We start from the raw sequence: 121896 nt of genomic DNA on the forward strand, positions 1-121896 counted from the left end.
TCCATCCCCGAGGCAGGATTTGAACCTGCGACCGTAGCAGCAGCGCGGTTCCGGTCTGAAGCGCCTAGAACCGCTCGACCACATCGGCCGGTTCAGTCTGGAACCGCGCGACCGCTTGGATCGCAGGTTCGAATCCTCCCTCGGTCACGGATGTATGTGATGACCTTAGGTTTGTTAGATTTAAGTAGTTCTAAGTTCTAGGGGACTGATGACCTCAGACGTTAAGTCCCACAATGCTCAGAGCCATTTGAACCACAGCGGCCAGCCAGGGAAAGAACAAAGTGCTGCAAAGAGAAACCAGGAACAATGTGGAACAATATATACACTCCTGGAAATGGAAAAAAGAACACATTGACACTGGTGTGTCAGACCCACCATACTTGCTCCGGACACTGCGAGAGGGCTGTACAAGCAATGATCACACGCACGGCACAGCGGACACACCAGGAACCGCGGTGTTGGCCGTCGAATGGCGCTAGCTGCGCAGCATTTGTGCACCGCCGCCGTCAGTGTCAGCCAGTTTGCCGTGGCATACGGAGCTCCATCGCAGTCTTTAACACTGGTAGCATGCCGCGACAGCGTGGACGTGAACCGTATGTGCAGTTGACGGACTTTGAGCGAGGGCGTATAGTGGGCATGCGGGAGGCCGGGTGGACGTACCGCCGAATTGCTCAACACGTGGGGCGTGAGGTCTCCACAGTACATCGATGTTGTCGCCAGTGGTCGGCGGAAGGTGCACGTGCCCGTCGACCTGGGACCGGACCGCAACGACGCACGGATGCACGCCAAGACCGTAGGATCCTACGCAGTGCCGTAGGGGACCGCACCGCCACTTCCCAACAAATTAGGGACACTGTTGCTCCTGGGGTATCGGCGAGGACCATTCTCAACCGTCTCCATGAAGCTGGGCTACGGTCCCGCACACCGTTAGGCCGTCTTCCGCTCACGCCCCAACATCGTGCAGCCCGCCTCCAGTGGTGTCGCGACAGGCGTGAATGGAGGGACGAATGGAGACGTGTCGTCTTCAGCGATGAGAGTCGCTTCTGCCTTGGTGCCAATGATGGTCGTATGCGTGTTTGGCGCCGTGCAGGTGAGCGCCACAATCAGGACTGCGTACGACCGAGGCACACAGGGCCAACACCCGGCATCATGGTGTGGGGAGCGATCTCCTACACTGGCCGTACACCACTGTTGATCGTCGAGGGGACACTGAATAGTGCACGGTACATCCAAACCGTCATCGAACCCATCGTTCTACCATTCCTAGACCGGCAAGGGAACTTGCTGTTCCAACAGGACAATGCACGTCCGCATGTATCCCGTGCCACCCAACGTGCTCTAGAAGGTGTAAGTCAACTACCCTGGCCAGCAAGATCTCCGGATCTGTCCCCCATTGAGCATGTTTGGGACTGGATGAAGCGTCGTCTCACGCGGTCTGCACGTCCAGCACGAACGCTGGTCCAACTGAGGCTCCAGGTGGAAATGGCATGGCAAGCCGTTCCACAGGACTACATCCAGCATCTCTACGATCGTCTCCATGGGAGAATAGCAGCCTGCATTGCTGCGAAAGGTGGATATACACTGTACTAGTGCCGACATTGTGCATGCTCTGTTGCCTGTGTCTATGTGCCTGTGGTTCTGTCAGTGTGATCATGTGATGTATCTGACCCCAGGAATGTGTCAATAAAGTTTCCCCTTCCTGGGACAATGAATTCACGGTGTTCTTATTTCAATTTCCAGGAGTGTAGAATTAAGGAGAACGGCTAACAGACTGTGCAAGACAAAGAAAAGACAATGGACTAAGAAGAAATTTCAAGAACTAGAAGAGTTAAACGTTAGAGGAACAGAGTGGAATAAGAAATTTCTATCGTACTGTAGGCAAAATAAAGAGCACATTCCAGCCAAAAATAGTGGTATGCTCCAGTAAAGATGGGAAGCCCGCCCGGCCAGCCGCGCGATCTAACGCGCTGCTTCCCGAGCGGGAAGGCGTGCCTTGCCGGTCCCCGGTACGAATCCGCCCGGCGGATTAATGTCGAGGTCCGGTGTGCCGGCCAGCCTTTGGATGGTTTTTTAGGCGGTTTCCCATCTGCCTCGGCGAATGCGGGCTTGTTTCCCTTATTCTGCCTCAGTTACACTATGTCGGCGATTGCTCCGCAAACACTGTCTCCTCGTATGCGTACTCCATAAACCATAATTACTCTACCACGCAAACAATGGGTTTACACTTGTCTGGTATGGGACGTTCCCGAGGGGGTGGGGTTGTGAACCACTGAGGGCTACGGCGGGATGAAGCCTCTCCGTCGTTTCTAGGTCCGCGGTTGAATACACAATAAGACGGGAAAATGATAAGGGAGGAAGAACAGATGGTGGGAAGATGGGCAAAGTATTTCAAAGATCCATAAATACCAGCTTAGAAGGTGAAGAGACAGCTTCGCAGGAGGAAAGAGCGGAACTGGAAGTAGACGACAATGCCAATGAAGCAAGAAAGCCAACACTACAAGAGGTCTCGCAGGCTGTGCACAAGACGAGAAGCAATCGAGCCCCGGGGGAAAGCAGCATAGTCCCTGAATTAATAAAAACTTGCGGAGAGGCTGTATTACAGGAACTGCACACGTTAATATCAGAGACATGGGAAACGGAAACTATACCAGATAACTGTAAAACTGGAATAATAATCCCCATTTATAAGAATGAGGATAGAACAGCATGTGAAAACTGGAGAGGTATAACATTCCTAAGCGCAGCTTATAAGATCTCGACAACTGTATTAAACGAATCGATACAGAAGTGTGCTGAAGAAATAGTAGAGGAATATCAGTGTGGCTTCCGTCCAGACAGAGGAGCAACTGATCAAATATTTGTGATACGATAAATGATGGAAAAGTTTTATGAATATGATATAGATCTGCATTTCCAATTCATCGACTTCAAACAAGCCTTTGACAGCGTAAACCGGCAAGAACTATACAGAGTACTGGAAGAATTTGGCATGTGTGCTAAACCAACAAGACTTTTTAGAATGACAATCACAGAGACAAGAGCAAAAGTAAAGGTCCTTAGCAGAACAAGTGAATGCTTTGACTTGAATAAAGGCATGAGGCAAGATGGTAGTCTCTCCGCTATCCTATCCAACATAGCCCTACATGGTGTAGTAAATAAAATCAGCAAACGAGGCACCATATTTATGAAAATTAGCCAGATATGTGCATATGCTGATGACATTGCTATAGCAGGAAGAAACATCAATACACTCCAAGAAACATACCTGGCATGGAAGCAGAACCATTAAAAATTAGTCACATAGTAAATGAAAATAAAACAAAATAAATGGTAATATCACAATCTGAGACCAGGAGAACCCCTAAAAAGGTAACATGACAAAGATGCACTGAGAACCTTTGAGTGGAAAATGTTACTCAAAATCTAAGGTGCAATAAGGGAGGAAGAAGGCTGGAGAATACACTACAGCGCCAAATTACAAGTATTAATACAAGATAGGCACGTAGTAAAATTTGTGAAATTACAGCGAATACGATGGCTGGGACACGTGGAGAGAAGGGCAGAGGACAGAAGTCCAAAGAAAATGGTGAAAGGTGTGATCCATTCAGCTAGGCGAAAAGGGAGACCAAGATGAAGATGGATCGGCGACGTAATAGCGGATCTCACCAGTATAGGAGTCCGAGGGTGGAAAAGAGCAGCAAACAACCGACAAATGTGGAGAAAAATTCTTGAAGAAGCCAAGGCTCACCAAGGGCTGTAGCGCTACCAAAGAAGAAGAAGCCACTCACATGTCTGGGAATCTATTTGTATTGTTTGGATCTTCGTTAACAGTCTGCTGTCGGGCACTGTGACAAACGCTTTTCAGAAATGTGGGAATATGGAATCTGCCTATTGCCTTTCACCCATGGTTCGCAGGATATAATGCGACAAAAGGGCAAGCTGAGTTTCTCTCGAGCGATGCTTTTTAAATCCGTTCTGATTTTTGGACTGAAGCTTTTCTGTCTTAAGGAAAATTATTATATTCGATCTTAGAATATTTTCAAGAATTTTGAGCATGCTAATGTTAAGGGTCCGTACTTTTCCCCTACTTATATACTGCGATTTTTTCCAGTCGCTGGGCGAGCGATTAGGTATAAAAGCAAGCTGTGACAGGGAGTTGCTTCTCAACGCTAATGCTGCCTGTTTCTAAGTACTGCATATGGGAAATCGTGTGACGGTCAAACGATAGTGTGGCTTTATAGTCCTGCGTGAATGATTTTCTAAACGCGAAATTTAAAACTTCAATTTTCGTTTTGCTGTCTTCTACTGCCACACGCAAACTTGTCGGCGAGTGCCTAGATAGAAACCGCTTCGTAATTTTACGTAGACCAGAATTTTCTCGGGTTCTCGGCAGGATCCTTCGTTAAGGACATTAGAAACCGTCTGTAAAGACGTACGAATTTCCTCTAACTTTTCATGTCGACATTTCCACGTTCTTTTTTGACCCGAGAGTCCTACATTTACCGCTTTCCGGGCATTTTCCGAATTGTGTCATTAAACCTCGGTGAGTCTTTTCCGTCCTTAATCCACTTACTCGGCACGTACTTTTCCAGACTACGGTTCACACACAATTCTGTCCACTGCTTTTTTTCTCGGAGAAAGGTGTCAGTACTCATAAAGATATTATTATAGCAACTTGTACAATTTTAACATACCCTCTGATGTACTCTCAGCGTTTCTAGACAGCTTCTTGCTTGTGCTGTCAACTACAATATGATGGCCTTGGAGCTGCCACACGTCTACACATTTGCTAGGTTTGAAGTGAGTGAGATGAGGCCCTACCATCTTGATGACCAGCAGTGCAGAAGTTGTTTGTACCAGCTTAGATGACCTAGACGAAGTAACTATAATATTCATTAAGGGAAATCCCTTCCACATTCACTGGAAGATATTACTAGTGCGCACAAAGTGTGCTTCAGATGAAGTGGTGAATCTGGGAATTTCCTTGAAGATATTCACGGAAACCACGAATTGCTTCTCTTTCATTTAAGCTAAACTACTTAGCCTGTCTGCTCTTTCCATCATATATATTCTCCTAGTCTTTTCGATTGATTTATTAACCTCAGTAATCATCGTCGCTATGGTGGCACCACTATAATTAACCCCTGTCTCCAAACTGACACCGTCGATAAGTTCTGACTTCTGATACTAGTTTGTAGACTTCCAGGGCAGTGTCATTTTGGATAAAATAATTTTAGGTATTGGGTCACGTCATTGCAAACAACTAAACAGTTTACAATGGCGCGGTCCAATACCCAAAATTATTTCATACAAAAAGTTTAGGCTTGTTTGTAGGTACGAAGTCTAATACATCTCCACTGCATGTGGGCTCGAACTAGCTGCCCAAGACAGTTTTCGGAAAACATGTTCAGAACTACTTCACAAGACTGTTCGTAGCACCTGCAAAAAATCTATATATGTCCCATTCTATACTCGTTAAGTTAACTAATATTGCGTGATCAGAGTATTTCCCTGCTTTTGATCATAGACTTTCTTGGAATAATTATACAACCGTTATGGCGGAATTAGGTAACCGCTAATAACGTCTGACGACGACTTGGGTACACTTACGCCGGTTACTCGTGTCCAAATAATTTCAGAGTCAGACACACTTTCAACTTCAGTACAGACAATATGAACACTCCCGCTCCTGCGGCGTCTAGCCTTCTTTCCGATAATGCGTTCCATACCTCATTAGATGTTTCGGAGCTTTTTGTTTCGGGATTCATCCAGCTCTCAGTTTCGAGAAAACTTGACAGTAAATCCAGGAACTACGTAGCTGCCTTCCGTGCACCCGAATAAAGTAATAAATACGCAGAATTGAGACGAGGAGACATTTTGGATCCAAAGTAACGCAAAATTATTCGGGGACAAGTCCATACGGTGACTGATAATGCATGGCTTTAACGTAAAGACATCATATTTACAGCTCTCTTTAGTTAAAGAGAAGGTAATTGACAAGACTGAGCCCAATGCACAGCTTGATGTAGTGCTGATTACTTATTGTGGTTTATTTAGAAATACCGCTCGCAAGTGCAATTTTTATCTGCAGTGGGCGTGGATTAATGAGTATAGTAACTTGTTCGAATAATAGTTTAGTAATAGGCCTATATATCTTACTTAAGGGATTATTTTCAACTGTGTGAATTCAATATAAATTTGTACAGTTTAAAATATTATTCTATGACGTGTCTCAGATAATTGTTGAACAACACACAGTTAGATTTTGGTATCAACAAAAAAAAAAAGTCAAAATCGAAAGAAACTTCCTGTTTTGAGGAGATTTCGGGACAAACTGAAGTAGGAAGAGTACTTACTAAGAAACTGGCCTCACATTCAAGAGGATGGAAGTTCATGCTCTGTTCGATCATCTGATTTCATTTCTCTCACATTATTTTGGGTCTGATGACCTCACTGTTTAATCCCTTAACCCGCAACCAATCAACCAAATCATTCTAACCAAATGCCGGAATGGTTCCAATACAGCCATAGCGGATCGGAACATACGGTGCTAGTATTACTGGACAAACGTGAGCATCTCTTTTGTCCGTGTCAGCTTTCTTCTGCGTTATGTTCATTATATTACAATGTTTTAAAGTTGCCGCCTTCCATCAACTTGTTTGAACTTGCAAGTGCCTGACATTTTACCCGTACTATTTACTTACTAAGCAAAGATCATGCATCATAACAAGTAGCAGTGCTGCCAAAATTTCTGAAAATAAACATTATAATTTTTTAAGTGAATGTTATATTGTGTTGACAATTCTGTCAAAACTGCTCACGTAACTCTTTATTTTGTATGTTTTGTCAGTGCAACGACGCTTGTGGAAGCATGCAAGCGGTGGAAACGGTTAATTATGGCTGGACAATGTTGGTAACAGTATGCCATCATGATTGAATTTTAGTGCAATATGGCTGCCAGTGGAGAAAGCGTCTTGTTTACAATATTGCATAAATGTGTTTTTCAGTTCGAAATCTTAACGATAATGAGCAGTGTATTATATTTTTATGTGTTGTAGACGTTTGGTAATATGCGTGTTCCGGAATGTTGTAATATTTCTTCGTCGTATGTCTGAGAAGTGTGGTTAAAAATTGTATTCTGACATGAGAAAACGGTTCCGCCTGTAAACTTGGTGCACAACAAATAGTAAATTAACAAGCATTATGTGTAATTGCGATGTTAAGGGGAGATGTCAGGCGGTCCTGTGTTCCCACGGAAAAATCAGAAGTTACAGGTTTTGCTGATTCAAACGAAAGTGCAGTGCACAATAAAAAGCGAATTACTCGATCAAATGGTGTCCTGGATGCTGGACTGTGCGAGAGGGCGGTGAAAGGTCAACACGAAGACAAGTCATACGGAAAACATGTTCGAGTGACTCGAAGTGCAACAAAATTATGGCAGAAGACGTGCGGATACGTGGTGTCAAATGTTCAAGAGAGTCTGGAAGTGGGTGCCGATACGTCAGAACAGCATCTGATGAAGCCACCTATCAAACCTCCACCTTGCCACGTCCAGCGAAATATTTTCTCGGGTGTACTTACACGAACGCAGCGAAAAGCGCTAGGAAGAGATAATATACAAAGTGAAGTGCGCACTGCTCCTAAAGAACTGAGAATATCCACTGGTGGGAGGTGTGTCACGCTGGAGAACCTGGCCAACACTAGCGATTACGGAACTGCGTCAGAAGGATCGAGGAACTGTTCAGCAGCCAACGATTTTTCACCAGTTAGTTCTGTAGAGAGTTGTCAGTGTGAATCCATAACTGGAGTAACTGAACTAGATAGTGGGTCAAGCAGTGTTGGTAGTGTGACTGGCCAGGAGCAGGATTTTGAGGAGCTTGATAATAAACCAACGGATCTGTCATGTGCTGCTTGGGATTCTGATGGGAATGACTGCGAAACTCAAAACAAAATCGAGTGGGATTCTGAAGCAGAACAGCGTTACTACAGCCATTTGCGGGAGAGTGTAGAAGTAACATTATTGAAGAGTGGTCAGGTCACAGCGATCATTCCTAAAATAAACAGTAGTGGCTATAAAGGAGAATTCAGAATTAATGTGAAGTCTGGAGAAAGCACCAATTTTTACAGGTAATTGCCTTACTACTTACTGTAACAGTGTGATGATTTTGAAAAGGTTGGAAGGTAGGAATTACTAGAAATCTGCTTCATGTATAAAAATTCGAAGAAGCGTGGCCCACATAAGGAGGAGAAGAATGAAATTTAGAATATCATACTGTAAAGCTGTCTGATAGGCTTACTTTATTAGGGCCTACTGTGTGAAATTCTCCATTTGTGTACAAGAAAAAGTTGTCCTTCTTGTTTATAAAAGGGAGAAAATATTAATTCACATTGGTTAAGTAAAAAGGCATCACAGCTTATAAGCTATTCTCTTGCCTCTAATATTTGTTACTGTGCCTGTGCAGTAAGTGGTCAAATTTTAGATATCTCTGATCATAGGATAACTACACTGTCATGTGACTGGGTGGCATCAAATACATGGTCAGATCAATCCTTGTGATTTGAATGTTTCATTTTGACAAGGTCATTCTTTGTAGAGGTTTGATGTGAATACAGGAGTTGGTGTAAGCTCTTTGTACTACTATATGTATTTAAACACACCAAAAATATTCTCTGTTATCAGCATTCATTGAAAACCATTTCTGTTGTCAGAAAGAGATTTTACTCTGCAGCAGAGTGTGCGCTGATATGAAACTTCCTGGCAGATTAAAACTGTGTACTGGACTGAGACTCGAACTCAGGACCTTTTCATGGGTAGCTCAGATGGTAGAGCAGTTGCCCGCCAAAGGCAAAGGTCCTGAGTTTGAGTCTTGGTCTGGCACACAGTTTTAATCTGCCAGGAAGCTTCATTTCGGTTGCTACTCTTATTACTATTATGTACTTGTCAATTCATGCCTCTACAATCCACCAGTTATTGAGAGGTTCCCATATAAATGTACCAGTTTTCTCTAATTTGTCTATGAAATTATATTGAAGTAAGCAGTGAAAGTCTTCTTGTAGTTGTACACAGACCAAAGCCGACACAGTATGAAAAGCTTCTGCTGAGGCCATCTTTCTGGCATAGCTCTTTATTTCCTCTTCTAATAATTTTGTCTTAGAATGTTGGTAAAATATCTTCTGATGTAAGTCATAGGGTCAGTATTGCCTCGCGTGTTCCTACGTTTATCTGGCATCCAAATTGATCTTCCCCGAGGTCAGCTTTTACGTTTTTCCATTCTTATGTAAAGAATTCGTGTTGGTATGTTGTGGCCATGACTTGTTAAACTGATAGTTCAGTAATTTTCTCATCAGTCAGCAGCTGCTTTCTTTGGAACTGGACTTGTGACATTCTTCCTGAAGTTCGATGGTATTTTGCTTGTCTTATACATCTTGCACACCAGATGAAAGAGTTTTATCATGGCTGGCTCTCCCAAGGCTACTAGTAGTTCTAACGGAATTTTGGAAACTGCACAACTTGTCAGATGTTCGAGGAGTGCTGTGGTGAGTGTATTCAACACTTGGTGAACCCGAGGCGACACAAAGTCCAGATATTGTGGGGTTGGGTGGCCACCCCTCATTTACAGATATCTGACATTGTAAGCTGGACAGACTTGTAAAATATGACAGGCACCGAACTGTGGGCGGAACTAACATCAGGCATTAATGGTCTGCAGATTGCAAATGTGTCTGAACACACAAGCACTTCTAACAATAGGCTTTCGCAGCCAACGACCCAAGCATGTGCCAATGTTAACACCATGACATCAGCAACTACAACTGAAGTGGGCACATGACCATCGGCACTAGACATTGGCGTAGTAGCAGAGCGGTTGCATGATCTTATGAATCTTGATATCTTCTTGATTGTGCTGACGAAAGGACACGAATCCGCTACCTCCCGACGAACAGCTCCTTGACACCTGTACTGTGGGCCAGAGAGAGCTGGCAGCTGCTCCATTATGTTCCAGGGAACTTTCATGTGGGCATCCATGGCTTCAGTGGAGCTCGTGCCAGACGCTCTGACACCCAAGGAGTATCGTACACTGGTTGCAGATGACGTATACTCTTTCATGATGATCATGTTTCCGATGGCAGTGGCACTATCCAACAGGATAATGCCCCATAACACAAGGCCAGGATCATGATGGAGTGGTTTGAGGAACACAATGGCAAGTTCTAATTGATGTGCTGGCTCCCCAGCTCACCAGATCTGAACTGCATCGAGCACATCTGGGATGTGATTGAACGTAATGTCAGAGCTCACACCCCCCCCCCCCCCTGCTGTACTAGGAATTAACAGGAAGTAGGTGACCTGTGTGTCCTGATGTGGTGCCAACTCCCTCCAGAGACCTATCAAGGCCTCATTGCTTCCATGCCAGGATGTGACTGCTGGTATCCCTGCTAAAGGTGGACATATCGACTATTAAGTAGGTGGTCGTAATGTTCTGGCTGATTGGTGTGTATTCCTTCCACCTTTCAGCTTTCTTTCTTTGGTTAGGACTGGTTTCCCATAGGAGCTTTTGATTTTTAAACGTTTGTATTCCTTCTCACCTGTGTGATTTGCTACATTTTCATATTTTCTCTTTCATTAATGGACTTTAATATTTTTTGTTATCCAAGAATTTCTACTAGGCCTTGTTTTTGTACCTAATTGATCCTCTTCTGCCTTCACTATTTTATCTCTTAAAGCTACCCATTTGTCTTCTACTGTACTCCTTTTCAATGTTGTAGTCAATGTTGTCTAATGCTCCCTCTGAAACTCTCACAAACTTTTGGTTCTTTCAACTTATCCAGGTCCCATATCCTTAATTCCCAACCTTTTTCCCACTTTCTTCAGTTTTAATCTACAGTTTTTAACCAATAAATTCGGGCCAGAGTCCACATGTGTCCCTGGAAATGTTTCCTAACTCTCTAACTATTATATAATCAGTCGGAAACCTTCCCGTGTCTCCAGGTCCCTTCCATGTAATCTTCTTTTTCAATTCTTAACCAAATGTTAGTGATGATTAAATTAAGCTCTGAGCACAATTCTAACAGGTGGCTTCCTCTTTCATTCCCTTATGCCAGTCCATATTCACCTACTATTTTTCCTTCTCTTCCTTTTCCTGTTATCTAATTCCAGTTCCCCAACACTATTAAATTTTCGTCTTCCTTAACTATCTGAATAAGTCCTTTTATATCATCATACAATTCTTCAATCTTTTCATCATCTGCGGAGCTAATTAGCATATAAACTTGTACTACTGTGTAGTGTATGGGCTTCGTGTCTATCTTTGCTACAATAATACATTCACTATGCTGTTCATAGTAGCCTACCTGCATTCCTGTTTTCTTATTCATTATTAAAGCAACTCCTCCATTATATTTGATTTTTGTACTTATAACCCTGTGTACACCTGACCAGAAGTCCTGTTCCTCCTGCCACCAAATGTCACTAATTCCCATTGTATCCAACTTCAACCAATCCATTTCCCTTTTTAAATTTTCTCACTTTCTTTCCCGATTAAGTGATCTAACATTCCAGACTCCAGTCCACAGAATGCCAATTTTGTTTCTCTTGATGACGACATCCTCCTGAGTAATCCCAGCAGAATATTTTACCCAAGAGGAAGCCATCATCATTTGGCCATGCAGTAGAGCTGCATGCCATTGAGAAAAATTATGGCTATAGTTTCCCCTTGCATTCAGGTGTTCACAGTATCAGTGCAGGAAGGCTGTTCCGGTTGTGGATGCAAGGTCAGATTAGTGAATCATCCAGACTATTGCCCTGCAACTAGTGAAAATACTGCTGCCCCTCTTCAGGAACTACACATTTGTCTGGCCTTTCAACATATAGATGACAAAACAAAAATGTAATATTAAACATCTTTACACTTACATGTGTACAGTGTCATGCAGTATTTATCTCTGTTCATCAGATGAATATAGAGAAATGTTCAATATGCATTGTCAGCTTTGACCAGCCACATAGAAGACTTGAGATGAATGCCATAAACAGTATGATGATTGTAACATGATGCTATAGATTTTTTCACGTGGGCTAAGCTACAGATCAGTCAGTCAGTCACAACAACAATTTTTTTTTGTCATTGGCCTTGCCAACTCACAACCAGACTGACAATTCCCAACCTAACATAGATCTCTGGCAAATCTACATGTCAATCATCACAGCCCGGTTTTTTTATTATTACGTTTTTTGGATTCGCCAAAACAAAAACTGTGGATATTGAATACATGTATTGGAAGGTGACATGACAGCTGGTATAATGTCAGTTTATTTCTGGGGATCTGTTACAGTATCATCTGCACTGAGATTCCTAGACCTAATTAGGCTGAACTGAGTAAAATTTAGAAAATACACTTGTGGCTATCACACAGTGTCTTTACAGAGTTACAGTAAACTCAAAGGATCATTTATGTGTATTGATTGTACTTTATTTTACATAATTACTTTTGAGGTGGAGGATGGCTTGGGTAACATATGAGTCTACATCACAGATAACCAAATACAATTATTGTGGGTGCGTAGCCTGGAAGTTATCACTTAGATTTGCTCATACAGGATGATGTTGCCCTTAATACTAGTTAGTATAAGCTTTCATAACTGAAGCTTGGAGGTAGATCATCAGATTTCTATTAAAAATGTAGATACCAGGATAGTGGTGTAGCTATGACTGGCAGGTGTTATCATTTTTTTTTTTGTGTGTGTCAGTGACCATTGATTTTCCTTTATTGTTCAAGCTATACTTTTTTTCCCTCGTTTTGTTGTGTGTTTAAATGGTCTTGAAGGCAATTTATCTCTATCTTTCAGTTCTGTTATTTAATTTTAATGAATTATGTTATTTAATTTTAATGAATCTCATTTGTGAGTTCAAGACATTAGTTTTCTGACTATCTTTTATTTATCATAGCCTGCTAAGGGAGCCCATATGCATGGTGATTGAATTTACTGAAATTGGCTGTTAACACTGAGCTATTGACAGTAATGATATTATATCACTTGCCCCCAACATATTGTAGTATTCAAGATGTTCTTAATTAATACAGAAGTAAAAGTATTGAAAAAGAAAATGATGATGATGATATAAAAATCTGCATCAGTGTGGCGTGTGCTAAGTTCTTTCACCGTGTGTTACTGTTAGCAGTTTGTTTGCATCCATTATAGCCCTTTGGTTGGTAGTATACTGTAGCCAATGATTCTCATTGAATCTAACGATTTCTTTTAGCTCAATATGCGAATTGATTTGTTTTCTATATGGATACTGTCAAGAAAACTGGATAGTGTGACAGATACACCTGCAGCTTAGCACAAGGCCTAGGTTAGGTTGGAATGTGACAATTTGCTTATCAGTTGGAAAAGCCAATGAATCTCAACATGAAAATATGATTGCCATCATAGCCCAAGATATATGTTCACCATTGCAATAACCTACTTGTACGCCTCATTTTTGATTTTTTTCTGAAAATTCCGAGGATGTGGTTAAATTCCAACGTAATAGAGAGAAACACCAACTCACATCATTTATGAACCACAGGAAATTATAAATGACTGCTCTTATTGGCCACTGACAATGACTCACAGTTCGTTTTGTTCACTTCTTACCATTCATTACACCAACAGTTACTAACAACAGTATGCAATGAAAAAGCTGCAGTACACCATTTACTCAAAAATCCAACACAGGGTTCTTTTTGCAGTGCTATCAGGTCAGCTGGATTGTAGGATCACAGAGGAATGAACATGGGACTTAGGTATGGTACCAATAATAATTGAATTTATCTCGCATAGTTCAATGAATTCATTGTCTCAAATGGTCCAGATATGTCGCCTGTTGCAACCATGGAAGGTAAAACTCTTACGTCTTGCCATGGCAGCCCATAGATCTCATTAGACCAGGGTGTCACTATCGGCGGCCAGCGGTGCTGCATCGTCGTTATCTGCAAAATGCGAGTCGACTCGTTATCTGCAAAATGCGACTCGACTTGAATGGGCAGTGCTACTACATTCGGGATCTTATTCTCTAACTTCATTACTCTTGGTTTGTTTTTGTTGCAATCACTTTTTCAAGATGGTATATATTAAGTTCAGCTGGTCTTTCAAGTCCTTTGCTGTCTCTGAGGGAATTACTTTGTCACTGGAAAACTTTAAAGTTTTTATAATTTACCTGTGTTTTTTTTCCAACCTTCATCTTGGTTTTCTTTAAAACCTTCTGTGTGTTGTTGTTCTCACTCTGAACACTGGTTGGTTTGATGTGGCTCTCGATGCTACTGTACCTTGTTCAAGCCTCTTCATCTGAAAACTACTAATGAAGCCTCCCCAGTTCTCGCCAACACTAAATTTATGATTTCTTGGTGTCTCAGTGTCTGTGGGTAAAGTGCTAGACTACAAGTCTAAAGGTCTTGGATTTGATTCCTGGTCAATCCTAGGATTTTTATGTCATTTTTCAAATCTTTCATCTCTGGCAATGTTTGTTCGTGTGAAAAATGCGAAGTTGCACCATGATTTGGAATTCACATTAAACTGTGGGTGCATCCGCAACTGGCTGGATAATTCAGAAGTTGGAGAAGGCCAACGTTGTACCAACTTCAACAGGACCATGCCTAGTAAAGCACTGTGGTGTTCAAAACAATCTTTGGATTGCTGTGGTGTTCAAAACAATCTTTGGATTGCTGACTGTTTTACTTATCCTTCATATCACCAATCAATCTCTCCTATTAGTCAAGTTGTGTCACAAATTTCTTTTCTCTATAGTTCTACTCGGTACATCTACATCTTCATTACACAATCTACCCATGTACTCCTCGGCATTCTTCTGCACCATCACATTTCAAAAGCTTCTGTTCTGTTCTTCCAGTTTGCTTATCATCCATGTTTTAGTTCTGTTCAAGGCTACACAGCAGACAGATACCTTCAGAAAAGGCTATCTAACACTTAAATTTATGTTTGATGTGCACAAATTTATCTTATTTAGGGATGCTTCTCTTGTCATTGCCAGTCTACATTTTATGTTCTCTTTACTTTGGCTGTCCACCAGTTATTTTACTAACCAGACTGTGCTATTTAGTTGTACTACTTTTAGTGTGTCATTTCTTGATCTAGGCTAATGTCTTCAGCATCACTTGATTTGTTTTGATTACATTCTATTGCGTACTTGTTTTTTTACTTTTGTTGATGTTCATCTTATATCTTCCTTTCAGGACACTGTCCATTCTGTCCAGCTGCTCTTTCAAGTCCTTTTCTATCTCTGACAGAATTACAGTGTCATTGGCAAGCCTTAAAATTTTCATTTCTGCTCTCTGAACTTTGATCACCTTTCCAAATTCCCCTGTGCTTTCTTTTACTGCTTGCTCAACATGCGGATTGAATATCATTGGGGATTACTTCCTTCAAAATTAAAACTTCTCTTCATGTCCTTAAACTCTTACATCTGCAGGCTGGATTCTGTAAAATTTTGCTTTATGTATTTTACACCTGTTACATCCAAAATTTCAAAGAATGTATTACATTTAACGTTGTTGTAGGCTTTTTCTATCGCTACACAAGGAATAAATGAGCATTTGAATGTCTGTCTTCTTAGATAATCCCATAAGCTGTTTAAATTAAATTTTAAATGTGCACAAAGTGGGAGCTGAGAAAATTTATCTATCATACGGCATGCCCTAGGGCATGTGGAAAAAGTCACTAGACAATTCTTGAGTGTCAAACCAGCCAGAAAGTTGCTAGTTTGTAACTGTGTGCTAAAATGCGACATGGAAGTTTTCCGCATAAAAGTTAAATGAAGTGTTGGGTTAAAATAGTATGACACAGTCTGCAAACTGTTTCTGGAGTGTTTGATTAAACAATTTCTAATTTTGGGGCAGTAGTTGAGGGGTTGAACACTCTTTATTAAATCTCTTACATAACCGTATACTAGGCTATCATAAACAGTGTGTTAGGACAGATAAGCATCTTTGTATCTCAACATTCACGTAGAAAATTCTACTATAAGAGTAACCAATATCTTGTGTCTTGAATTACTAAAATTATTCATTTTGAGAAATGAACAAAGGTATTGAACAGCACCCAAAATACTAAACAAATGTAATTGTGATAAAATTGTAAATAACGTTTATAATCTGATAAGAGGTTAGTGATGATTAAAGCTAATTCATCATCAGTCATATTGGTATTAACATTCTGAATTTGTAATGGAGACCCTTTCCTGCATATTATACACATTCTTTTTCGTATTCATATCCTCCTCCTCCCCCCCCCCCCCCCCCCATCTCCTGCATTTCATAGTGTAAGTAAATGTCTCATCAAAAATCCTTAGGAGGTAACAGGAGATCATTCAAATGATCATTAGCACGTGCTAGAGCAGCAGTTGCTGCATTATATAAACTGTCCATAATTCCAAAACAGTAAAGTGTTTAATTGTACCTGGGAATTCAAGGTTCTCAGTTTCCTTTAAAAAAATTTTCATGGTCATTAGAGTAGAGTTGTAGATTTGATTGTAATGAATAATGAACTGCTTAACTGTTTTATCAGTAATAATTTGTGTATTGGTAATTGTTGCATGTTGTTATAACTCTATAGACACAAGCAGTGCAGCTCTCTGTGCTAGTCTGTCTTGTGCTGACATCTGATGCAAACTTGAAATATAACTTATTTCACGATACATTTTTAAGGGTATTTGAAAATTGTTTTCTCAAGAAAATAGTTAAACATAATTCCAAGAAAACATATAAAAAACCATGGCTAACTAAAGGAATATGAATATCTTGCAACCGTAAAAGAGAACTGTATCTAACAGCAAGAGGGAGTACTGACCCCGAAATTGTTCAATATTATAAGAACTATTGTGCGGTACTAAGAAAAGTTATTAAAAAGTCCAGAAGCATGTGTATCATGTCTGAGATCAGTAACTCTGATAATAAAATTAAAGCAATTTGGAATATTATTGAAAGGGAAACAGGGCAACCAAGAGCACAGGAAGACTTTAGTGCCATAAACTGAATGACAAGTGTACTAACAAACAATCAGAAATTGAAAATGTTTTCAATAAAGATTTTTTAAATGTTGTGGAGAAAATAGGATCTAGATCTTCACTAGAAGAGGCAAGGCTACTAATAGAAGAGGCCATACCTGTGCAGTTTGAAACAACTGTAATTCCACCAACCTCTCCCTCTGAAATCAGTAAAATAATAAACTCACTGAAAAGTAAAAGCTCTTACGGAATTGATGGCCTTTCCAGCAAGGTACTTAAAGCTTGTTCCCCACAGATAAGTAGGATTCTCAGCCACGTATGTAATAGCTCTTTGGAGCAGGGTGTTTTCCCCGATAGACTGAAATATGCCATTGTAAAACTATTGCATAAAAAGGGGGATACGTCGGATGTGAACAACTACTGCCCAATCTCTCTTATGACAGCTCTATCAAAAATTTTTGAGAAAGTAATGTATTCAAGAGTAGCCTCCCATATTTGTAAAAATAAAGTACTAACAAAATGTCAGTTCGGTTTTCAGAAAGGCTTTTCAACAGAAAATGCTATTTACACTTTCACTGATCAAATATTAAATGCTCTGAATAACCGGACATCACCCATTGGTATTTTTTGTGATCTCTCAAAGGCCTTTGATTGTGTAAATCATGGAATTCTTAAATCATTATGGTTTGAGGGGGGCAGTGCACAAATGGTTTAATTCATACTTAACTGGACGAATGCAGAAAGTTGAAATAAGTGGTTCATGTAATGTTAAAACAACAGCTGATTCCTCAAACTGGGGGGCTATCAAGTACGGGGTCCCACAGGGTTCGGTCTTAGGTCCTTTACTGTTCTTGATAAAAACCAAGAACTAAGTGATGTAATTGTAAATGATGTTTTTCACAAAATTATTCAGTGGTTCTCAGCAAACGGACTCTCTTTAAATTTTGATAAAACACAGTATATACAGTTCCGTACAGTAAATGGCACAACTCCAGTAATAAATATAGACTTTGAACAGAAGTCTGTAGCTAAGTTAGAATTTTCAAAATTTTTAGGTGTGTTCATTGATGAGAGGTTAAACTGGAAGCTACACATTGATGGTCTGCTGAAACGTCTGAGTTCAGCTACGTATGCTATTAGGGTTATTGCAAATTTTGGTGATATGAATCTCAGTAAATTAGCTTACTATGCCTACTTTCATTCACTGCTGTCGTATGGCATCATATTCTGGGGTAATTCATCGTTGAGTAGAAAAGTATTCATTGCTCAAAAACATGTAATCGGAATAATTTCTGGAGCCCACCCACGGTCATCCTGCAGACATCTATTTAAGGATCTAGGGATCCTCACAGTAACCTCACAGTATATATATTCACTTATGAAATTTGTTGTTAATAATCCAGCCCAGTTCAAAAGTAATAGCAGTGTGCATAGCTATAACACCAGGAGAAAGGATGATCTTCAGTATGCAGGGTTAAATCTGACTTTGGCACAGAAAGGGGTAAATTATGCTGCCACAAAAGTCTTTGGTCACCTACCAAACAGCATCAAAAGCCTGACAGATAGCCAACTAACATTTAAAAATAAGTTAAAAGAATTTCTAGATGACAACTCCTTCTACTCATTGGCTGAATTTTTAGATATAAATTAAGGGGGGGGGGGGGGAACACATTAGTAGTGTCATGCAATATTTTGTGTAATGTAATATCTTGTACAGACATCTTTTATTAACCGACATGTTCCACATCATTACGAAGTGTTGTATTCATGATCTATGGAACAAGTATTAATCTAATCTAATCTGTTCATATCTGCATAGCATCCATTTTTAACCTCCTTGTTATATTTAAGACAGTCTCATCATACAATTTGCCTCACTGTCCCCTACTTCCATCCCCCACCTACACATCATTGTATGCACCATATCACGGTACACTCTGGTAAATCTTCAGTTATAATTAGTTTTGGCCAAGATCAACTATTCCTTCAATTTTGTCAGGTTTGGTTAAATCTTAACAATTTCTACTAGTACAAGATTTTGCTTGAGTTTGTCTGCAGTAAGTCACTTCACTTAATATACATTAAACGATGATATGGATAGAGAATTTTCATGGTATGTGTTCTCTCAAATGCTGTCTGTAACATTTCAGTATACTGTTGCATCCCTCAGCTGAAAGTGATGGCTTGACTGCAACTATGTGGAATACTGTAAGTTTATTGTGCTATGAGTCCTGTTTTTCAGGAGGTATTCAGTGCAGAATTTGTGGAATTGCTAAGAGGTTGTTCCATTCATAGAAAATATATAAACACAGTATTACTGGGAACTCTCTTTTTTGTTCTCAATCAGTAAGTAATCCAATTTGATGATTTAAATCAAGTGCTTTGTCAGTTGATTTTTGCACACTGTTACCCGTTGGACAGTGATACTCAACGTGCACTTCCTGCTTGTTGAAGGTATTCCAATCGCATCATGCAGGTCTACATTTGAAGCTGTTACAGCAACAGTTCTTTGTGATAACTCCATGTCTGCGACACTATGAACTTTGCTGCAGCTGGTTCCTCAGTCAGTGGAAATTTTTCGAAGAAGGTCGTTATTCCAAACTGGTCATTGTAAAATGTTTTATATATTCTTAACTCTGACTCCCAGTTTCAGCATTTGTGGCATTTTCAAACACCTGGAATATATAAAATGCTTCCTACCTAAATGCCAAATTATCTGCATAGTAGGTGCTATAATGTCACATTCTACATTTTAGGTTACTTTGGGGTATACATCATTGCATAAGAGGAAAGATAATGATATCATGACACTTGATCTTGTTTGAAAACTGTTTAAATGCCAAAACTGCCATTCAAAGTTAAGAGCAAATAATTTTTTTTTAATAACAAACAGTTTTGAATAACAATCTCTTGTTAGCAATAATTTCTGGTACATATAATTTTCAAACTTGTCACTTCTTCCATCATAGGGACAGTTGCAGCTACATGACTGCGTAACAGATATAATAATCCATCATCTGATTTTTGCTCTGTTAACAACAAACTACAGCTTTTGAATTTTGACATCATTAGATTAGTATATAGAAGTTTCCTGGTTTGAGGTGTCGGGGGTGTACTTAGATTCACTCAAATGTATCTCAGCTGGAGACAGCGTAGCATGGTAGCCCAACATCCTCACTACAGATGAGTCCCTGTCATCCTTGGACCTGAGTGACCTATATTTCCTCTTTAACTGTGGCAAATGTATCCCCCTTACTCCTCCCCAAGGAAGGAATTAATACTTCTGAAAACTAGGATGGTATTATATACTGTTACTTTTATATGTAACTTTAGGTAGTACTGAACTTAAATATTAGTTATTGCAACGGCATTTGCTTCTATACGTCAGACTGAGATAATGTGTGCACTGTATAATATTCCACTGTTTTCAGCTAACCATTTTGGCTGCCAATGAAATACCATGTCCGATTTGGTTACTTAATATTCTTGACTCTATTTTTCAGGCATGGATTGTCACGAAGTATGCGTGTTCACCATGTTAGTCCTGTGGTGTCTGTGGAACCTCATGGTGTTCATTTTCATGAGAGTTATCCAGCACTTCTTTCCATTCCACTTAGCATTGAACCTCAGGATGAAAAATGGCTTGTTTGTCTATGCAGCAATACGCCAGATGGCGAACTTCCTTGCTGGAAAAGGCTACCCCAGAAGGATTATTCATACAGGTAGGATGAATGCCAGTGTTCTTATATGATATCGCATAATTTATCCTTAATTTTTTCTTTGTGTGAGTAATAAGTGTAACAATTGTAAACCAATTGCACCTGTGGTGCAGTTAAATAATTCATTCTCACGACTACCACAGGAATGAACAAGACTTTATTGTAGCTGTAGTGAGCAGAAGTAAGTCTATTTCCTCTATCAGAATGGTATTATTACTATTACTATTATTATTATCATTATTATTTTTTAATTGTTTCTTCCTTTGTGTGCATGCACATTCGATCCTGTGTGCCTGTTGTGTGATCCGTTAGCATCCACTTTCTTACCATCCATCAGAAGATAACTTTGTGTATTTCTTGCTCCACCACAGCAATGGGTATCTCGTGATAACAGCAGGCCATTTCAGTCTCTTCACTGTAATCATGGAAGAGCCATACCCAGAAGTTATGCGACACATTCGTAGTCGCCGTGGAGGACGTCTTTACCTGGAAGAAGTTCCTGGTGTTGAAGTAGTTTTTCCTCAGGGATGTTTAGAGCATGATCTTGATGCATACTTGCGCATATTGTTTGATAGTGAACCTCATATGCTTACTACAGGAGAACACCATGCATACGCTCTAGCTTCCCCCGTCATCATGTTGGGTCCTCATGGTCATCAGTTTGATCAGAATAGACAGCCGGTAAGTGGGGTGTCATTAACTAATAAAATGTACCATGTTGTTACTCATGTGCCTGTGTGATAACATTTGATTTATTGATGTATCTTGTACCTAACTGTAACTACATAAGACTCCATTAGAGGCAGAGGGATTTCTTTAACACATTGTGTGCTGCTTTCTCGAAGTAAGGAGTGATGTTGATTTCAAGTGTTTGTTTTGATTTGTAGAGAGTTGCACAATCAAGCAAGAGACAATAAAACACTTTCCAGTACCAAATACTGTAACTATCGTGTAAAAGAGAAACTGAAAATTTCAAACGAAACTCAGTTTAGGAACTGTGTGAGTGTTTCCTAAATCAGTGGGCTTTTTTCCTCGAAAATATTTGCGTTCTGTTTCATATGAACTCATAGTTGACCGGCTGTAAGAGCGTAATTTTCCATACTTTTCTCCATTGAAGCACTTTAAGACTGAGAAAGTGAAAAGTGCATCTTAGAGATTTGTTGTTTGTTGATGAAGGCATTTAAGTAAGAAAAAGTGTGATCCAAAAATGACATTCATGTGTCATTGCGAAGGTATTTAAAATCAAGCCCATAATAAAGAGCTTTGTAGCAATAAGGTAAATGGGTGAAGTCCTGCATAAATTGGTGGTAAATCAGCTGGAATAAAAGGTACATACCACAAAACTCATGTGAATTATGAAGTGTCTCACGTTTTAGAAATAGGCAATACTCATTTTCTCGCTGTGGTAAGAAAAGCTTAGAATTTAACATACTTAAAAAATAAAGGATATTAAAAACACTATTTCAGTTGTCCAAGGTTGAAGGAAAGATGTGTGACCCTTTCACAGACACAGAAAAGATATCTCTTGAAGGACTGATAGGAATTTGAACCACATTCCTCCTGAAGCAAGCCTGTTGTTTTAACCACAGGGCCATTCCACCCAGTTTCTTAATATAAAAGGGTTTTTTCGTTCAAATAATTTACGGGTTTGCTGTTGGGTGACGTCGCCGACCACCGCCTTTTTTCATAATTGCTGATTTAACTTTTGGACTCTTTATCTCCAATATCATTACTATAAAATTTCAGTTTCTAGTCTTGTACACTGCCTAATATTCAGGCTGATAAGTCATAGATGTGAAAGTTAAAGTTTCTATTTCACTCGCAGATAAACTTTAAAGAAAAATATTATACTATTACTAAGGATTGGCAACTGTAGACATAGAATGATTATTTCCAACTATTTAAGCTAACAATGCTGGCCATTGTTTTAAAACTGTGTCATAAATTCTTTAATTCTGTTTATCTGAAATAGAGAATGTGTTCATTTATTTTTACCAAATTAAACTCATGTTTTTGCATCTTTTCCTTATTTTCATTAGGTGTACATTCGACTTCCAGTACCAGATTATCATGAAATTGTGGAGCATTTTGGGCCACATGTACGACTGAGTGTTTGGCAGAGTTCAACTCGTGAGGGTGAACCAATGGTTTGGAATAGACTCGATGTTCCTTTGACAGGCCCTTATAATGTTTCAGTGCGTGGCATGAACATTCCTGTTGTTTCTTTTCCTGTTCATCATTTTTCTTTCTTCAAGATATTATGGGATGTTTTATCAACTACGTTATATGAGGCAAAAATGGGAATGTCATACTTTTACCCATATATATCTTTTTCAATGATGTGCCAAGCTTTCATGGAAGAAAGTGGAACCAACAATCGCTTTGGGCTCGAAGTAATATGTTACCGATCAGATCATCGCTTACCAGAAACAACAAATTACAGGTAAAAATCTTGTGCACTTAATTTCTTGTAGTCTGAATTACATTTACTTGTATTGATGTGTAATGATTTTATTGTCTTTTGAACATCATTTGTCATCTATGATTATATGCAACTACAATTCTCCTAACTAATGGCATATTAAACAGAGGAAGTGAAGTGGAAATAATGATATGATGGGTAGGTAACATCGTTAAAAGCTGTAGTACCTCAGACTCGGAAACAGTAGATCCTTTCTTCTAAGTGAAGAGAAATACTAGAGTATGTGGAAAATTGGAAACTTGTGTGTTGTTAGGGACGTAACTCTGAACAAGAACATGGATCCAATGGACTGGAATAAAACAAAATTGATTTTTAATAGTAGTACTGTAATAGTGGTGAGATTGGTGGACTGCCACGCGAAGGACTCAGGTATCAGGTGTCCTGCAAGGGATTTCTCCTTGGTGGGAGGACTGGATTGTGGTCCACTGAGCCTTGTGATACCAGTTGACGAGCTACTTGAATGAGAAGTAGTGGCCCCAAGGTTTGCAGACCTGACGATGGCTGAGAGAGTATTGACACCATGTCTCTCCATACTCTGTTCAGATGACACTATTGGCTGAGGATGACAGGACCATCGGTAGGTCACGATTGGCCAGTCTGAGGCCAGAACGGTAGAGCTAGAGGGATTATTAAGCTGGACACAGAATTTGATAAATTCTGGAAAATGTGGGCAGCAGTAAGAAGACTAAAAGCTCAAAAGACTGAGGTATCTGTCTGTTCAGTAAAGCAGCACTGGAGGGTTTGGGACTTGAATAGGAAAAGATTGAATTGGTGTGTTACTGATCAAAGATGAGTGCTTCAGGGTTCTGTGTAAGAGCAGCAAAGACAGCAAAGGACTGAGAAGAACAGTGGAATGGAATGGGTAGCGCCTTGAAAGGAGGTTATAAGACAAGCATCAACAAAAGTAAAACGAAGGTAATAGAATGTAGTCAAATTAAATCAGACGATGCAGAGGAAATTAGGTAAGGAAATTTTGCTATTTGAGCAGCAAAATAATTGACGATGGCTGAGGTTGGGAAGATATAAAATACAGACTGCCAGTAGTAAGTAAAGTTTTATGAAAAACAGTTTATTATTAAAATCTAATATAAATGTGTTGGGAAATCTTTTCTGAAGGTACTTGTATGGAGTGTGGTCAGTTACGGAAGTGAAATGTGGATTATAATCAGTCCAGACAAGATGAGAATAGGAGCTTTTGAAATATGATGCTACAGAGATGCTGAAAATAAGATGGGTAGATTGAGTAACTAATGAGGTGGTACTGAATTGAACTGCGAAAAAAAGACATGTATGGCCCAGCTTGACTAAAAGAAGGGATTTGATTGATACACACATCTTAAACCATAAAAAATAGTCAGATATGAATATAATAGAGGGAAACATTCCACGTGGGAAAAATATATCTAAAAACAAAGAAGATGTTACTTACCAAACGAAAGCGTTGGTATGTTGATAGACACACAAACACACACACACACATATATATACAAAATTCAAGCTTTTGCAACCCACGGTTGCTTCATCAGGAAAGAGGGAAGGAAAGGGAAAGACGAAAGGATGTGGGTTTTAAGGGAGAGGGTAAGGAGTCATTCCAATCCCGGGAGCGGAAAGACTTACCTCCGGGAGTAAAAAGGACAGGTATACACTCGCGCGCACGCCCCCCCCCTCCCCCCCCACACACACACATCCATCCGCACATATACAGACACAAGCAGACTCGCGCACACACACACATATCCACCCGCACATGTACAGACACTAGCAGACATGTCTGCTTGTGTCTGTATATGTGCGGATGGATATGTGTGAATATTATATTCTTATAAGAGTTTACTAATTCTTTGAGGTTCAAGGAGTAGGCATAATATCCAACATCTGTGCCACATTTCCAGGTGTATATTTTGATTGTTGTTGCCCCATTTGATCTATGTAGTGACCATAATGGGAATTGAATGGCTTAAAATAATTGGATTCTCTTACATCTTTATAACTATTTCATAGATTGCTCTGATGCACCTCATGGCTTCAGTCAATTGTCAATTCTCTCCTCAACCCTACAGTTAGTGGTCTCCTCAACCCTACAGTTAGTGGGAATCTTAAAATAGTGTACCGAGATGCGACATAATTAATGTTTGATGTAACTGTTGCATCTCTCTGCAGTTATTGTCATTAAATTATGTTCTTCTTCTGTGTTTCTTAATACCTCTTCATTTGTTCTTTTACTTGTCCAAGATACATGCAGCATTTGGCACCAGCACCACACCTCAAAGCTTCACGGCTCTTATCTTCTGTCATCAAGATTCAGATTTGTGATTAATATGTTGCTATACTCCCAAGAAAACTTTTTACAAACTATATAACTACTTTGATAAGAGAGCCGTAGGTGTCAGCAGATAACACTTCATACTGAATGCTTCTTTATCCTGAGCAATTATATTCCAGAGGCTTCTTGTGCGTATTTCATCAGAAAACCTAAGTCTTCCAAGTATCAGAACTTGTTTATGTGTCCTAGTTTCTTTCCACCTAACCAGATGTTACCATTCTGCTCCATTTTCCATATACATTTCATTATGTTCATTATTGTCGTAATTATGCTCATATCATTTTGCAACTAGGAAGTCATTCATTTTCTTTTACTACCAGTAATGCCACGCAGTCTGCAGTTTTGACTTTGTTGTAAGTTTTTCTGTGTAATCTAATACTATATGCATTTTGGGTTTGAAATTCTTCAGTTACTCCATAAATATATATTTTAAATAGTGATGGTGCTAAGTTGCAGTCTTAACTTGATTTATTTTCCCTACCCCACTTAAATTACTGAGTGAGGTAAAACTGATCTCATGTTCAGGGAGGGTGATAGTTTACACATCTGTCTATCCACCTAGATTTAGGTCTTCCATGGTTTCTGTAAACAGTCTAAACTGCTTCTGTAAACTGTCCTTAGGTAGGAACACTAACCAGTTTCCTGCCACATTCTTCCGTAACCAGAGTTTATATTCCATCTCTAATGAAATTCTCATTCACGGGATGATAAATATAACCTTCTTTCCTACTGTTTTTCTTCTCTAGTTAGTGATGTTTTGTTCTGTAGAGTTGCTAAACAATTTTCTTGCACTTATAGCCTACTCTCATAGTAGAATTGAAAAATATATTCCATTTGACATTGCTAAATGCCGTATTTATGAAAATAAAGCGATCAGAAGATCTTTGTCTAACTGAAGAGCTATTTTGATGATAATTTGTAGGCTTGGAATGGGTTTCGTTGTGTCTTTCGTTCCTTCTAAATTTGGGTTGATACTCTGATAGGTTCTCCACAGCTTTTTTTCTCCATTTGGTAATACGTTATTCTTAGTTTAGAAGTGAGAGATGTGAAGCTCAGTGTTGTGTAGTCTTTGCATTCTTTGTCTCTCTTTATTTCAGTAGGAATTTGTATTAATTAGTTTGTTCCAAATCCATTGGTAGTACTGTACTTATATTGCTGTGTTTTATTAATTTGCATTCAGATGTTCCTCCTTGTCCTTACTGCATGCAGTATGTCTGCTGAAAGAACAGTTTTTAATTTTGAATACAATATTAGTGATGTGCCACTTGACACAATCATGGCAATTAAATATCAATGTGTTGTGTTGTAAAGGGACATGAAGTGGAATGAATATGGAAGATTGATTGTAGGGCAGATGAATGGTTGACTCCAGTGTCAACCATTCACTTGTAAAGGAGACTTTGTGCAGAACCCTTGTGTGACTTATTGTTCTGTACTGCTTGAATGTTTGGGATCCTCACCATATCGGATTAAAGGAAGACATTGAAGCAATTTGGAAGTGTGCTGTAAGATTTGTTACTGCTAGGTTCAACCAACACACAAGCATTACAGAGGTACTTTGTTAACTCAAATGGGAGTCCCTGGATGCAAGATGATGTTCCCATGAAACAGTATTGAGAAAATTTAGAGAACCAGCATTTGCAGCTGAGTGAAAAAATGGTTCAAATGGCTCTGAGCACTATGGGACTTAACTTCTGAGGTCATCAGTCCCCTAGAACTTAGAACTACTTAAACCTAACTAACCTAAGGACATCACACACGTCCATGCCCGAGGCAGAATTCGAACTTGCGACCGTAGCGGTCACGCGGCTCCAGATTAACGCACCTAGAACCGCACGGCCACACCGGCCGGCAGCTGAGTGAAGATTCATATACTTTTTGCATAGTGATTGTAAAGAGAGAATAGTAATGAGGGCTCCTAGGGAGGCATGTAGACAGTAGTTTTCCCTCATTACATTTGGAGGTCGAACAGGAAAGGAAATGACTAGTACCCACCAACATGCACATTATGGCAGCTTGAAGTATCTAGCTGCAGATCTTCATAGATTCTACTATTTCTCATTCCATTAGTTTGGTAGTGCTTCATCCAGCAAACTGCTGTTATCTCATTTTCTATGTATCCGTATCCTACTCCAGCTATTGCTGGGTCTGGGTGCTGACGAGTCCTCTCCATTTGGCTCGGTGCTCCCACCACTTTTCTTCCTCCACTTGCTGCCAGGTCACACCTCTCCTTTCCACAGATATTCTCACTCCCATTTTCCACTGTGTTCTTTGGTGCCCTGTAGGTCTTTTTCCATCCATCTTTAGTTCTTCGATAATTTTGGGGAGTCTCTGCCCATGCATCCTCTTAACATGTCCATGCCACATTAATCTCTTTTTTTTCAATTTCTTCTCTCACACTTTATTGTTTAAGGTCCTTTCTAATCTTTACATTCCTTACTCTGTCCATTCTTGTTTTACCCTTAACTGCTCTGAGAAATTTCATTTTCCCTGCTTGCAGTCTGCTCCAGTCCCTTTCTGTCATTGTCCATGTTTCTCCACCTTAGGTGACAATAGGGAAGTAATAGTTCTTATACATAAGGAGTATTTTTTTGTTTTTAAAATACCTTATTCCAAATCAGGTGTTTTATTGTTGGTAGAAATTGTCTCCCTTCTGTAACCTCCTATTAATTTCATTGGTTATTCTTCCATCCTTAGATATTTTACTTCCTAAATAAGTAAAGCTTTCTACCACTTTGAAGGGTTCTCCATTCAAGGTAATATTTCTGTTGATCCCTTTCTCTCTTCCAAATACCATTATTTCACTCTTATCTTTATTTATTTTTAATCCATACCTTTTCATTATTTCCTTCCACGCATCAAGTTCTAACTGTACATCTACCTCTTTATCACCCCATATTACCGTATCATCTGCAAAAATCATCTTTTTGTCTTTTTCTTTTACTATATCTTTAACGGCACTATTCATTCCCTCCATCACAACATTAAAAAGTGCAGGGGATAGAATACTTCCTTGCTTAAGTCCTTGTCTTATTTCGAAGTATTCAGAGTTCCCCAATGGTGTTCTAATCCTACAGTTGTGTCCTCTGTACATTGTCTTTATTACATTAATGTATCCATCTTCTATATCTATCTTCTTCATTTCTCCCCAGAGTCTTTCCCTGTTAACTGAGTAATATGCCTTTTCTATGTCTATAAAAAAACCATTATCACCCTTTTGTTATACTCCCAACTTTTTTCCAATAGTTGATGGATTGAAAATATCAGGTTGATCGTGCTTCTTCCTTTCCTAAACCTATGCTGTTCTTCACTCGGCTCCTTTTCTATCTTTTCGCTTATTCGATTTAGTAAAATTCTTTCAAAAATCTTGGCTGTATTACTCCTAAGTGTTATTCTCGTTTTAATTAGTGCAAAGCTCCTCTGTGGAAGATTATACTTTTTTACTGATAAAATGTATTAACTGTATGAATAATGGAAGTAGTAAAGGTAAGGCATTAAGTGGTTGAGAGGCACAGAAATAAGACTGAAAGTGATGTTAACTTTTGAATGACATCCACCTTTGGAAGTAACTGTTACAGAAACACACACACACACACACACACACACACACACACACACACATGACCACTGCTCCGGCTGCTTGGACCAGCTGCTGGAGGTGGCAGTCGTGTGTGTGAGGTTTGTCTGCTTGTGTGAATGAATGTACATGTATTTCTCTGTCACTTTATTTTTCTGGCAAAGGCTGTGGCTGAAAGCAAATGTGTAAGTGTCTTTTAATTGTGCCTATCTGCAACTTAATGTGTCATGTTTATGGTAAGTAGCTGTTTATCTTTACCTTAAATTGTTGACATTCCAACCAGGTGGAGTTACCATTGTTTAATGATTACATAAAACTGCTTGTAGGAAAATCAAATGCCAGCACAATCTCTTCATTGGAAGATTTCTACAAAAATGTAATTCACTTGTTCAAAAAATCACTTACAAACCCTTCATTTGGTCATTTTTTGAGTATTGCTCATAGGGCTGGGAACATTACCAGGCCGGATTAATAGGAAGATACAAAGAAGAGTTATGTGTTCCGTCATGCATTTTATTAGTTGGGGGACTGCCATGTAGATGCTCATCAAAATTCAGTGGCAGACACTACAAGAGAATCATTATACACCACAGAGAGGCTAATCATTAAAATTCTGAGGCCTTACTTTCCAAGAAGTGCCTGGCAACATTTTATATCCTGAAACTTCCTGGCAAGTTAAAACATGCTTGCTGCACCAGAACTTGAACCAAGGACCTTTGACTTCTGTGGGTATGTGCCGTACCGACTGAGCTGTCCAAGCACAGCTCATGATCTACCCCAGAGCTTTAGTTCTAGCAGTTTCTCATCGCCTACTTTCCAAATTTCACACCAAGCGATGCCGAGGCTGCGCAGTGGTTACTGCATTGGACTCACGTTCTTGAGGACAATGGTTGAATTCTGCATCCAACTGTCCAGAGTTAGGTTTTCCATGATTTCCTTAAATCAGTCAGGCAATTGATGAGATTGCCAATTTCCTTCCCCATCCTTCAGACTATCCGAGCTTGTGCTCCATCTCTAATGTCTTAGCTGTTGACAGGACATTAAACTTTGATCTTCCTTCCTTCTTCCAAACTTCACAAAAGTTCTCCTGCATCCCTTGTGGGACTATCAGTTGTGCAAGAAAGGATATTGTGGAGACATGGCTTAGCTGCAGCCTGGAGGATTGCTTCCAGAATGCAGTGGCAGATTAAATCTCTGTGCAGGACTGGGACTCAAACCTGAGGCCTTTGCCTCTCACGGGCAAGCCCTCTACTGATCCAAGCACAACTCGTGACTCACTCTCACACTATGAGATCTGTTGAAAGGTAGTGGATGGGCTGCTGTGGAAATAAAGCTGTGAGTTTGAATCATGAGTCGTGCTTGGTTAGTTTAATTGGTAGAGCACTTGCTTGCAGAAGGCAAAAGTCTCAGGTTCAGTTTGAGTCCCAGTCTGACAAACAGTTTTAAACTGACAGGAAATTTCAAATCAATGCACACTTTGCTCCAGTGCGAAAATTCATTTTGTGTGTTATGTCCTCCCAAATGTATCCCTTAAAACGATAGGAAAAGCAGAAACATTCAAACTCATATGGAATTGTACCAATAGTTGTTCTTGAATTTAACCCGGTCTGATTCACTTCCCTGTCTTGTAAACTTGGCACTGTGCATTGAGCTATACAAGCAGGCCAGTAATAAACATGTCTCCTGTTAAATATATAATTAAGCTGTAAAAACTCAAAGACGTTTACAGATATATTTGATGAGGGATACGTTCAGTGAGATAAAATGAGTTTATGACTACATAGTTCTGTCAAGTTCTCCTTTCTTTCATTAGCAAAGGCATTTTTGAGTGCTACATAGGCTGTTGATAAGATTAGTTGCTGCTAATTACTTGAACCAGTTAATGTCAGTATTGTGTAGTCCCTATTGAATTTCCTCCTTTAAATGAATTTTGAACTAGAATTGTGTCACTGCAGAAGTTTTTGATCACTAGTTTACCTGTGAAATATTTTCAAGTAAATCACTTTCATCAGTTTTTAGTTACACCTTTTACCCATTAAAGTTCTGGAGTCTAAATTTGAGTTTTTCAGTTGTTTTTCAACTTCTGAAATTTTCCGTGCAAACATAAGCTACTAAGTACACTGTAATCACCATTTTGAGGTGCGGCTCATTGGCTCTACAGTTAAGTGTCAGACTGTGATTCCAGAGGTTTGAGGTTTGATCCCGGTCAATGATAGGATTCTTATCAATTGACCCTGACAGTGTATGTTAAATATCAGCTTGCACCATGGTTCGAACTCCATGTTAGGTGAAGGTCCCCCTATAAATGGCTGGGGTAGTCAATTCAAATGTCAGAGGATGGTTAGGGTGTACTACCACCTCCACTTGGAACATTCCCAATAAAGCAATGTTTCATACAAACCAGCATTTGGGTTGTTAATGTCTTTGCTTGCTTATAACATTTTACACCAATGTCTATAATTAATCAGTGATATCTTAAAAATTGTATTTTATGTTATTGGTGAAATTATTTTGTGATCCTTTCATTTCTTTAGGCACAGGGTCGGTTCCAGTTTGAAACCAAAGATGGTCAGACCAGGTCGCATTCTTGTAAGGCTTCGTTCACAAATGTTTGAAGCTGATGTAGAGGCAGGTGAGGATGCCGATATGGTGAAAGAGGAACCAGACTTCAGAGGCCGGGATTTTGAGAAACAGTATGCTTGCAGGTATATTAAATTAAACAGAAGATGTCAGTTTATATTTGAAAATTACAGTAAAAGTATATACTGATATTTTTATAGTATTATTATTATTAATAGTAGTATTAGTAGAAGAAGAAGAAGAAGAAGAAGAGGTGGTGGTGTGTAAGTTTTCTTCTTGTAGGGATGAGGTTTTTTGCTCTATTTAAACAGCAGATAACCACCTTGGTATGGGATCAGCATTTCAACTACTATTAAAATTAGCTGAGTTGAGTTGTGGGTTCAATCCCAGCCACTGGTTAAATTTTGATAAAGGTCATCAGCAATCACAACTGAAGACTTTTGGTGTAAAGAATCACCAACCCAAAGGCTTGAGGATCAGAAGACAATGGAAACCACTGCATTACAGACACATATTTTGTATCCATAGGACATGTGGCCTGTAAGTGAAAACTTGGTATGTTGATCCCTTCATTGGCATTCACAGGACTAGTCCCTCATCCTGACACCTGAGATGTGACTGCCAAAGGGAAGGTCCGAAACAGAGATTTGGGGTGGGGGGGGGGGGAGAAGGAGAGTGAGAGGGGGAGGGACAGAGGGGGGAGAGAGAGAGAGAGAGAGAGAGAATAGTATGATAAACCATAGGGTAACATTTTAGAAGTGAAAGTATGCAATGGTGTGTGCAATTTTGGAAGTCTGAGTGTGCTAGGAAAGCAAGGAAATCCGAAAAGGGGAGAGACTCAATATAAAAGTAATGGTGTCGGTTTACTGTAACAGAAAGAAGGTATAAATATCTGATTGGACAAAAATAGAGTACTATCAACAGCAACAAAAATTGTATACCAAGAGTAAGATTCATTCTAAAAAGGAACATGGAATGTAGGGCAGAGAGAGAGGACAAATAACAAATACCATAGGAGACGGATAAGACCTGGAGACACGGAAAGATTCCAGCTTGGTTACATCACTGTAACACACAAATTCCAAAATCATATATTGTATTATAAGGAGCAGCTGACTTGGATCACAATGTGTTATTGATGAGGAACTGACTGAAGTTTAAGAGAATTGTCCAGAAGAATCAATGCGGAAAGACTTAGGTTACTCAAATACTGAGGAATGCTGATGTGCATTACAGTAGTATTCACTACTTTAGTATTTATGGCCTTAGAGAAGAGAAGAGGAACGGATGTCTCAAAAAAAGGGCAGTCAGAAAAGTAGGACAGACAAATATACATACAAGGAAGGTAACTATGATTAAACATTGGGCAAAGGAGGAAGTTCAAAAATATTCGTGAGGACACAGTAATGCCTGTCAGCTTTAACCTGTGCATCACATGAAACCTCAAACTACACAAACATGATTTCCAATTGGTGAGCAAAAATATTATACACATTACCATGGAGTGAAAATATAAACATGAAATACAGAATTGTACAAATTATTAATAATAAATATTGAAGCTTATGGGACAACCTCCAGAAAGGGGGAAATGTTTGGGTGAGCAGAAACTAACATTTCATATGCAAAACCACAGTAATAGTAAAATATATTAATTGAAAGAACCACAGAAACACAATGCAACACTAGTCTAAAAAGAGGTGCAAAATAACTGTAATACCAATACACATAATGAAAGATTGCAAAAACTGATGAAGGGCGGTATCAGAAACAGCTGTTAAGCTGTATGGCTCAACTTCAAAGACCGGTACTAATGCAGAAAGCCAAAAACAAATAGCAATACAGAAAGCCAAAAGGCGTACCAGTACACATAGCGAAAACTAACGAAAGGCAATGTCAAAAACAGCCGTTGAGCTATAAAGGCTGGTTAGAAACAGCCTGAAAAGCTTGTAAAGGTGTAACAGTTTAGGATGTGCTGAAAAGTAATTGTTATGAATAAAATTTGATATGATGTGTCATTTCTGATCTAATTAGCAGGGCGTTGAGCATGCAAATTCAAGCATGTGCATGTGCTAATCCATGCTAATGCACAGACATCTGCGGGTCTGTGAATTAACACTAGTTGAAATGCTCATTACTATTTAAAATGTGCCTTAATCGGAAGTGATAAATTGAAGCTAGGAGTGCAAAAGCTACATTTGTTCAGTTTGAAGAATATGTTTGGCAACACTGTCTCTGGCAGGCTGCTTGAATTTGTACATGCAGAAACCTGAGTGTCGAACTTCAGTGATAATTAAATCAGAAATATTGGAATGTTAAATCAGAAATATTGGAATGTATGGAATTTTTACTTAATAATTATTTCTCTGCAAAACCTATCCTGTAACATCCTGACAAGCTTTCTAGACTGTTTCTGGCTACCCTGTATAGTTCAGCTTGAAAGACTGATATCAATACAAAAAGCTAAAAGGTGACACAAAAATCATGAAAAGTAACAGACGTCGATATCGAAAATACCGGTTGATCTATATAGCTCAACTTAGAAAAAGCTGACATCAATGCAGAAAGTAAAAAATCACTGTGATTGACAAAACGTGGTTACGAAATCATCACTTGACCTGTATAGCATAACTGAAAAGGTTATTACCAATGCAGAGAACCAAAATCTATGAAATAATTACACTTGATATAACTTTGGTGACAATGTCACATACTAGGTCAACAAAACAGAAAGATGAACGACAATATTAAAAAAAAATTACCAACACTTAAAACTTCCCATTACAAAACATACAAATCATACATTGTGTATCAGTAGCTGCGTTAATGAAAAATGAGAAAATGGAAGAAGAAGAAAATCCAACTTACTAGATGCAAATTTTGCTGCAAAATACACTCCTGGAAATTGAAATAAGAACACCGTGAATTCATTGTCCCAGGAAGGGGAAACTTTATTGACACATTCCTGGGGTCAGATACATCACATGATCACACTGACAGAACCACAGGCACATAGACACAGGCAACAGAGCATGCACAATGTCGGCACTAGTACAGTGTATATCCACCTTTCGCAGCAATGCAGGCTGCTATTCTCCCATGGAGACGATCGTAGAGATGCTGGATGTAGTCCTGTGGAACGGCTTGCCATGCCATTTCAACCTGGCGCCTCAGTTGGACCAGCGTTCGTGCTGGACGTGCAGACCGCGTGAGACGACGCTTCATCCAGTCCCAAACATGCTCAATGGGGGACAGATCCGGAGATCTTGCTGGCCAGGGTAGTTGACTTACACCTTCTAGAGCACGTTGGGTGGCACGGGATACATGCGGACGTGCATTGTCCTGTTGGAACAGCAAGTTCCCTTTCCGGTCTAGGAATGGTAGAACGATGGGTTCGATGACGGTTTGGATGTACCGTGCACTATTCAGTGTCCCCTCGACGATCACCAGTGGTGTACAGCCAGTGTAGGAGATCGCACCCCACACCATGATGCCGGGTGTTGGCCCTGTGTGCCACGGTCGTATGCAGTCCTGATTGTGGCGCTCACCTGCACGGCGCCAAACACGCATACGACCATCATTGGCACCAAGGCAGAAGCGACTCTCATCGCTGAAGACGACACGTCTCCATTCGTCCCTCCATTCACGCCTGTCGCGACACCACTGGAGGCGGGCTGCACGATGTTGGGGCGTGAGCGGAAGACGGCCTAACGGTGTGCGGGACCGTAGCCCAGCTTCATGGAGACGGTTGCGAATGGTCCTCGCCGATACCCCAGGAGCAACAGTGTCCCTAATTTGCTGGGAAGTGGCGGTGCGGTCCCCTACGGCACTGCGTAGGATCCTACGGTCTTGGTGTGCATCCGTGCGTCGCTACGGTCTGGTCCCAGGTCGACGGGCACGTGCACCTTCCGCCGACCACTGGCGATAACATCGATATACTGTGGAGACCTCACGCCACACGTGTTGAGCAATTCGGCGGTACGTCCACCCGGCCTCCCGCATGCCCACTATACGCCCTCGCTCAAAGTCCGTCAACTGCACATACGATTCACGTCCACGCTGTCGCGGCATGCTACCAGTGTTAAAGACTGCGATGGAGCTCCGTATGCCACGGCAAACTGGCTGACACTGACGGCGGCGGTGCACAAATGCTGCGCAGCTAGCGCCATTCAACGGCCAACACCGCGGTTCCTGGTGTGTCCGCTGTGCCGTGCGTGTGATCATTGCTTATACAGCCCTCTCGCAGTGTCCGGAGCAAGTATGGTGGGTCTGACACACCGGTGTCAATGTGTTCTTTTTTCCATTTCCAGGAGTGTAGGTTGAAACTCATTAACAGAAATAAAACCAAACAATGAAGAAAACTGTCAAACATGTGAAAATGAAACAATTTAACTACCAAAGTAAAAACCGAAATATTAAAAAAACCTAAATAACAGAAATCAATGCCCCCCCCCCCCCCCCCCCCCCAAAAAAAAAAGAAAAAAAAAGAAGGAAAATATACCTACTGTCACCCACTTCTATTTAACTTACAAACCAGGACCTACATATTTTCTGTATTTTCGTGGAAACTACAGTAACCCCGAGGAACACTCTTCTGCTGGCGGTAGTCATCAAAGTGAGCCTGCAGGACAGAATAGCACCTTTTGTCCCTCCCTACAACAGATTTCACAATCCTCCAATATCTCTCAAAAGTGTTTGCACATGTCCTAGTCTCAAAGTCTTTAATTTCGAAGATATAGTTCATGACAAGGTGGTTGTAAACCATTCCTGCCCAACCCTTTATGACAGAGAACACATCAAACATTATCATAAAGTCTCTAGAACATATTCTTGTATAAGAGGGGAAAAAACTTGCTTAGTATGATTTTCAACCACCCAAACTACTATGTCAGAAGATTCCCCGCTTGAAGTAACAGCACCCCAAACCCAAGGTTCCACATCATACCCTCACCCACCACTCGCCATACCATGACTTATTGATTTCCATTATCACTCCATGTCCCCCTGTAGGTCCACTACATTTCATAATTTCAGAAAATATCTCTCAGTCTCTAAGACTTATCGAGTGCCACACTTTACGTCAATGGGACCTCCGCTTGTAACCATTGGAAGACCACTGAGATGAAACATCAACAATTCATATTAACGTCACATATATGACATCTCCGGTACTCTCTAATGGCACCTAACTTTTTGTGAAAATTTAGTATACGATTCCTCATCTTCCATTTTCTTCCACAACATCGTACAGTTTATTTACGAAAGGCAGTCTGTCTCTGGTAATTGGTATTGACGAAGTTGGGTGGTATAAAATATGGTACCTTCCTTCCTTCCATTTATTTTTCTCTGTACAAAGAGCATTAAAAATAATTTTTGGTAAACATGATTTGAATTAGTTCGAAATAAATTTGCTGAGTGTTAATATCTTGCCAATGGCTGTATTAGGTATAGCGATACTACCTATTAAATACATATGAAAATTTGTGCTGGATCTGGTTTTGAATCTAGATTTCCTGTTTATCGCGAGCGATTACCTCAACTGCTTCGGCTACCTGTTAATATATCCCAGACCATCACAAATTTTCATATGTCAGTAGTAGGTAGTATATCTACACTCCTGAAAATTGAAATAAGAACACCGTGAATTCATTGTCCCAGGAAGGGGAAACTTTATTGACGCATTCCTGGGGTCAGATACATCACATGATCACACTGACAGAACCACAGGCACATAGACACAGGCAACAGAGCATGCACAATGTCGGCACTAGTACAGTGTATATCCACCTTTCGCAGCAATGCAGGCTGCTATTCTCCCATGGAGACGATCGTAGAGATGCTGGATGTAGTCCTGTGGAACGGCTTGCCATGCCATTTCCACCTGGCGCCTCAGTTGGACCAGCGTTCGTGCTGGACGTGCAGACCGCGTGAGACGACGCTTCATCCAGTCCCAAACATGCTCAATAGGGGACATATCCGGAGATCTTGCTGGCCAGGGTAGTTGACTTACACCTTCTAGAGCACGTTGGGTGGCACGGGATACATGCGGACGTGCATTGTCCTGTTGGAACAGCAAGTTCCCTTTCCGGTCTAGGAATGGTAGAACGATGGGTTCGATGACGGTTTGGATGTACCGTGCACTATTCAGTGTCCCCTCGACGATCACCAGTGGTGTACGGCCAGTGTAGGAGATCGCTCCCCACACCATGATGCCGGGTGTTGGCCCTGTGTGCCTCGGTCGTATGCAGTCCTGATTGTGGCACTCACCTGCATGGCGCCAAACACGCATATGACCATCATTGGCACCAAGGCAGAAGCGACTCTCATCGCTGAAGACGACACGTCTCCATTCGTCCCTCCATTCACGCCTGTCGCGACATCACTGGAGGCGGGCTGCACGATGTTGGGGCGTGAGCGGAAGACGGCCTAACGGTGTGCGGGACCGTAGCCCAGCTTCATGGAGACGGTTGTGAATGGTCCTCGCCGATACCCCAGGAGCAACAGTGTCCCTAATTTGCTGGGAAGTGGCGGTGCGGTCCCCTACGGCACTGCGTAGGATCCTACGGTCTTGGCGTGCATCCGTGCGTCGCTGCGGTCCGGTCCCAGGTCGACGGGCACGTGCACCTTCCGCCGGCCACTGGCGACAACATCGATGTACTGTGGAGACCTCACGCTCCACGTGTTGAGCAATTCGGCGGTACGTCCACCCGGCCTCCCGCATGCCCACTATACGCCCTCGCTCAAAGTCCGTCAACTGCACATACGGTTCACGTCCACGCTGTCGCGGCATGCTACCAGTGTTAAAGACTGCGATGGAGCTCCGTATGCCACGGCAAACTGGCTGACACTGACGGCGGCGGTGCACAAATGCTGCGCAGCTAGCGCCATTCGACGGCCACCACCGCGGTTCCTGGTGTGTCCGCTGTGCCGTGCATGTGATCATTGCTTGTACAGCCCTCTCGCAGTGTCCGGAGCAAGTATGGTGGGTCTGACACACCGGTGTCAATGTGTTCTTTTTTCCATTTCCAGGAGTGTATATCTAACACAACTGGTGCCAAGTTATTCATACTCAGTGAATTTTTTTGAGCTGATTTCATACGGCTGTCGATTCCTAGTTATGTCTGTTCTTTCAGACATGCAAGTAAGTATAATTTGAATTGCCTTATTTGTATTATGATGAAATCTTTTCATTAGTTCTCATACTGTGACATTCTTCTGATTGTGTATTGTTTATTATAACACACAAAATTTCACTAAAAATGGAGAGAGTTTTATTAAAATGTTTCAGGTTCAAGCCAGATGCTAATGTCGAACGAGGTCCTTTTGGAAAGGTCATTGTAGAAAGATTTGTCAGTGCAGCTGCCAAAGATCCATTGTTTGAGTTCAACCTAAATAAGGTATGCAATGATAACTTGTGCTTGCCAGTGGCAGTTATTCATTTAAATGTGTTTTGTAGGGAGGGGTGCATATGCACACAAACGAACAACATGAATGAGTGGAGAGCCTGTCAAGGAATATGTATTTTTATCCTAATACTAAACTTATTCCGTTTACATTACTTCAGTCAACATTTTCTGCATTATGGTCAAAGAACAAACATTTCCATTTAGACGTTGCAATATTTGGCAAACGCAGCAGTTACACACAAAGCTTACTGTAACCTGAGAAAGATCATTGCTGAGAATTGCCTTTGCCAGCACTTAATGTGAGGTAAGTTTTAGAGGTTGTGCTGTATGATTCTAGTACTGCTGTTTTAAAATGACTGGACCAGTGACTCACAGTTCTCACATTTGAAAAGGCCATAAAGTGTTGTTTTAAAACCGTCACATTATAAGGATATGTAGGGAGTTGTAAGGATATATATTGGAAATATGATGCACAGGTGATCTCTCATAAATACAAACAGAGGTGCTACTGAATTTATGTCTTCTGTAAACTGTGAAAGAAGGTACTAACAAGGGAACCTCCCCATCGCACCCCCCTCAGATTTACTTATAAGTTGGCACAGTGAATAGGCCTTGAAAAACCGAACACAGATCAATCGAGAAAACAGGAAGAAGTTGTGTGGAACTATGAAAAAATAAGCAAAATATACAAACTGAATAGTCCATGTTCATGATAGGCAACATCAAGGACAATGTCAGCTCAGCAGTGCCGTGGTCCCGTGGTTAGCGTGAGCAGCTGCGGAGCGAGAGGTCCTCGGTTCAAGTCTTCCCTCGAGTGAAAAGTTTAATTTTTTATTTTCAGTTTATGTCACAAACTCTTATGTTTTCATCACTTTTTTGGGAATGATTATCAAATCCAGAAGAAAACCTAAATAGGGCCAGGTAGAAGAATCATTTTACCCATTCGCCAAGTGTAAAAGTTAGGTGAGTCGACAACATATTCCTGTCAAGTGACGCACATGCCGTCACCATTGTCGTGTAGAATATATCAGACGTGTTTTCCTGTGGAGGAATCGGTTGACCTATGACCTTGCGATCAAATGTTTTCGGTTCCCATTGGAGAGGCACGTCCTTTCGTCTACTAATAGCACAGTTTTGCGGTGCAGTCGCAAAACACAGACACTAGACTTATTACAGTGAACAGAGACGTCAATGAACGAACTGACAGATCATAACTTTGCGAAAATAAATTTTTCACTTGAGGGAAGACTTGAACCAAGGACCTCTCGTTCTGTAGCTGCTCTCGCTAACCACGGCACTGCTGAACTCACACTATCCTTCATGTTGCCTATCTTGCACATGGACTACTCAGTTTGTATATTTTCCTTATTTTTCAATAGTTCCACACAACTTCTTCCTGTTTTCTCGATTGATCTGTGTTCAGTTTTTCAAGCCCTATCCACTGTGCCAACTTATAACCAAATCTGAGGGGGGTGCGATGGGTAGGTTCCCTTGTAAGAATTACTAAGATGCTAAGAATTACAATTCTGTGTTTTGTACCTCTGTAATTTGGCTACTATTGGCCACAAACTTTGGGACTTAAATAAAAATCTGTTAAGCACTGTCAGCTGCAGATGCTGTGCTGGCTGTGTGAACTTCGGCAAGTACTGTTATGTGAGTTGTTGAGCAGTAAGTGTTACAGATAAGAGAGGTTTTGAATTTGATAATTGCATTGAGAGGCTAGTAAAACCATTATGAAATAATCACAGTTTGAAGATGAATACTGAAATTATAAGATAAATAAAAGATTCAGAGTCTCTCCATGCAATTAGGATTCTGTGCAGGCTGTTGCTCTCTTACTATGTTTTAAAAACAAAATAACCTAAGCAAATGATAACTTAAAGAAATTTTCAACTGTGAGAAAATTTTGTGCTGAAAAGCAATAAAAAATTGTGAAGATATGGGATTGTTTTTAGAGTAGTCTTGGATCTTGGAACAGGGAACTCAGACATTTCACTGAGGAAAAGAATATTTAGAAAAGTAAGGTACAGACCTGTAGCATAAGTTTCCACAGAGGGATGGAATCCAAATCCACCTAACTACAATTTTTTCCACTTTATTCAGTTGTAAAAACTCGCAGGATTTTGACAATTAGAAAGAGAAACACTGTTTTACAAATTTATTTATGGACCGACAGCCTGCGACAGTTATGGCAAATAACACCCCACATGTTTGCTGCCTGAATATGCTGAAGTTTCCACCCTATGTTGTATTTCTTCTCCATGTGTAGTAATTGTCGTAGTACTTCTACGTATGCTGAACTGAGATGCTGTCTCATCTGGAAATTAGAGTGAGACCACTCGCAGAAAATCGCTCAATGATACTTTTAAGAAGGTTATTTACCATTACTTCTGATACTGTATATAAGTTTGGATAGATTACAATACTCATGTTACTGTGAAACTGCTATTTTACATTTTCATGCGGTCTAGACTTAAGAATCACAAAGTTGACGAAAATGCAGAATCAAGGAAAATATTAAAATCTCCAAAATACAAGCAAAAGCATATGTAATTGGCATCTATGATTAAAAATCATAATTGTCTCCAATACATTGTATAGAATCTGTACAAATGAAAAGGAATTAAATGTACAATACAATGTTTATACAGTTATTTGTGATAATGAATTTCATCAGTTTTTAAAAAATCACAGATGTGTAACAACGAGTAAAAACACGTCAAAAAATTGATATTGGTATCTGGGTACAATGTAATCAAGCTATTTTCTGACATGCTTTAACGACAAATTTTACGTCAAAACACTCATTTTTCAGAGATCTTTCCTTTGTGCTCACCCAGAAAAAAGTAAAAATTGATGAATTTGGTGACTGAAACAGAAACCTGTGAAGTACGATGAAAAGTGTCGGAATTCAACATGTGTGCGTTTTCCTTCTATAACTAATGGCAGAACAGCATACTCTAGTGATGCGAGTGCCGTGACCTCTAATGTATTGCTTGTAAACTTTTCCTTGTTCATTGTGCTGAGTGGTTGAAGGAGAGTGTTTTGCATTACTGCCAGTGCAATCTGTTTGCAGTTCGAACTCATCGCTAGCTCCAGTGTAAACACAGCAGGTTTCGTGAAAGCACTATATACACACAAGGTTTCCTTCACATGTGGTACTCATACCAATGAACATAAAATAAAGTTAAGGCTGTTGTGATTTTAGTGTTTCTTTGTCCCAGTAATCTGTTACATTTGTAACAATCTGCCTGCCATCACTACATATTATGCACGACTGTTCATTGAACACGTCCTGTTAATTGTGGCGCCACACATAGCAGATGGAGTAGCCTACATTGGCTGCAGTCGGTAGAGGAACAACACGTTCCAGATTCTGCCGACAGGCTCCAAGCAGAACTAATGTAAGCAGATAAACGTAAGTGGAAGCCATGGCCTCTCCGTTTGCCATACACTGATCACATCAGCCATAATTCGTAACAAGCCATCAAGCAAGCTTGCTGTTTACCCATGGCATTAGCTTGACGTGACCTTGCTATACAGCTATTGGCTGCAAGTGGAAAACAAACATCCGAGATGTTGTAATTCGGCAGTTTTCACTGTGTTTTACAATTTTCAGTTTATTTCACCATGTAAGCTATAATATTTTGCTATTTTTGAGGTGAACATAAAATGAAAGAATCTTCAAAGTGACTGTTTTGAGGTATAATTTGTGGCCTTAATGTGTTGGGAAATGACTCAGTTACCTCATACATCAGTAGCAAAAGTGATAGTCTCTTCTTTACGTACACTGTGGTATTACTAGTGGCAGCATCCACATTCCCCCCTCCCCCAATACATCTGTTATATGACGTAAAATTTTGACATTTCTTTCTTGTTCGTTTATGGCTGTGCAATTTGCTTATAAGTTATGTGTTGATGAAATTGCTATCAGGGAGGGGAAGAATGAAATTTTTGCACCGAGTTTGATTCATAGCTTCTGTGCCTGTTTATACTTTGTAATCCAGTACTTTAGTAATTTTGAATGTTTCGTAGACTAAGATCTGTAAACTTATACGGAGTGAGCTAAAAAAAGTATGTTAGTGTGGTGTTATGGCTGCACAGGCTGTTGGGTGACATAGCAAGTCTCGAGCCAATAAGAGCTCACTAGCTGGAAATGTCCATCGTTTCCTCGATTCTGACAAAGCATGTCCCTCGAGACTCAGTGTCTAAATTTAAAAGGTTGACAGTCGATATTGTTGCTGAGTACAGTACACCATAAATACATGCAAAGAAATGAGACTGAGTTATAAGTTACACAAGAGAAGGTGGCGGCTGGGCTTCTTCATCACGTATTGACTCGGTCTGGATGATGCTGTAATCCAGCAGTAGTTGTATCATAATTGCATGGTGAAGCAAAACGTTGCAATTTGTGTTGGCAGTGTCAGTTGTGGATTGCGCCACTGTTTCCTCTCTTGTGTCTCATCTCTACGCAACAGCCTAAAATATTCCCTTAACTCCGCTGCTACCCACAGTGTGAACTGTCTGCCTTTTGTACCCCTTATAACTCATTCAGTCACATCAGATGTCATAGTTAGGAAGAAAACAGCACGAAGTCAAGCGAGATGCCGAGTAAGAACATAAAATTGAGGTTAACCTTACTAGAAAGAGGAATAAAATCGGGGAATTTTTAGCATTTATCTTATGGGTTTTACACAAGGGTTATAAACTGATAGCATAGAATTGCGAAAAATATAAAATCAAAGTTTCACTGTCTCTGCAAAAGAACTAATTCTGCTTATTATATATTAGATTGAAGATAATTCATGTATATGAGAAACAATAGTGAACCTAAGACTGAAACCCCATAAGTGGTTTCTCCCCAATCGGAACGATCTTCACAGTTTGCACTGGTTGAATTGTTAAGCATAAATTTCTGCATTTTTTCGATTAGATATGATATGAATTGGTTGTCTGTACAATCAGTTGCATAAAATCTCAGGAGAATGTTGTGATGTGCACAGTTCAAATGCCTCAGGTAGGTCACAGAAAACTAACTGGTGCTATTTTGTAATTTAACACTTGTAAAATTTGGTGAGTGAGTGTGTAGACGCATTCTCAGTTGAACAACTCTTTCGAGATTCAAACTGTTATTTAGAAAAGGATATTGTTGCTCTGGTGGAATACTATTCAAGAATATGCCACCTCAGAAATTTTGGAAAATGATGCCAGTAATGAAACAGATTGGTAGTTACTGAAAGCTCCCCTATCACCTTTCTTATAGTCCCTCTGGAAAAATGTCCCAAGTTAGTGATACATCACGTATTTTTGGAAAGACAGTGCTTATTATATGGGACCAAGTTTCTAATACTCTGTTCAAAAAACTATCAAATCCAGACGAGCTTTTACTTTGAGAGAATGTGTAATTAATGTAAATTGTGATGGAGAACTGGGTGAGAATTCCATATGATTGAGTGTTATGAGGTTTGTTTTTGCAGCTTACTGCTGTGTTTTTTCCTCTTGAACTGTTTGCCCATATGTTTTCTACTATGTTTAAGAAATGTTCATTAAAAGCATTTGCTACCTGTGACTCACTTTTATAGCCCTTCTGTTTAAAACAATTGCAATTTTATCCTGTTACTGGCTGGTTGTCCTGCCACTTGTTTCACTACATTCCAGTCTTCAGCCTGTTATTGGAATCACTGTTTTCTGACATAATGTGCATGTTTCTTGATTTTTAATGTCTTTTCTTAGTAGTTTTGTGTAGTTTTTATAGTGTGCAACTAGTGCAGGACCTTTTCTTGTTCTTGCCAGCAGATACATTTCCCTATTACTTTCACAAGATGCTTTAATCCTTCTAGTGATTCATGTTTTTTTTGCATGGTTGTTTAATGCCCTATCGATTAGCTTATAAAGAAAGCTATTTCCAAATGATATGAATTTATCATGGAGTATATTAAATTTTATATCAGTCTTTGTGCCATTATAAATTTTATCCCAAGTCATCTCTTGTAAACTATTCTTAAAAATTTTGTCCTCCAGCTGTTAATTATTCTGATTTCCACTGAGGTGTACATATACTATAAGGCACTATATTATTTATAGTAACTAACTGTGCATCTGATCAGAGAGAGCTTTTGTTACTGGATATACAGTTATTTTCTTGCTTCGAGCTTCATCAGTGAATACATTATCAGTTAGAGTCTTACTATCTTTATTCGCCCATGTTGGACAGTTAATTAAAGAGATCCAATTGTAGGATCCACATAAGGCTTCCAGACCATTTGTCCTATCAGAATCCATTACAAAATCTGCATTGAAGTGGCCACAGATTGTTAACTGTTTGTTGCTATCTGACAGACAGCTTAGTAAGGAATCTGAATGTCTCTTAAACGCCGGCCGAAGTGACCATGCGGTTCTAGGCACTGCAGTCTGGAACCGCGTGACCGCTACGGTCGCAGGTTCGAATCCTGCCTCGGGCATGGATGTGTGTGATGTCCTTAGGTTAGTTAGGTTTAACTAGTTCTAAGTTCTAGGGGACTAATGACCTCAAAAGTTGAGTCCCATAGTGCTCAGAGCCATTTGAACCATTTTTTTGTCTCTTAAACAACTCAAAATTTTCCAAATTTTCTATATACAGTTACAATTAAATTTCAAAGATTTTTCAGTATCAACACAAAAATACACACTTGTTTGTGGTGATCACTACAAAACCTGCTTGTTTCAATGTTTTTGAAGTTGTGTTCTGTCGTGACAACTGATTTGGTTCTTGAGTTATTGGTATGGTGTCACGCGATGTATCCTTTCCATCCCTCGTATCGGGAATCATGTGGTCATAACAATTGTCGTATTTGTAAATGTTTCGAGATATTGAAATGAGGTTTTTTTGAAAATGATAGCAACCAAAGAAAAACTTGAAATTTGTTTATTCACTGAAATGTGGAAGTATATTGTCCATAGCTGTGAGAGGTCAGTTGAACGGGATGCACGAACATGTCTGTAGCACTGTAGGAAAAGCCAGGTCCCACTTTAAACACATTCTCAGCACCTGGAGAGCAGCGGAGCACGATGAATTAACTTGTCCACAGCAATTAATGCTCAACCGACAACAATAAAATTTTTCTTAAGAACTGTCCCAGTAAGAATTTATTAGTCAGTAATACTATCATTTAACTTCATTCCTATCATAATCTTTCTAAGTAGGGTAGCTAATTTCTCACAAAAATCCACTGATAATATCTTTATAGAAATGTCTAATGAGCCAAATTATATTACAAAACCAATAGTCAATGACCTCACAGACCATGACATGGAATTCCTTTTGTTAAATGTTAATACTGAACAGGATATAAAATCTTTTGAATCTGATTTCAAGAGGATAGCTAGTAAGTCAAAAATTGATTATTTTAGGACACTCCTTATAGACATGAATGGAGCGATGTATACAGTGCTTATGACATGGATGAAAAATAAAAAAAAAACTTTTGTTAATAAACTGCTTACATTATTTCAATAATGTTTGGCCCCAAAACTAACCCAGGTTATACCAAAGTCTACAAAGAAGCCATGGACAACTCAGGGAATAAAGGTGTACTGTAAAACAAAAAGGCAACTGTATCTGCCATTCATAAACAGCTCTGATGTTGATGCCGTAGCACATTACAAGACATACTGCAAAATATCAACATTAGTAATGTGGACATCGAAGTAAATACATTATGAGAAAAAGGTAATCACACCAGATAACTAAATAAAGGTGATATGGAATATAGTGGAGGAGGAGATTGGTAGAACCAGGTATGAAGAGGGACACATAGCATTAATAGCAAATGATAACATTTGTAACAGATGTGTGCAGTGTTGCAAAATTTTTTGACTAGCATTTCAATACTGTGACTGAAAAGATGGCGTTGTCAGGCCCTGTAGACGCTGCCAGACAGTACCTCATACAGGTTATGTGTAATAACCTCAATGACTCTCCCTAACCTGGTAGAAGTAATGTCTACCATAAAATCTTTAAAATAAAATGTCAGCAAAGTTAATTAAATAGTGTGCTTTTGAGCTTAGTAACATATTAAGCTATCTATGTAACAACTTTTGGATTAAAGGAGACCACTCACCAAAAAGCAGAAGCATTGAGTTATCGATGAGCACACACAAAAGAAAGAAAACTTGCTAGCTTTTGGGGTTATCCTTTGACAAGCTAGGGAGGGAGGAGATGCTTCCCCCTCCACCCCCCTCCCCCTCACACACACACACACACACACACACACACACACACACACACACACACCAATGCTCCTACATGGTGCAAGCTTTTCAGTGGATGGTCTCCTTTAATCCAAAAATATTTATGTTCTACAAGAACTTACCTACAGTGTCTATGTAAACAATTGTTTTCAATGGCACATTTCCTGAATGGTTGAAATATGCTAGGGTGAAGCCTTTGTTTAAGAAAGGGGATAAAAAATATTGACAAATTTCTGTCCAAATTCACTTTTGCCAACATTTTTCAAAAATTTTAGTAAAACTAAAATGCAACCAGTTTCTTAACTATCTGACATCAAATAATATAGTGTCAATTTCACGGTTTGGATTTCTAAACTGTTCTGATATTGAGAAGGCCATCTATACATGCAGTGAAACTGTACTAAATTCAGTAGGCAATAGATTACAGACTAGTAGTATATTTTGTGGTCTGGCAGAGGCATTTGACTGTGTAAATCACAATATCCTTTTACTCATGTTAGAATATTATAGTGTAACAGAAAATGGTGCAAAACAGTTCAAATTCCATACCTCTGACGTGAAACAAAGATTGACATTAGGAAAGAGACATGTATGAAGCTATGAGGCATCATCCAACTGTAATGCCTCTTCACATCCAACAAGGTTCCATTTAGAGCCCTTACTTTTCTTGTGTGTGTATATCAATGACTTTTCATCAGTAATATTACTAGATGCCAAATTTGTTTTGTTTGCAGATGTTACAAACATCGCAATAAATAGCTAATCAAGTGTACTCTTCGAAAGACCAGTTAATGAAACTGTCATGGATATTAATAAATGGTTTGTAGCCAGTTCTATGTTGGACCAAGACTCGAACTTGGGACCTTTGCCTTTCGCGCGCAAGTGCTGTAAAATGATTTTTCAGTTTAGTACTTCTTACCTTTTAAAATGAAAATGTGTTTAAAAATTGTTTGACTCATTCCACATGCATGATAGCTGTTTCACTTGGGATTTGTGGAAGGTACATTAACATATTTGTTTTACACTATAAATATTTATTGTGTATTCTTGTTTCCTAACATGTTGTACATCCTGGAGGGTGTCCTCACTGTTGATCAACTGAAATGAATCAAAGTACATTTAATCTAATCTAAGTACTACAGTATTTTATTTACGTCTTCTTACATTTCTACATCTATATCTACACAACTGCTCTGCACTCCACATTTAAGTGCCTGGCAGAGGGTTCATCGAACCACCTTCCAGCTATATTTCTCTACAATCCCGCTCCCAAACAGCATGCAGCAAAAACGAACACTTAAATCTTTCTATGTGAACTTTGATTTCTCTTATTTTATTACAGTGACTATTTATCCCTATGTAGGTGGGTACCAACAAAATATTTTTGTATTCAATAGATCAAGTTGGTAATTGAAATTTCATGAGAAGACCCTGCTGCAACAAAAAAACCTTTGTTTTAATGATTACCACTCCAAGTCATGTATCATATCCATGGGACATTCTCCACTATTTTGTGATAATTCAAAACAAGCTGCTTGTCTTTGAACTTTTTCAATGTCCTCCATCAATCCTATCTGATGCAGATCCCACACTGCACAGCAGTACTCCACAAGAGGATGGGCAAGTGTAGTGTAGGCAGTGTCTTTAGGGGTGGGGTAGACTTGCTGCCACAGTCTTTGGTTCGCTTTTCCCACAACATTATATATATGTGCTCCTTTCTGCCACATGTTGTATGTCATAGGAAAACAATTTTTTTTCATTAATTTTAGAATACCTTTCTCACAGTATGCTCTCATGCATATTTTGGAGAATACTGAAATGATTTTAAAGATTTTAATGAACCTGTCTGAAAACAATGATGCATGTACACAAGTCACAAAAACTGCAACTTATGGTTTTTTAAGTTTTGATTATGCAAAATCTGTAACTTCCGTTTAGCAGTGGGTTGCCACACACTGACATGGTTTGTAATGAGTAGTGCCAAAGGCAATGCAACCATATTAGGAGCCTCCACCTGCACTGTGGTTAATGACCATGTTGGTAATTACAGGTTTATTTCCTATAAATGGTAGTAATTACCTCAGCATTTGGTGTATGGCCACTGCTGGTGGCTGAAATTTCCACATGTCTTAAGTTAGCTAAGTGGTATTATCCCACTGTCCAATGTAAGCCATTTGTGACCATATGTATCTTGCTCACTGTGTTTTGTGCAGTGGATATATCTACTTGTTTATGAGAAGGGGGATTGGGGGGGGGGGGGGAGAATCTCGTGTCTGATTGTGAATAAATGATTGGTCAGGGTGACAGACGCTTCCCTTGTGTACTCTCTCTTTTTCTGAATATTAACTATTTGCTTCATAAATGAGGTGTTCATTCACAGACAACCATAAAGAAAAAGGGTGCTAAACATGTATACCTTTGGACAAAAATGTCCTCCTTCTGACTTAGAAAACACACAGACATTCACAAAAACATAACACATACATACATGATTACTATATATTTGAGTTTTGATTGTGTGAATGTGTGTGTGTTTTCCATTTTGGAAGAAGCACTTTTTTGTCCAAAAGCTTAAATCTTTAGCAATCTTTTTTGTTCTGCCTGTATGTACTGAGTAGCAATCTATACTTTCCTGTAATGTTATTCCATCCTGGACTTTCCATTGTTTGATTATAAACTGTTATATTTTGCTATAACCCTGTACGCAACACCAGGATATGCACTGTGGTATCAGGCTGCAGTTGTGCTACACTTCAAATACTTGCCAGTGGCAGCTACGTGGGCTGGCCACCAGAGGCTGCCTGAAGTCGGTCACAAGACCAGTGCACATGGCACGACATCTACCACGCCACCTACTGAAGCACTCCTCTATATAAAGGCAGCGCAGCTGATGCTACTTCTAATTTTGTTTTCTACTGTTTATTGTACCATTTCTAAGTTTGTCATTTACGTGAATGTGGATGGAAAAATTTTCATTCTAAATGGCCACATTATTGGTTGTGTCTAACATGGTGACACAGTTGGCGATGAGTGTGGTGTTCACTTCTGTGTGCTCAGTGTATTTGGTTGTTCCATCAGCTCTCATGCCCATGGAGGCAGCAGACTCTGATGGTTGCTATCAATGAATTGTCAGCCACGTTGACTATACAGGCTTCCATGTTGTTGGTACACCAGCCAATTTTCCCCCTCACGACGATGTGTCCAAAGGCTGGGAGACTTGCAAGAAGCAGCTTCAGCAACACTTTGTTATTTTTGGTGTCACTGATAAAAACATTTGTAAGGCTTTGCTACGTTCTGGAATTTCCCCTCAGATTCACCAGTTGTTGTGCCAGTTAGCCACCCTCCAAGAACCAGGTTCGCTTTTGTTTGGCAAAATGTGTAAGTTAATCAAACAGTGTAAAATCCAGGATGGAATGTAAAATTACTATGAAAAAGATTTTTTTTTTTTAAATGGAGGTGGAGCCCCTCTGCATCCACAATGGCATGACGGCCAACTCAAACGGTATACTGTCATCTCTGCATAAGGGTTAGTTTTCACTAAAGTGAGGTGTCGCAGGATGTGGGTACTGCGATGTTTGTGTACATCTGGTTAAGGTTAACCATTAATACGCGCTCATCTGGAGATAAATTGGGTCGAAGTCAAATGAAGGATAGCGGTTTGAAGGGCAGAGGGAAAAAAGTGCCAAGGCAAGAGCCAAGGGAAAAAGCCTCTGCAATAGTTAGGTCGGGTGGTAAGAGCAGTAGCGGATGTCTTGCTGCATGCTGTGGTGCTGTTGCTTGGTGGCTGCCACTGGGTGCCGGTGTTGGACTCTCGATCAGCGTCAGTAACCTGCAACAGGTAGGTTTATCATCGTTTTTGTGTCCGATAGGTCATATATCGAATGCACAGTGTAGGGTGATGTTAGCGAATTGTTTTTGCGTCAGTGGACGAGCTTATCAGTTTCCTTGCTGTGGCCTGTTGGTCGGCTCTAATAGCAGCTGGTAATTTCCAGTCAGCGTTCCTGATATGCAGGGGCTTTGCACTAGCTAGTAGTGTCTTTGGGCGCTTGTGCTTCCACCTATGGTTGTGATCGTAGTTTCCCAGAGTAAGGATGAAAGGATTGTTCGAGTCTCTTGAGTTCCTGTATAGTTGTGTGGCATGTTTTTTGAATACTTCCTTGAGGGTTTCAAGGTGGTATTCTTAGTGAAGGTCCACAGTGCGTGTGTAGCCTGGAGCATTGTTAATGATTCGTAGCACTTCGTTCTGTATGATCTGCAGGCGGCGTAGTTGTGTAGGAGCTGCATATCCCCAGATGGGAGCTGCGTACGTTATCAGAGGTCTAATCAGTGTCATGTATATGTAGCTCGACACCCTCATATTCTGTGTGCTTTTCCTCAATGTTGACTTCTAGTAGCTTATCCATTCTTCTGTAAATAATTTGTCAACATTTTGCAACTGTGACTTATTAAACTAATGATTTGGTAGTATTCACACCTTTCAGCACCTACCTTCCTTGCAATAGGAATTATTACATTCCTTCAGAAGGCTTGAGGGTATTTCATCTGTCTCACACATCTTACACACCAGGTGCAACATTATTGTCATGGCTGGCTCCTCCAAGGATCTCTCTAATTCTGAGGGAATGTTGTCAAATCCAGGGGTCTTATTTTGCCTTTGATTTTGCAATGCCTGGTCAAATTCTTCTCATCGAGTCATCTCTCTCATGTCATCTTCACCTATTCACTCTTTTCTTTCCATAATATTTTGCTCCTGTTTGTTTCCTTTACTGTACTTGTGTACTGCCATCCGAGCTCTTGATATTAATACACTTGCTTCCCTTGTCTCTAAAGCCCTTTTTAATTTTCCTGTAGGTGATGTGTATGTTTCCCCTAGTTATGCACGCTGCTACAGCTGTGGATTTGACCTTTAGCCATTCCTGCTTAGCCATTTTGCACTTTCTGTCAGTCTCATTTTGTAGATGTCTGTATTCCTTCTTCCCTGCTTCGTTTACCTCATTTTTATTTTTTATCCTTTCATCAGTTAAACTCAATATATTGTTTATTATCCAAGGATTTATACTATGCCTTACTTTTTACATATGTGATCCTATGCTGGTCTGCCTCAGTAGCTGAGTGCTCAGTGCGGCTGACTGGCAGGTAGGGGACCGAGTTTCAATTCTCAGTACTGCCAAGAATTTTTGCTTGGTGGGAGGACTAAAATGGGGTGCACTCAGCCTCATATGCCAGTTGAGGATTTACTTGGCTTAGTAGTAGTATGAGGTATTGAATAGAATTGGGGAGAAGAGGAGCTTGTGGCACAACTTGACTAGAAGAAGGGATTGGTTGGTAGGACATGTTCTGAGACATGGAGGGATCATTAATTTAGCATTGGAGGGCAGCGTGGAGGGTAAAAATCGAAGAGGGAGACCAAGAGATGAATACACTAAGCTGATTCAGAAGGATGTAGGCTGCAGTAGGTACTGGGAGATGAAGAAGCTTGCACAGGATAGAGTAGCATGGAGAGCTGCATCAAACCAGTCTCAGGACTGAAGACCACAACAACAACAGTAGTAGTTGTAGTAATAGTAGCAGCAGTAGCAGTAGCAGTAGCTCTAGGTTATGAAAATTGACAGCGGCCAGGAGAGTTGTATACTGACCCTGTGCTCCTCCATTCTGCACCAAAGATGCCATTGGGAGAAGTTGACTTGGGGGTTGGGCAGTACCGATGGGCCCGCTAGGGCCTGTGGATGGAGTTTGCATGTATGATCCTACGCTGGTGTGTCTATTTCATGTATCAAAGCTACCTGTTCATCGTCTTATCGTATTCTGTTCCCATGTTTCAGTCCAACATTGTGTAATGCTCCCTCTGAAACAACCTCTGGGTCCTTCAATTTATACAGGTTCCTTTTTCTTGATTTCCCACCGTATTGTAATTTCTTCAGTTTTAATGTGCATTTCGTAATCAATAAATTATGATCAGACTCCACATCTGCTCCTGGAAAGTGTTACATTTTAAATTAAGTTTTCAAAATCTCTGTTTTACCATTACATAAGCAATCTGAAACCTTCCATGGTCCCCTGGTCCCTTCCATATATGCAACTTTTATCTTGATTCTTAAATGAAGTATTAGTAATGATTAAATTGTTAATTAATTCAGGGTGTATATGACCCAGGACAACCGGGAAATCCAGGAAAAACCCTGTAATTTTTTCACCCGGGAATTTTCTAGAATTCCGGGAATTTTTCATTGTTTTAGTTTTAAGTTAATTTTTTGTAACTTTGACTGGTAAGAACGAATACTTTGACAAAGAATATTACTGTCTCTCGCTATTGCAGGATAATGCTGCAACAATAAAACACGAACGAGAGAAAAAAACTGAAAGTAAAACTTAAGTTGCAAAGGAAATGCACCATATACAAGAACAAAACACAGTGCTCATACAAGCGTCTGCCAACAGAAAAATGTGTCAAAGGCTTTAGGAAGACTTAGTAGCTTCCCCGCTTCTGGCTACAGAACTGTGGCAGTTAGCTGTACAAGCAGTAGCAGCAAGCAGCCAGATGCTATCCGAAAAAATTTTACTGGTGCACCTAATCTGCCAGATTCACATATGCCCAATAGGCGCAGAACTTGGGGGCGGGGGCAAACCGGAGTATCTTCCCCGGGTGGCAGTTTTGGGGGGGAGGGGGGGGGGGCAAATTCGTATTATTGAGTAAACAGACCTTGTTTCACAAAGCGCCTAGCATCAAGCGCACGTTGGTCTATCGATTACTGATATGATTTTGAACACATCCCTGTTGGTTTTTGAACATTTTTGATCAAATTCTATATTGATTTCTGAATGAATACGTAAGTTAATTTTTGAATGCGTGAATAGTGTATGTGATGTCTCTGCCAAGGGAATCCCCGTCACATCTAGAAGTAAACTTTCCAGCAAACAAAAGGGGACGGGTCTACGTGCAGTACACGCTGTCGACTTCTTTGACATTGCAGTGCAATTTCGTTCACACATAAGGGTCAATGACAATCGCTGTTTACGTGGTTGACTGGGTTTGCAAATGATCAGCGTTGTTATAATTACTAGCGAATTCCATAGATTCAGACTACCAGAGTGGAAATAAATGACTAACAGGAATAACAGGCAACAAAGATTACGTATTGTCTTCTCAGTGATCCAAGAAAATGAAATTTTGACAGAAAATTTTTGGCCAGACCTCTACACTACTAAGGGCCAGTTATACAGTAACCGGCTAGCAGCTGCTAAAGTTCTATTCTGGAAGTAGCGCGGAAAACGCGTTGTACGAACACGTAATAATGCCTAATCGGAGAATAAATGCGGGATAACTAAACCGGTGATTGTGGTAGGGTTTGTGAAGTTAACCAGAGAGTAAATTTTGACGCTGGCAGGAATAGTTACAGAATTAGTGATGACAAGATTGTCTCTTAGAACGAGGAAGGTACTATTTGTATTAACAGCTTTTCTAGTATTAGACAACTACATTTAGGTAATAGATTCTTTCCTAGAAGGGAAAGCACGTCATGCGAAGTTGTTGCAAGATTAGAGAGAAAAAATTCTATGCCTTAAGGATTGAAGAAATGTATACTGTCTTGCTTGTTTCCTGTCCTATATTTAATTTTATGTCACACAAAACAGCAAGTTATTAGCTAATAGGCAATAAAATGTGCAAATTTTCTAAAGAATTCTTGTTCTTCCGGTTACAAATAATCCCATCCAGTATTAATTGTGAGTTTATTATTTTAAGAGGGCAGGAGGATCTGCAATGAATTGACATATGGTGCAGGGAATGAATGTGCTGCAAATACACAGAAAGAAAGGTCCTTTATTATTAAGTTACAATATAGAAGGTCAGCAACTGCAAGCAGTTAATTCCATAAATTATTTGGGAGTAGGCATTACGAGTGATTTAAAATGGAATGACCATATAGAATTAATTGTCGGTAAAGCAGATGCCAGACTGAGATTCATTGGAAGAATCCTAAGGAAATGCAGTCCTAAAACAAAGGAAGTAGGTTACAGTACACTTGTTCGCCCACTGCTTGAGCACTGCTCACCAGTGTGGGATCCGTACCAGATAGGGTTGATAGAAGAGATACAGAAGATCCAACGGAGAACAGTGCGCTTCGTTACAGGATCATTTAGTAATCGCAAAAGCGTTACGGAGATGATAGATAAACTCCTGTGGAAGACTCTGCAAGAGAGACACTCAGTAGCTCGGTACAGGCTTTTGTTAAAGTTTCGAGAACATACCTTCACCGAGGAGTCAAGCAGTAGATTGGTCCCTCCTATGTATATCTCGCGAAGAGACCATGAGGATAAAATCAGAGAGGTTAGAGCCCACACAGAGGCATACCGACAATCTTTCTTTCCCCGAACAATACGAGACTGGAATAGAAGGGAGAACCGATAGAGGTACTCAAAGTACCCTCCGCCACACCCCGTCAGGTGGCTTGCAGAGTATGGATGTAGATGTAGATGTCAAACCGGCTGACTGGGGCAGGAGAGGCACCACAGGACATTTTAATTTCCACTGGCCTGAATATAGTTTGATGGCACCCATTACAAAATATTACACGTTTGAATTCCACAGAGCGAAATACAGAGAGGTGCGATGGAAGAATGCTGTGTGAAGAGGCATATCACTGCACTCCGGCACACTTAAGACCAAATAACATGTCTTACGTTCCCTCAAATATATATGTTTCATGTATCAGATTCTTCAGAAAGATGTGCGCTACAAAATGAAGATTTTTTGAAAAGTCGATTTTTTAAATTTTTGGCGTCCTGCCTCAAATGCTTGTGGGAGGGGGAGCGCCACTATCTAATATTGTCCCGGTTCGGGAATACTGTAGATCCGGACCTGATGCGCAGAGCAGTCTGGGTTGTAGTGGGGAGGTGGTTTTCTCCACGTGACCCAGGTTTACATTTATTGATTTTGTTGTTTCCTCTTCGTTTATTGCTCTCACATCAAAAGAAAAAAAGGATTTCTGTGGCCGGCAGCTATCAAGTGAATTAAAACTCATTCACATAATTATGAAAGGCTAAAATATGTAATTAGTTTCAGATTTTGTTTCCACCTTTCTGACAGTCAAGCGTTAAATGAAGGTTGTTGTTGTTGTTGTTGTTGTTGCTCTCTCTTTTTTTTTTTTTTTTTTTAAGAAATTTGACTTTATTAATCTTTTAGGCTGAGGCAGTCAATTTATTTGAAACGAAGTGTTTAATTCCACACTATTGGCTAGTTTCAACTGTTTGCTGCATTTCAAGTTCACGTTTTCATTTTCTAGCACGTATGGCATTATGCCATAATAAAGAACCAAACACAAGATAATACAATACTGGTACTCCAAGAAAATTTACATCTGAATGTGGACATACGAATGTGCACTTTAAGCTGAATTACCTTTTAATATGGGTCACAAAATTCCCATACTCTTGGAGTATCCGCTTTTATGACATAATGTCTTTTATGACATTATGTAAGCTCTTTTAATGTTTACATGTTTGAACGTACGGGCTTCCTGAGTCATCGTAAGCTGCACAAGCGCGGCGATGCCTGTCGTATGGCGCAGCTGCTGAAACTAATCTATTTCTAACAGGTCGCAGGAAAATTTTCCGAATGGTTGTTTGAAAAGCGTTATTTTCAAGTAAAGTAAATTTCCTTTTACACAAGATGTACTATGTGCGCGAATGTCCGATGAATTTCTTAAATCACAGAGCGTTTGACTCTCATTCAAAAATCAAATCTTTGAGGACGACCATTTAGAATATTTTCGAACCCAGGAGAGCCCAGAAGATCAGACATTTATGTTGTTAAAAAATTTTACTGGCACATTTGTGTGATGTATCGTAAAGTGTAACGCGCAAAAAAGATCAACATTATGCGTGGAAGCTTAGCTTCTCTTGCAGCTTATTAATCCAACATTATACATGAAAGCTTTTCTTTTCTTGTACCAACACTAAGTATATTAATTTAAACCATTACCTTTTCCTATTTGTGTGTTTGCGCTGCTTAACAGTCTCAGGATGTTAAAGCTCCGCACCTCAGGTGTATAAAACTGTAACATACAAAGGAAAGGAGGGAAGAAATATATTGCAGCATATCTTTAAAAACAAGAAGATCAGACTACTGCAAAAAAGGCAACTCACTGTATTGGTAATGCATAATGTGCAGTAGGGCCAGTCAGTGCAAGGGATCCAAATCACTGCATCTTGATGGAACTGGAAAAAGGAAGAGGGCCTAATGATCAAATGGACCCAAAAATGTAATGTTTGGGTGGTTAGGATGAAGGAAAAAGAAACCAATCAAACATTGTCCTCAGACTATCCACCGTCAGGCAGCCACATGGTATGAACGCCAACCATGTCTGAGTGGAGGCCACACTGCAGGTCTGTAAGTGCGGTGCGGTGCAGATGGCAGTGGTGTACAAGGAAGTAAACTGATGTTGTTATTTGCGAAGATATAGAAAATCTGAACTGGCTGGTCCGAGTACTCTCCTTTTTTCTATTTCCACCAAGCTGCAGTCATTTGGAGCCCTTGCACTGACTGTCCCGACCACATACAATAATGAGTCGCCTTGTTTTAGTAATGTACTCTTCTGGTTTATACAGAAATGTTGCAGTATATTTCTTCCCTCCTTTCCTTTGTATGTTACAGAAAATGGGATTTTAACATCCTGAAACTGGGCGTGGTGAATCATCATTAGTACAACTGAAGCGAATTGCTTTAAATCAATTAATAATGCCTCTCAGTTGTGGAGTCCCACATACCAAATCTTGTGGATTTAATTACTCATTGTGCAAAATTTTACGAAGTGGCTTCCTCTTTCATTTATTTCTTTCTTCCAGCCCATGTTCTCCAACTATTTTTCCTTCTCTTCCTTTTCCTACCAATGATTTCAAGGTACCAATCACAATTAAAATTTCCCCTCTTTTAACTATCTGAATAATTTCCTTTATTTTATCATATATTCTTTCAGTCTCTTCATCACCTGCAGAGCTAGTTGGTGAATAAACTTGTACAACTGTTATGGGTGTTGATCAAACAATGGAAAATCCAGGATGGAATGTAACAAAGAGAAGGAAAGTTGCTACTCACCATATAACGGAGATGCTGAGTCGCGATAGGCACAATAAAAAGATTCATACACTCATAGCTTTCAGCCATTAAGGCTCTCTGAGACTGCAGACCTGTGTGCAAGTTGCGTTTGCATGAGTGTGTGTGTGTGTGTGTGTGTGTGTGTGTGTGTGTGTGTGTGTGTGTGTGTGTACTGCTGACAAAGGCCTTAATGGCCGAAAGCTATGAGTGTGTGAATCTTTTTATTGCGCCTATCACGACTCAGCACCTCCCCTATATGGTGAGTACAACTTTCCTTCTCTGATATTGTTTGCTATTATATACAAATACTTTGCTGCTCGTAGTAGCATATCTTTCCTGTGATACTGCATTCACTATGCTGTCCATTGTAGCTTACCTGCTTTCCTGTTTTCTTGTTCATTATTAACCCTATTCATGAATTACCCCTTTTTAATTTTGAGTTGATAACTCTATACTGATCTGACCAGAAGTCCAGTTCTTCCTGCCACCACAGTTCACTAATTTTCACTACCTCTAACTTCAACTATCCATATCCTTCTTAAATTCTAAGTTCTAACTGTAGTGGCTTTAAATTTAAAAGCAATCCTCTGTACAGGATGCTGTGCCTTGTAGTTCATTTATGTCATGTATTTCATTTTTGCATTCTCTTGTGTAATGTACTGCACATGTGTGATGCACCTGCTCTGTCCAAGTAAACCCATAATGAATTACACAGCTGTTTGAACCCTTTTCATCTCGTTTGATAATCCTGATTCATAATGATTCCAAACAAGAGGAAATTTTTCAGAACAGTCCAACCAAGAGTTTTATAAGTGCATTCTTTTGGAGATGAGTTAGGCCTTAAAAATGTTGAAAAATGTTGTTGTGGTTGTTGATAATTGAGTGAGTGATGCTTTGGGGAATTGATAACTATAGGTGATCATTAACATTTATTACAGACAGGCCAAACACTAATTACTTCAGCGATGGTATGTAGTTCATGTAGGTTGAAGATTTTGCAAAGATTTGTGACAAACTCTGTAATGCAGTATACACCTACAAATTCTTCTGAATTGGGGGCTGGGGGGGGGGGGGGGGGGCAGCACTCAGTACTTTCGTAAATAAGGGAGTCATTGCTAGAAGTAACAGCAGTGAAGAGATTTACTACTTTAGTGAACTTTCAGTGCTTTTAGGAGATTATTTTAGAAGAGTATGCTGCCAGAGTGCCCTAAAAGCAGTGTCACTTGTGGTAATGCAAAGTGTCATGAGGCTGTTTTAAGAGGTATTGCCGAAGGGTGAATGTACAAGATGTTCATCATTCTTCCACACAACATAAAATATTTAAAAATTAAGAATTTCATTCTGTAATCTAGCATGCAATTGATTACCAAGTAGCTGATGGTGTACATTATCATTGTCTGTGCTATTATGATTCCAAAGATGACAAGCTGTCAGCGTTGTGGCATCCCAGTGGTAAGTGATGAGGATGTGAGGGCACTTGAAGCCAAAAGAGCAACAAGACAAACAGTGACGACTGATTAGCAGGCCACGTTAACTGCAAGTGGGCAACCCCAGCACCGAACCAAGGCTGCAGGTGAGCTGGCCTGTCTGCACTTTCCAACCCTTCCGACAGGGCGGTGCAGTCCCTGCCTGCAGAAGCTCTTCCTGCCAGAGGATGCAGATTAATGGCAACTTACGTAGGTTAGGCTGACAGTCTCTGTGAATGACCTGGCCAGTGGTGAAGTTAATAGTGAAGGACTCCACAACCACAGTACCTAATATCACAGAAGAGAAATACTTAGTATTGATTGAAACTGGAATAACCTCCACACGATTTTCATTCATTAACTTAGACATTGTGCTTCAAAAATCCCAACATGAGTGAGAGCCATCAGAGATGGGGATAAATTCAAATTTTTCATTGACAAGCAGAAGCAACCACTACTGACTATTTCTGTAAAGCAATATTGTAATGATAACGTAGAAAGGCAGTATACCTAGGCGAAAGGCAGAAAATGTGTCATGTTAAAAAGCAGCCAACCAAACTTGATTCTAAGAAGCAAAACAGAACAGGTAAAAAGTGAGGCTAAGGGATTATCCAAAATACAGAAATATTCATCGAAGAGGGAAGATGAAAGAACCCTAATAAAGTTCGTATTGAAAGAAGTAGGCCTAAAAGTATACCAACTTGTGGAAAAAAACCCTTTTTTTTTGACCTTGTGTAGATTTATAGCAAAAGAAAGCCACAGCATTAAAAAATGAATATAATGGCAGGTAAATGTGCAACTGTCTCTTCACATGTTGATTGTTTTTGTAGTAGTACAAATGAGGTGGTTGATGTTGATGTGTACACTTGTCTTTTTGAGACTGTTGTGATAATGGATCTACTACACCTCGGGTAGTGTTGTTTGGTACTGATATTTGACATGCAAGAACCTAGAAGAGATCCCTGCTTACAACAATGTTATTTCACTTGTGGATCCTACTAGTTAATTCATTTTCCTTTCCTATATGTTGTTAGTATGCGCTACTGCATAATACAAAACTTTGAGCATAAAAAATACACTGATGAAAGAATTACAGGAACATTAATGTCCAAGCTTCAGAAGACATCCCTGCTGATGGCTGCCACAAGGGCCCTGGCATTAGATGCAATTCATGGCCATTGCTGTATGCAGCAGCCACCACACGATCCAACAGGATCTGTACAATATACTGCCTCACGTAAGGTGGCCATGAACAATGACAAGATCTATATGATTGTCAACACTCAAGCCTCCTGACACATCAAAGAACCTTAGAAATCTTTCAGTTTGGTGGACAATGTTTGGCAGGTACTATTCGCCAAAAGTCTCTGCATACAAACCCGGTCGTCATCTTCCGTCACAGGATATCTGGACTCATCTGTGAATAACATGTTTCACTGATGGTGAAGTTGCTAATTGACGTGGGATTGCATAACTGACAGTGAGCTGCAAGATGATGATATCAAGTGAGGTACTCGAACAGGATGTCTGGATTGTATGGTCCTTTCATGTAACCTGTTCATTACAGTCTGATCAGGCACAACAGCTCCAGTGGCTCTTCCAATATCGTCTTGCACAGATGGCCAGATGTCGGTCTTTGCATGGGTTTGTAATGTATTGGCAACCTCATTCAACTCGCCTTTCTCACCTTTTATACTGACCTGTCTTCCATTAGTATTACCACAACCCATGGAAGACACATGGAGAGGCATTGGCATCTGCAGCAGCATGACCAAAAGTCCATCCATTTTTTGATCAAACAGGCTGCACTTGCAACTTGCAATGCATTAAGTTGTCGCATTACATGTTCCTAGTTGAATACGGTGTCCATAAATAACAACTGCTATTTGTGTAGCTCAGTAGAAAACAGTGAGACACTGGCACTCACCTCGTTCTGAGGGGTCAGCTGTAATGCATAACACAGCCAAAATATAGTGAATGATTTTAATTGTTGCCTATATTGAAAGTGAAGATCTCAGCCCATGCAGTAAGACCACAGGTACCGCCATGGTCAAAAAAGGTTTCACATACTGTGTGTTGATACACATGTTCCCCTAATTTTTTTGAACAATGTAAGTATGACTTATCATCATCATCATAATTATCATGATCCATTGGAAAACTTATTAAGAAAGTAAGAGAACATATGAAATTGCAGGTATTGTTCTTTATTCTTTAAAAAAAATTACCACTACTATACTGTAGCTCTCCTTAATGCCCACCCCATTATTTTAGCATAAATATAGTACTGACAGAACTGAATATCTACAAAATGTTATGTATTAATAACATTGTGATTGTATACTCACATTTTGGTATTCTTTTTTTACATTACTGTTAATGTTTGTTTTTTTTCCCCAGACTGGTCTTGAGGCTGAAACTGTACCTCCAGTGGGCTGTGAACGCTGGACAGTTTTTGCTATGAAAGAGCTTGCTGGATCATTGCAAATAACAGATGGCAATAACTGGAAGAAATTTGCTCAACATATAGGATTTACCAAAAATGAAATTAAGAACAAGCTGCAGGTACTGTTGATTTCATGAAAGATTATTATTATTATTACCTGTTTCATTATTAAAGTTGCTGTTTATTTCAATAAGAGAGTAAACTATAATTTTCATTTGGTTAATTTTTTGAGATGATGCTTCTGTTACTACATCACCTAACTTCTTCCTTGCACTAGTACTACACCCTTCTTTTGTTCTTTTTCCTCTCAACCTTCTTGTTTATTTAAATTGTGCTTAAATCTCTCCAATATTGCTTGGATATTGTACATTATAGTCATCTGAATTGAAATGGGAAGAAAAGAAATTTATGACACACCTTAACTTAAGAGAAGGAATCGATTGATAGGACACATACTGAAACATCAAGGAATTGTCAATTTGGTAATGTATACATACTAGGGGTAGATACGGGTGAAAAATTGTAGAGGGTGATCACATTTAACTGTAGTTAGCAAATTCAAATAAATGTAGAATGCATTATTTATTTTATTCCACGTGTTCTCTGTCTGGACTCCTCCCCCTCCCCCCAAGTCTGCAGCTCGTGGTTGCGTTCTCACTTCCGGAGCAGGGGGTCCTGGGTTTGATTCTCGGTGGGGTTAGGGATTTTCACGTGCCTCAAGATCAGTGGGTGTTTGTGTTGTCCTCATCATTTCATCACCATTCGTGAAAGTGGCGAGATTGGACTGAGCGAAGGCCGGGAATTTGTACGGGTGCTGATAACCGCGCAGTTGAGCGCCCCACAAACCAATCATCATCATCATCTTCATCATTTTTCCAGACAGTTTCCTGTATTCCTGCAGATCCTCCTGCATTTCAGTACATTTTTCCATTGTTACAACCTCTCGATACACCACAGCATCATCTGCAAAAAGCCTCAGTGAACTTCCGATGTCATCCACCAGGTCATTTATGTATATTGTGAATAGCAACGGTCCTATGACACTCCCCTGCGGCACACCTGAAATCACTCTTACTTCGGAAGACTTCTCTCCATTGAGAATGACATGCTGCGTTCTGTTATCTAGGAACTCCTCAATCCAATCACACAATTGGTCTGATAGTCCATATGCTCTTACTTTGTTTGTTAAACGACTGTGGGGAACTGTATCGAACGCCTTGTGGAAGTCAAGAAACACGTCATCTACCTGTGAACCCGTGTCTATGGCCCTCTGAGTCTTGTGGATGAATAGCGCGAGCTGGGTTTCACACGACCGTCTTTTTCGAAACCCATGCTGATTCCTACGGAGTAGATTTCTAGTCTCCAGAAAAGTCATTATACTCGAACATAATACGTGTTCCAAAATTCTACAACTGATCGACGTTAGAGATATAGGTCTATAGTTCTGCACATCTGTTCGACGTCCCTTCTTGAAAACGGGGATGACCTGTGCCCTTTTCCAATCCTTTGGAACGCTACACTCTTCTAGAGACCTACGGTACACCGCTGCAAGAAGGGGGGCAAGTTCCTTCGCGTACTCTGTGTAAAATCGAACTGGTATCCCATCAGGTCCAGCGGCCTTTCCTCTTTTGAGCGATTTTAATTGTTTCTCTATCCCTCTGTCGTCTAATTCGATATCTATCATTTTGTCATCTGTGCGACAATCTAGAAAAGGAACTACAGTGCAGTCTTCCTCAGTGAAACAGCTTTGGAAAAAGACATTAAGTATTTCGGCCTTTAGTCTGTCATCCTCTGTTTTAGTACCATTTTGGTCACAGAGTGTCTGGACATTTTGTTTTGATCCACCTACCGCTTTGACATAAGACCAAAATTTCTTAGGATTTTCTGCCAAGTCAGTACATAGAACTTTACTTTCGAATTCATTGAACGCCTCTCGCATAGCCCTCCTCACACTACATTTCGCTTCGCGTAATTTTTGTTTGTCTGCAAGGCTTTGGCTATGTTTATGTTTGCTGTGAAGTTCCCTTTGCTTCCGCAGCAGTTTTCTAACTGGGTTGTTGTACCACGGTGGCTCTTTTCCATCTCTTACGATCTTGCTTGGCACATACTCATGTAACGCATATTGTACGATGGTTTTGAACTTTGTCCACTGATCCTCAACACTATCTATACTTGAGACAAAACTTTTGTATTGAGCCGTCAGGTACTCTGTAATCTGCTTTTTGTCACTTTTGCTAAACAGAAAAATCTTCCTAACTTTTTTAATATTTCTATTTACGGCTGAAATCATCGATGCAGTAACCGCTTTATGATCACTGATTCCCTGTTCTGCGTTAACTTTTTCAAATAGTTCGGGTCTGTTTGTCACCAGAAGGTCTAATATGTTATCGCCACGAGTCAGTTCTCTGTTTAAGTGCTCAAGGTAGTTTTCAGATAAAGCACTTAAAAAAAATTTCACTGGATTCTTTGTCCCTGCCACCCGTTACGAACGTTTGAGTCTCCCAGTCTATATCCGGCAAATTAAAATCTCCACCCAGAACTATAACATGGTGAGGAAATCTACTCGAAATATTTTCCAAATTATCCTTCAGGTGCTCAGCCACAACAACTGCTGAGCCCGGGGCCTATAGAGACATCCAATTACCATTTCTGAGCCTGCTTTAACCGTGACCTTCACCCAAATCATTTCACATTTCGGATCTCCGTCAGTTTCCTTCGATACTAGTGCTATGTGAACAATGCTGTGTGCTTACTTTCCCGATGCAAATAGACACCACATTCACATGTCCCACAGAATGTACAGCAAGCCTTTCAATGTTTCTAGTGCTGGTGATTGTGTGTCAAATAGGAGTTTCAAAGTGATCTACCACTTTTTTGTAACCTAACCCTTCAGAAAATGGTTAAAGGGCATCCTGGGCTTTGCTGAAGGCTCCCACCTGTGGAAAATGGCCATTTTTTGTTTCCTTGTTGCTACTTCTTAGATGTTTTGTTCTGTATCACCTTTGAGAATGACTTTGGATTTATTTGCAAAAGAATGGGAAGCCTTATCATTTTCCGGGAGATGACTTCCTCTGGTCTGTACTGAATCTACTTGTCCCCTATTCATTGTATTTATGTATGAAATTTCATAATCTACATTTCCATATTCTAGCTGGCTTTGCTTGGCTATTCCATGCAATTCCGTGACCCACTTTTTATATGACTGATGTGGTTGTTGCATCAAACTTACCTGTCCTTCTTTCTGTAGTGTTCTGTGAAGTCAAAACTTCTATTACTTGCGTGACTGATTTAATGCTTGTTGGCTGCAGTTGCATCCAGAGGATGGTCACACACCTGTCACATGACGTGTAAAAGATGTTCTATTAACTTCCCCTAATTGTTAATTGCAGGCAGGATTATAGTCAGTGACATAAATGAATGTACTGAATTTCAGCTGGTCAGTGTTCAGAAATAATGTTTTTTTGTTTAATATCAAATGGGAAGTCAAGAATTTTCAGTTTTTGGACAATGTGATACTTAACATGTAGGACACACACACACACACACACACACACACACACACACACACACACACACGTATGACCTCTGTCTCCGGGTGCTAAGGTTCAACAGTGGCTGCGTCTGGCATGAGCAGCAATCTACTTGCAGTGAAGCAATCTAGCAGTGGTGGGTAGTTGGAGTAAGGAAGGTGTGGGGTGGGGAGGGGGAGGCAGGATAAGGGTAGGAGAAGATGCTTGTGCTGCCTGTGAAAGCATGAAGGAATGTTGTGGGGATAGGATGGGGCTACTGTGTGCAGTGTTAGGAGGCTGTGCTAGGGGGGGCTGGGGCCGGGGCGAGGTGTAGAGAAGAGGAAATGACTACGTAGATGCATTAATAGGAGGCATCTATAGCACTGGAATGAAGGTAGGAAGGGGGATAGGCAGATGGAGTACAGGATTTAGCAGTGATAGAGGTCAGAGGGTTACAGGAAATAGGGATGGTTCCCACCTTCTAAATTCAGAAAAGCAGGTGTTGGTGGGAAGAATCCAGATGCCCTAGGTTTTTGAAGCAGTCATTAAAGTGAAGCATATCACATTGGGAGACATCTTCAACAACAGGGTGGTCCATCAGTCTGTTGCTCACTGTTTTATAGTGGCCATTTACATGGACAAACGGCTATTTAGTTACCATGCACATGTAGAATGAGACACAGTGGTGAATCTGTTTAAAGTTCACGTGATTCTGCTCAAAATTAGAGTTCAGGAAGCTAACTGTCAATTCTTTTCTAAGTTTTTAGAACTCTGGCACAAAATTTTAGCAATCCATGAAGCTGGCAGTCAAAAATTTTGCAAGTTTAAGAACTTGTGGAATAATTTTTACAAGTCTCACATGCAAAATTTCAGTCACATCAGTTACAATAGACCCATCATTCAACCCCATACACTTGTCCTTGATGATCTCTCTAAATGAATTGTTTTAAGCCAAATTACTGCTGCCCTTTAAATAGATGTGATCTGTTGTCATGGAACTGTCAAATTTACATTTAACTTAACATAAATTAAATATGAAGTAAGACCAGAATTTCACCAGCTTTCATGTGGCGCCATTAGTGTTTTGCTATGCTCCTTGGTTTTCTTGTTTTTTATATTTCAATCAGTGAGATAGTTAAATTTTTGTAATTTTGACTGATAAGAACTAATAATTTAACAAAGCCTGCTACTTCTGAATAATTTGCAACAATAAAATACAAACCAGAGAAAAGCACCAAAATAAAATTTTTAAGTTGCAAAGAAAATGCTCCATTTACATCAACAAAACATAGTGCGCAGACAAATGTCTGCTGACAGCAAAATGTGTCAAAGGCTTTAGGATGAAGACTATGCAATACTTCATAACAACAAATTGCTTTCATGAGCTTGATGTCACAACTGTTTACATTTCTAACAGGTTGCGGGAAAATATTGCGAATGGTTGTTTGAGAAGTGCTACCTTCAAGGTAAATTTAATTTTATGCAGGATGAATTATCTTATGTGTGAGAACGTGCGATGAATTTCTTAAATTGCAGAGTGTTTGACTCTCATTCAAAACTTAGCAAAATTTTGGACCTGTAAGACCAGACATTTATGTCATTATTTAAAATGTTACTGGCACATTTGTGTTTGATATGTCGTACAGTATAACAAAAAGCTTAACTATTCTTGTAGCTAGACTCTATATACATCAATTTAAACCGTTAACTTTTCCTATGTGTGTGTTAGCACTGCTCAACGGTAACGTTGCCATGGGCTGATTGCATCATCTGTTCTATGCTCTGAATATCAGCTGTCATTGGCTGGTGAGATCACATGATGTGAGCTGTTATTGGCTGATGCAAACACACTGCTGTCTCGATTTCCGTGCTTCGGAAAGTAACATTCTGTGTTTGGTAGACTTTGTATTTATACTCTCGTAATATGAAAAATGCTGTGCACGTGTTGCTGCACATCAGAGATCTTTCCAAAACGCTTCCTTTTTTTCCTCCGGGTTTCATTTCCTAAAGTGCCACGATGTCTGCACTGGTGTATAAAACCTTGAACAATCAAAGGATTGAGAGGTTTCCCAGTTTTGAATGGAAGCATTCTGTTACTTACAATGGGAAAAGGTATTTTCACCTGGGAAAAAGTGTATTTTTAACCAGGGAGTCCAGGTAAAATCAGGGGATTTTTATTCCTTGTCTGCGTATACACCCTGTAGTTAACTAACCCTTATTTGCTGTTATTTATCATTAGAAATAATGGAAGTTAAGTTACTTTAGGTAGCTACGATAGTCTAATGTCTCATATTGCCACTATCTTTATTGAATTTTTTTATTTTGCTTAATTTTTTTTATTGCTTGTAATTAAAATTCTGTACTACATAAATAAAAATTCTAAAACTTAATTTTGATAGTGCTCTTCAAGTGGACACTTGGCCGCTAAAACAGTTTAAGAGATTTAGAAGTTGTTAATTTCTTAAGTAGGTAGTATTTTCAAATGTTACATCATTAATACCTCAAGTACTATCCCTTTTGGATTAAAGGAGACTACCCAGTGAAAAACCTGAAGCAGTGAGTTGTTGATAGATGTACAGAAAAGGAAGAAAGGTTGCTAGCTTTCAGTGTTATCCTTTGATGACTAGAGAGGGGAAAAAAAACCACACACACACACACACACACACACACACACACACACACACACACACACCTATGCCCCTACATGGTGCCAGCTGAGCTTACAGCGCCAGTGCTACATTTCGGCAGGTGGACTGGTTGTGGTGGGGGTAGTTTCCTGTTGGTGGTAGAGGGAGAGGGAGGTGGGAGGCAAGGAGAGGGCAGGAGGATGGATGGCTAGCAGCTGGTTAGGAATGAGGGTGGGAAGGGTGGCTGGTATATGGGCTGGCACTATTATAACGACCGGTGAGAAGCGGCAGACACTGAAGGCAACTTTGGGACATGAGTTGGGAGAGGGTGATAGGACAGAGGAAGGAGAGACTGTTGCATAGAAGGTGCAGGTTATCTGAGATTGAGGCCAAGATGGTTATGGGAGCAGATGATGTGTTGTAAGGATAACTCCCATCTGTGTTGTTCAGAGAAACTGGTAGTTGAGGGAAGAATCAGGATGGCTCTGGTTGTAAAGCATCCATTGAAATTGAACATCTTGCACCACCAGATGGTCAACTTTGTTCTTGACAACAGTTTGGTGGTGGCCATTCGACCTGGTGGATGGCTGGTTGGTAGTCATACCAACATAAAAAACTGTGAAGTGTTTGTAGTGACATGGCTCTTTCGATGGTCGCCAGGGTTCTGTTGGGGTAGGATATTCCTGTGATATGACTGGAGTAGGAGGTGATATGCAGGGGGAGGTATTGCACCTTGGTCTGCCTCAGAGATATGATCCCAGTGGCAAGGTGTTGTGGGAGTGGCGTAGGGTTGGACTAGGGTGTTTTGTAGGTTGGGTGGGAAGGGTCTTGGGTAGGATCTTCCTCATTTTAGGGCAGGATGAGAGATAATCAAAGCTCAGGTGAAGGATATGGTTAAGTTTTTCCAGTCCAGGGTAATATTGAGAGAGAGAGAGAGAGAGAGAGAGAGAGAGAGGGGGGGGAGCTCTTTTGTTGCTGATTCTTGGGAGTGATGGGAAGTTTGGGGGGGGGGGGGGTTGTGTACAGATATTACTTGGGAAATCTGTTTGTGTAGTAAGTTTGTAGGCCATTGCCTGTTGGTGAAGGCTTTAGTGAGGCCTTCTACCTACTGGGCAGGGGAGTCCACATATGTTGTCCACAGCTGGCTGGGCTGTATGGGAGGAATTTTTTGGTGTGGGAGAGATGACAACTGTCAAAATACACATACCGTTGGTGATTAGTGGGTTTAATGTGGACAGAGGGTGTGGATGGAGCCATCAGAGAGGAGGAGGTCAATATCGAGGAAAGTGGTGCATTGGGTAGACAAGGACCAGGTGAAGTAGATGGATGAATAGGTGCTGATATTGTGAAGGAATGTGGATAAGGTGTTTCAGTCCTGAGATCAGCAGATGAAGATATTATCAATGAAACTGAACCAGACCAGGTGTTGGGAGTTTTGGGAGGTTAAGAAGGTTTCCTCTATATAGCCCTTTAGTAGGTTAGGATAGGAGGGTGCCAAAGGAGAAGTAGTTTTGTGTTAGGATGTAGTTGATAAGGTGTATAACGAATGAGGTGCTGGGTTGGAAGTCTGGAGGATATTAGGGGAGTAGTCTTCAGTAGTGGCAAAGCCTTGCGCATGAGTTATGTTGGTGTTTAGGGAGGTGGCTTCTATAACGACAAGTAGGCATCTAGAAGGTAAAGGAGTGGGGGTAGTGAAAAGTCAGTGAAGGGAGTGGTTAGTATCTTTGATGTGGGAGGCTTGGTTTCAAGCACTTGGTTAGAGGTGTTGATCAACAATGGAAGACATTCTTTCAGTAGGAGCACAGTAACAAGCTACAGTAGCGAATCCAGGTGCTGAGATTGTGGATTTTGGGGAGCCTGTAGAAAGTGAGTGTGCGATATGTTGTTGGGTGAGGAGGGAGATGGATTCTGGTGAGAGGTCCTGGGAAGGGCCTATGGATTTCATTTGGGATTGGAGTTTATGCTGGTCTTCCAGTGTTGGGTCCACTCTGGCAGAACTTGTAGGTGGAGGAGTCAAGACAGTTGGTGGATGCCTTCAGTCAGGTAGTCACTGCGACCCATCATGACAGTGTTGGTGGCTCTGCCTCCTGGGAGGATGATTAAGTGTGGATATGATTTCAGGTTGTGTATGATTGTCTTTACTTCTGCCAAAAGGTTAGTATTCTTAGGAAAGGACTTGGGGAAGGATGGTGAGGCCAAGTTAGAGGTAAGGAATTCATGGAATCTGACCATGAGGTGGTTATGAGTGATATGTTCTTGTCACCAGAGAGGCAAGGTTCAGTGTTGGGATTAGGGTGGCCTCAATTGGTGACAAGTATTTCTAGATCTGCAGGAGGAGAGTGAGTCTTTGACAAGTCCAACATGGTTAAAATTGGGTGTAGGGCTGAAGGTTATCATTCCTATCCATTGGGTAGGACTGAAACTTCTGTGGGACTGAGTCTTTTGGTTGACAGGTTTACAACAGCATTTTGGATTTGCTTGGTTTGTGTGTTTTGTGGGATGTTAGGAGGGGGTTTTGAAAGACGTGGTAAAGTGAAGAGGTCAGGCAGGCAGGATGTGGGTGCTATGAGGGGGAGGGGGGGGGGCATTGTGAGTAGGATGGGCCATCTTGAGGAAACCTTCCTAGCTTCCCAAAACTCCCAACCCCTTGTGTGGGCAGAGAAGGCGAATGATTGACTTCAGTTTATTGAGAGAATTTTAGGAAGGAGTGGTTCACCTGTAAAGGAGGCCGCATATAGGATGCTGGTGCTAGAGTGTTTGGGATTCATACCAGGTTGGATTGAAGGCAGACATTGAAGCAGTTCAGAGGCAGGCTGCTAGATTTGTTACAGGTAGGTTCGTCTGGACTCTAGGACCGAGACACCCTATCCACATTCCATCACAATCTCAATATCTTTTCTCTTTTCTCCTATGCACTTCACCAGGCCCACCTCTACCCAGCATGCCACATTCCTGAATATTGACTTCTGCATCTCTGATGCTCCACCCACACCTGTGTCCATGTTAAACCCACTAATCACCAACAGCATCTGCATTTCGGCAGTTGTCATCCATTTCACACCAAAAAATCCTTCCCATATAGCTTAACTGCCTGTGGACGACATATCTGCAGTGATGGAATTCCCTTGCCCAGTATGCTGAAGGACTCACAAAGGCCTTCACTGACAGGCAATACCCTCCTAACCCAGTCCACAAACAGATTTCCCCTGCTGTATCCTCACAGACCTCCCACCACCCACAAGAATCATCTACAAAGGAGCACCATCCCTTCCCCTCCCCAATCCTTCTTTCTTGTGCGTGATGCAAATTTACATTTGATCAAATATCCTCACACCTCAAAACAATCCTATTGCTCCTCCATGAACTCCCGCTATGTTATGTTACCCAGTTCTCCTGATAACCATCTAATCGTTTCACTTACCCAATTCTCGTTTCCTAAGATCATCCTTACGGCAGTGGACTCCTTATCTATCTTTCTGCAAAAATTCAGAGAAGTATCCCTTTCCCCGTCTAAAATCAAGTCCCACATCCTGTTCCTTAAGTGCTGTGTATCCACTGTACTGAAATAACACACAAGAAGAATTTGGTTTGTATGCAGCAGGAACATTGCTGCATGCAAACCATTCCCAATAACTGCAAGAATCACACCCCCTGGAGTGGCAGTGTCACCAAAAGAGAGATGCGAGTTTAAGTAACTTTGCACGAACAGAAGTTGTGAGTTTCAAGTTCTCAGTTAGTTCGAGTCTTGCTATGGAGTTCCTGCAGAATGTTCATCATGTCTTCAAGTCATCGAGTGAGACAGAAACAGTGGCCGATTGATAGTCTGTGGGTAGTCTTCAGTAGAAACAGAACAGTGAATAGGATTATCACACATGGACAGAATCCACCTGCCTAGAGATTCAGTTGAGTACTGTTACTTTGGAACTGTCCTCCGAATAGTACATCAAGACAGAAGATTAGTTTTCTTCCGACTTTAATTCAGAGAACATTATTTAGTTTGTGTTCATGAAAAACTAGCCAGCACAGTACAGAAAGGCTAAACCTGCATTCTACAATTTCTGTAACCAGTGTTACCAGAGTTGAGTTATATATTTTATTATTTACTATTCTACACCTGGAGGAGCATTCCAGACACCACTCTATAAAATGTGCAAACTGTTAGAAGTCCTTCCCCCACCTTGGGGCACAACAATCCATCAGCACCCATCCTACTCACAGTGAACTCCTATCAACTCCTTATAGCACCCAGACCCTGCCCAGCTGACCTCTTCAGCTTACCAAATACTCCAAAACTCCCTCCCAATACCCCACAAAACCCAGAACCCAAGCAAACCCAAAAGGCTCCCTACAGTGGAAACAATTATTTGCCACTGACCAAAGCCACCCTAATCCCAACATTGTCGAAGTGCCACGGGGGAGTGTGATAGGACCTCTGTTGTTTATATACATAAATGATTTGGAAAACAGGGTGGGCAGCAATCTGCAGTTGTTTGCTGATGGTATTGTGATGTATGGTAAGGTGTCAATGTTGAGTGACTGTAGGAAGATACAAGAACATTTAGACAAAATTTCTCTCTGGTGTGATGAATTACAGACAGGTAACTCTAAATGTGGAAAAATGTAATTTAATGTGGGTGAGTAGGAAGAACAAACCTTTAACGTTTGGATTCAGTATTACTAGTGTCCTGCTTGACACAGTCAAGTTGTTTAAACATCCAGGCATAACAGTGCAAAGCAATGTGAAATGGAACGAGCATTCGAGAACTATGGCAGAGAAGGCGAATGATTGACTTCAGTTTATTGAGAGAATTTTAGGAAGGAGTGGTTCACCTGTAAAGGAGGCCGCATATAGGATGCTGGTGCTAGAGTGTTTGGGATTCATACCAGGTTGGATTGAAGGCAGACATTGAAGCAGTTCAGAGGCAGGCTGCTAGATTTGTTACAGGTAGGTTCGAACAACATGTAAGTGTTACCGTATTTACTCGAATCTAAGCCGCACTTTTTTTCCGGTTTTTGTAATCCAAAAAACCGCTTGCGGCTTAGAATCGAGTGCAAAGCAAGTGGGAGTTCTGAAAAATGTTGGTGGGTCCCGCCACAACTAACTTCTGCCGTCGAATATATGTAGCACCACACAGGCATGCTTTGTAGCCACAAAGATAAAATACTGGCACCAAAATCTCTGCGAAAAAAAAAAAAAAAAAAAGTGGAAGACGAGCCTTTTTCCTCCGCCCAGAGTTTCGACCACTGCATTTTGGTACATTATCCAACGAAGTAAATACAAATTCTGTATTGTTGATCTTCGAATGTAGCAGCATTTCAATGCTCTATGAAAATCCGACTGGCAAGACTGTTTGGGATGTTTGTCAATATGGCCAACTCTACGTTCTGAATTTTTTCCTACCTGTGAGAAGAGATGGTTGCTAATAGGAGCTTTTATGAGTTGTGAATCACATGTAGTATTCTCTTCGCCATAAGATTAATACGAATATAAACATTTTGCCATGTATTGTTTCGTGTTTGCTACTATCTCATTTAAATCCTGTCTGCCTAATAAACTACGAAACTAGATTGAGACAACAGCAAACGCGGAAGAATATACATATCATGTCATGTTTATATTCGTATTATTCTTATGCCTGATAGTGATACAGTCAGAAATGAAGCACGGCAACTGACTAGATTTTTAAATCTAAGATGACTCTAATTTCTGTGCTGAATGTAATGAACTAAAGAGGCACCTGCAAAGATTTTCAAACGGAGAAAAATATTCGCTAAAATTTCGTTCAGAACATCATCTATCATACGCAGTCTATTATTTGGTTATTGTTGATCATTATCAAAGAAAGCAGTAGTGTAAGTAACAACAAATGTTTCGCTAATGAAACGATTCATCTCTATTTTTTATTTGTAAGCGGCGGTAGCGCGCACAAAAGCAAGCCACGCCGCGAGCGGCGACAGGCCGTAAACACACACATATCAGAATGCGACAAACAATGCATGACACAGTACAGTAATGCATTTTCAGCTTAGAGTGACGTAAACACCTATAACAAAGTGAACGGCACTTATCAGATCAAAGAAAAATAAGCAATCAATTCAAACCAGACGAAGCACGTGAAAAAGGAAGGATATCCGTATAAATACGGACGGAGCGCGTGACGCGTAGCAATGGCTCCTGGTAAACCGTAACTGCTAAGCTTACGACTCGAACCAAACTACTGCAGCTGTATCGTCATTCATTCGACCTAAATTGTGTCTCATATTACAATTAGATGAACTTTGTTTCGATTTGCAGGTGCGACCTAAAACTTTTCTCTCCCCTTGAATTTCGAGTCTCAAATTTCAGGTGCGGCTTAGATTCGGGAAAATTTTTTTTCCTTGATTTCGAGTCTCATTTTTCAGGTGCGGCTTGGATTCGAGTGCGGCTTAGATTCGAGTAAATACGGTATACAGATGGTTCAGGAACTCAAATGGGAATCCCTGGAGGGAAGGCGACATTCTTTTCAAGAAACACTGTTGAGAAAATTTAGAGCACCGTCATTTGAACTGGACTGCCGAACAATTCTGCTGCCGCCAACCTACATTGCACGTAGCGAACACGAAAATAATAGGCGAGAAATTAGGGCTCATACGGAGGCACGGAGACAGTCTTTTGTCCCTCGCTCTCTTTGTGAGTTGAATGAGAAAGGAAATGACTTGTAGTGGTACAGGGTACCCTCCGCCACGTACCATATGGTGGCTTGCAGAGTATCTCTGTAGATGTAGAACATTGAAGCTTGCCTCTCCCAGTTCATACCACCATCCAACCATGACACCCCCCCCCCCCCCCCCTCCTCACCTTCCCACCTAACTTCCCCCCTAGTCAGCTTGAACATCTTTTCCTACAGTTTCCCACTCACCTTTATTGTGTGTATGCTTTGCTCATGTTGATGAATGTGGTTGCTCCTGACTTTTGTGACATTGTATACTACAGGTCATGGCTGTTGTTACCACGCCACACACTGTTCTACATACTATCCGTCCACCAGATCACAGCTATAACACCTTCCAGCAAATAACCTTTACATTTAACCTCTGAATCCACCCATCCTTCCTCACATGTTTGTCCTTTACGCCTTTCCTTCCTCTTTCCTGCACATGGTGAAAACTTGGGTACAATCAAGTATCCTCATGCCACAAAACCATCCTATAGTTCCCCCAATTTCTTCCACGTGTATGATGTATTGGTTGATTTTCATTCTTGTGACAGGCGCTTCATTTTTTATTAAATAAAGAAAAAGAGTAAGAACAGAATTTGTTGAAACTTTATGCAATCTCTAGCTTGGCATAGGAGTCCATTATGAAAGTTATGAAAATTACAGTCACAACTTATGATAATGAGATGGGAGATGCAATATGAGGTTGGTGGTAGTGATGGTCATCGTCATTGTAGTGGTGATGGTGATTATGATAATGCGATGTTACACAAAACATATGATTTCTTTGTGTAAGTTGCACAGAATAAGGAACACAAAATAAAATTTTTCTTGATCGTTCAAATCTGTGGAGTGTTACTTTAAAGGTGATTAACTGAGCTTACATGAAAAGTTCACAATTTTGTATTATTATTCTCTCTTTTTTAATGATATCAGATCTCATAATAAAATTTTCTGTTCAAACACAAGAACACATCTTGTTCACTGTTACCAAGTCGATCAGTTTTAATTAAACTTGTCATAGCATAATGACAGTTAAAGATTAAAAAAAGACCAGTTGTAAGCTAATATGTTACCTCAAATTATTCCTTAATAATGTGAGTAGTCTTGTTTCTTTTGCAAACTTTTAACTCTTAATTTGTATGCTTTTTCAAAGAGCTGATTGGTGATTATGACATTTTTCAGTATGCAGATGACCCCTTTCTTATGATGATGAATATGTACAATGGACGTGGTGGTACACCAGAAGAGTTTGTTCAAGCTCTTTACGCAGTGAGTCGAGACCTTCGTATCAATGGCGGTAATACAGGAAGTGAAGGAAGTGGGAGCAATCGTTCAAGTGGGTCAAAGAATTCTGATGGCCATGCCTCATCTTCACAAGATTCTGGTGGAGGTGTGAAACGCAGACTTTGGAACTTCAGACCTTTTGCTAAAGCACTAGATTCTGATTCAGGTATGGATTTTTATATAGTCTGTACTGCCACTATATTTATGTTTAGTGTCTTGTTGGGGGGTGGGGGGTGGGGGGTGGGGGGTAGTTATGTATCTCAGAATTGGAACACAATATGAGGGCTGTTCAAAAAATACCCGACTTTTATTTCTAAAATCAATATTTATTCAGATACAGTTGTGTGATATTAGTCACATTAAAAGTAGTCCCCTTTAGCTTTTAGACACCTCTCCCAATGCTGCTGCCACAGCTGGAAGCATCAGTGGAAAGCCTGTGTTGGTATGGTGTGCAGCAGCTCCGACGAATTCTGTGTTATGTCTTCTCTGCTCTGAAATCTGTTCCCTTTCAGAGCCTGTTTTCAGTGTGGGGAAATGCCAGAACACTGTTAGGTCATGGGAATAGGGAAGCTGACGAACCACATAACTGTTATGTTTGGCCAAAAAATTGGGAACAGTGAGCAAGTGCATTTTCATGGTGGAGCTGCCCACTGCTCACTGCCCACTGCTCACTGCCCACTGCCCGTAAGTCCAGCTATTTGCACCTCACTGCTTCACAAAGGTGACTCAGAACCACTTGGTAGGACTCCTTATTGACATTAGCTTCTTCTGGGTCATACTTGTGATGGACCATGCCATTGGAGTCAGAAAAGATGATCAGCATGACTTTCACATTACTGTGGGCATGCCTCACGTTTTTGGATCTTGGTGGAGGTGGATGCATCCATTGCAGTGACTGAAACTTATTGACTTAAGAAAGTTGGGATTACTATTCACAGTATCCAGCAAGTCCTGTGTGATAACTGAATGAAATTGCTTCTGCTCAGTTGTTAATGACTTTGGCATAAATTTTTCTGAGATCCTCCTGAGGTCCAAATATTCCTTTAAAATGGAATGAATGGAACCATTACTAATTTTAACCTTGTCTGCAGGTTCTCTGATTGTGATTTGTCTATCCTGCATCACCAGAGTCCTTACATGTTCAATAACAACCTCATTTGCAGATGTTCAGGGCCTACCTGAACGTGCTACACTCTTCACTGATGAGTGGCAATCATTGAAGCATTTGTACCACTCCTTTATTTGTGCAGTATGTATTGCTTCATCCCCAAACACTTATTGAATCTTGTGGATTTTTCCACCTTGAGAATAACCAAGCTTAAAACAAATTTTATGCAGTATTGTTGTTCCACATTTTCTGTGATTTTGCCCACAACACAAAATCCGGCTACTATCATGTATACATTTTCACTTGTTAGTGGCTAGCAAGCGACTGGTTGTTTCTGCAGTCATTAAAAAAAAGTCAGGCACGCATCCTACGTATGACTACAAACATAGTGTGTGCACGCTCCGAGATACCATTGTTGGTTTCAACAGTAAAAAATAAGGTTGGATACTTATTGAACTGACTGTGTATGTAGTATTTATCTATTTATTTATTGATTGCCAATTATCTCAAATAAGTTGCTACGTTGGTACATATACGTTGAAAAGAATGGAAGTTACAAAATGGAAACAACAAAAAATGAAGAAGGCAGCCTTTCCTCCCTCTCTCTCTCTCTCTCTCTCTCTCTCTCTCTCTCTCTCTCTCTCTCTCTCTCACACACACACACACACACACACACACATTGCAGTGACAGTGAATATGTATGGCCAGTAGACTAGGCAGATGAGTATGAATGGAGAAGAAGGCTTTGGGGAGAGGGGGGGTTGAGTTCTTCAAGGCCAGGGTAGTGTTGGGTGATAAACTGAATACCGATCTGTGGCTGATTTCCAGTGACAACAGGTTTGTTGTTAAGAGTAGGAATGGTTTAAACAAATAGTTTCTGTAATAACTGTGTAGGATATTGCCTACTTGTAAAAGTCTTGGCACTATTACATCTTCTTCCCACTACAGATGTGCCATCCAAGTGCTATAGGGGGAGATATTTTTGACATGTTATGGTGGATACCCACCAAACTAAACAATATCTAACGAATCCAAAGAACTGTCTTGTGTACTGAGGTGTTCAGTTATACATTGCATGATTTAAGTATGATTTAACAGAGTTTCCTTTATATATTCTTGACCATGACCTCTTGAAAGGCTGTGAAAAACTCCTCTTCCAGCTGAATTGTTATTCCTGATAAGGAACATATTACTGCAATTCTAACTTCTTTTAAATAACATTAAAAGTCCATTGGTATTAATGAACCATATATTGACATTCTTCCCCCATGAACCATGGACCTTGCCGTTGGTGGGGAGGCTTGCGTGCCTCAGCGATACAGATGGCCGTACCGTAGGTGCAACCACAACGGAGGGGTATCTGTTGAGAGGCCAGACAAACATGTGGTTCCTGAAGAGGGGCAGCAGCCTTTTCAGTAGTTGCAGGGGCAACAGTCTGGATGATTGACTAATCTGGCCTTGTAACATTAACCAAAACGGCCTTGCTGTGCTGGTACTGCGAACGGCTGAAAGCAATGGGAAACTACAGCCGTAATTTTTCCCGAGGGCATGCAGCTTTACTGTACGGTTAAATGATGATGGCGTCCTCTTGGGTAAAATATTCCGGAGGTAAAATAGTCCCCCATTCGGATCTCCGGGCGGGGGCTACTCAAGAGGATGTCGTTATCAGGAGAAAGAAAACTGGCATTCTACGGATCGGAGCGTGGAATGTCAGATCCCTTAATCGGGCAGGTAGGTTAGAAAATTTAAAAAGGGAAATGGATAGGTTAAAGTTAGATATAGTGGGAATTAGTGAAGTTCGGTGGCAGGAGGAACAAGACTTTTGGTCAGGTGATTACAGGGTTATAAATACAAAATCAAATAGGGGTAATGCAGGAGTAGGTTTAATAATGAATAAAAAAATACGAGTGCGGGTTAGCTACTACAAACAGCATAGTGAACGCATTATTGTGGCCAAGATAGACACAAAGCCCATGCCTACTACAGCAGTACAAGTTTATATGCCAACTAGCTCTGCAGATGATGAAGAAATTGATGAAATGTATGACGAGATAAAAGAAATTATTCAGGTAGTGAAGGGAGATGAAAATTTAATAGTCATGGGTGACTGGAATTCGTCAGTAGGAAAAGGGAGAGAAGGAAACATAGTAGGTGAATATGGATTGGGGGGAAGAAATGAAAGAGGAAGCCGCCTTGTAGAATTTTGCACAGAGCATAACTTAATCATAGCTAACACTTGGTTCAAGAATCATAAAAGAAGGTTGTATACCTGGAAGAATCCTGGAGATACTAAAAGGTATCAGATAGATTATATAATGGTAAGACAGAGATTTAGGAACCAGGTTTTAAATTGTAAGACATTTCCAAGGGCAGATGTGGATTCTGACCACAATCTGAACTGCAGATTGAAACTGAAGAAACTGCAAAAAGGTGGGAATTTAAGGAGATGGGACCTGGATAAACTGAAAGAACCAGAGGTTGTACAGAGTTTCAGGGAGAGCATAAGGGAACAATTGACAGGAATGGGGAAAGAAATACAGTAGAAGAAGAATGGGTAGCTCTGAGGGATGAAGTAGTGAAGGCAGCAGAGGATCAAGTAGGTAAAAAGACGAGGGCTAATAGAAATCCTTGGGTAACAGAAGAAATATTGAATTTAATTGATGAAAGGAGAAAATATAAAAATGCAGTAAATGAAGCAGGCAAAAAGGAATACAAACGTCTCAAAAATGAGATCGACAGGAAGTGCAAAATGGCTAAGCAGGGATGGCTAGAGGACAAATGTAAGGATGTAGAGGCTTGTCTCACTAGGGGTAAGATAGATACTGCCTACAGGAAAATTAAAGAGACCTTTGGAGAGAAGAGAACCACTTGTATGAATATCAAGAGCTCAGATGGCAACCCAGTTCTAAGCAAAGAAGGGAAGGCAGAAAGGTGGAAGGATTATATAGAGGGTTTATACAATGGCGATGTACTTGAGGACAGTATTATGGAAATGGAAGAGGATGTAGATGAAGATGAAATGGGAGATAAGATACTGCGTGAAGAGTTTGACAGAGCACTGAAAGACCTGAATCGAAACAAGGCCCCAGGAGTAGACAACATTCCTTTAGAACTACTGACTGCCTTGGGAGAGCCAGTCCTGACGAAACTGTACCATCTGGTGAGCAAGATGTATGAAACAGGCGAAATACCCTCAGACTTCAAGAAGAATATAATAATTCCAATCCCAAAGAAAGCAGGTGTTGACAGATGTGAAAATTACCGAACTATCAGTTTAATAAGTCACAGCTGCAAAATACTAACGCGAATTCTTTACAGACGAATGGAAAAACTGGTAGAAGCGGACCTCGGGGAAGATCAGTTTGGATTCCGTAGAAATGTTGGAACACGTGAGGCAATACTAACCTTACGACTTATCTTAGAAGAAAGATTAAGAAAAGGCAAACCTACGTTTCTAGCATTTGTAGACTTAGAGAAAGCTTTTGACAATGTTAACTGGAATACTCTCTTTCAAATTCTGAAGGTGGCAGGGGTAAAATACAGGGAGCGAAAGGCTATTTACAATTTGTACAGAAACCAGATGGCAGTTATAAGAGTCGAGGGGCATGAAAGGGAAGCAGTGGTTGGGAAAGGAGTGAGACAGGGTTGTAGCCTCTCCCCGATGTTATTCAATCTGTATATTGAGCAAGCAGTAAAGGAAACAAAAGAAAAATTCGGAGTAGGTATTAAAATTCATGGAGAAGAAGTAAAAACTTTGAGGTTTGCCGATGACATTGTAATTCTGTCAGAGACAGCAAAGGACTTGGAAGAGCAGTTGAACGGAATGGACAGTGTCTTGAAAGGAGGATATAAGATGAACATCAACAAAAGCAAAACGAGGATAATGGAATGTAGTCAAATTAAATCGGGTGATGCTGAGGGGATTAGATTAGGAAATGAGACACTTAAAGTAGTAAAGGAGTTTTGCTATTTAGGGAGTAAAATAACTGATGATGGTCGAAGTAGAGAGGATATAAAATGTAGACTGGCAATGGCAAGGAAATCGTTTCTGAAGAAGAGAAATTTGTTAACATCGAGTATAGATTTAAGTGTCAGGAAGTCGTTTCTGAAAGTATTTGTATGGAGTGTAGCCATGTATGGAAGTGAAACATGGACGCTAACCAGTTTGGACAAGAAGAGAATAGAAGCTTTCGAAATGTGGTGCTACAGAAGAATGCTGAAGATAAGGTGGGTAGATCACGTAACTAATGAGGAGGTATTGAATAGGATTGGGGAGAAGAGAAGCTTGTGGCACAACTTGACTAGAAGAAGGGATCGGGTGGTAGGACATGTTTTGAGGCATCAAGGGATCACAAATTTAGCATTGGAGGGCAGCGTGGAGGGTAAAAATCGTAGAGGGAGACCAAGAGATGAATACACTAAGCAGATTCAGAAGGATGTAGGTTGCAGTAGGTACTGGGAGATGAAGGAGCTTGCACAGGATAGAGTAGCATGGAGAGCTGCATCAAACCAGTCTCAGGACTGAAGACCACAACAACAACATATTGACATTAATCATGTACATCTTCAAATCAGTCACATTGACAACTTTTGTTAATCCCAGTATCTGAACATGGATTCTCAACACAGAACGAATATTAATATAACATTTCATTTGTCTCTTTCAAACATGTAATAACCATTGTCTGCCAGGAAGTTTCATTGTCAAAATTATCTGTATACCGTATGTGAGAACTCCTACGCCTCTTCAAAGCAGCCAGCAATCCCCAGACCTTCTATATTTGCATTGGGCAAACTGGAAGAAACCTTTGGATTTGTTTTAAAGAGCACTTAAAATCTAATGATAACAATACAGTGCCTTTGCACTGTACCTCATTAATGACAAACATTAATTAAAAGTCCCAAATTATGCATTATGCCAAAAAAAAGGGAAGAAAATTAATACCTTACAAGAAATCGAAATTTTCAACTATTTAAAAAGCCAATCAGATTCACTTCTTAATGGAAAGGTGGATCTACAGGACATAAAGTTTCTTGATAACTTTAGTCACAGATTTAGTCTTATCTCAACATATATTCTTATATTTTTTATTTTCTGTGTTCTTTTTCCTTACTATCTATTAACTTTCCCCAAATACACATGTAAATAAATGGTCACATTATCTGAAATTAATAGTCCACGCTTAGCTTTATTCTTTGGTCAATTAATATCTTTGTAAATTTTGTGCCTTATTAAAATGTCAAGCTGTCAAATCAACAAGGTAGCAAATATGTGAACTAAAAAGAATAAAACACCCCCATTTAGACACATTGTCATTTTCACCCATATGGCACGGTTTTATACTGTTGTAATATTTCTAATAAGTTGCTAATTAGTTACATTCTTATTATTATGTTTCTGTTTGTGGAGGTGATTTAGTGTGGTCTCTTTCCTACAAGGAAAAAAAATATTGCTTGAAAACGGGATAAACAGCAGAAACTAGTCTTGTACCAATGAAGTAAACGCAGCAGAAGTGGAAAAATGCTACTTTCTGTGATATTAGTGTCCAAACAAGTATTTCCTCTCACAAAATTGCTCTACTCATTTTTGTGTCTTGAAGATCGTCATCCCTTGGCATGACTCGCCACATGCAAATAAAATGACAGTCCCACTGTTGGAATAATGAGATTTCATGCTGAATTTACAAGAAAAGACCTTTAATACATGTATCTTTCATGAGAAAACAGTAGATACTGGTTACCTTTCGTTCCATGATAGATGTCAATTTTGCATTAATATTAATGTAGGTGAAATTATATACAGTATTTAGTACTTAGAAATCTTAAATTTTCCTATGGCTTTTGTATCATAGTGCCTTTATCCTTTTTACCTCTGTTATTTCTTCTACACAGAGTCAGCCACTCTTCATATCTTTAATATTTTCTTATTTAATTACCTTTTTCAAGCTAGTTTTATTCTACAGTGGAAAATCCAGGATGGAATTAACAATATAATGAAAAGAATAGTTGCTACTCACCAAATAGCGGAGATGATGAGTCGCAGAAAGGCACAACGAAAAGACTCTCTGAAAGTTAGCTTTCGGTCTACAGGGCCTTTGTCTAAAATAGACAGCACACACACACACACACACACACACACACACACACACGTGTGCACGCACGCGCACGGTGCGCGCTAATGCAAACGCAACTCGCACACATTTCAGCTGCCAGAGACTGTGGTCGTGTGCGTTGCTTTTGCCTGAGAGAGAGAGAGAGAGAGAGAGAGAGAGAGAGAGAGAGAGAGTGTGTGTGTGTGTGTGTGTGTGTGTGTGTGTGTGTTTTGTCTATTTCTGATAAAGGACTTGTTGGCCGAAAGCTAATTTTGTGGCAGTTTTTTTGTTGCGCCTTTCCGTGACTCAGCATCTCCACTATTTGGTGAGTAGCAACTATCCTTTTCATTATATTGTTAGTTTTATTCTACACAACATTGGAGTAATTGGACCTCATTGCTCATAGACATTATTTTTCATATTTCACATAAACCTTTCTCCATTTGTTCTCTGAAATGATGTGTCTTTCTACATTATCCCACCACCCTTCACACAGTTGTAGATCCTCCTTCCTTGGTGCACCTACCCTGCGTCCAACCTTATTACATACCGTTTATTTGGAATGGCCACCATGTCTGAAGCCAATGTTTTTTTTTTTTTTCCTTGTGTGTACCTTTCTTAAAAGAAAAATGAGATATTGTAAATTAAACCTTGTAAAACTAATGCACCTCATTGCATGTTTTTATCTTAAGTCTTCTACATGCCTGTCCACATTATTCTTGATACACTTCTTCTAAGTACTCATCTACATCATTCTAGCAAGTGTTCCTTATCATTAGAAATATGTGACTGTCTTATAATTGTTATTTTAGTGTCTATGTTAGCATGTGATAATTTACTTTTGTAGTCAACTATCTTGCCAGTTCCTCACCTTGTCAATGCGACATTGTGCTCTCTCTCTCTCTTTTTCTATTTCTCTCTCTCTCTTTTTCTATTTCTCTCTCTCTCTTTCTCTCTCTCTCTCTCTTTCTCTCTCTCTCTCTCTTTCTCTCTCTCTCTCTCTCTCTCTCTCTCTCTCACTGAGCTGACAGAAATCATTTGATAGTGATGCACACTTATACAGATGGCTGTAGTATCACCTACACAACTTATAAGAGGTCAGTGCATTGGTGGAGCTGTCATCGGTTCTCAGATTCTTCACATGAAAAGGTTTCCTATGTGATTATTGTAGCACCATGGGAATTAACAGACATTTGAATGTGGAATGGTAGTTGGAGCTAGACACATGGGACAATCTATTTTGGAAATTGTCAGGGAATTCAGTATTCAAGATCCACAGCATCAAGAGTGTGCCAAGAATACCAAATTTTAGGCATTACCTCTCACCAAGGGTAACACAGTGGGTGATGGTCTTCACTTAACAAGTGAAAGCAGAGGCATTTACATAGAGTTGTCAGTGCTAACAGACAAGCAACACTTCATGAAATAACTACAGAAATAAATGTGGGACATATGACGAACATATCCATTAGGACAGTGCAGCAAAATTTGGTATTAATGGCTATGGCAGCAGATGACCGATCCAAGTGCCCTTGCAAACAGCACAACATTGCCTCCAGTGCCTCTCCTGGACTCGTGACCGTGTTGGTTGGATCCTAGATGACTGGAAATCTGTGACCTGATCATATGAGTCCCAATTTCAGTTGGTAAGAGCTGATAGTAGGGTTCAAGTCTGGTGCAGATCCCACGAAGCCATATACCCAAGTTGTTAACAAGACACTGTGCAAACATGTGATGGCTCCATAATAGTGTGGGCTGTGTTTACATGGAATGGACTCAAATCTTCTGGTTCATCTGAGTCAATCATTAACTGAAAATGCTTATGTTCAGTTACTTGGAGACCATTTTCAGCCATTTATGGATTTCATGTTCCCAAATAATGATGGAATTTTTATGGATGACAGTGTGGCATGTCTTGTGCCACAGTTGTTCGCAATTGGTTTGAAGAACATACTGAATAGTTCAGGTGAATGATTTGGCCACCCAGATTGCTCAACATGCATCCCATCGAACATTTATGGGACATAATTGAGAGGTCAGTTGATGCATAAAATCCTGCACTAGCAACACTTCGCAGTTATTGACAGCTGTAGAGGCAACATGGCTCAATATTTCTGTGGGAGACTTTCAAGGACTTGTTGAGTCCATGCCATGTTGAATTGCTGCACAGCTCTGGGCAAAAGGGCGTCCAGCACGATATTAGGAGGTATCCCGTGACTCTTTTCACCCCAGTGTAGCCTGCATTAAGCTTCACACATTTGTGCTACTGATGTGGTAACTTCTGTAGGCCCTCCTCCAACTACATTTTTGATGTGTGTCATGCACTCTGCAGTACAGCTACTCACAGTTCCTGGACACATGTGAAATGGTGGTTGCGCAGATGTTTCCTCATAGCCCTGAATATGTGGTAACCAGAAGGGACCAAGCCAGGAGGATACTGTTGTTGTGGCGCTACCTGGAACTTTACATCAGTGCGGCAGCCATGATTGTCCGACTCTTAAAGAAAAGCATTGTCATGTTTTATAAGCACTTGTTCTGCTATTTTCATGCTCATTTCTTTTGAATTGTGCAATGAGACTATTCAGAGTTACTGCCATGTAATTTGAAAGAAACTGGCAGGAAAATGGCTGAAAGGCATGTTCTTACAACACGACAGGTTTATCCTCATAAGAGTTGGACAACGACGTCTGCCATCGCTGACGTGCGATTACAGGTATTGCCACTTAACAGTATTCTCCTTCTGGTTATCAAGTTCCAGGGCTATGAAGAATCCTTGCTGTGGACATCATTTCACATACATCCAGGAATTGAGAGCAGCTGTTCTGCAGTGTGTGTGACAGACACCAGAAATGTGATTGGAGGATGGCCTACAAAAGCCACCACATCAGTGATGCAAGCATGTGCAACATGAACGCAGACTACGGTGAAAAAGTGAACGTATATGCTGAGGCATGGAGATTTTTAGTTAGTGTACAAAAACTGAAGTGTGATTCAATATGTAATGCCCCTCACATGTAAAATGATTTAAATCTATGGACATAATTCTCTCTCAATAAAATTTTTCTTCTAGGACATCATTTATTTTATTGTCATAATTTTTTTTGTCTTCATCAAGTTAAAGTTATTTTGCTGATTGTTCCCAGTATTGAGGTGAACTAAGCTTTTTGGCACATCACTATAATCACTTCGTGCCAGTAGCATCGAAAAGTGTATCCCAAACCCTTCTCAGGATGCTCCTATTGACCAGCCTCTCTTATTTCACATAATATAGGCCTAAGTTTACTTAATATAGGCTTGAGGCCTCCCACCTTATATTTTAAATACCCATTTTCTTTTCTTTTTATTTGCTTTCCCAAAATATTTATTTATGTTTGCACCATACAGTCTAAACTTAATTGTACATTCCAGATAAATCAACATCAAGTCCTATTTGATCACCAAGGTAATTCCAGTTAGTTTTGAACTCTCCACAAAACACCTTTGTATATTGCTCTCACCAGTTCAGCAGTAGTTGTGTGCTAAATTTACAGAGTTTTTTTCCATACGGATTCAGCATATACAATAGATTTAAAGTTACTTTCCCCTCATAATTTTAAAGTTTCTACTTTCTACTTCAATTTTCTTTCTTTCTTTCCTTTTTTTTTAATTAACTGATAAATAAGATGTACTGGCAGGTGATTCTGTCTTTTCTCGAACCTTTTGTTTGATTAAATTATTAACATGTTCCTCCAAAATGAGATTTTCACTCTGCAGCGGAGTGTGCGCTGATATGAAACTTCCTGGCAGATTAAAACTGTGTGCCCGACCGAGACTCGAACTCGGGACCTTTGCCTTTCCCGGGCAAGTGCTCTACCATCTGAGCTACCGAAGCACGACTCACGCCCGGTCCTCACAGCTTTACTTCTGCCAGTATCTCGTCTCCTACCTTCCAAACTTTACAGAAGCTCTCCTGCGAACCTTGCAGAACTAGCACTTCTGAAGGAAAGGATATTGCGGAGACATGGCTTAGCCACAGCCTGGGGGATGTTTCCAGAATGAGATTTTCACTCTGCAGCGGAGTGTGTGCTGATATGAAACTTCCTGGCAGATTAAAACTGTATGCCCGACCGAGACTCGAACTCGGGACCTTTGCCTTTCGCGGGCAAGTGCTCTACCATCTGAGCTACCGAAGCACGACTCACGCCCGGTCCTCACAGCTTTACTTCTGCCAGTATCTCGTCTCCTACCTTCCAAACTTTACAGAAGCTCTCCTGCGAACCTTGCAGAACTAGCACTTCTGAAAGAAAGGATATTGCGGAGACATGGCTTAGCCACAGCCTGGGGGATGTTTCCAGAATGAGATTTTCACTCTGCAGCGGAGTGTGTGCTGATATGAAACTTCCTGGCAGATTAAAACTGTGTGCCCTACCGAGACTCGAACTCGGGACCTTTGCCTTTCGCGGGCAAGTGCTCTACCATCTGAGCTACCGAAGCACGACTCACGCCCGGTCCTCACAGCTTTACTTCTGCCAGTATCTCGTCTCCTACCTTCCAAACTTTACAGAAGCTCTCCTGCGAACCTTGCAGAACTAGCACTTCTGAAAGAAAGGATATTGCGGAGACATGGCTTAGCCACAGCCTGGGGGATGTTTCCAGAATGAGATTTTCACTCTGCAGCGGAGTGTGTGCTGATATGAAACTTCCTGGCAGATTAAAACTGTGTGCCCGACCGAGACTCGAACTCGGGACCTTTGCCTTTCCCGGGCAAGTGCTCTACCATCTGAGCTACCGAAGCACGACTCACGTCCGGTCCTCACAGCTTTACTTCTGCCAGTATCTCGTCTCCTACCTTCCAAACTTTACAGAAGCTCTCCTGCGAACCTTGCAGAACTAGTACTCCTGAAAGAGAGGATATTGCGGAGACATGGCTTAGCCAGAGCCTGGGGGATGTTTCCAGAATGAGATTTTCACTCTGCAGCGGAGTGTGCGCTGATATGAAACTTCCTGGCAGATTAAAACTGTGTGCCCGACCGAGACTCGAACTCGGGACCTTTGCCTTTCGCGGGCAAGTGCTCTACCATCTGAGCTACCGAAGCACGACTCACGCCCGGTCCTCACAGCTTTACTTCTGCCAGTATCTCGTCTCCTACCTTCCAAACTTTACAGAAACTCTCCTGTGAACCTTGCAGAACTAGCACTCCCGAAAGAAAGGAAACATCCCCCAGGCTGTGGTTAAGCCATGTCTCTGCAATATCCTTTCTTGCAGGAGTGCTAGTTCTGCAAGGTTCGCAGGAGAGCTTCTGTAAAGTTTGGAAGGTAGGAGACGAGGTACTGGCAGAAGTAAAGCTGTGAGGACCGGGCGTGAGTCGTGCTTCGGTAGCTCAGATGGTAGAGCACTTGCCCGCGAAAGGCAAAGGTCCCGAGTTCGAGTCTCAGTCGGGCACACAGTTTTAATCTGCCAGGAAGTTTCATATCAGCGCACACTCCGCTGCAGAGTGAAAATCTCATTCTGGAAACATCCCCCAGGCTGTGGCTAAGCCATGTCTCCGCAATATCCTTTCTTTCAGAAGTGCTAGTTCTGCAAGGTTCGCAGGAGAGCTTCTGTAAAGTTTGGAAGTTAGGAGACGAGATACTGGCAGAAGTAAAGCTGTGAGGACCGGGCGTGAGTCGTGCTTCGGTAGCTCAAATGGTAGACCACTTGCCCGCGAAAGGCAAAGGTCCCGAGTTCGAGTCTCGGTCGGGCACACAGTTTTAATCTGCCAGGAAGTTTCATGTTCCTCCAACATTGTGAAAGAACAGCCTGAAACATCTATCGCATTTACCCAAATGTAAACTGTCCTCGAATGCAAGCTGTGCCCCAGAAATGACACTTGGGAGAAAAATAATTACCTTCCTCAAGCCTCTCTTAAAAATTAAATCCAATATGGCTCATCATTTGATGGCTAAAGTATAAAGGAATCCCAGCTCTCAGGGATTTGCAGGTAGTAGTACTTATTTGTAGTAATTCATTTGGAATTAAATTTAACATGTTGGGCACTTAAAATTACTGCTACACCACAAGCACTGTCAGCAGTGAGGATTCATGATATTTAGAAAAATTTTCCGAGTGGAGCTAGGGCAGCACGGGCCACTAAGACTTTTATAGACTGTGCCTCGACATACGTTTGAATTGTATGTCTTTCTTCCCATAACTCATGATGTCATCCAAAGTATTTTTTCCTTTCAGTGTAATATAGTTTTCCATCCAAGAAAGTTACATTTTGGCTTGGCAGAGTATCAGGCTTGATTGAAAGGATAAACTGAGTGAAGAGTAATCCACGGTTCAAGACACTGATTTATATCATCTGTAGTACAGGTTGGACAGGGTACTTTATTACATTATTTTTTTAACATTGTAAACAGTATAATTTGTCTACACAGCATTGTTTCCAGCACAAGTGATCCATACAAAATGTGAACTGTAAATATAGTCATCACTGCGGAAAATCTTTTTCCTGCAGCATTTTCTGTGTCTGCTAGTGTTGTTTGAGGAAGTTTGGGGACGGCCACCTAGAATACAGGCGGCCATAATTACGAACTACATGCAGGTAGACTGTGAGTGGTGATGTTATTTTTAACAGTGCAAATATTGGCAGCATTGAGGAATAGCATGATGTACATCAGCATGTGCTGACAGCTTACAAACAGAGCTGGAGCTCTCTAAGTGTAAAACTGTACTTACCATGCTAGTGAACTTCTGCAAGTTTCTTAAAAATGTGTATTTTGTTGGTGTATCAACAATGTAAGAGAATATAGATTGTTACTTATCACAAAGAAGACAAGTGAAGTTGTAGACAGACACAATTTTTTTTTTCCAGTAAATAGCAATCTATCTTTTCCTACATTGTTGATATTGCCAACTGGAGTTTCCATTGATTTGATGGTGTCTAAGTAAAGATATTTATTGTTATTGCTATAAATATTTGAAAAACTGCTAAATTCAAATATGAGCAATATTAAATTTGAATTTCCCCCATTATAAAAAATAATTAAGATTCAATACTTGTATAACACTAACACAAGAGCTTCTGTGGTAGAATAGCTACCAGTACTTATGGTGGCTTCTAGCAGCATTTTTCAGAACTTCCTTAGGCTTAGCCCCTGAATGTAAGCTGCAGGCACGTTTTTGAACCATGAAAATTGGGGAAAAAAAAGGTCGACTTGCATTTGGGTAAATATGGTACTTCATTGAGTCCCTACTGTTCTGAAACATGTAATATCATAATAGTTCAGAAATTTGTTTTAGATCGGTATTTAATTTACCAGAATGTTGATTTACCTTCTTCATAACCAAATCAGGCTGCTTAATTATATCAGAATGTAATTCCCCTTTTAAACTTAATATCGTGGATGTCAGTTGTAACAAATTTCTGTTTAAAATTACCAAATGTGTAGCAACCAGTTGCAAAATCATGTTTTATTTATTCACTTTTGCAAATCGATTTCAACTGATTAACAGCCATCATCAGTGCTTTCAACCAATATGTGCCCTGAGTAGTAATACTGTCTTAAGCAGAGGTCAAACATAAAGTGAGTCACTGTATGTTTGACCTCTGCTTATTGGAGCCAGAGCTTATTGGAGCCAGATGATGTAAATGTTCTTCTTCCACTGCAGACATCACCAGAATGTCATCTATGTGAACATGACACAAGTCTTAAGTCCTTAGTGATCTCATCCATGCAATGTTGAAACATCTGTGGTGTGTTGCACGGACCAAAAGGCATCCTAGTGAACTCTAATAGACCAAAAAGTGTTGTCACTGCTGTCTTTGGGATATCTTCTATGGCAATGGGATCTGATAATACACCTGGACTAGATCAGTAGTGGAAAATATAGTCTTACCGTGAACGTTGGCAGAAAAGTCTTCTATATGTGGCACTGGGTTCTGATCCGGCATGGTCCCCGCATTGAGCTGCCAGTAATCGCCGCATGGACTGATGGATTGTGGCAGCCCAGCTTGACAGCATACTGTGGAATTCCTGCCTTCACCACTCACAATTTCCCTGGCGTCAGACGTCTACACCTAATGTGAGATGGGGGGCATGGTGTGGTCAAAATGTGATGCACCATTGTGTGTTTAACCTGTGGAAGAGTAGGTGACTGCTGCATGCTTTCAGGAAATTCTTTTTAGTAATCATGAATCATGTGGACAGTGTATCTCTTGCGACTGTATGTCCCATCATCGGAGTGATACAACGCACCTTCCCTGGAGTATGCAGGTTTGTAGTGTAATTAATCAACTGCTTGCATTGGAGGTCAGGTATCAAATCATAAAAGGATAAGAAACTGGCTCTTATGCTTTGACATATCTGCTACTGTGAAGTGCCGCTCAAATGTACAGTGTAGTCCAAGGTTGAGCAACAATGTGACCTGACTGTGTGTTTTAATCTTAGAGTTGTTAGTGGCAAACAGACAGGAATCATCACAGCTCCAGCATGGTACACGAGTTACAGGTAGACAGACACTACTGCTCCTGCCCTGCCAGCTATTGTACTTTCGTGCTGCAATCTGTGACAAAATGTCGACAGTCATTACCAATGTGAGTAGCTGTTGTTCTATGGTTTCCACTTCAAGTTTGCACTTGCGTGGTGGTGTACACTTTCACGCATTGTTGCCGAATTTCTTGTGGCACCAGCTCAAATTTTATGCTGATGGCGAGCATTTAAGACTTCTTGACCACCGGAGGTGCGGTCACTGGTGTTTGTGTGTGTGCCATTTGTAATTCAGCTACTTGTATAGCAAACTCTGCTAATTGCAACTGGATTGATGTTAGTGTCACTGCAGTTGTATTCTCTTGCTGTGATGTCAGTAATGACATGTTTGTTGCAGGACACAGCTCGACGATCCTGTCCGCTGTTTGTGCTAGTACATTTAAATCGACCGCACACACTGTCAGAATTTTTTGAGTGTCCGGGGCTAGTCGAGACAACAAAATATTGCGCAACATGTCATTGCCCACTGTGTTTCTTGCTGTGTATGCAAATGGCATAAAAGTTGTGATGGGGTTTGATCGCCAAGCTCCTCAGTCCGTAAAAGCTTCTCTAGTCACTTCGCTTCCAACTGCAACAGGTATGTTGCTAGTGCTTTCAAGCGGCTAAGTCTTCTGTTAGTGCTACAACTACATAGCTACACTTTGTTTCATCTGCTGATGTCTGTACGAGGATGAATTGGCTTTCAAGCTGCACAGATCACAACACTAGATTGTGTTGCCAGAGTGCTGCTCACAGCTGGCTCTGTAGTGACTGGCGGATTGTCCATTTTCATACGAGAACAAGTGTGGCGCGGCTGATTTGGAAGTTATGAATGTTCACATTACGATGTGATGTGGAGCACCGAAGCCGATGTGGTTATGTTGTGTTATCGTCAGGGTCACCAAATGTCTGGTATCTAATACAATTGAACATTTATTTCCATGTGAAACATGTCTATATACAAGATAACTTACAAGTGTGGAAGGCGTAACAATTACTGTAAAGTGCAGTGTGGAATGGTTTGTATCTCTTGACATTAAAGAGTTACTAAAACGACAAATACTAGTCACATGAAAAGTTTATATACCACTGTATACTTGCATTTGTGAGGATGGACTGAGATGCTGCAATCTGACCACATGAATAGCTTCTGTCAGTTGTAACATCCCTACACAGATTCTCATATTTGTGCCCAAGCAGGTAATTCCTTTTGGGAAGTGGCTGCCATCGCTGTCCCATCTTGAAGATGCATGTCATCTGTATGAATGACTCACCAGATGCAAATAAAACAACAGCCTTGCACAGCCTTGCTCTTACCTATGATCCCTTGTTTTATAGCTTTCATTTGCAAGTACCAATTGTCGGTAAGAAGATGTAGTAGGGATAGACATCACTCCTATGGAATGGTATATATCATCACAGTACGTGCCTACCACTTTCCTTTGCCACTCCATTTAAGAGGGACTTAAAGGGATTGAAAAATCTTCTGATATCTTAAACCTCATTTCTTGTCCAGCAGCCATGGTACCATCTTCATAATGAGGAACATGTCAAACACAGCCTGCTCTTTCCTCTGAACCTTAATATCTACTACCAAATTTTCTTTATCTATTCCTTTGGTGTTCCATGAGATACTTTGGGCATTGACCTACATCTCTCTGATGGCACCATAAAAACCTCTGTCCACATTAGATTCACTCATCATAAACAGTACCTCCATTTGGACAGCTGTTGCCCATACTATATGAAAAAGTGCTTCACACAAAGCCTTGGAATTCATAGATGTGCCATCTGCAGTAGGAAGCAAGAGTTACTTACACTCCATTAACCGAAACAAGAGACGTACTGTAAACACGGCAAGGCGCGTGACCACAGCGCTGCCGTCGAGGGGTGTACAAGGCAGGGGCGTCAGAAATTAAAAAATGAAATTTGTGTTTTTTATAATTTGGCACCTGAACATGATAAAGTGATCCGAGAACTACCTTCCGACACCTTTTTTTGCATTACATTAAAATTTATTGTCACTGAAAAAGAGAAATATTTAAGCTTTCAGGAAAAGTTGTTTTTTCGTGTTACTCTATATTTATCACGCCATATCTCCTAAACTGTGTGTCGCACAGCAAAATAATTTTATAATTGCCTTCAGTACTATATTTTGATGATGTCTGCAAATTTTCTGCCCAATAGAGTCAGTAATAGTGAAGTAATAAATTAAAATCTCACGTCCAATGCAGAACTTTTACCAAATCATCATCCGAAATATAGTAAGAGTCAAACTTTTCCCCATTAAATTTTTTTGTGGGGGGTGTAAATGAGAAAAGTTTCAGAAAGGTTTGAATTTAATTTTGTAGTTTGTTTGAATGCGATGGGTGCAACAGTTTGTCCTTTATGAGCGATGCATTGTGCGGTTCGCAGGCGCGCCGCTCAGTCAGTGTGGCCGTCTCAGTTGCAGGTGTGAGCTCGTTAGTGGGTGTCGTACAGCGGCGATTTCAGGATATCTTAAGTCCATCTGTAAAGACGCTTGAAAGACTAGTTGTTGATTATTAGAGTAAGTATATGTGTTTGTAGTCACGCTGAACATTCACTGTTTATGTGAGCATCCAATAGCATCGCATGGTATCTTATTTTATATATTCACTTATTTCATTAGCATCACGTACGGCTGTCCTCATTATGTCTTCCACGGATTCAGCAAGCGAGGTCGGCGTGTCAGTTCTGAGTCCACCAAAGAAGCAAGCAAAGAAGAAATCATTAAGTTCTTCTGAGAAGCACATGGTGCTTAATGTGTATAAAATGGAACTGTTACATCCAGAGCTGTCATGACATGGTTTTGAAAACAGCTGCAGCTACAGGTGTTGGACGTTCTTCAGTGTATCGCGTGATAAGTGAGTACAAGGCCACACACTCTTTGAAGTCTCCCAAGAAAGGAAAATTACGACAGAAACTTTCTGAAAGTGTTGATGACTTCGATAGAAATGCGATACGAATCTTTTTTTCGTAACGAATTGCCAACAATTGACAAAGTGCTTAGAGTCGTGAACGAAGATGCAGATCTGGGCAATTTTTGGGAAACTACATTTTATAAGTTATTGAGAGAAATGAATTTCAAATATGTCTGGCGTGGGCGCGATAGCATGCTAATAGACAGGGATGACATCATTTTATGGAGGCGGCGTTATCTTCGAACCATTAAACGGTTGAGAGATAAAGGCAGACCCATTTACTATTTGGGAGAGACGTGGGTGAATGCAGGATATACCCGAAGTTACGTCTGGGTAGATGACACTTTAAATTCCTCAAAACAAGCATTTCTGTCCGGATTATCCAATCGGAAGCAAAGGCCCGCCAGGTAAAGGGAAACGTCTGATTATCACACACATTGACAGCAAAGCAGGGTTCATTGAAGGATGTTTGTGGACTTTCGAATCCAAGAAAAGTGGAGATGGGCGCCGAAACCTTCGAGAAGCGGTTTCAAGATGTTCTTCCTCGGCTTCAGGAAAATGCAGTTATTGTTCTTGATAACACGCTGTACCATTCTCAGAGAAAAGAAAAAGTTCCCAATGCGAATTCCAATGAACACGAAATATCGGAGTGGCTAAAATCTAAAAACATCGATTTCGAAGACGGTATCTTGAAGAAAAAGCTTTTAGATATAGTTAAAAATCACAGAAGAACGCACGACGAATACGCAATAGGTGAAATGGCAAAGAATGCAGGGAAAACTGTTCTCAGAATTCCTCCGTATCACTGTGAATCAAACGCCATCGAGTTAGTGTGGGCCAGAATCAAAGGCTATGTTGCAGCGAAAAACAAAACATACAAAATGCCGGAAGTTAAAGTACTGCTAGAAGAAGCAGTAAGAACAGGGACTGCCGAGGATTGGAACAAGTGCGTCCTCCATGTCGTAGAAAAAGTGGAAACTCAAATGTGGAAATTAGACTGCATTATAGAGGAGAGAGAGGAGCGGCTTGTTATAAACGTCAATGAAAACAGTTCAAGTTCGACAGAGTGAACCTTGTTTCATCCTTTATCATTATTATTACTGGTATTGATATTTAAATTAACAATTAATTGTGTTTGAATGGAGCGTTTTGTTAGAAACCTGAATGAAAATAAATCTGCTTCGACAGAATGAACTCAGTTTAACATTATTTTAACATTATTGTTAAATTTATTTCGTACATTGTTGCCTATGTTTCTCACGGTCTGCTGTGACAGCTCGGCAGCCAGCCGAACACCGCCAGCTGCAAAGCGTGCGCCAAGGATGTTCCACACCCCTACGTATCACGTGAACACCGAATTCTTTCTCTGGAAACGAGCGTAGTTGCTCACGTGACACTATGTTTTGTCCCAGCTCTCAGTGTATAGACTTTAAGTCAACTGATAACCTCGCAGACAAAGTCCCATTCAGTTAGTCAAGATACAATTTTCTCTTGCCATTTATTAATTTGACACAAACAAACTTGTCATCACTGCAAGCAAGCCATTAACCAATGCTTCCGTTATCATTCTATATCACTCAGGCTGTGGAAAATGCATTGTTATCCTCCCACTGGGGCTTCAACTACCTCTCATCATTCCTTGGGATGAGGGGTACCTAACAAAAATCGCGCAGTCATTTCCCAAATTGGTATTTCATCACTCGCCCAACCTGAGCAATATCGTAGACCACCTCTATGCCACTTCCTCTCTCTCTGTCCTGTATCCAATGGCTTTGGCATTCTAGGTGCAGGACTTTTCCAATTCACGCACAAACCAAGACCTAATGCAGGTAAATTACAAACATTTCTAATCAATTCAAAGATCTGCTGAGATGCACAAGTAGCCCTACCATATGCTACTTAAGGTGCAATAATTGTGGAGGATTCTATGTTAAGTGATACTAGCCTTCTTTTTAAACAGGTTGAATGCTGACTACCACACTTTGCTTATCTGGAAACTCAACTAATCATTTGATAAACATGTGTGTCACAACCACTACCGTATTGACAGTATTCTCTAGTTCTGATCCTCAATTACCCCCTTTCCCATCTTGTCCTCACATCCTTTCCTTATCTCCTACATTTTTCTTCAATTCTGACATTGTACTCCCCCCACCTCCACACCTCCAAGCCTCCATCTCTCTTCATACGCTCCATCTCCCCAGTTTTGTGCTTGTTACCCAACCTTGGTCCCATGTTCACTGCAGTTGTAATAGATGATATCAAAGAGTCAGCATGGGAACACACAGGGTTGTTCTGCTGCAGGGCCCAATGTTCAATAATGTGCACTGAAACAGTGTGCTCCGAAACACCTGTATCTATAACAGCAGTGTACTCTCTTGTCAGATCTGCCACCTATCGCTGCATATTCTGTTTTACAAAGTGTGTAAGCCTCAGACATTCGTGTTTCGTGATGGGGTGTAGATGTCCAACATGATGCCACATGCTTATGGTTTGATTGTCCATCAACCACTTTCCACAGACGCTGACAACAGTAGAATGCGAACAACCAAACAGCTTTGCTTTAAATGCGAACTTTTTAGGTTGTGACCACTGAAGGTACTCTACTTTACTTATTAAAGTTTACCATTAGATATCAGTTTAATTTTTTGTCAAAAGTTGTCCAAAACCATATTCTGAAATAGTGTCTTGTTTCTCCACTAGGCAGTGCCACAAGTTCCTCCAAAATCGTAACACAACATACACACATATGTAATACTAACTAATGTAAATCCACCCGATGATGGAGGTTTAAACCTTTGAAACGCGTCGTGGAAAAAATAAAACGGTGACTGGTAACAGTAAACTTGTTGTTTCATTTAATCAAACAGCTTTGCTTCTTTAGAGGTGGTTGATCCCATGCACTGGGTCATAATAAACTGCTCTCTAGCAAAGTCTCTTATGTCACTGGATTTCCACAACTATAGTTGCTAGAATGTTTTGTCATTCCTCTGTGTTCCACTTATATACTTTCCTTACAGCATCATATGCCCGCAGTGCCACCAGGTGGGATCCAATTTTCTGGTGGGCAGTGGTCATAATGTTTTGGCTCACCAGTGGACTGTTTCCATTTGTCCTTATTGTCACACACCAACCAGTGCATTTGTAAATCACCTCTTGCAATGTGTTTTGTAACTTAGCCCCCATCCTCCACTGCAATCACCCAGTGTCTTCCACAACGGCTTGAGCCATCTAAAATTGCTTTGTGCCAAGCATGATATGTATTGTAAACAGAGCTAACTTATTGTCACATAGTCTTGTACTTGGAGCAATTATGTAAAACATGTTCAACTGCACTTTAATATTGTGAACCATGAACTTGATGTTATTGGATAATTAGAATCTCATTTATACTGAGGGTATATTTTCAGATGAAGATACTCCTACAAAAGGCCAAAAACGACCTCTTCAAAGCAGTGACAAGAAGAGTCCTGGAGTCAGTGACTCTAAACGAAGAAAATTCTCAGATATCTCAGAAACAATTTCATCCTCAGGTGATGACGCCAAGGATATAAAATCTTCATCTACTGTTGATCACAGGTTGGTAATCCATTGTACTTGCTCAGTAAAAGAGAATATAATCCATTATCATTTTGAAAAAGGTGTTCTGTACAGTGATAATGAAGAATAGCAACTGGCTTGCATGTGAAGTGTGTAAGGATGATTTAAGGCATAACCATAAAAAATTACTTTCTTAATAAAAGAGAGAACAAGTATTGGTAAGTCTGTCTCTCTCTGTGTCTTTCTTTCTTTTTTTTCCACTCCCACACAGTTACCCTCTGCAGCTCCCTCTGATACAACTGAAGTTATTTCCTGGTGTCTTAATGCATGTCCTATCATCTTGTCCCTTCTTCTTGTCTGCTGTCAGTGTTTTCCCACATGTTTCTTCCCTCACTGATTCTGCCTTGTTACTTATAAGTGCACAAATTTTCAATGTGAACATCATCTCAAATGCTTCAGTTCTCCTCTTTTCTTGTTTTCCCTATGTCCACGATTCACTATCATACAATGATGTGCTCCGAAATTACATTCTCAGAAATTTTTTCCCTCAAATTAAGGCCTGTTTTTGATAGTAGTAGACTTCTGTTGGGTAGAAATGTTCTGTTTGTCTGTGCTACTCTGATTTTTATTTTCTTGTTTTGTCCATCACATGTTGTTTTCCTTCTAAGGTAGCAGAATTCCTTGTCTTCGTCTACTTTGTGGTCCTTGATTTTGATGTTAAGTTCGTTGCTAATCTCATTTCTAATACTCTCATTGCTTTTGTCTATCTTCAGTTTACTCTCAATCCATACTCTGTACTCATTAGATTGTTCATTCCATTAAACATGTCCTGTAGGAGGAGGAGGAGAGGATGCAGATGGCACAGATTGTGAAGCAGCCATTGAAATCTCGCATCTTGTCTCCTGCTGCATGTTGCGCTACTGGGTGGTCCACCTTGTTTCTGGCAGCAGTTTGGTTGTGGCCATTCATTCTGGTTGACAGCTGGTTGGTAGTCATACCAATGTGAAACACTGTGCAGTGATTGCAGCACAAATGAAATGAAATGTCGTGTGGCTAGGGCCTCCCGTCGGGTAGACCGTTCGCCTGGTGCGAGCTGTTAAGTAACACGAGTGCTTTCACAGCGGCTTCTGATGGGGTAGGATAAGCCTGTGACAGGACTGGAGTAGGAGGTGCTGGATGGGTTGACAGGCAGGGTCTTGCATCTAGGTCTTCCACAAGTGGATGATTCCTATGGGAGGGGATTGGGGATGAGAGTGCAATAGGGATGGACTAGGATGTTGTGGAGGTTGGATGGGCGGCAGAATACCACTTTAAGAAGAGATGGGAATATCTTGGATAGGATGCCCTCATTTCAGGGCATGATGATAGATAATCAAAGTCCTGACAAAGGACGTGGTTCAGTTGTTGGTAGTATTGAGTGACAAGGGGGAGGGGGGGAGGTGGTTGGTTCTTGGGATGGATGTGATGATCAGGTGTAAGTGGGGATATAGCTTGGGAGATCTGTTTGTGTATTAGGTCTGCAGGGGGGGGGGGGGTATTGTCTGTGAAGGCCGTTGTAAGGCCTTCAGCATATTGGGTGAGGGAGTTGTCGCCACTGCAGATGTGTCTGTGATGGGTGGCCAGGTGATATGGGAGGGATTTTTTGGTGTGGAAGGGGTGGCAGCTGTCAAAGTGCAGGTACTGTTGATGATTGGTGGGTTTGATATGGAGATTGATATGGGTTTGATATGGAGTTGTTGAGAATGTGGAGGAATGAGGATAAGGTGTGCTGGTCTTGGGTCCAGATTATAAACACGTTATCAACAAACCTGAACCAGACCAGGGTTTGGGGTTTTGGGAAGCTATGTATGTTTCCTGTAGGTGGCCCATGAAGAGGTTGGCATAGGAGGGTGCTGTTTGGGCATTACAGCTCCTCCTTCCCTAATACACAAACAGATCTCCCGTGCCATATTGCCTCACTCCCCTGATCCTCACAACCATCCCAAGAACCAACAACAAAAAAAGTGCCCTCCCCCCTCTCTCCCCCTTGTCGCCCAATACCCCCCAAGACTGGAACGACTGAATCGCGTCCTTCGCCAGGGCTTTGATTATCTATTATTATGCCCTGAAATGAGGGACATCATACCCAAGATACTTCCATCCCCTCCCAAAGTGGTGTTCCACTGCCCATCCAACCACCACAACGTCCCAGTCCATGCCTGTGCCACTCCCATCCCCAATCCCCTGCCACAGGGATCATACCCTCGTGGAAGACCCAGATGCAAGACTGCCCTATCCAAACACCCAGCACCTCTGAGCTTCAGTCCCATCACAGGCTTATCCTACCCCATCAGATGCTGGGCCACCTGTGAAAGCATCCATTTTATATACCCGCTCTGTTGCAACCACTGCACAGCATTTTACATTGGTATTACAACCAACCAATTGTCACCCAGAATGAATGGCCACTGCCAAACTGTTTCCAAAAACAAGGTGGACAAACATGCAGCAGAGCACAACATGCGATATTTTAATGGCTGCTTCACAACCCATGCCAACTGGATCCTCCCCACCACCACCACCAGCTTTTTTGAGCTGCATGGATGGGATCTATCCTTACAGCACATCCTTCGCTCCCTTAACCTTCCTGGCCCAAACCTAAGGTAACTTGCTGTCCCCCCCCCCCCCCCCCCGCCCGCACACACACACACACACACACACACACACACACATTGCGGCGAGATTTCAATGGCTGCCTCACAACCCATGACAACAGGATCCTCCCCATCACCACCAGCTTTTCTGAGCTGTGCAGATGGGATCTATCCTTACAGCACATCCCAGTACGTGTCTGCTAATTGTGTGCTGCCTTGTCATGCCCTAGTCTGTGAAATCGCATGCCCAGCCATCTGCCACCTGTTCCCTTTACCTGCACCCCTAGCAAGCCCTCACGTGGCTCCCCACTTTCCCATGAGCTGCTATACACTTCTGCCAACCCCCTCCCTGCCTCATGCCTCTCTCCGTCCCTCACACCCACCCCACCCAGTACTCTTACCTCACCTCACTGTGGGCCAGGGAAGAGCTGGCAGTTGACTGAGCACAATCTAGGGAGACAGGCTTGTGTGTGTGTTTGTTTTTGTAAGGTTTTTTCTCCTACAAGCTTAAGAAAAAAAAATTCATTCCAAAAGCTAGCAAAGCAAAGCCCTGTACCTTTTGTTTTTGTGCATATCAGCAGCGTAGTGCTTTTACCTTTCAGTGAATCATCTCCTTTATTTGTAAAGAATTTGTTATTTTCAACCTGAACTTTCCATACATTATTATAATTGAAGTTTTTCTTCTGCTATCAACTGTTCCCTGCAGTTTCTTTTCGTGTACCTATGTTTGTCTGTACAACTTCTGTAATTGTCCTTTTTTAGATATGTCTATTCCTCTTCAACTGAACTGCCTACATGGTATTCATTATTGCAGTAGCTACAGCCTCAGCGAACTTCTTTCTGTGCGTTCTTGAATTTCCCTGATTTTATTGTCATATTCCAGGGCCACATTGAGGCTCACTATCGAGGGTACAGGCCTAATACTGTGTAAGGACTCATTTATAATCATAACATATGTAGACATAATTATTTTGCGTGGGCTCCTTCAGCTGAATGTTTCAGTGGGCAGATGAGCAAACTTTCTACCTCTTTAATCAAAGTCTCAGTGGCACCTGAAAACTCAACACTTTAGTCACTGATAAATTGAAACTAAGTGGGACTATTAGAGCTTTTATCATAATGTGAAGTCTTTTCTGACTGTGTAATTGGTCATACAAACTATATTTCACCAACGGTTTCCAAGGAAGTTGTGCAACCTTGAGGGGTGCTCAAAAGTAAAGGATTGAAACAACGCTTTGGGTATAATTAAAGTCTTTACTCAAAAGTAATCACCCAAAAGTAATCACCAGGGGCCTGAGCACAACTACTGTTTCATGAGCCAAAGGATTCCCTGTTCCCAGAATTCTTGTTGCTGTGACAGGAGCCAGTCCTCCATTGTGTCCTTCAGTTTATCCTCCCAAGTTGAAGTCCTTCCCTTTGAGAGATTTTTAGCAGACCAAACACATGGAAGTCACAGGATGATATGTCCGGACTGTAGGGCAGATCTTCAGGCTGCTCCCACTTGAACTTGGCCATTACACTTTGTGTGACCTTGGGGACTTGTGGATATGCATTATCGTGGAGCAGAATCACTCCCTACATGAACACCAAGGGTGTGTGCTCTTGATAGATTTTGCTATGGAGTGTCTCACATTACACATCACTGTTCATCTACATGAGCACCAAGGCTGGGTGCTCTTGATAGATTTTGCTATGGAGTGTCTCACATTACACGTCACTGTTCATGGTTTTTCCGTGCTCAAGGAATTCAAGGAGTATCAGATGTCAGATGTTGAGAAGGTGGTGAGCATCACATTGCCTGCTGAGGCCACAGCTTTGAATTCCCACTATGTTATCCCAATGCGGCATATGCAAATTTAAATCCGTTTGGCTCCTATGACATTTCGTACCTTTTCTTTTGAACACTCCTTATAATTGGCAAATGAGTTTTCAGCGAAGATATCATTTGAATCAAGCAGTTAAAATACTACTCCACATCATTGATTTGATTAATTCAGGAAGACAAAAATACCAGTAGTCCAAGCCCAGTGTTGCCCACACCAAAACAGAGTTTATTTGCAGTTTTCCTTCGTGTGCTTATAGTAGAGCAAACTGGTACCCATAAGAAGTAGTAGGAAACCCTGTACTACTTACTTATTAGACTCGATTTCTTCAGTTTCTACCAACATGAATATTCTGTGTCTGTTGCCCTCCAGAGCTTCACACTGGAAGATAAGATGTGTGTGGCTTCATCATCCTCATCACATAGTCTACGCTTAGGGGCTTCTTCTTCTTCTTCTTCTTCTACTACTACTACTACTACTACTACTCCTATACTTATCATGTGTAGATGTTTCTTAAAGTTCTCGTGGCCATTAAGATTAATTTTTTTCCTGTTCAAGTTCAGGATTGCAGAAATTTTCTTGAAACATGGCTTCGACATCATTAGCTTACCATGTTTTTGGTTTTGGATCATAGTCCAATATTCTACATGCTACCACATGATCCAGCTTTATGGTTTTGATTTTATCAGCGCCTTGGTGATGGATTGGAAATGGTCTGTCCAATAAATGGATTCGTTGCCCCTGTCATGGCCTGTCCATCGGCTTGTTCATTGGCATTAATTCCTGAGTAACCAGGGACCCACAGCAGGTTTATCTTGTTGCTTTCCCTTAGTCTTCCAAGGACTTCATGGCATTCTGTAATGATCTTTGATTTCATAGCAAGAGCTGATAAGAGATTTCAGAGCCACTTTGCTGTCTGAATACATGTAGATGCTATGATCCTTATATCACCTACTCAAATTCTCCTTCAGCCACACTCTGATAGTGGATACTTCCAATTGGAATACTGTGGCTAGCTTTCCTAGAGAGACCTCTCTCTCTCTGGTCCAGGTTGTACACTAAATACTACGGCCCCATGTCTCCCGAACAGTGTTGTCATTCGGTCTACACTGTTCTTCCAAATGTTACATTGAAGGGTTTATTGAAGCAATGGGAAGTTAATGTGTGGTCAGTTGACATGTGCCCGACCATTCCTATATTTACCACACATCACTATATTGATGTGAGATTTGGATGCCCAAAAGGAATCCTGTTATTTCCGGTTTTTAACCTGTATGCTCCTGCCACTTCCTCCATTGTAAACCAAAGGCATAATACGGGCATGTTGAGCATGGTCTCCATCCCAGCAGTGGGTGTGCTGTTGATTCCACTAAGCAGGCCAATCTATGCACCTTGCCATCTTCTGTTCTATTTTATTCCACCAAATTACAGCCCCATAAAATATCATAAATCCTATTACAGTGGTATATTCAGTACGTACTCCTGACTTTAGTTGCCAGTTTTTACTGCAGTCCCTTCTAGTGCTCATAAGAGTACTTTATGTGTTGGAACATATACTCTTATAAGAGGGGTCTGTGATAGTTTTGCATCCAGTGATATACTTAGATACTTCACTACTCCCTCCAGTGATAGAGTTTCATCAAGGAGCTTGAGATTCCAGTGTGTGTGTGTGTGTGTGTGTGTGTGTGTGTGTGTGTGTGTGTTGGACTTGCTTCCTTGTAAATGGTACTACAACATTTTTCTTGGGACTTGCCCCTAGATCCTGTTTTCTGCACCAGTTTTTCACAGTGACTAGAGTACATTGTGCCAGTGTGCTAATGGTACTAGCAAATTTGCCAAGTATTACTATGAATAAATGGCATCTTGTAACAATCTTTGATCTCATAGCAAGAGCTTATAAGAGATTTCAGAGCCACTTGGCTGGGATGGGGACAATGCTCAACATGCCCGTATTATGCCTTTGGTTTACAATGGAGGCAGCGGCAGGAGCATACAGGTTAAAAACTTAAAATAACAGGATTCCTTTTGGCCATCCAGAATCTCACATCAAATGCATCCGTGGCAATAGTAGCATCTAGTATGTAAATCTCCAGTGAGTTCATTTGTGACTAGGCAGTGGGGACAAGACCCCTCGTTTTGGACACTCCCTAGTGGTATTGATCACCATTTCCTCATTCATCATGGTAGCTGCTACCTTTCATCTACTTAGCATAGTATTAAGCGACCTGCATATAGCAGTCTCAGTGATGTGCTCTTCTGCAGCTCTAACCATGGATTCAGAGGTCATATTGGTAAACGGCCTCTTGATATCCAGGAAGATGCAGAGAGCTATTTCCTGAAAGTGTAGAGCTTTTTTGACCTTTCCAACAAATTGGTGGTGCTGCTGCTTCTCATGATTTACCTGGTTGATATGAATGTTGGTTTATTTGCAAAGTAACCTCAGTCAGCTTCTTCCCCCTCACATGCGCAATGACCAGTTTTTCTAATTTCTTTTGACGAAAGGAGGTCAGACTGTTCAGTCTCATATCCTTGCCTTGATATGATCAATTCTCCCTGGCTTCAGTATGAAAACAATCCTCAATCAGTTCTCCCTCGCCTCAGAATGAAAAAATCCTCAGTGTGCTCCAAGCATTAGGAATGATTCTTGCTGCTAGGCGACCTAAATGGTTTACATTGTTCCACCAAGGTATATTTCTATTTGTGATCTTCTTGATGATTGTACGGTTTTCTAAATATGCAGTCGTAATGGAAGATGTCTCTGCATCTGCCTTTTCCTCAACGTCTCTATTTTGTTCCTTATTGAAGTTCTGACTTCAGATAGGTATGAGTTTAGGTCTATCTCATATGAGACCCAGTCTGTTTTCCTGATATTCCTATAGGCCATGGTCTGTTTAACACTCATTTCAACTTCGTACACTGATCAGCCAGAACCACCAACCTACTGTCGATATAAACCCAGCCAGCCAATATCAGTGCCAACTGTCGAGGAATGACTGCTAGCCATCCAAACGCACGGTACATGTAGTATCAGTGTAGAATGGGGAAGGCGCGCAATCTGTCTGGGTTTGACTGAGGGCAGATTGTGGTGGCCCAGAGGCTCAGCATGAGCATTTCACAAGCTGTATGACTTGATGGGTGGTTGAAGAGTGCTGTGTTGAGTGTGGCAAAACTAAGGTGAAACCATGCCCATATATCATGGGGTCGGGTGGTCACCCCTCATTACAGATGTTGGATGTCGTAGGCTGGGCAGGCTGGTAAAACAGGACAGACAGTGAACTGTGGTGGAACTAACATCAGGTCCTCCAGTGACCTACCAAGACCTCATTGTTTCCATGCCACGATGCATCACTACTGTTATCTGGCTAATGAGTAGGTGGTCATAATGTTCTGGCTGATCAGTCTATCTACTTAATGTACATCTGGTCAGATAATGATGGCTCCATCACCACGTACCATTGTTTGACATAACTACCCATTAGGGTGTATCCAAAAGTTATGTTGATTACTTCTTCCCTACCCCTGTTCAAGATTTCCAGATTATTTTCTAGCAGAAATTCAAGTAGGTGCTCACCTTTACTGCTCGTGTCACTGCCCCCCCTCCGTGCCCTCCAGACTGTGGGGATTGGGATCAAACTTACCCGCAGGTGTTCATTCTGCTGTGTGCAACTATTTGCCAGTCTCCTCACTTCATGGGAAGGAAGAGTACTGTCTTCATGAGGAAGGTTAGCTGAGGCCAATACAATTTCCCTTGTGCTGTTTCCTCATGTTGTTTCATCCTGTTCGTCAATAAGTTCCCGAACAGATGTGCAGCATCAGTATGAATGAAATTCCATTCTTTCCATAAATGCACGTTCTGGAGATCTTTAGATTTCCAGCATACATCAACTTACCTCCAGTTCTTCTGAGGCCTAAAATACCTCCTTCACATAGATAGGGTTACTGGATCAGGGCCACATCCATCCATTGTCTTCCCAGGAAAAGTCTGAGGGAGGCAGTTGCCCCTTTACTGTGTTGCAGGTTTAGCTGCAAAACCTGCTGTCTCCAATTCGCTGCCATGGTTGCTTCCGATGTCTTTGATTATGCTGACGGCAACCTGCGAGTACCCTAAGTACAATTTCAGGTCATGTTCTCACATTGCTGCCAGGAGTTTCTCGCCAACTTCTCTGTCAAGACCTTCTGGCTCTACACTTGTATTTTTTAGAAGAGAGTTTTGGAGGAGTATCCATAAGAAGTTTTGCTACCCAAATTGGGTTTCGAAGAACTAAGCTGCTATCTTGACCAGTAGCTTTGCCGTCCCCCACGGATATATCTCGTGCACCACCTCCTTAACCATTCCACTGTTTCCCTCCTCTCAGAGACGAAGTGAAGAACAGATAGACCCTCCTGAGTTAGGGTACTCGACTTGTATGTCCCCATCCCCCAAATCTTCTCAAAGAGAACCAACTGAACAAGTTCCTTTACTGCAAGGTGATGCTGACTGATGGCTGTACTTCTTGGCTAGCTGCTGACCTGAGAAACAAGACTGCAGTACTATAGATCTGTTTCCCTATTTCCTGCCTAGGCTTTTTCTGGATCCATTAATCCTGAAAAGTGGGACTAGTAGACTTCTCCCCTATTCTCTGTTAGCGGTAGAATGGGTCTGATCACCACATTCACTCTGACACTGTCTTTTTTTTTTGGAGGTTTTTGATTCAAGACCTTTTAGTTCCATTCATTTATGTTAAGGATCACATAAATAATGAGGAGGTACTGAATAGAACTGGAGAGAAAAGAAATTTGTGGCACAACGTGACTAGAAAAGGGGATCAGTTGGTAGGACACATTCTGAGACATCAAGGGATCACCAATTTAGCACCGGAGGTAAGTGTGTGTGTGTGTGTGTGTGTGTGTGTGTGTGTGTGTGTGTGTGTGTGTGGAGGGGGGGGGGTAAAAGTTATAGAGGGAGACCAAGAGTTGAATACAGTTAGCAGATGCAGAAGGGTGTTGGTTGCATTAGTTACTCGGTGAGAAAGAGGCTTGCACAGGATAGCATGGGGAACTGCATTAAACCAGTCTTTGGACTGAGGACCACAACATGTGTTTTTGGAAGCCATTCTTTACCTTCCTTGTCTGTTTTTCTTTGAGGAATTTCCTCCCCTGAGCCTCAAACAAGGATTTGATCTTGATCTGGTCCAACTTCTCAGTAACAGTTTCCACTCGGTGGACTGGTCTATTGCCCGATCCAGTTGCAGAAACAGCTTCCATTGGTTCCAGCCCTTATTCTTGGGTGATTGATGGCTCATCAAGGCCCACAATTTTGGTTTTATTTTTTTGTGTTTACCATTGTGGCCCCATGAGAATTGAGGATCTATTTGGTCAACACCATGGAACCCCACGCAGTGCGAGGCTACTTACTCAGGGAGGTCACCCAATATTCTTGAGACTTCATTAATGATACATCTTTGCATGTGCCTCTGATTCTGCAGCACAGATTGCCTCTCACTTTATGTTGGATGTTTGGGAATTGGGAAAGGACTGTGGGAGTGGACAGGAGCGAAATGGGACGTTGAGGGATATTCTTCGTCTGGTTTGTCTACTGAGGCCTATCTGGCTTGGGAGACCCTGCCAGCAGCTGGCAGCGTAGCCCTCAGCTTCTTGTGAATGCACAAACCATTCTGCCCGCAGGAACAGTACTCCTACCATGTGGTGTCCCCCGGAGAGGACTCTGTATTATTAGACTTGGATGCAGATAAAGGCCATTGATCTGCTCACTTCAGTCTTCCAAGTATTTAGAGGCACACATCTACTGAAAGATTTGTAGCAGTCATACATTCATACCAAACCAGGGCCAAAAAACTAAAGAAAAGTTTCAAGGCTTGAGAAAATTTTTAAAAGAGCTTTGTTTTTATTTATTATGTAATGTACGGTGTAATGCATCACTTGAATTAAATATAAAAGGTATGCTATACAAATATTAAGTATGCATTTAAATCATGCATATCATATGAAAATAAGGAGGTAGAAATAAAAGTACAGAAAACCAGAAAATTTATAGAAAGACTATTACACCTGAATGTATATTTTGCTGATATATATTATACTGCTTTTTTAATTGGAAGCAGGAATTCCGAGTTGTCACCCATGAAGACTGTCAAAGGGCAATCTTAAACTGTTTGTCTGCCTAGCAGTTCCACAACTGCACTTGAGAGAAGCCATTTTCTCTCATCTGTATGCGTCAGCCTGTCTACCACAGTTTGTTTGAATTCTATTCAGGATAGAGCAGGTTTTGTGAGGCCCGTCAAATCCATATAATGTGGTGGTTAGGTGAGGCATATTGTGAAAAGTGAGGTGTGACTGTGTGGTCCATTCCTCTTTCCAGCAATCAGTTAGGCTGAGTATATTTTAATCCAAAATTATTGTGCTTTTTAGGGGTAGATATCTAGAATGCTGTCTGGTTTTCTCACATTTGGGGGCGTCTTATTGGATTTGTAAAATAAGGTTGTTTTCAGACTTGAAGAAAATAAATACCAACAGCAGTAATTTTATTAATTATTTTTATTGGACTACCAGTTTCAGTGCCCCATTGGCACCATCTTCAGTCCCCTATATGCATAGCTAGATAAGTCATGTAAACATCCATGCTATTATAGGGATCTCTAATTTCAGCTGGCTTCTGTATATTTCTGAAACTCCTGCAAACATGGACTATCCGCACCTCTAACAACAACTCATTAGAGATGTGAATAGTCCATAACTACAGAGAAGTTTCAGAAATCTATGGAAGCCAGTTGAAATTAAGTGATCCTTATAACAGCATGGACATTTAGATGACTTATCTAGCTATATGTATAGGGCCGGAAGATGGTGCCAGTAGGCACCGAAACTGTTACACCAATAAAAATAATAAAATGACTGTTGTCAGTATTTATTTTCTTCAAGTCTTTTACCAGCTGCCGTCCCGTTCCATTTATTCAGGATGGAACTACAGGAAGGTTGTTCTCGAGGTATATTCTGAGTGGTTTCTCTCATTTCAGGTGGGGCTATATTGCTTAATACAGGCAGCCAATAGGTTAGAATCCCCTTTATTGTGCTATTGTAATGTGCATAGTTCAGTTTAGGTGGACATTGATGCACCTAGCCAAACTACTGCACAATATGCTGTTAGCGAATAGATTAGATGTAAAGGTGAAGTCCATAGCATAGCATCTGAAGACCCTCACACTCCATGAAGTGCCGGCAAATTTCTCAAGATTTTACTGTTGTTTCTAAATCTGACAGCTGTGTTTGAGAGATGATTCTTGAATCTCCGTGTTCTTCTGGGGTAACACCTAGATATTTTGGGTGTTGATTGAGGGATAGTAGCTTGTACTCAAAGTGAATACTGTGTTCGCTGTTGGCTAGCATTACACACAGGAGGCGGCTACATTTGTAGCAAACACTGTGTGGAGTGGATTGGATGTATTTTAGGTTAGAGGATCTCAGAAAAGTACAGAAAGGGCTTCACTCTCAAAGGGTGCAGGGCAAACACAGGACGAGGGTAGACACAGGAACAATCAGTATTGTAGTTGTAAATTGTCATAACTGTGTTGGGAAAGAACCAGTGCAAGTGCTAAGAGAAGGCACTGAAGCTCAAATCGTTATATAGATATTGAAAACTGGCTCTAGCTGGAGATATGTTCAGCCAAAATTTTTAAAAAGACCCTTGCTGTATTCATAAATGATAGATTAAAACAGTTGATGATGGAGTGTTTAGTGCTATTAGAAGTAGTTTATCCTTTATTGAAATTGAAGTAGATGAGTTCTATTGTTTAGTATGGTTGGAGATTATAGTTGACAAGTGGAACCAGTTAGTAATTGGTTCCTTTTACTGACCACCATCACCCTCCGAGGCCCCTCCCCCTCCCCTTACTGTCTCAACATGACACAGGTTCTGAGCACTGAACAATTCAAAGAAAACTTGTGTCTCATTTCAGATAGGTACTGCAGATCGTGGTCTAGTGGCTAGTGTTGCTGCCTCTGGATCACGGAGTCCTGCCGGGTTGGGGATTTTCTCCTCCCAGGGACTGGGTGTTTGTGTTGTCCTCATCATTTCATCATCATTCATGGAAGTGATGAAATTGGATTGTGTAAAGATTGGGACTTTGTACTGACGCCGATAACTCCGCAGTAGAGCACCCCACAAACCAATCATCATCATCAAATAGGTACCCCCACTCTTACTATTATAGTTGGTAGGGACTTCAATCTACCCTCACTATGTTGGCAAAAATATGTTTTTGAAGTCAGTGGTAGCATAAAGTGGAATTTTAGCTTTCTCCAAAAATTATTTTGAACAATTAGTTCAGGAGCCCACTCGAAGTGTAAATGGTTGCGAAAACACACTTGACCTCTCAGAGATGAATAATGCTGAGCAAACAGGGAGAATACGGGGGTTAGTGTCCACAAGAATGTTGTAGCAAGACAGAAAATCATAATGTCCAAATCCACAAAAAATTATATCTATTTTTTAAAAGCAGATAAAAATTCGCTTGACGGTTTCCTAAGAGAGAGTCTCCACCTCTTCCAAGCTAACTATGTAAGCATAGATTGTGTGGCTTAAATTGAAAGAAATAGTATTGACAGCAATTTAAACATACATAGCAAATGAATTAATAAGATTATATCTAAATTGAAGATGGATGGGGGAGAAAGGAAAGAAAAGGGAAGGGATTACTGATGTCATCTGCGTAGGGACATTACGCAGAGTCAAGAGTGACAATTGAATATGTGTGCCAGACCAAGATTGGAACCCATGATCTGCTTACTTGGCAGGTGCATTAACCACCACATGTCCAAAAGAACGGACACCATACCCATGATATTCAAGACTGTCGCAGAAGCAACAAAAAAAGCATGCCAATTTTAAAAGAATGCAAAATCTCCAAGACTGCCAATGTTTCACTGAAGCTTAAAATTTAGCATGGACTTCAATGTGAGATGCTTGTAATTGTTTCCACAGTGAAAGTCTGTCTTGCAATCGGGCAGAAAATCCAGAGAGATTTGATTCTTATGTGAAGTACACGACCAGCAAGACACAGTCAATACATTCACTGCATGATAACAATGGTATTGTTACCAGTGACAGTGCCATTGAAGTGGAGTATTCCAAAATTCCTTCACTCACACACACACACACACACACACACACACACACACACACACACACACACACACACAAATGCCCAAAGCTCATTCGAGATGCCCACAGCACTAGCAATCTCACGCACCTAAACTCTCCTGTCATCCATCGCCATATCATGGATTTTATCAATGATTTCTGGAGTTGTAACCTCCATAGGGCATCCAGAACGTTTAGCATCACTTGTGCCCATATGACCACTCCGAAAATTTTGAAACCATTTATAAACTTGTCTAATCGAAGATGCAGAGTCACCATAATGTTCATAAGCTTCTCTTTAGTCTCCTGAGGCGTTTTGCCTTTCGTAAAGCAAAGATAGACTAATGGGAAATGGAGCTAATGCATTTGTTGCAGAAAACAAGAAACTTATGTTGTTGCAGTGCCTGCCTTAAGAAGAATGATGATACCTTAGAAAATTAGTTTCGGCTAAATGGGTTGAAACTGAATATTGCAAAAACCGATATGGTACATTTCAAAATCAAACAATCAGAATGTGTGGAACTTAAAATAAAAAGAACATAAAAATCGACCTATGAGAGATGTCTAATTCCTGTGTCTAAATGTGGACAAGAACTTAGGCTGGAATACACATATTGACTTCTTGTCAAATAAACAAAGCAGATTTGCATTTGCAGTGCAAATACTAGGAAATTCCACTGACATGAGTACACAAAAATTGCTTATCATAGTTATTTTGAATTTGCCATTAGATATGGGATAATTTTTTGGGTAAGTTCAAATAGGGATCTCGAATACTGAAACTGCAAAAGAAAATTGTCCAACACGTGTGTACTGCACAGCAAACAGAGTCTTGTTGTCCATTATTTCAGAAACTACAAATCCTAACTGTTCCCTCCACATATGTTTATGAAATCATAATCTTCCTACACAGCAGACAAAAATTGTATCAGGAGAATCATTTTAATCACACATATAACACAAGAAATAAGAATAGTTTCATGCTACCCACACACCAGTTGAAATTATATGCATGGACTCCTTAGTACATGGGGATGGCAATATATAACAAGTTAATGAACAAACACATATTTAATATGAAGCCAGCAATTTTAAAAATGAGGCTACAGCAGATTCTGTGGGAGAAATTCTACTATTCAATAGAAGAATTCATAGAGGATGAAATGGAAATTAGAGCAAGGTGTATTATGATGATGATGCTGTTTATTAACATCAACTGTTCTTTGTTTATGGTGAAATTTTACCTCAGTTTGGCTTATTTCCTGTCCCTGAATCAAATGATTTAGTTTATGTACATTATGAGACAAATAAACCACAATTCACAATTACATTTGCTTCTTCTTTTGCTTACATTTGCTTAACAAACATTTTTGCGTTTAGTTACTAGATACTGTTTTTAAAATTGAAATACTGATATTTGCAGTGGTGTGAAACTCAATTTTTTAAATATAATTTTTCATATTAATGTTAATTTTAATTAACAATGTTGAATACCTTGATGATTTCAATCCTTTTCACACCTTAAATCAGCCCATATGCATACGTTTAGATGTTTTACATAATTTACAGTTGCCAATTATGTGATCAAATAGTAATTGGTCTTTTCACCTATTTCTTCTTCTTTCTGCTTATCCTAGTCGTTCTTTGCAGTATGTTGCAGTTGTTTGCATTTAAAATCAATTGACAGCCCTTACATCCAGAGCCAAACTTTTGCAGGTCTTTCTGCATTTCAGTATCACTTTCTGGCATTGCTACTTCCGTAAATATAAATGCACTGCCCACAAACGGTCTCACGAAGCTCGGGCACATGCCTGATGCTACTGTAATGTCTGATAATGATTTACTGTTGGTAAGGACCAAATGAGTACCATTTTGTTGGAAGTCTTCAGTCAAGTCACAAACCTGGTCCTAGATTCTGTAATAACATTTTAGTCAGCAGGTGACATTGTAGACTTCCAGAAATCAAGGAAGATGACATTGACTTTGCTGCTGCCATCTACAGCGTAATGCATCTCACAGTCAGACAGAAAGAGCCTTATGCATCTCACAGTCAGACAGAAAGAACTGGCTTTCTCCCAATCATTGGTGGAAGATGGTATGTCAGTTCCTACAGTAGAGATAAATGTTCTCTAGAAGACTCATAAAACGCAAAAATAAAACATTTTTCATTATTTGGCAACAGATTGACATAGCAGACAATGCACGTGTACAATGACACTTCTTGAAAGTGAGAGTGAACTGAGGATTATCCAGTTGCTCTAGAAATATACATTGACTTGTTGCAGGAAGAGTAACAAATTATTTTGCATCATCTCTGTTGAGCCAGATGGGTATACTGTCAAATCCAATGGCTTGCCTTCTATTGAACAAGTTTAGCTGCTTTTTAGTTTGTGATCAGTTATCTTTTTACATGTTGTTTCAGCATGTTTTATTTGGTGCTCAAAAGGGTGAACCATGGTAAATTCCTCCTCAGTAAACATTTCAAACATGGTATTCAGTATTTTGTCCTGTCAGTCACTGTGCCAGTAGGACCAGTAGTTGCACACTGATGACTGATCTATTGGGTAATATTGCATAATACAAAATCTTCTTAAAGTTCAACTCGCTGGGTAAAATATTTGCTAATTCTTATTCACTCAACACTTCTTGAATCACTCTCATTACACTTGCATCCAGCTTTTGTTTGTCAAAAATCATTTGCCCCTTGCCTGTTAGAGCAACCAACTGCAATGTTAGACTCTCTGAAGGCTTTTCCCCACCCAGGTGATATATTTCTTATTCTTCTTCGTTGACTTTCATGATGTCATTGTGTGTGTTTGATGTTGTTGTGTAATGTGTATTACATATGACAACAGGGTTCAACCTTCAAGATTGATGACTTTGCTGGGCGACTGAAAAGAATATTTATTTTCTACTGTGTTCGCAAAAGCCAATTGGAAAAATATATAATGTGTATTCATTTAGATCGAATGTTTCTTACATTTGTAATGTGTTCGTTGTTGTATTTCTAATGCTTTAAACCTAATGTTCTGATGTTTTTCTGTTGGACAGAAAAAATCCACGTAAGCTGAGTGATAAGGATCTCTGGCAGATTTCATCAAAAATTGTTCGGAAGGACTGGCGCAATCTTGGTCGTACATTGGGCATTGAGGAGCAGGTATTACTAAATCTGGAACATGCTCATCACTCCATAGGCTTCCGGGAATGTGCGTATCAGATGTTACTTGAGTGGAAGGGTCGAAAACCTCGCAGTTGTACTTTTGGTGAACTTTATTCAGCTCTCATGCATGAGGACATGGTTTCTGTGGCTAAGCATATGGTCAAAACTGTGACCACACGAGAAGAATCTGATGACTCATCTTCATGATAACGTGTCTGCCGAATTTAAGCATGAACATACTATATCATGCAAACTGATATGTCATAGCATTTGTGCATAGTGGTGACATTTACTTCGTAATTTTTTAAATTATTGTGGTAGTCTTTCTTTGATTTTAAGAAAGATGTTTATGTGCTGATAATTTTGTAACTTTTTGTACTCTGACATTTTTTATGTTGCCTCGTATGTATAGCTCTTATAAGTTGTGCTGCTCAGATGATTATCCTGTATAGTGATTGTATAGTGTATATAATTTAGATGTTGTGTGTTCAGCAGACCGTTCTGTGTTTTAATAGTAATCTGATACTGTCATTTTATCAGTTTCATTCCAAAATGGCTACATTCGATTGTATTTATATGCTGTCTTTGTCATATTGTATTACCACAGAAAAATGATGTTTTATACACTCTTTCTCTTTGCCACTTACCTTGTCAGTGAATTTGTTTTGTCATGAATTATTGGCATCAGTTATATAACCACAAATTTGTGTGTAAGTATGGTTCACAAGCTAGAATTGTCTCTGTTCATGTTGTAATTAATGGTATATTTTAATTTCCTGCAGTCTTAAATTTTGTTAATGAACTATTTTTGTATATCCTGTGATTCATCATTGCCCACTCACAACAGTTAACAGTCTCAGCTCACACTTCCCCAGACTCCTGAATTTGTTACAAAGAAATTTACATCTGAGGATGTCTTCTCCATCTCGGAAGAGCCTGATATTTTAAGAGTGTCAACCACTGCTTTTATTGACTCCACTCGACCACAGCCAGAGTTTATTTTTTAAAAGTGCTGTCAAAATTGGGAGATTGGTGGACAGTTAAGACAAGTGTGCAAATATGGTGCTTTATCCAAGTTTTGAAAGTAAACCATATTATGTCGAAATTCTGCTTAAGGCTATGTAATGTTTGATCCATAGTAAATACGAAATAAATTTACAGACCTGAAATTAAACTTTGCAACACTTTCTTTCTTGTATGTGACAATGTTCACATAGATATGCAATTCTCTCACAGCTTTATCTTACAAAAACTTTTTTATTCATCCTGTATGAATTTTATGTGCAAAATTTACTTACTATTCCAAAGATAACTGTGTGTTTTCACCATTTCTGGAAAGAAAATATTCTAAATATTCTGATTTTCCCAGTTTGATTCCTCTATTTAATATAATAACATAAACAGTAACAAATACATACATTCATTGTTCGAATTTTGAAGTTAAAGAATTTTCTCACCACCTCTCTCTGCAAGTCAATACACACTGTGTGAATTCCTATTGACTTGGTGATTTTGGCATCATAAACTTTTCTTAAACCTCCCCATATAGCAAAGATCACTTTGCACACTTCGATGATGGTTCTCAGCTCAGAGGTATGTGGTTTGAATTATCGTTACGGATGGAATTTTTACACCATTATTTGACTGACAAGGGGATGAGTGGTGGTGGCATTAAGTACCTAATCTGTGAACTTTATCAATGTTCTGGGTTGGATTCCAGTCATCTCTGCAGTGTCTCACAAAATGAGAGTTTAACGCTGTTGAACCATTTATCAAATGAGGATGACCTTTTTGGTGCTATCTGAGAGAAATAGGCTATATGTCTGCATTTTGTTTCACCCTCTTCCTCCTCGCCATAATCATGTCCCTCACCACCACCACCCCCACCCCCACCACCACAACCACCACCACCACCACCAACAACAACAACAACAGTTTTCTGATGAAATTTTCTTCAGAAACCAGCAGAATAATATGTTCATTTCAAAACTAGACTGCAGCAAGCTGCTTACTTGTCATTTTCGCCAAAAGAGACTATATTTGTTTGATATGTTTTACTCCCAAAGATTTCTTTTGGTTGGTGTTATTTACTAAAAAAAAAAAAGAGTTCTGTTTGTAGCACTGTTTAATACTTCAGATTTTATCTCTCATGACTCTCATAAGTTACTGGTTATTTTCCTCCATAATTTTTATTTCTTCATATAAAATTCAGGAAATGTTTGTTACAACTCATCTTTGTGCTTTGCTGTTATTAACATTTTGCTATTATGCGTTGTTGATGTTTTAGATCTAGATATTTCATATATTGAAAATTATCCCATAGTACTCAGAGTTCTCTTGTATTCCTAGCACTGTTTGAAATTTTATTACTTGCAAATAATATTCTGTTTTCTTGCTTGTATATTGGAAGTAATTGTGATGTCTGTTGACATTGGTATTTTAATTTATTTTGTGTGGGTGTTAATTGCTAAATTTGTAATTATCAAAGATCTTCTTTATTTGTGTTGTCCGTTATGCTAAAATGTTTTACGACAGTATTATTTTATGATTTATTTAAATATTTTGCTGGTAAATTGTCTGTGGCCAGTTGTCCTTTCATGAACAGATGCAATAACTTGTATTACAGTTTAGTGAGCTCAATTGATTGGTGAGCATCACTGTTATTTTCAAGCTGAAGTAAATTAACCCTCAGTTGTGTACTTAATTCGTGCCAGTGCCTATGCTGATGTGCCAGTAAAGACCATGTGACTCAATAGCAAGGATGAGTGTGAGGATACAAGGAATTTCTTGTAGACTAATATGACTGTGCATTCTGAAATCATCCCAGTTCACAGTGTTGATATGTACAAACTTTATATTTGTTAATTCATTGTTAAAGAATATAAGTTAAATGAAAAGAAAATTAAAAAGTATTGTACAGGATATGAATAGTTTCTGTTGGTTGTCCAAGCAAGTCTCTCACCAGAAGACTGATTATTTCTGATAATTCATATATGGACTGCTGTTTGTAGAGTGGTGTGAATTACTTCCACTTTAATACACAACCATAGCTAACATGTGTTTTCCTTCGTCCCTCTTCCTTCCCCTTCAACCCTTCTGCCAGAAGAAACAGTCACTGTCTCTGAAAGCTTGCATATTTCATCATCTTCTGTGTGTATTTTCTCCTGCTGCCACTTCATGAGTAGATTTTTTTATCTATACAATTATATTAACTAATGTTATGTTTTGATCATGGGAGGATAGAGAGAAGCATGTATTTTGAATGTCCATTACGACTCGCAGGGGGAGGATCCACTTTGTCTGAAAATGAAAGTGAAAAGGTGATCTACAGTTTCCCCACTATCACAAGAGTGTAAAAAATTTAAACCGATTGCTGGTTGATCACGCTAGAAATCAGTGGAAAGAGATTAGAGGCCAAATTTAAAATTCTTAGCTTTTCTTTCTTCTTTGTGTTCTCCTCCTCCTCTTCTTCATTGTCTTCTTCTTCTACTTCTTCTTTCCTTCTTTAAAAGTTTCATAGTGTATTTGTATGGTCTTGGGAGCTACAGTGAAACTGCTTACATGAAGTATGTACAACGAAAGTCACTAGAAACTAATGTGCATATGCAAATACATCTCCAACCTCTAACTGAAACCTTAAGCTATTTCACTATTGTAATCAATCATACCAGGACAATCATCAAAAGATATAAGAAGAGATGGCTGGATATCAATGTAATTTCAGACATGTATAGACCATTTGCGCATATGTAAATGATTAAGAGTTGCAGTTCTCTGTGACAGAAGAGTCACCAGACACATAAGTGTTGTTCATTGTTTACTATTGTTATCAGGCCTGGTAGGGTGTATATGAGGTATGAACAATGCCAGACATTGAGTGATCACTGAAGGACAAGCGATGCTACGTGTTTGTGAGAGACAGCATTATCATTATGTTCCAGAGTTTCAAAGTGGCCTCATTGTGGATCTCCATTTGACTGGCTGGTTGAATCGTGCATTATACAGATTTGTAGGACATTCAGAGGTGACAGTGGCCTGATGTTGGATTGCATGGGAATGTGAGGGCAGACATATTTGTCATCAAGGTCCCAGTGCACCATATCTGAACACCTCGAGAGATGATTGCCATATTGTGCACCAAGCAAGTTTTAGTCCATCACATCCACACTTGTGCTCTTGCAGTATGAAAAAAAGTAATGGACTCCTGAAAACATTCTTGTCGTCGCATACCATTACTCAGAGACTAACAGCAGGTGGACTAGGGAATTACCATCTCATGCCTGGGCTGACGTTAACACCCCAGCACAAAAGAGCTATGTTTGGAGTGATCATGTGACCGGGAAGTATGAATGGAATCATGTTGTGTTCAGTGAAAGTATGGTGAGCAGTCCCATTGTTCCAATGTTTAGGACAGGCACAGCAGTGTTGCTGTAATCAGCACGTTTGGAGCTATTAGGTTGTGGCTGATATTGATAGAGGGAACTGTGATGGTACAACAATGTGTCATGGACATCTAGAATCTGCAAGTATTACTTCTTATGTGGCGGTATTGTGGAACCGTTTTTCAGTAGGACACTGCTCCTCCATGCAGCACATGTCTGAACTGTCTGTGTTGTTTTCAGCTACTTCCGTGGCCAGCAAGATCCCCAGATCTGTCCCCAATAGAATGTATGGGACCACATTTGAGGTCAATTCTGTCACAGTGTCAGTTTCCGGGATATCAAGGACTAGTTGCAAATAGTTGTTGGCCAGCTTGCCTCAGTAGAGGATACAACACCCAAATCAGTGTGAGCATCCAGGCCAGGTGGGGCATATCATCGTACTGATAATTGGGCATATGCTGCCAAGTTATTTGTGAATTTGACTCAATTTTGTAATCACTGAAATAACATCACATACCCTCTCAATTTGTGATGTTCAATTTTGTACCCTCCTCCCTTTCAGAATGCTTCACATTTTTGTCAGGCAGTGTATGTGGAATAATTTGATGAATTTGAATTATGTGCCACTTGACATATTTTTCTGTTATTAGTCCCATGTCTCTTCATATATCTTATCAGTAGTTTATATTGTTGTTCATCCTATTACTTGAAACTGTGTGTGTGTGTGTGTGTGTGTGTGTGTGTGTGTGTGTGTGTGTGTGTGCTTTTATATCACTTCTATGCACTCGGTATCTTTTTTACCCAAAGTTCAGTTATCTCCGTCTTGTAAAAGCATGTGCTACATAATGGACTGAGTGAAATTCTTCATGGCCGTTACTTACCATCAAGAGGCAAAATGTGCAGTAGTAGACCCATATAAAAGTTTAAAACTATCCTAGTTTTCAAAACTACCAGTTTCTTTGCTGGAGAGGAGAGGGATAGTTTGAGGAATATGAGAAGGATGGGTAGCCCACTGAGACTCTAGGATGAGAAGGATCATCCTGTAGTGAGGACAAGCATGAGTGCCTCTTCCTACTACTCCTCCTCCTCCTCCTCCTCCTACTGCTACTACTACTACTCCTTCAGTGCTTGTATAAGGATAACCAAAACTTCGTTTCATCGCTTTGTGAGAAGATGATGGTAGTGACACTCAGTGAAGTGTCATGCCATTTCCATGAACCTTATCTGCTGGAAACAGGAGAGATTTAGATTAGATCTAAAAGATTATTGTTCCTGTTGGCTCCAGCTCCAGTTATGGGTCCCAAGAAGAGGGCAGTGACGATTTTTCCCTGCCGCTTGGACAACAATTGTGAAACCATAGGGCCGGTTAATTACTTCACATGAAAAGTAGGCATGGAATCTTAGACGCATTGCTGGCAACAACACTCCCTTCCACTTGCTCCATGCAGAAATGTAATAAGTCAATTTTAATCCCACTATACAAGGGGGTACCCAACACTCAGAATTATATAAAAACATGAAGTGTGTTCAAAAAGTATCGAACCTTTGACTGTAAGTAATATTTGTAGGTACAGAATCGTCTTCCTCTTCAAAGTAGTCTCTTTGGTGACGCACACACTTCTCTCAGTGTTCTCCCCATTGTTGGAAACACTTCTGGAACTTATCTTTTAGAATGGTGAGGAGCCGGGGCATCACATTCTACATGATTTCTGCTCTTGACACAAATAATGTTCCTTTCAAAGGCATTTTCAGCTTGGGAATATTCAAAAGTCACACAGAGTCATCTTTGTGGAAAGCTGACTAATAGTAGAAATGCTGTGTTTGGTAAGGAAAGTATGAATCAGTTGCACAGAATGTGCAGGTATGTTATCATTATCTAGCTGCCAAGTTCTTTTTGTCAACAGATCCAGTCATTTGCACCACACAGCATAACAAAGGCTATAAAGAACCTCCTGGTAGTATTCCTTGTGATGCGTACTCATGATGCATCGACTGTTGAGTGTCGAAGAAAACTGTCAGTGTGACCTCAACAATGCTGTGAATCTGTCATGCTTTCGTCTGACTTCAGAGACATCAGATTTTTCACAGTGATTGAATCTTGGTCTCATTGACTGTGGTCATGGTTTTGCGAAAGTGGTTACTATTTTCA

At 40.4% G+C, this 121896-nt stretch overlaps 1 protein-coding gene across 1 annotated transcript; it reads left to right on the forward strand.

Annotated features, from left to right (window-relative positions):
- The first annotated feature begins 6966 nt into the window (after positions 1 to 6966).
- On the forward strand, positions 6967 to 118287 carry LOC126236265 (uncharacterized). Its single transcript, XM_049945417.1, has 10 exons — positions 6967 to 8127; positions 20507 to 20725; positions 21094 to 21403; positions 22762 to 23165; positions 31639 to 31809; positions 38973 to 39081; positions 62278 to 62442; positions 76340 to 76607; positions 98484 to 98652; positions 115257 to 118287. Exons 1-10 carry the CDS (start codon positions 7217 to 7219, stop codon positions 115570 to 115572), a joined length of 3042 nt encoding a protein of 1013 aa, XP_049801374.1. The 5' UTR covers positions 6967 to 7216; the 3' UTR covers positions 115573 to 118287.
- The last annotated feature ends 3609 nt before the right edge of the window (positions 118288 to 121896 follow it).

The sequence above is a fragment of the Schistocerca nitens genome, chromosome 2 (genome assembly GCF_023898315.1).
Source record: "Schistocerca nitens isolate TAMUIC-IGC-003100 chromosome 2, iqSchNite1.1, whole genome shotgun sequence".
Lineage (NCBI taxonomy): Eukaryota > Metazoa > Arthropoda > Insecta > Orthoptera > Acrididae > Schistocerca > Schistocerca nitens.

Excerpts from the sequence above, each read along its gene's own strand:
- LOC126236265 (XM_049945417.1), top strand. The coding sequence starts at position 7,217 with ATGTTAAGGGGAGATGTCAGGCGGTCCTGTGTTCCCACGGAAAAATCA. Across the intron at positions 39,082-62,277 it reads TTGAGTTCAACCTAAATAAG|ACTGGTCTTGAGGCTGAAAC; the intron begins GTATGCAATGAT and ends TTTTTTCCCCAG. Across the intron at positions 98,653-115,256 it reads TCATCTACTGTTGATCACAG|AAAAAATCCACGTAAGCTGA; the intron begins GTTGGTAATCCA and ends TCTGTTGGACAG.